Source organism: Acipenser ruthenus, chromosome 28, assembly GCF_902713425.1.
Source record: "Acipenser ruthenus chromosome 28, fAciRut3.2 maternal haplotype, whole genome shotgun sequence".
NCBI classification, from domain to species: Eukaryota; Metazoa; Chordata; class Actinopteri; order Acipenseriformes; family Acipenseridae; genus Acipenser; species Acipenser ruthenus.
The window spans coordinates 22,992,509-23,114,404 of NC_081216.1; the positions used below are offsets into that span (position 1 = coordinate 22,992,509).

Sequence of the window (121,896 nt, forward strand, 5' to 3'; positions counted from 1 at the left end):
CAGCGTTCACTGTTTTTTTTTTTTTAATTTATTTTAAACTCAACACCAGGAAAGACTGCATTAGTATGTATTTAATTATGCCTACTGACCAGTATAATTGTCTCTCAAAGACCTCAGGTTTTCTTCCATTTTTGCTGAATGGCTGCTCAGTATTGCGAAGCGATTCTTAATTCTGAGGGTACTCTATTCGCTTATCAAGAAAAGCTCTGTATGCAGTGCTTCCAGTTCTCCCTCTCAACAAATCTCTTAAGCCAGAGCTTCGGTCACACATGATACTGCTCCAGATTTATCCACTGATACCGATAAGAGGCTCACTTGTATTAGCTTGTGACAGATCAGTGTCATACTGCAATAGCCGCTGAACTGCATGGGCTTCATTCCTCAGCCTTGTATGGACACATATATGCTGTCACTTGGGCCACACAGTGTCATTGGTTGGATTAGACAACTATGGCATGTTCATTCAGTCCAAATAAATACTATTCCCATGGGGTGCACCATATTGATAATGACATGGCAGGTGTTTGTAATGGTTTGTCCAAACCTTCTGCATAGTATAGAACAGATTAGAATATCAAAGCTTTTCCAACCATCGGGGGAGTGCTTTTGTGGCGGGGTTTTAACTTTCTGACTGCAAAAATCAAAAATTGCCAGGAAGGATGAGAAGAGCTGTAAAACCCCAATTCCGACAGTATGAGAAATGTTATGCAAATTACGTGGGTATGCAATTAACATACCCCCCATGCAAAAATCAAAAGGGTTGATGTGGTCGGATTTAGGATTTTGTGTTTTCCGTCTAAAGTGGTTCCGGCTGTTTGAAAGAGTCCTAATGGAGATGAAAACCTGTTTCAAACAGGCTCCATCTAAAATAAAAAGTGTTTGATGTGGGTGCAGTGACTGACAACAATGCTGATGGAGCCCAATGTGCTGCTAGAGATTGCTGCAATTTTAGAGGACGAAAGGGATAATGTAGCTGCTATGCCAAAATGAAAAATAAATAAATAAAAATGTCTATATATTTATTTATTTATTTATGTATGTATGTATGTATTTATTTATTTATTTATGCATTCATTTTTGCATAAAATATCCTCCATAACCGAAACTATAATTTAATCCAGTATACATTAAGAGAATTAGGCTACATTAAAATGAGCTCTCCAACTTGACTTTTTTTCAGTTTGTCCTGACGTACTTGCTTTATTATTATGTTCTATTAAATGTGTCTTCTCTTGTTTCTTTGTATCTCTTGAAACACACGCCTGTTTTGTTTTTCTCCGCCTTTACTACCTTTCAATGCCACCTGTCCATTGATTGAAATCCTGAAATGGCGTAAAAACGGTCATTTGTACCTTTAACATATAGGGTTCTCATTTCAATACGGAATAGTTATTCCACTGCTTTTATGTAAATTGCACCAATTCCACCTGTCGGAAAACAGCAGAAAAGGGTTTCATTTTATAATGGAAATAACGTTTGGGATAACAGTCGGGTTAAAACAGACGGAGACAGCGAGTTTCATACTGTTGAAAGACACTTTGATATTCAGGGCCACTATGGCTGAAAATGTCAGCGAAATGTGGATTTCAGAACATTCTTAGATAGAATTACAGAAACATTATAAGGCAATGTATTTTAACTTTTCTTAAATTTAAATGCCAAGAATATAAATGCATTGAGGTGGAGAACCCACAAAGCCATTTACTTCAATGTGTCATTTAGCATAATTTTGTTTTCTTAAAGTAGAAAAACATTCTTTAAAGATGCAAAATTCGTGGGGTAAAATTAATTCAAGGGCTCTTAATTATTCTTACATCCAGGTTTTGTAACATTAACTGGTGTGTTTCTCTTTTTTTAATGTGTTAATGAAAAATTCGAGTGAATTTCTCCAATGTTGTTATTATGATATTTGAATGCACTGCACCATTTGATATGAAGAGCAACAAGCCTGTACAAAGGAGGATTGGGCAGAGCTTCAGCCCTGCCCTTTTGTGTACACAGTACATTTATGACTGCCTTACCTGACATACCACATAAAAATAAGGCATGTCATCATCAGCACGTTCAAGAACAAAAGGATTGTGCTGTATTGTACATCAGACTGCTTTGAAAAAGAACACAGAGAGGCAGATACATGATCATCCATGCTAGGCAGGATAATGCAGGGGAAGACAGGTGCATCACTGCACATGGACAATGCTCATAATGGGAGCTCTCCGCTTGAAAATACTTTTTTAATGTTACTCTTCAAAGATCAGTTGTCCCAAAATACGTATTGTCACTCTTTGCCCCTTTTTATATAATTCCAATTTTTCATTTAGTGGCAAACCATCAATTTACATGACATGTCCATTACCTACTGCTGTATGAAAGACAATGTTAGTACTATACTGTATGTATTTTATTGAAGGCGTTTCTGTGCTTGTATCTTTTCTTGTAATTTAATCAATCATTAAAGTACACCATATAGACAGTAGCATGGTCTTATGTATGTGTGATGTGCTTATATGCAAGATGATGTAGGTGCTTGTATGCTGTTAAAAAAAAAAAGCATTTAAAAGACAGGAAAAAAATTCGATTTGAAATTTGATTTAGGCTTTTATCATTTTTTTTATGACAGTTTATGATGCTGTTCTAGTAATTCAATTTATAATTGAGCCCTGATGTCATTCCTCTGCACCTATCTTCAGCCAGTGGGAGACGCTCATACTCAAACAAACCACATTTTCACAGAAAGCATCCCATACCCAAGCATGAGCCCATTTTACAGTATGTGTTCATTAAGTGACGGGACAGCTATTACTAAATGCTCTTCCCTTCAATTACAAATCCATTCTAATTAGCTAAGGACAGTGCGAGCCAGAGCCCAAGCTGGCATAAGTCAGCTCTGGCTTTGTATATCATACTGTGCGTTCTGTTTGTAACCACACAGGGATTACAACCAAACTGGTTTCAATAAAACACCAGTCTATACACCCTAGTAGGGGACTGGTCGTGTAGATAGCTGGGAGGCTTGGATATAGTGTCCCTTACTTTCCACATGGATACCACATACCTGCCAGCTTACAGCTTTAATTTTGTTGACACAGGATCCTTGGCAAGAAAAACAGCTTAGCATGACTGAAGTGCAATGGGAGTTGGCATATTGTTGCTGATAGTCTTGAGTTACAAGCATGAAACCTCTTCTTAGGTGAGAGAGTTGTGCGTATACCAAGTACATTATAAAGGAACTTTAATACACTCTACAGTTTCACCGCAGATCCCAGATAAGCCTAATACAATTCCCCAAAGTGTTTTTCTTTTCCTAATTTAATAAGCCCGGTAGTTAGCTTTACAGTCTGGACTCGGCCGTCAACAAAACTGTGAAGAGACCGACATGGTTAATTAAATACGTACCTAATGTAACTCAATCATGTTTTATTTGGCTTTGTAACCCTTCACAAATTCAATGTCAACCCAAGAAGCTAATGATCGAAAGCCTGATAGTGTTGTGTGGTGCACTGTTGTTATGGATTCTGACTCCTGTTGAGGAGGTGAGGTTAAATCTAAACACCCAAAACACCACAAAACTAGTATATACCTTTTTCTATCAAATTTGTATTGATTTAATGATGTTTACAATGGGGGCAACACATGTGGGAAAAATAAAGGTTAAAAGGTGGCGGTATTTTGAGCAACTATTATGTGGATCATTAAATAGTCGTCCAAGCACAACATGCTGCTCTCAAGATCTTATAACATATACCATGTGAGGAAGAGTTTAACTGAACATACCTGATTAACTTAAAAAATAAACTAAATAAAAAGAATATTAATCATGGTTTCTTACACCAATTTCCAAGACGCGATCTTGGGTTCCTGGTCAGAACTTGAATGGGTGACCTGCAAGGTGTGTTGTTTTCAGTATGGAGCACTGTTCCCTGGCTGGAGCTAAGCAATAACCAGCATGGTGTACAGAGCCACTGTGCCCTAAAAGGTGCTGCCCTTTGGATGAGATGTGAACTGAATAAAGTGTCCCTCTTTCTAAGAAAAGCAATAGTGTGCTCCCTGCTGTCCTAGCTGAATCCCAATGCTGGTCAATAAATCACTGGCCTGGCTGAAGTCCACCTGCCGTGTCTAATTCTCAGTCAGGTCACAGCTACCAATCTTCTAAAAAAGAAGATCAATCTGAGTAAATATATCTTTAAATTCTGTCATCATTTTTTAAAATGTAATTTATACAATGATAAAAAAAATGTCTATGTTCAAGATGCTACCCTGTGAAGATTGTGTAAAATGCAGCATAAACTTGGGTCAGTTATACTTGTAGAGATCGAAGGGAAAATAAAGACAAATATCCCCAGGGACGTTTTGTATATATGTATATATATATATATATATATATATATATATATATATATATATATATATATATATATATGATTTTATTTTTTTCATTGCACTTAATTCCATAAGCCGACTTTTCTTATGTCGCTGCCTTTGAGAATATGAGATGTAGAAATTCCATGAGATGTATATTTGCTTTACAAAAAAAACATGAAAGGGTCCCAAAAATACCAACCATGGTAGCACCCAAATAAATAATACATTTACATATCTTTGATAAAGATGCAAGTGTAAAAATAATGCTTCATGCAATGCATTGATGGCCAGAAATCCATACAAAGCATTTTAGTGTTCTATAAAAAAAACCTACAGGAGTTTGACAGCAATATTACATAGAGTCTTGGTGGTACAAAACTATTGGGATGTCTAGAAGTCTTCTTGTTTTCCTTTTTATACCAACCTCTCTTATTAACTATTAACTATCTATTTATTGATTACAACATTTTAAGGTAAACAAAGCCATTGCAACTGATGATTTGTCATTTTTACACTCACTCAACTTTACAACATTAACTTAAACATCCTCTTTTTCATTGTTTCTATACATTTTGCAATACCTTTTTTTGTTGAACATTTTTTTTAATTTATTTTCCAATTTTTGTTACCAATTTTTGGAATGTCCAATTATTATTCAACCTGGCTCACTGCTGCAACCCCCGGATTAACTCGGGAGAGACAAAGACGAGCACTCGCGTCCTCTGAAACGAGTGCTGCCAGCCGTCCAATTATTTTCACTCTGCAAGCCCACCATGCAGCCTTATCCAGAACTTACAGCGTCGGAGGACCACGCAGTTCTGAATTGCGTACAGGCCAGCCTATTTTGCAATACCTTGATATTATTTAGATGAATATGCACTAAACATTTAAAACCTTACTAGCAAAAAAAAAATACAGTATAGAAAATATAACTATAACATTTATATATACAATAACATTTTAAATGATGAGAGTCAGGAACACTAATTTCGCTACACTTTACATGAAGTGTCTCTGATTACAGTGCTCCCTTAGTTTTAGAATCTAAAAACAAAGATCCATACCCAGGATTAGCCTCTGGGTTTATTACACTCAACTGATATACATAGCTTTTTTTTTTCTTTGAGGCATTCGACTGGGCCATGTGCATTGCTCTTTGTTGCGTCCTCAATGCCTGAAAGCCAGAAGTCCATGGACTGAAGTCTAGCAGTGTTCCTGTGGAGTTAAAAAAAAAAACAGCATTAAATCAATATTAAGATATATTGTATTAATCATGGTTTCCAAAACATTCAGGTTTAATGGTCCATTGATAAAACCTCTATAAGCATTCCATCAAAGATCATTCTAAGAGTTTATTATAATTCAACTGGAATCCATTATATATTTAGTTTTCACCTAAGCTTCAGTGGCAGTGCAGTTTACTGCTACAACCAACAATATAGTGTACAAACCAGCCCCCCCCCCTCCCACCGCTGGTCATGTGAGTCTTCTTCTATCATTGTACTCTCTCAGTGGACAAGGTGTAACTTCAATAAATCTACAAAGCACATCTCATCTGATGACATAAGTATAGATCATTCCTCTCATGAATGTGTTCACCTCAGAGTGTTTCTATTTAAAACACCACCCAGTTTAATTTTGAAATAGTCATGTAGCAACACGACAGACCTTTTCCCTGTAGCAGAAATACTGTACATACATGTGACTCACAGTGGAGAGATAGAATCGGTGTTTATTCTGGGATTCAAAACTAGGATTCCCTTACCCAAGCTTCTCTGAAGAATCTGAAACACAAGTATTTGAGATTGTTGGCACTAGTGCAGCAACAGTTTGTATTACGTGTATTCCACTTGCCTAAAACCATACTTTCAAGGTGCTGTAAAAAATGTACAAGAAGCACTTTCTTAAATTACAAGGGGGCATGCAGGGTATGCAGCATTTATTATACTGAGCAGATAACAGGAGCCAGAAAACAACTATATTAATAAGAAAACAGCTGCTTTCCAAGAAATTGTTATTCTTCTATATAAACTACAGGAGTTCACAGCCGTAATATTTACAACACCTGCAAACTTTACTGTAGTTAATAAACACAAACATCTTAACCGACTTCACCTCTGAACAGCACTAAATAGGACATTGCTCCTTATAATATTCCATATTATTATTATTATTATTATTATTATTATTATTATTATTATTATTATTATTATTATTTGAAGCTGTTTGTTTTGTTTTGCTGAAATCATGCTATTTGTTCTATTTGAATAGGATGATACTGCACAGTGCATCGGTGCCAATTCACTTCCCACAGGTCTACCATCACAGATCAGCACATGGTACCACCCTACTGAACTGCTGATTAAGCATCTCTTCAACACACCACACACCAGCAACTGGAAGAAAAACAACAGCAGTACCGAATCCGTCCTCAAACAAAACAATTCCGATTTGCTTCGGTGCACAACCGGGGGCTGAACAAATTAGCATGACAAACCATCCAATCTTCAAGAAAACACAAAGGCATCCCCTTCATAGGTCAGGCCGCAAATGACATCAGATTACTATTTATAGCTCCCTCCTTATGCCCTGTCACACAGATGCATGCTTTTGTAAGAGATTGCTTCCAAATTGGTTTAATTATATCCCAAGAACATAAACAAAGAAGGGTTATTTTAGTTTTTTGCAGAGGAAGAGTTTATCACATTTCTTTTATCCCCACTGTTAAGACCTTTCACCTACACATTTATATAAACTTTTTTTTTTGTAGCATTAGCAACTGTAAATCAGACATGACATTTGTGATAAAACACTAGCCCAGACAACACTATAATTTTGATCTCAACTGACAAAGGGTTTACCACTCCGAACCCACTGGCACGGTGCACTTTAAATCAAATTACTACAATGACATGAAGTCACATTGAATTAAAAGCATCCAATTCACGAGAAACAGACAACCAAACACCGATGCACAATCGCAAGCCATCATCTTGGATTACGACAGAGCACAGTGGCTGCTTCAGGGGAAGCATCTGCCTCTAGCCTGTGCTGTTTCACTCTTGCTGTATTTACATGAATGAGAACACCCCTCAGGGTAAAAGAGCCTCATCCACCCTCACTTCACAGCAGGAAAAGCAGCGCACAGTTGCATAATAACTACAGGCTGTCAGGGGACACATTGGAGGGTAAAAGACAGCTCAATTCACCAGACCTAAGTATTTGTATTTGTGTGCCGGTAACTGTCTGCCTCTTATAGAAGTTTACCTATGGTAAAATCATTGCAAAGTGTACTGAATTGTTGTGAAAGCATGGTATATACATAGGCAAGCTTGATAAACCACAGAGAGGTACATCAGATCATGTTAAAAACCATGGCAAACTAAAGTATGGTAAACGCATAGTACAAACAATGGGAAATTGCCATGCCAATCTACCAAATAAGAGGCTATGCATTTATTTGTACAGTATAACACAACCAACAGAAATATTACTGATGTGTCCGTATCTGTAGCTCACAAATAAGTTCATAATCAGATGTTTACAATAACTCGTTTAAATTGTCCATGTCTCAGTTTAGTTTACAAAATGTTGAGCCAGGAGGTATGCAGCCACCACAGTAATTCTTTATGTTATTAGTTTAGTGACTGAAACGTTCAGTGGTGAACTAAACTGAAACATGTGTACATTCAAACACCTTTAATGCGTTCTGCAATCCAACATGTCCATGCATTGGGTTCGTACAGTATTCGTGGGAATGGGTTGGAAAATCTTAATGGTGATGACAGTATGGAACAGCTTATTTGCATTAAAAAAAAGCCCAGATAATACTGAACTCTGCTTCATGCTTCATTCTTGTTAAGGTTTTGCAGAGATAGGCATTGTCTATGCCCACGTCTTGGCATACTTTTAAACACTTTTAATAGTGATTTCAACGCCCACTTCTTTGGATTAGGTGCATTCAAGCAATCACTGCCTGCTAAATGAATGCAAGGCTGAAATATTTCATATAACATGCAATCTTGCCATACAGTCATGCTAGTTGAACAGATATACTGCATCACTGTAGTGTTAAAAGTCAAATCTTATATTATAAGAGGTATATTATACTCTGCATAGATATATACAAGTATATATAAACACAAAGTATATCTAGATATTTAGATCCTGCAATACCCACGGTTAGGTGATTGATGCAATGCGGGAGGATTCTGCAGTGCTGTAATAATATCCAATAATATCCAGCGCCCAGATCATTAAGTAATATGGCACTTTGAAATACAACAGCTACTGTACCTATAAACATGCCTCTCTTGATAAATCAAAGCCCTTTCATTTGGTTTTGTTGTGTTATTATCTTACTATGTACTATCTTACAAGGAAGCAGTGTGGTCCAGTGGTTAAAGGCTTGTAACCAGAAGGTCACCGGTTCAAATCTCGCCTCTGACTGACTCACTGCATGACCCTGAGCAAGTCACTTAACCTCCTTGTGCTAAATCCTGAAGATGAGATGTTAAATCAACGTCCTATTGTAAGTGACTGCATATAATGCACAGTTCACAGCCTACCTCTGTAAAGCGCTTTGTGATGGTGGTCCACTATGAAAGGCGCTATATAAAAACAAAGATATTGGTATTATTATGTATTATCATACACACATGCATGTTTTCAATTGGATTTTGTGAAGTCTTTACATTTGTCCTGCTTTCAAATACTAAAGTGTTCTCAATTCATTGATTATTGTTGATTATTACCTGTCCCATATTTGATTAGGAATGTGGTTGCTGATTGCACAGCGCTTCTATCCCCATTGTGCATGTATATTACACAGCACGGTCTATTTTAATGATACTGTAAAAAACTCCATTAAGATTTACTGTGGTACAGTACAAGCTTAACTAGTTCTGCAGTGTTTACACTGTTCAGAGACTAAATAAATAACTCCTTGTTAAAAAAAAAACCATGCCGCGTGAGTTGTTCCTCTATACAGTAAATCTAAATGTTAAAATAAATAAATAATCCATAGCAACATAATATTGGAAAGATACATCGCCAGGCTAGTTGATTAGCTGCCTAACAAATTACATTATGCCATTGGTGTTGCTGATTCCAAGTTGAGAACATACAGTTCATTTTTCACTGGAAAGATCTGAATATGTATGAAAAAGTGTGGAAAAGATTACTGACAAGATCCACCTGCAGAGTCTGTATTTACAATTCGGAGCACCTAGTTCCAAAAGCTCCAATTTGATTTATTACCAAAGGATACCAGCACACACTAAGAATTACAGGGTCTTCTCTATGATTTGCCAGAACTTTATAAATGCAGAATGGAAAATGAACGTGTTTAGAAACAAAAAAGTATAGTCCAGCACGATGAAAGCATGGTAAAATGTGTTTAACTACGGTAAATGCACAGATGAATCGTGCAGAAGGCATGCTAAAATGTACAGGTAACCTGCCACCATTTGGGGCTGTTTAGACAACAGTACTGATTAATAGGATTAAGTCACTAGAAACCGGAAGGATGAAATTAAAGAGTCATTTGGTTTTGATATGTTTGTGAGTAATTTGTTTCTTTGCGAGGGTTTTTAACACGTAGCAATCGTCATTCTGTAAGCAAGTCTACATTGTTAACAGGTCTCTGTTGATTCAGCTGCGTTCTGCCAAGACAGGTTTATATGTTGAAATCATGTCACCTCAGGGAGATCATTGCAGGTAGCTGCTGTACTGCACTGCACTGTGCAAAACACTTACTTCAGCTCATCACACTGTGAAAATATTATTCTTGGAGACTAAATCATTGCATATTGAAAGTATACCGAGAATCAAAAGAAACTTATCACTATTATAACACTTTTTTTTTTTTTTTTTTTTAAAAGGTATATAAATGATGGACATTGACAAAATGTTTTTAGTTTCTTTTTAATCACTCGATTATTCATCCATGACCATGACACGCTTGAGTGACTATGACTGAAGCACATGCACTTAATCACCTAATTAGTGAGAAAGTTGATTGGACACTGCATATGGAGTGATTTCAGCTGTTGAATTGCAAGCTTGTATAAAAGCAATAAAGAAAATCACAGAAACAAAACCAACGCAATCGGCATGTTGGAGGCTGGACTAGGGCAGTGTACTGTGGCTCGCCGTCTTGGGTGCTCACAGCCAGTAATTTCAAACCTGGTGAGACGGTATAACCAGACACACTCTGTCAATGACAGGCCACGAACTGGGAAACAAAGAGTCACAACACCTGCCCAAGATCGACAGATCATTTTGCAGCATCTTCGTGATGTCAATTGTTAATCAGCACAATAAAAAGACACTGCAACTGCTCTAAAACAGAGTTTGTCATTTTTCCATCACATCTAGTGAGTTTTATCCAAATATAAGTGATATGTTTCTTTTGATGCTCAGCATATATAGCTTCCAGTGTTTGTGCTGGAAGTGAGAACAGTAGCTTTTGTCCGTAGATATCCGAGATTAAAAAAAGTCCTTTGTTAAAAAATAAATTAATTGAAAGATTATTCATCTCTTTGCATACTGTGTATCACAGTGGATACAAATGACCTGTTGCCCTTGGGAAAATGTACATAATGAATTACACTGTACTGCAGTCACAGGGAGGAAAAAAACAAAACTTCATTTCGATTTAGTCATCTGTTGACGTTGGAGTTCATTTATTATATTATTATTGCTTTCTGTTATTTTGTTGCTTTCTAACATGTAACTGCATTGTACAGCATTCTGAGGTACAGAAAGGCTCTCATTAATCTGAACCAGTAGGGACCACCCTCAAAACTGTGGCTTGTTTTGTATAATGATTCTATCCTGTCCCATACTAAAAATGCCTTGCCTAGTCTTTGTCTTATGTACGATACTATCCCAATATTTCATCAAACCCCAGGATTAACCCTATGGCTGCAATCAGCATGTGTAACGGCCAGTGTTGTGTAATACACTGCCGATACGGATTCTGTCCCATACCATCAATGAGATGAGATCAGGTTAAAATCTCTAGAACCACGAATGCAGACAAGCCTGGGTCTTTTACGTTGTGGTTAAGATGCTCACTTTAGGTGCGCGGGGTCGCTGGTTTGTGCCCAGCCTCCGCCTTGTTACACATTGTGATGGGAAGAGAAGGAATCTAAGCTGTAAACCTACCTCCCAACCAGACTGTGCTGCTAGAGCATTATCTACAATCCATTCCAGACTGTGCTGCTAGAAAGTTATCTACAATCCATTCCACACTGTGCTGCTAGAGAGTTATCTACAATCCATTCCACACTGTGCTGCTAGAGAGTTATCTACAATCCATTCCACACTGTGCTGCTAGAGTGTTATCTACAATCCATTCCACACTGTGCTGCTAGAGTGTTATCTATAATCCATTCCAGACTGTGCTGCTAGAGAGTTATCTACAATCCATTCCACACTGTGCTGCTAGAGAGTTATCTACAATCCATTCCAGACTGTGCTTCTAGAGAGTTATCTATAATCCATTCCAGACTGTGCTGCTAGAGAGTTATCTACAATCCATTCCACACTGTGCTGCTAGAGAGTTATCTACAATCCATTCCAGACTGTGCTTCTAGAGAGTTATCTACAATCCATTCCAGACTGTGCTTCTAGAGAGTTATCTATAATCCATTCCAGACTGTGCTGCTAGAGAGTTATCTACAATCCATTCCACACTGTGCTGCTAGAGAGTTATCTACAATCCATTCCAGACTGTGCTTCTAGAGAGTTATCTACAATCCATTCCAGACTGTGCTGCTAGAGAGTTATCTACAATCCATTCCACACTGTGCTGCTAGAGTGTTATCTATAATCCATTCCAGACTGTGCTTCTAGAGAGTTATCTACAATCCATTCCACACTGTGCTGCTAGAGTGTTATCTATAATCCATTCCAGACTGTGCTTCTAGAGAGTTATCTACAGTCCATTCCAGACTGTGCTTCTAGAGTGTTATCTACAATCCATGTGCTTTGAAATTCATGTCCCCGCTTATCATTTTGGTTTGCATTGCATTTCAATCATCTCCCTAAGTCTTCACTGATAAAACACATGATTTTCATTCACTCTCAACAGTAATAATAATAATAATAATAATAATAATAATAATAATAATAATAATAATAATAATAATAATAATAATAATAATGTTAAGGGAATAAAAGGAACAAGAAGCTAGGTGTGCCAGGTGAGTCATTCAGTCAGGGGAGCGCAGGTTAAAATAGACGGGGGGTAAAATGAACCCCATTTATAGCTGGGACTGGAGGTAAGAATTAGGGATCCAACAGCAGCCTAACTAGTGATATCCATTCTTGAATAAAGGCCAGAAAATTACAACACAAGCAATAGTAAATCAATTCAAGGGTAAAATAAACATTTCACAGAATAAGTTCTGATTTTCGTAAAATAATTTCCTTTCTTACCATGCGCGGGATATTAGATGTGACAGTAAAGGCATCCTTTTGGGTTTGCTTAAATTTTTTAACCAGGTTATATATTGATTATTAATCAAATTTCAAACGAGACAGCAAAAGACAAACAATACCAAACATGACTGAATTTCTACACAAATGAGTTAAGTGAATAAGCCAATGAGAGGATAATAATATTGGATATGACTTTGCCTTTAAGATCCTTACTGTAATTACAGCATTCAGCCACCGACAGGCACTGTGTGCAAGGTAAAATAAAATAAAAGCATTCAATGCTATCTACATCTATGACTCTATCCCCATAAATATGTACATTCATTATTACATAAGGTTATGTAACACTGTATAACTAAGTGCACAACCCTTCATAAACCCTTCACATGCATATAAGTGTTCATAACATTATTTTACTATAATGCTAGAAAATTCTATTATTTAACAGATCTCAATAGTTACAGTCAAAATGTCAACGGGTGTGAGTCGCATATTGTACATGCACTTGAATTTGCAGTTTGTTTGGTAACAAATGTTATGAGACAAGTTATGAAGACTTATTTGCATGTTACTGTGTGTGTTCAAGGTGATTATGAAGGATGCACTTCACACATGTATCCTTTAAGAATGTGTCATGAATGCTACATAGTGTCCTATTGAAATAAAGTGCCACTAGCATGTCTTATGGCACTCAAATTCACAGCCTTCCTCACAAGCACAGTGCTTAACTACAGTACTGGTCTACTTGGATTCTGAACCACTATTTTCTGTGCAACAAAACACAACTGTGGCCAAATACTGTCACTATCAGTACAGAGAGTTTTCAAAGTTACTCTGGCTAAAGTGAACAGCTTGGAGGCCAACCACTAACAGCAGGATATAATCAAGATATTTTTTTTCAGCTGTAAAACTGCATAAAAGAGTAGCGATCTCCATATATTCTCTTGAGTAATAAGTAACAGCTTCTGCTTTAAGGTCAAGCAGAATGACGGATAGACAATTATTTAACAAATGAATAATAACAAATTCCGAAACAGATTGGCTACTCATTTTGGAAGGTAATTTACTGATGGAAAACAAGTACAATTACCAGTATTTCATTTATTCTCCTCGGACCGAGTACTTCCACGGGAGTGACAAAGAGAGGGAACTGTGCCAAGAGAGAGTGCGTCTGCAAGACAATGCAGAGAGAGAAAAAAAGGTTTGTGTGCGTTGTTGAATAAATCAGCTAATCGCATTAAACCTCACCCACATTATTCTCAGAATGAACAAGCAAGGCACAGCAGAAACTGCTATTGAAGATGACAAACGCACGGCACGTGATGTCGTTTGAGAGATGCAAAGTGCTCCTCAATATTACCCCAGTCTCTGAAACTCTAGCTACATTCAAATGAGCAAGACCTAACCAGCAGAGGTATTATAAGGTGGGAGGATTTCGGTTGCGCCACATAACTTGTTTGCATGTGTTCCATTTTGCTAAACTCACACCTAACCAATTATTTCAAAAATCCTTATTGAACATGCAGTATAACAGACAGAATGGCACAGCACTAGTGGTGTAGTGGAGCCAGAATGCACCAGAACTACTTTATGGTATCATTTTCTATAGGCAGCTCAGACATCATTGTGCTGCCATTGACACACAGACACGTAAAGTAAAGCCTTCTGATAGAGAAAGACACTTTGTGGAAATACTTGTAGAAATGAGGTAAATGCAGTGTGGAGTAGTGGTTAGGGCTCTGGACTCCTGACCAGTTCAATCCCAGGTGGGGGACACTGCTGTTGTACCCTTGAGCAAGGTACTTTACCTAGATTGCTCCAGTAAAAACCCCAGCTGTATAAATGGGTAATTGTATGTAAAAATAATGTGATATCTTGTAATAATTGTAAGTCACCCTGGATAAGGGTGTCTGCTAAGAAATGTAATAATAATAATATTATATGTGTTACTAGAAGTTCAGGCCTTAACAAAACATTATTTAATACAGTCCTTCAGGTTCCTTTAGAGCTGTATAGCTGTCTCATTGCAGTTTTCTTTAGTTATTTTTTTGAATAAAACTTTTCATTTTGCCAGTGCAGACTTCCTTCTTTTAAAAACACCCATGTGTTTCTTTTCTTCACTGATTCAAATTTGTGCAAAAAAAAAATTGATAAGGATCTTGATTCTGTGGCATATCCAAGTCAGCAGAAACTTCATGGAAAACTACCAGTAAAAGAAAAGTCCAAGTTTAGTTTGCAGAACAGGAAGTTCGAATGGCATTAAAAAGCAGGCTGTGCTGGAAAAAAATGCCCAGCTGTTTTGGGACATGGACCAATACAAGATTTTATTTTTATTTTTTTTAATAAAAATACAAAACAGTAAAATGTAAAAAATATGAAAAAAGGTATTCAAGCTAGAATTCTCAATGCTTGTAAATATATGGCAGCAAAAAACTGAGCAAGGAAATTAGCTTTAAAAATGTAATAATTCATAATAATTCATTCTAGCATAGACCCACCTCATATGATGTATTACAAAATACTATAATAATGTGCTGCCAAAGGTCCAGCATTAGACCTCATAAGTTGTACAGTTAGGAAAACTTGCCAGGTTTTTGGCAGTCCTATTGTATTTTTCATATGGGTTGTATTAGTACTGCTGGAAGAAGGAAGTGCCTTTTAAATAGATTCAGCTCAAATATATATATATATATATATATATATATATATATATATATATATATATATATATATATATATATATATATACCCTGTATATCGGATAATAATAATAATAATAATAATAATAATAATAATAATAATAATAATAATAATAATAATAATTTTATGATTATTACTGTTGAGAGTGAATGAAAATCATGTGTTTTATCAGTGAAGACTTAGGGAGATGATTGAAATGCAATGCAAACCAAAAAGATAAGCGGGGACATGAATTTCAGAGCACATGGATTGTAGATAACACTCTAGAAGCACAGTCTGGAATGGATTATAGATAACTCTCTAGCAGCACAGTCTGGAATGGACTGTAGATAACTCTCTAGCAGCACAGTCTGGAATGGATTGTAGATAACACTCTAGAAGCACAGTCTGGAATGGACTGTAGATAACTCTCTAGCAGCACAGACTGGAATGGATTGTAGATAACTCTCTAGCAGCACAGTCTGGAATGGACTGTAGATAACTCTCTAGCAGCACAGTCTGGAATGGACTGTAGATAACACTCTAGAAGCACAGTGTGGAATGGATTGTAGATAACTTTCTAGCAGCACAGTCTGGAATGGACTGTAGATAACTCTCTAGCAGCACAGTCTGGAATGGACTGTAGATAACACTCCAGAAGCACAGTGTGGAATGGATTGTAGATAACTTTCTAGCAGCACAGTCTGGAATGGACTGTAGATAACTCTCTAGCAGCACAGTCTGGAATGGACTGTAGATAACACTCTAGAAGCACAGTGTGGAATGGATTGTAGATAACTCTCTAGCAGCACAGTATGGAATGGACTGTAGATAACTCTCTAGCAGCACAGTCTGGAGCCACACAGTTCATCAAAATCGAAATTTAAACAGTAACCAAAAAGTGTCAAAATCAGCAAGAAGTGTGATTGCTCCGATTCTTGGAGCTGAGCTCTCCCATGCAGAAATCCAGATCAACCAGAGGCTCCAATCTGCTTTGGCAGACTGAACCTAAGCACAAAAACTGTGCCCAACAAGCCGTGTTACTGTCACTGTGTCCTTGAGCCCAACATGCTAGGGTTGAAAACAATTAAAAGCATGGCATGCATGACCAATATACCACGACGAATCTGTTATTCCTCGCTTGGTTCTGTATATCCTAAAAGAAGAAACGTTGTATGTTTATAGACACTAAAAACTGGTGATGGGCATAAAATGTATGGTTTGACTTTAAAAAATAATGTCATCATTACTGTTAGCCAACAGGTGGCATGAGACTGTGTAAAAGGTCCCTTAGACTCAAAGGTTAACCTCAATACATTATTCAAACCATAATAAACATACAAGAAGACAAGCTTGTGTTTTAACCTCTAAAAATGGTGAGCAGATCCATAGCTTCCCTTATACCTGGCATTTTCAGACAGCTCCTTGGAATACATTAATCTCACTTTCCTCTACTTCAAATGAGGCATTGTTCTTCCAAATGTCAATGAAGAACAAAAGCTTGACTATATGTTTACTTTGGTAAGTAAAAACCAAGCATGAAAAACTGGTAAAGTTCCACTATAAATTCTCTGTTCCCCACTGGGGATTGAACCCACAACCCTCCGGTCAGGAGTCCAGAGCCCTAACCACTACTCCACAATGCTTGCCTGTGCTTTACTACACTTTGCTATGCTTTTACTGTGGTAATCTTTTGTAAGAGAAGTTACAGAAGCGCCGTAAAAATGTGTTTAAAACAACAAACACACACACACACACACAGACACACAGGCTATACTCTTTTAGTGAAGACGTTGTCTTTTATTATATTCTAAAATCTAATTTTAACTCCAACCCAAATAAAAATGTGCATTGGATCAAGGTTGAATGGAAGGTGGCATGGTTTAGCATATTTTTAGGAAACAGAAAAATCTGTTATCCTGCCTCAATAATGTCCTCACTTTGGTGGTGCATATATAAAACAACGGTCTCTCTTCTATAGCAGGGTAAGCTGCACACACACACACCCCTACCAGCGGTAAAAAAGGGATATTTTTGCATACTTTTCTCCCTGCTCTCCCAATTACTGACAAATGCAACAGTAAACTGGGCTATGGTTAGGGATAATTATTGCTGTTGGTATTTTTACAAAAATACAGAATCAAAAAAAAAAAAGTTATAATAATAAATAAGTTTAAGTCTCTGTTTGTGAGCAGTGATTAAATAATTGTGTTCTGTGGCTGCTCCCTCTGCCCACTAACACAGAGTACACTGTCTTCAAATCAACAGAGACATTATTTAGGCTGCCTACCCATGATAGGACTTCCTGCCGTATCCTGTGTCAATAACCACTGAGGTGAATGTGTGGTTACATGTTGCTTGAGGGCATCAAAACGAAACCAATGCTATTCAGCCTTGCTTCTGTAACCCCTGGGGCAGTGATTGGATTGTTTCCTGTATACCCACGGTGTTAAAAGTTGAGGTGCACTATTCTGTGCATTTATTACAGTATTCTAAAAATAATACAACGGTGCAGGTTAGTAGCAGTGCAACCCACATCCAAAACAGTGTAACATTGTCCTATACTACAGCAGAAATTTCAGGAGTAAACTTCAGCCCTTCCCCCCATTACATTATCTTACAAAGCAGGCCGTTTGGGTATTTCTTGGTCTCTTTTTGGCACAATATAAACGATGCTTGACACTGTATCTGGCAAACATGGACATGGTCATGCTTGCCTCTGAATAAATCTCAAGATATGACAGCAAATAAAAATGTCCACGAGGCAATCCTACTTAGTTGGACACAACGGTCTCAACAGTACAGTAATCTATCCCAGATCATTATGGCCACTCCAGTGCAGTGCAAAGACAATCCCGAGATTACACAGGCAAGCCACGACACTCCCGACTGCGCTGCAGCCTTGAGTCCCTTTCATACAGTTAACACCTTGTGTGAATGAGCAGGAATATACAGCAGATGTCAAATTGTTTTTTTGAAAGGTTAAGCCAATGTCATAATGACTTAGTCAGGCTCAGCTAAAAATCTTGTGAATAAAGCAGTTATCATGTGACCTGCACAGTATAATAAAAAGCACATGCTTTCACTACATTTGCCAAACAAATTTTAGCTGAGCTAAATATGGTTGTTTTTGTCTCTTTGACTAAATATTTAAATGTTTCTTTATATATATATATATATATATATATATATATATATATATATATATATATATATATATATATACTGTATGTGTATATATATATATATATATATATATATATATATATATATATATATATATATATATATATATATATATATATATATATATATATATATATATATATATATGTAACAACAAGCAATTGTTCAGTAGTGGAAATCGTATATCTTGAATATACAATTTTAAATGGATTCTCTTTTAACGTTCGTTACCGACTCTGCAAGCACATTTCTTCTCCATTTAAATACACATATGATTCTCTTTGCTCAGCTTCATTTTTGTTAGATGCTGATGTACAGTAACCGAGCGGAAACCATGCACAGCGCAATCGAGTGCCCTGACCACTCTGGAAATAAGCCTGGCCCATAAAGCTTTTAACCTCATCTCACCGACTAGGGAATCTGTAACGGAAGGGCACTACACTGACTTCAAGTGCTTTTAAACAAAATGCATCTTAATAGTTCAGTGCAAAAATCACATTCTATTTACATCGATTCATTTACATTTACTTCCAGTGGTATTTTGGCACAGCACATGGTGACAGCAGGTGCTAAATGAATCTTAAAGGAAGATCTTAAAGGTGTAATAACCATTGTGGGGTTTACCAGTTGTCACTGGTCTAACGAATATCCTGTCCCTTACAATTACTCTGTTTTTCAATACTTTATTTTCACTTGTTCTTGGCTTTTCTTGAAATCTCTTTAACCTGGAAAGACAATGTAGATTCGCTCCGTGTGCAACTGGCATTAAGGTTCCTCCTGAAACGTGGGGTTAAGGTTCTCCCTTTGCTGCACATAGGACAGAGGCACCAGATCAACTAAATGGGCTTTCAAAGTAAAAAAAATAAATAAAAAAATACAGACAGGAAAACGAAACACTGTACAGGAAAATGATAAGTTACTATCAAGAAGATTGTTATGGTAACGAGAGAGGAAAATAAAGCGAATAACCCCTTACATCCTAATTCTGAGCAACAGTCATGAGCAGGAGTCTAATAGTATTGCTACCAGTGAGGTGATGCAGAAAATCAAAGAGAGAGGTGTACTAGTATAACTCACAGCAGCAGCTGTGTTCTAGCCATAGCTCAGTCTAGAGGTTCTGTGTAGTCTTCTGGAAGCACAATTAGGACATGCTGGTTGTCAGCAGAAGGAAACGGACATGTAGCATTGTTCTTCTTTATGATTATTTAGACATATGGCAGTTCGATAACATACTGTCCTATGGTTTCACAAACCCTGATCAGCACTAATCTTGGATAACCAAATATTATTGTGGGTAAGGTTTTCCAATCAGAGTGCTAGTCAGGGTGAGTGAAACCAGCCCAGTATCTCTTTACACACCCACACAGTGGGACATGGTAACCTAGGACAACAACTCTGTCATGTTACCTCTTCACTGTCTAAATAATAAGGGGTTCTGTCTCTCTGATTTATACAGTGGCACATAGCAAGTACTTTTTTATAAATGCATGCTTAAGGGTGATTTAGCAACATCACTTAATCATTAGAAATGCAGTGGAAAGTGTTCAGCAGCAATCAGGTGACATGTTTAAGGATGGGGTTGCCACTGTGTAGATCAAGCTTTGTGGAAATCATTACAGAAAGAATGGCTGCAGGAGTCTCCTTTTTTATGCTGGTTCTATTAAGCAGAACAGTAAACTATACCCTGATCCAGGCCCTTTCTGTTTGTACTTGTCCTTGGCAGGTCTCAGTCTGTTTCCACAAGCAAATCCAGAGAATTTCACATGAAAGATAATGATCCAAAATATGTATTGTCTCTAACTCTTCCTGTGATCATGATGCACATTAGCCTTTGAGCCTTCTTTGTAATATTGCCAACACTCCCCTTCAAGTTTTCTAAAACCAGAACTAAAGGCTTTGTCTAGACTTGCAGTCATGCAGAAAAAGTATACAACTGTTTATCAGTATCATGGTTGGCTGCTGAAGCCACAATTGCTCAGCTTACATTATGAATTACAAAGAAAAGTATCATAATATTAATGTTGTAAGTATATTTGCAAACACTATTGTCATATGCATGTAGGTATGTATGTATGCATGTATTAAACACACCTCCATACACATTATCACACTGTAATAGGACATTATTTCCCAATATATGCAATTGACTAAAATACTAGGCACTACCCCTACACAAAGTACATAACCACCCCACTCCCTAGCCAGATAAATAGGAAAAAATTAACGAAGCAGAAATTCTTAATTTAAATATGTGTGCAACAATGGCCTCGTTATCAGGATTACCAGAATTAAACTGGAGAGTTCAATCTGACGCGTATCCGCCTTTACGCACACACAGCGCAACGCATTTGCCTGTTTGAATATAATCAGCCTGCTTTCCCTGCCTCAAGAGTTTCAGCCAAGATCCACATCCGATAACTTAGATATTTCAATTATGGCAGATGTTGATTACATTGGGCAGTTTTCTCGTGAAATACTTCGATTTCCCTGGAGTAAAATGCAATTGTACCTGTTGCGAAACATGCGTAACTCATGGCAAAAGCGCCCCAATACAGGTATAACAGTGAGCGTGGAAAATAGAATATGGGTTAGAAAAGCATGTTTAAACAAATACTACTACTACTACTACTGCTACTACTGCTACTAATAATAATAATAATAATAATAATAATAATAATAATAATAATAATAATAATAATAATAACGCTTACCTTTTTAGACGCCTTTATTCAGATTCTCTCTTTATATATATATATATATATATATATATATATATATATATATATATATATATATATATATATATATATATATATATATATATATATATATATATCAGATTGTCATTTTTCTTCTTCTGATGGATGGTTTAAAGCGATTTTGCAATCCTCTGGAATAAGTTAGAGGAGTGCGGTTCTGTCGCGTGATCTTCAGAAGAAGTTATATGACAAGAAGTCCTTGGGGAACGCTTTGGGATCCCAGTCTTGAACAGGACATGCAGCTTGTGTGTAGGGTTTGTGGTACTGTGTTGTTTTAACTGCAGCAGCAATACATGCTCGCACGACTGCCTCAAATAATGTTCAGAGTTTTTTTGTTTTGTTTTGTTTTGTTTTTATATTTGAATACTGTAATGATGGGAGTTGCTTTGGTCTAGGAAACATAATTATATTCTATCCCCTCATATTGACATTGACGCATGAATCCGCCAATGCACATGTCCAGAAGGCTGTATTGCATGGCTCGGTTGATGTTTATATGTCACAATAGGTGTTTTGGGATAATTGCGAGAATAATAATAATAATAATAATAATAATAATAATAATAATAATAATAATAATAACATAGTTCTGTACATAACAGAATGACGTGGACGGACATTCGCAGTAATATTCTTTAAAGGGCCCATTGTTCCAAGGGGGCTTGCGTTTCAGAAAGGGTATGTGCGTAATGAATTGCCAACTATTGGGCAACAGCTAACAGTTATCAGACATCCTAATTATATATTTGCTTTTATCCAACAGCAGCGTGCAGTCTTCCCAGGTTACCAAATGCCATTCAGCATATAGATGGCGACCAAAAAACAAGAAGAAAGAAGTAGGCTAAAACGTTTCAGATGACTGCAGTGTGTTGCTGTGCGTATTTACTGGATGTTGTATACATATAGTATAGTCAAACGTCACGGAAAGAGAATGTCTTGCATGATTGTCTTGCAATTATAACTAACATTTTACAGCATTACAGAAAAGATTTGCCTTTAAAATGTATTCCTGTCTCCAGCATATTTAATAGTGCAAACAAGGCAGAGTTTGATCAAACAACAGCAAAACTTGAGCTATAATTCCACATGTATCCTTTAAGTGCTTTCACTTTATCCGCTTGCTAACAAGACAGGAGGCACTTTACTGTTAAGGAACACGTGTTTGTCTCTTTGTTTTCTTAAAGTGTCTTACAGTTGTTCTTCAGGACTGAGCATCTTTTTCTTCTATGTTGCACTGATTTGATTCGGTTATTGTTCGCGCGCTAATCCTTAGACGAAGCATTGACAATCGCTTGCCGAGCATCGTAGTCCATCACAGTTTTATGCATTTGAAGTTCTGGTAAAAACGCAAAACACAGAGCTGCTGGATCTCAATGAACGTGTTGAGTTACTGTGCAAAACCGTCAATAACTAAGAGTTCAGGATGAAGCTTTGAGAATGAAAAATAAAACTTTTCCTCCAGCCCTCTTATGTGAACTTCTATTTGCCGTCCATCACTGACTTCTCATATGTCTGCCCTCGCATTAGTTCTTATAATATTGATAAAGCACAGCATTGCGTATGCAGTTTATTTCCACTAGCTGGCTTGTGCTTGTATGTTTCTTCAATGCTTATCTTTTCATGAGCGGTAATCACTCCAAATGCGCTGCACTCGCATCACACGTCAGTTTGTACCGAGCTAGGACTCACACAGTGTTTCTTGATCTCTGTGCCATTGCCTTTGCTGTGACTCGGTTTTTCCTTTGCGCAAAGCGACTCCGTTACTCCCTCCTCCATCTCCAGGTACTCAGATTTGTCCCCCAAAGAGGACGAGGAGGAACCTCTGCACTTCCTTAGGAAGTGTGTGGGGAAGCAGGGGCAGGTGGGTACAGACTGCTGAACCGGTGACTGATCTTCGTTGTCAGTTTCTCTATGGTAAAAATAGTTAAAGTTGGAAACGATTACCGGCACCGGGAGAGCAATGGTTAAAACACCTGCTATGGCACACAGTGAGCCCACTATCTTGCCACCGACAGTTATAGGCTTCATGTCGCCATAGCCGACCGTGGTCATGGTTACCACAGCCCACCAAAAGGCATCCGGGATACTCCCGAACTGGGAGCGGGGCTCGTCTGCTTCTGCAAAATACACCGCGCTGGAAAACAGGATGACGCCGATGAAAAGGAAAAACATCAGCAGACCCAGCTCCCTCATGCTGGCCCTGAGGGTATGTCCAAGGATTTGCAGGCCCTTCGAGTGCCTGGAGAGCTTGAATATGCGAAACACTCTGACAAGACGAATTATCCTCAAAATGGCAAAAGACATGGCTTGTTGCCCGTTGCCTTGATGCTGCTGGGCGAGATCCGAGGCAATAGTAATAAAATAAGGCAAAATGGATACAATGTCAATAGTGTTCATAATGGTTTTAAAGAAGTCAGCTTTGCTGGGGCATGCATAGAAACGAACAATCATTTCAAAGGTGAACCAAATAATGCACACAGTCTCCACAATGAAAAAAGGGTCGTTAAAAGGTGTAGATCTACTGTCTTGGGCTGTGCCGTTGACGCCGCTGTTTAAGTAATCGTTGTCTTCTCTGAACACAGGTAAAGTTTCCAAACAAAATATGATCATGGAGATCAGGATTACCACCACGGAAACGATCGCAATTCCTCTAGCAGGCACTGAGCTTTCTGGGTGTTCAAACAGGAGCCAGACCTGGCGTTTGAACTCGTCCTCTGGCAAAGGCTTCTCCTCCTCCTTCACGAAACCCTCGTCCTCCCTGAACTTCAGCATTGCATCTTCTCCCAGTTCGTAAAACGTGATCTCTTCAGAGAAGATGTCAAAAGGCACGCTGGGGGGTCTCTTTAACCTGCCCCCTGACTGGTAAAAGTACAGGATGGCGTCAAAGCTGGGTCGATTCCTGTCAAAGAAGTACTCGTTCCTCCGGGGGTCGAAGTGACTGATTCGTTTTTCGGCGTCCCCTAACAGCGTGTCAGGAAACCTAGTCAAAGTTTTCAGCTGCGTCTCGAACTTCAGTCCGGAGACGTTGATGACAACTCTCTCGCAGCACTCGTACTCGCTGTAGACAGAGTCATAGCCTTGCCGGGATAGTCTGTCACTGAGAGAAACCCTCTCCTCTTCATCATCCATGGTACAGAGAAAACTTTTTTTCTTCTCACCTGCAGTCTGTTCCCCTCCGTCAACTACTTCTCCCACTCCTTCTTCTTCTTCTTCTTCTTCTTCTTCTTCTTCGTCTTCTTCTTCCTCCTCTTCTTCTTCCTCCTCTTTCATAATTTCTTCCTCGGACCCAGTTGGAGCCAACTCCGAGTGGCGAGAGTGGCCCCCTCCGTAGCCCTGACGATGCTTGTTTCTCCTGTCCTGCTCTGAGCCCCGATGCTTTTTCTTCCCTTTGACTACTTGCTGCAGCTGTTGTGGCTCGTGGTGGTGTTGCTGCTGGGAGGCGGAGGCGGAGGAGGGGCACAAGGCAGTCCCATCGCCACAGCTGTTGTTAGCTTGGGACAAGGAGGCGGTGCGAGACTGATTCTGCTGCTGTTCCTGCGGGTTGTGGTGGTGGTGATGGTGGTGGCTGCCCCCTCCTCCTCCTGCCGAAGCAGCTTCAGCGGCGGCGGCAGCTCTGGAGTGTGCTTGGCGCTCCCGTTCGCGCTCCCGTTCCCTCTCCCTTGCCCGAGCGTGTGCGTAACCGTAAGGCGGGTGGCTGTTGCACCCTCCGCTTTCGACACTCACCATAGCAGCCTCCATCTTGGCTTATTAAAAAACGTATTTTATATTTTAGGATTTAAAGTAAGGGGGGCCTGAAAACACCAGGTAGCAGTATAGGTTGTTTTTTTTTTTGTTTTTTGTTTTTTTTCTCTAAATAACTTAAAAATGCATGGTCAGACCCCTGGTGCACCTGTTGTTACCGAATCGTGAACTCAATGCAACCTTGTTGACAGACTCATTTTTTGCAGTTCTAATCCGCAGCTAAATCCCCAGAACATGTTTTTTTTTTATTAATCAGTTTTGTGGTCAGGCGTAAAATGAAATGAGTTCCTGGAAGAGTCCAGTTTAAGTTCCTGCTTCTACGAAGAAGTGATGTTCTGCTTTTCTTTTTATATTATGATGATTATTATTATTATTATAGATCATGCCATTGCCAAGTTCATGTGATGTATTTTGCCTTCCAAAAAAAGTCATCAGTACGTATTTTTCCTGTTTCTTTCATTGAATTAAATGATGATATTTATCTTTTTTCCAAGTTCTTATGGTTACGGCTGCCGTGCAAGACATCTGAATTCGGAAAAAGCTTGAATAACATTAGATGGCAAATTAGTATGGCTCCCATCTCCTTAGAATATCACTTATTTTGTAATTGTCAACACGTTCACGAAGTCCTTTAATCCTGAAATGTCTAGCATGCCGTAGTATCCACTATTCCAGCAGTCGGTTATTCGCAGAACACAAATTCAAGTCCTTTCGCCAAATCTGCAGGAGAAACAAAATAAAGTGGGCGAAAAGGTAACGTTTTTTAAAATGATTTGCAATGCAATGCATAATAATGAAATCCATTCCATTGTAATATATATTTAATTGAATCTTTATACACTCCCGGATAGATCGAACTCGTTTCTAGCTCATGCGAACATAATATAATGTTAAACAGTGGCAACAGGAGACCATGTCTGGCAGACTCAGTATTGATGTTTTCATATATACCGTACCTCTAAGTCCTCGTTTATATAACTACAAATAGGCTTCATCCATGCATGCACCCCCCTCCCCGCCTCCACCACAACCACCACCACCACAACCACACACACGCACACACACACTGTCCCCAAATATTTCATCATCGCCGTACTTACTATTTTTAAATGCAAACCAAGACCCAGGCGTATCTCTTTTCTTCTGTCTCTCTCTCTCCCAATGCACTTGTAGTTTTGATAAATTGCGCACCATCATACAGGTTTTTTTCTGTTTGCTTGTTTATTAATTCCTATTGTTTGTGACAAAAGTACTTCAGCTAAATTAACGCGAGATAAATTAACACTGCGGTCCCATACTTATCATCATCATCATTATTATTATTATTATTATTATTATTATTATTATTATTATTATTATTATTATTATTATTATTATGAACACACCGGTTCTTCAGGATTTTGGAACCGTCTTATGCCCAGCAGGTAGAGCATGGCAGTAGTACGCGAAGTTAAAGTACTGTGCCAAACGAAGGATTGCCCCCAACCCACCGCCTCCGTGTTGCTCACAGACAAGCATTCCAAAAACCAAACTGAAGTCTGCGTGCTCCGTGTGGCTGGCTGCCTATTATATTACAGCAAAATTATGATTGGCAATGGCTATTTCGCTCAACACAACGTAAGAACTGCAGCTGTTCATATTCTACTTAAGCAGGATCAGTCAACACTTTTCCTGCAGACGTTTTAAAAATGTATATGTTGCTGGATTTTCTTTTATTTTTTTTATTATTATAATTATCATTCTTCCTTCATCCAGTACAGTAGAACGGTAACATAAGCTTAGGTAATAACAGCTGTTGTTGGTTTTTTGATTGTATTATTTTGTTGTTATTTATTTTGTAATCAATACAGTGAAAATATCAGCTACTGACTGACTGTCTTCTCTTCTCTGTATTCCTCCTTGTGTATTTGTGTTATTAAAAGGTCTCCCAGCTGGCGATAGGTGTGTAGAATATTTACTTTATATCATCCCTTAGCGGTTAGAACGGGGAATAGCAGTCATCATTATTCATAGAACTGCTTATAGCTTTATTGTCCCCGATCTGTTGCATTTTTTTAAATAACCGTTTAATTTGTACTGTATTTAACAACTTGAAACGGTTTGGTGCTGCGACGTCATTAAACCCTCTTTTGAGTTCTACATGAAGCATTCGGGTAAAGGAATCATTCTTAGATGGAAGTGATCAGGGTCAGTATTAAAAGTTTATTATATTTTAGGCATCGACATATTTGTTATAAATGAATGTTCTACATAGGTCAATGGTAATTGAGTAATCACGGTTGTTTGGAACCGTTCAATATGCACCCTACGTTCATAATGCAGATCGCATGCTGGTTATAATGCGTTGTTTAGATGAGTGCTGGCATAAGGTAGGTATATCCTGTCAAAATAGGACTAATTACGAAAATCCAGGTTTCTTTGAATATACACATTCTTAGTATGATATTTATAATCATTTATCTTTATCAGAAAGACCCACAAATACATGCACAGGGGGGTCTAAATCTGTAGTACTACATTCATTTTCATTATTATTTGTGTATTTATTTTCAAAACACTCTGCAATATTTATTATTATTATGATGATGATGATGATGATGATGATGATGATGATGATGATGATGATGATGTACAGGTTCAAACAATTAGAAAAAAAAGATGTGTTTCCAATCTGTTGGGTGAAAATCCATCTTAGTTTTCATGTTATGTTTATAGACGATGTATGCATACCAATAACTATTTTCCTGAATTTCTGACCTAATTGGGATAAAGAGGTGTTAACTATTGTTTCTTCAAAATGTCATAAATACACCCATATCATTGTGTGTGTGTGTGTGCGTGCGTGCGTGCGTGCGTGAGTGTGTGTGAGCTGAGCAAAGGGATGGAACTTTGTAAATAACATGCCTTTCCTGGAGGTGATTGCATTGCATTCCTTCAATTCTCTGACGCTTTGTAGTTTACCGAAACAACGTCATTAATCTTGACCAACTCTATTCTTTAAGGGCAACTGGCGGCCGCGTTATAAATCACAGGTTCAACACAAGTTATATTATCTAAATAAATAAAAAAATAAAACCCTCCTTGTTCATGTTTTTAATATTTTTATAGCAAGGTTTCAAAAGCTCCCGGTACTAGTACCACAGAAGGCTAGTCTGCTAACACTGCTGGTCACGTTGCATTGCCCCATTTGAAAACTGGCAAAGCCCAATTCTCGAAAGCGGCAGGAGCTGCACAATCGTGGCAGCTTGCGCTTTCTGGAATGGGGTGCCCTGCTGAAAGATGAGTATTTCCTGTTCTGGCTTGAATGGTTATATTTGGAAACAGAGCTGGTGGAAACATTGTTCCCTCCAGTAGCGCTCTTCATTGTTGAATTTTGAGCAGTCTACATTATTATTATTATTATTATTATTATTATTATTATTATTATTATTATTATTGCGCTTTTGACATACTGAACAATATCAAAACATCTAAAAAATAACATATGAATTATTTCAGCAACAATGAACTACATGCAATGCAATGGATTTGTTTGCAGGTTTTTGTTTTTTGTTTGTTTGTTGCTGCTATACCTCCTAAATTGTAACCGATTTCAGATGGTGCTAGAAACTGATGAAGACTCTGAACACCAAAAGAAATCGGTCAACCTTGGGAAGAGGGCTCAGAGTAAAGTCCATGGGTGCTGTGGGGTGGGAGAGAGCATGCACAACATAATGGGTTATTGTATTTAAAAATAATGTGATATCTTGTAACAATTGTAAGTTGTCCTGGATAAGGGCGTCGGCTAAGAAATAATTGTTACTGCCTTGCTCAGATGCCCTGCTGCATTGCATCACACTTTCATAGAACCGGTATATTAACAAAGAAGAATACATCGTGCCTTATGTTTTTCATACTACTGTATATCAACAAGATGTCCAAAAAGTTTCTGCAAATTAAATCATTTCATAAAGTATGTATTTAGCTATAATCGATTTAAAAGCAAATGGATTTGAAGATCTGATACTGTTTTTTTTTTGTCGATTAACTATAATATAAAACCATATTTTCATATTTTCTGGAACAATGCAAAGCATTACATTCTCGTTGGTAAGTGAACGGGATGCTAAAAAGTGACATAGCAGTGACCCTTTAACCCGTGTTGATTCACTACAGGGAGCTGTCTTACAATTGCAGCACACTTCCACTAGAGGTCTCCCTATCACAAGAAGAATAATTGAAAAATGTTGCTTATTTCTGTTTGTTTGTCTTCTGGCCTGTCTCCTACATTTTACTTCACTAGCTGTACATATGCTGTAAGTGAGTGTAACAGTCTGTCTAATGCAGAGGGTATTAAGAGCTGCCACTGTGCACATCACAAGAATAGATGATAGTACTTTGGGATCTTCAATCAATCAATCTATATTTGATATAGTGCCTTTCATAGTGGACCATAAAGCACTTTACAAGATACAGTAAAAAAAAAAAGCATAATACATGAAATACAGTGAAAAACAATGCATAATACCTTATTCATTCAAACTTTCATATGAGTCATTACTTCTAAACCAAAAACCTGCATCTGTCCAAAAAATGGGTCCATATTTTGATGCAAGAGACTATTTCGGACAATACATTGACTGTCCCATTTTGCAACTAGGGGCCTGACATTCAAATCTTGACAGGGGGATTTTGAGTAAACCTTACATTTTCAGTTCTAAGTATTAACCATGCTTTGCTTTTGAATTTCAGGTTAAATGAAAATGTACTGGTTTTAGCGAAGTATGTTGTTTACAGAAATATTAATAACAAAAATAAAATAAATAAAGTCAGATTTACCCAACATCAGCCGCCACGCTTTGTAAATCAGGCACTGTGCTGTTTATTGTTTGCTTTATACAGTTAAGGCTTATTTTCTTCTTCTCTGAAAGTGTGTCAATGACTTTACACTTGTTTTAAAGAGTAAAGGCACATTGTAGACGTATACAGAGATGATCCTCCCCAGTCCCTGAGAGCGTCACGTGGGAGCACAAGGCTGCCTTGCTCTGCAGGCACACCGGTGTTTGGTCCCACAGTTGATAACAACCAGCTTTTGTTGTACTTGCAGTTTAAAGACATGGCAGCGGTTCTGTTTTGCTTTGTGTTGCTGTGGTCGGCAGCTATCCAGTGTCATGCCAGCTGTGCCCTGGAGAACATCACAATAGGAATAGAGAAAGACGGCTGCGGAAACTGTGTGTCTGTCAACACTACCTCCTGTGCCAGGAGGTGCCTTACGCAGGTGAGCGCTAGTTGATGGTTCATTTTTATATTTTTTGTGTGGTCTACTTTAATGGTCTAAACAGTGACTTTTAATACCACCTCTTTTTTAATTTTAATGTTTATTAATCTATATATTTCTAATATTTAATTTCTTACTAGTTTCTCTTCTGTCTACTTAGATAATTATTTGTCACGCGTACTAACTATTCCAGGAATAAAAATGCTTTTAACAAGACTCCCAAGGGCTGATAACAAGGGAAGTGGAGAAGTGGGGTATCTTTAAAATCACTGACAGTCATAAAAATAGTTTTCTATGAAACCTCACTGGTTTCTCGATGGAGATACCACAGGGTAATGTGTCTAGTAATTAGCACTGTTGTAAAACTAATTAAAAACACAGCTGGTAGCTGAACTAGGAAGGAGCTAGGGTTCAGGTGTGTTGTATAATTGATTCATTTTAAGGCAACAGGGATTCTTAATTAAAATGCAAAGAACCTGTTTACTCTCGCATTCTGAATTCTAATTAGTTTTCCCAAACTTAAGCTTAGGTTAAGAATAAATAATCAAAAAATTCATTTGGCTACAGGTTGAAAAATTATTGTAAAATGTGCAGTAAGCTGGTGGCATTGTACACTACAGAACCGATAAATATATAATCCACACTGTATTTATGTGTGTATGTGTCTGTCCCAAAGTGCAAGCCATCCTGGCAGCTATTGCAGATCATAGCAATGTGACTATTATTTGTTAGTGCTATAAGAGAACATGATGAAATCAACATCCTTAAAACCAAATTAACACATTAAAAAAAAACACAGTACACATGGTATATACAGTATGGTAGTGTTCTACGCATTGGTTGACATCTGTACGCAGGATAAGATGGAATTTGATTACATGTGTGGGCTAACTGTAACTGTACTGGACGGTTGTAAGACCTGAATTTCTCCAATCAGAAGCAAGCTAGAGTGCCATCACTCACTCGCTCATGCTCAGTTCGGGTCTCCGTCTGCCTGTGGAAGAGGAGCTGTGTTATCCAGTTTATCCCTGATCTCTGTACTTAAAATCTTAGTTTTCTTGTTTCTTGTTGGAACATGAGGTTTAGTAATGTCGCCCTGGGTTGGGGCCAGTTGTAACACGTGTTACAATTGACCCCATACAACATTAGCTCAATTATTTTAGGGATGTTAAAGTTTTAAAAGTATGACAACAACAAAAAATTGCCTTATGTGAAGAATTTAATTTCTCAATAGATATTCAGTTTTACAATAAAAACAAACATATTTGGCTTCCTGTTGAAATTGATCTTATTTAATAAAACATTCCATTCTTGAGCTGAGAAAATGTGTTATTTATTCAGTTATTCTTCACAGAATAATTAAATAAATAAATCAAAAATGGCCAGGAAGGATGAGAAGAGTCACAAACCCCAATTCCGACAGTATGAGGAGTGATATGCAAATGAGGTGGGTACCTAATTAACATACCCTCCATGCAAAAACCAAAAGGGTTGATGTGGTCGGATTGCATATTTTCCATCTAAAGAGGTTCCGCCTCTTTCAAAAAGTCCTAATGGAGATGGGACCCTATTTAAAACAGGCTTCGTTAAATAAAGGCTCTGGTGTGGGTGCACGGACTCTGACTACTTGGGCGATGGAGCCCAGTGTGCTGCTAGAGATTGCTGCGATTTGAGAGGATGTAGCTGCTATGCCAAAATGAAGGTAGGCCTTTTCTCCATGCTTCATGTTCTACCAGGCAAAGCAAATGCATTAAGCATAGTAATTTATTTCAGAGTGGAAAAAATGACATTAATTATATTTAAACACAAAAAACAAACCGTAGACTAAATATACCATGTATACCTGTAAAGATTATATTTGAGATATATACAGTTTATTTTCTATATGGGTTAAAACTGAAATTGAATGTCTCTCAAATGCACTTTCTCGATTTTACCACTATGGGAGGGTATACACAGCACTGCTGTATATAAAAAAAAAAAAATAATAATAATAATAATAAAGATTATTACATATATATTGGCTTTAACCTATGTTGCAAATATATTATATATATATATATATAAAATAAAACACACAAAAAACTAGTTTTAATTCAATACAAAAAAATGTAAATATATTCAGTTTATAATTATTTATTTTACATTCCCCGATTTTAATTTTTTTTTTTTTTTTGTAATTGTCATTGAAATGCAGTTGCTAAGCATTGGGGTTGACCCTTATCCCTTTCTGTGCCATATTAAAAGTGTAGTATATATATATATATATATATATATATATATATATATATATATATATAAAATCACAATTACCAAATGTTGACAACTGTGGGTCTATATACTCTGGTTGCCTTGACGAGTCTGACTTCCTTTGCAAAAGATAAACACGTAATTCATAACTAGTTTATTCAATATACTGAAAAGCACACACATCGAGCAGGCATTTTCATATGGTTTATGCTTGATTTATAACAGAACTAACAAATATTTTCCTCTAAATAGATACAATAATGCAAACAATACACATGATCATTTTCCATTGCTGCATTGCTCTGGATTTGTTAAGTGTACAAATCGGGTGATAAAAAATAAACCTTCTTGGTCTTACTTGGTATGCAGTGTATTCCCCCCCCCCCCTTCCCCTCCCATGACCCTGCAATATACAGTTTATAACTGCATCATGTCAACATTTTTAAATGAATGATCAACTCTATTTACTACATTTCAGCCAACATAATGTGTCAGAAAATAATTTTTAATGCAAGTAAAAGTCCATTTTTTTCAAAATGTTATTGTCCCGTTTGAAAGAACAAAACAAAAAGCACAGGACACTGTCTTCTACAACAGCATAAAAAAAAAACAGCATTTATGTATTTTTGGGATGAACATTATATTGAAATCGAACTTAATTCTACCATAGGAGAATGCAGAGTGCAGTCCGGCACAACCATCTACTCAGATCTAGCCCACGTGCTTATTGCGGATAATCTCCCCGCCTTCGATTTCCACTTGTTCGTACAGCCACTTGCGATCGCAGCGGCACTCAACGCCACACTTGCGGGACCTACATTCAGGACAGGGGTAGAAGCAGCCCAGGCAGTCTTCATCCAGACAGTCACACAAATCCAAGCCACTTGAAATCAGCAGGCCTGCGCTGTCGTACACTTTACTCTTTGCACCAATTGTCTGCCTTAAAAGAGATAGATAGATAAATAAATAAATAAATAAATAAAAGAACACATCTTTGCTACTGTAACAGAAACTTTGGGTACACAAGTAGTCCCTCTGCCTTGAAGGCCATTAGATAAGTGTAATCTGCCACGGCAGCTATGTGCAGGTCTGCAACAGGTTCGGCTCTGGTATCTGAAGTTACTATAGGCAAAATGTTACACCCATGGTACACCCATGTTGCCCAAATTGGTTACATACCCACTCTACCTCTAATGTTCTTTAGAGCCTGTTCTGGGTCCAGGGTTGGGGTCAATTCCAATTCCCTTTTAATCAATTCTAACACATCATTGATCAAAATGAGCAGTATTCTGTTAAAATAATATTCTCGCATGAATTAAATTGAAGTCATTGTTAGTCGATTAAATTGGCTTCAAATAAAAGTAGTTGATCAAACCACAACAATTGTTACGTCTGGGTACATAAACATTTTACATGGAAAGTGGGCAAATCTGGAAAACCACTTTGGTTGAAATTAATTCATAAAGTTTTATGAACTGCAGCCAACCATATCTTATACCAAAAGAAAAATGCTTACTATTTCTTGTTACACAACGTTAAATTAATGCCAGCATTGTACAGTACTCCGTGTAATAGAGTATGTGGCAATACCTGTCTGCGTTGGTTACTGTTTTGTTGGGCTGCAGTCTTCTCTTATCTCTTCGACCGGGCTCTGCAGCAAACTCAGTCTGGCGCCCTGGGTTGGCAAACTGAAGTGACTTCAAGGCCTTAGCAGTCCGTCCCTGAAAATGTGAAACTGTCATTAGCTATAGAATTTGATTTGATTTCTATTTACCGGAGATGCCCTCCAGGTTCGGCCTGGATATATCTGGATTTGTAACCTTCGTTCTCTGGTCATTGCCCACTCCCCAATTTAAACCAAAATCCAAATTGAAGCGCAACTGTGTTTACAGCAGAATTGGACACTCCGTGAAGACACAAAACACAAACTAAACAAAAGTGAACCTTACAGCATTACAAACAATCAAATTATTAAACACTTTTTTTTTTTTTTACAACAGTGCGCTCTTTACCGTACTATTTTCAGCTTGTTTGGTGGTATGGAGGACGTGTTTTTCTAGTTGGTTATTTAGTTGAAACCTTGCATGCATGCAAAGCATCCTTATGACAGATCTGTGTTTGTGGGAGTTTAAAGAAAGAGTTCCGTATACATACTTCACTATTGCGTGTCTTTCTCTGTCCTGCGTTGGGGTCAAGGTTGCAGTAGCCAGTCAGCAGCTGTGAACACCTGAAACACAGTTTCCAGCCCGGCACTAAGTGCCTTGCAAACTTCTCGCTCAGAAACATGGCTTCATCCAGGTCGAGAGGCTTCAGCCCTTTCTTTATTGCTTTCTTGTGAGTATTGAAGGGATCGCAGCAGGCCTTCTGCAGGTCCTCATAGCGGTCCACATAAACCTTCTCATGGTGAAAACACACTCTGTCACTCTCTGTGAGGCTCATAATACCGGTCCTGAGCTGCAGCAGCAATGCGTTGCTGGGTGACATCTCACGCAGAGCTTTGCAGCCCGTCTGGCGGCAGTAGAAAGTCTTGTGGCAGTCGTGAGTTGCTTGAAGCTGTACTCCCACAGTGCAGGGTTCCAGATCAGCCATGACTTATCCGTATGTTCTAGAACTACAATTGTTTTTAGTTTTTTTTTTTTTTTCCTGCAATTAAACTCCCCAAATCCTGTCCAGTCTGAAGTTCCTATGTAGTCAACCCTAGAGAAAGCATTAAAGGCAATCAGATTGTTGCGTTGTATTGTGAGCCTTTTCTATGAACTGGTTTTGTTTAATTACAGGCCCTTACTAGAGCCTGTTAAACCACCCACCACGACTGTAAGGAGGCTTCCCTTTCTTGTTCCGAAGACCACCTTACTTGCTTCATTATCAACTACAATGCTATACTATACAATAGGGAATAAACAGAATCAGCATAAAACCATCTCAACACAGTACAGGTCATCTATAATACATGATAATGAAAAGCATTTTATATTTGTACTGCCAGATTAAACCTGTACTGTTTGTTTAGTATTATAGGCACCTTTTTTTAGCAGTGGCCTCTGACGATGGTTCCATTTGGATTTGTAGCTGGACTGGGGTGTTTACACTTCAGCATGTGGAACTTTGATTTTTTCTTATTCTTACTGTGATTGGCTGCAAAGACAACAGGGCTAGCCAGAGATTGGATAATGTTTGTTGGGTTGGTTTTTCTTGTGTACAGTTTCCTAGTAACTAAAGACACTGTATTCTGGGAGACGCTGTTATTAGTGGACGTTTTTGGGGAGGCAGACCAGCTGTGCAGCAAAATTACTATGCGTATTTTTACACATTAAATTTAAACATTCTGCGTATTTCTGATTTTTTTATGTGTAAAAATGGCAGGTACGCAGCTTATTTGGACCGCTGCTGGTAAAACTTTATAAAAAAAAATTCCAATGACAAAACAGCAGCGTTTTAGATGGTTTTGATACTTCAAACAACTTCTGCATCGCTGACAAGGAATGCAAGAGACATTCTCAAAAAATACAACAGGCAACCCTGTGACAAACACAGTATAAGAATTTGTCTTAAAATAAAAGCAATCTTTGACAGTTAATGTGTACATTTTTAAAGGCAGGACTTTAATGTAACCTAAGACACTGTTTTCACAAAGCTTTAACAGCAGTTATTTTAAGAATCATTTTAGGAATATAACCCCTGTTTGATAATCACGAAACAGTGCTAGAATGCTCTTGTATTCTTAAACAGTGGAGAACAGTACCATTAATGCCACTTTAAAACAGTATTTAATTAATCAAAACAAGGAGTTTTTAAAAAATAGTTTGCGTGTTAAAGCTTTGTGAATAGGCACCTGTGTTTTTAATATTTCAACCTCAAAGTATAACTGGGTGTTTGAAGTGATGGATATGCTTCCCAGTACACTAAGCTGTGTCTACTGGTAAAATGAAAATCAATGCAATAATACATGAGAAAAGCAAAACAGGTTAATACTGAAATAAATGCATAAAACAGTGCTTTCTGCACACATCAAGAATACAGCAGTGTAACATTTATTTTAAATGCAAGTTACATTTGTTGTTTTCCATGCATATGTTCTACAGGCAAAGCAGCAAGTAGCTATGCTTTCACAAAGCAGACCAGTGCAAATTATTTGTAGCATTGGTAGTTGAGGGTTTAAATAAATAATTAAATAAAAACACTACATATGTAATCTGTAACTAGCAATGCCACCTTAAATAGAGGCATATAACAGATAAACAGTACTTTTATACATTACAGAATAAAAAAAAAATGATTCAATGTTTTATTTGGACAAAGTGTTAAACTTTTGTATTTAAACGCTTAATGTTACAAACTTGTACATCAAGAACGTGACGCAGTTTGTTAAAATTGTCACGGGATAGTGCCAGGCAGTCCTCCTTTCTGCAAAAGGTTTGACAGGCAATAGGTGTTGCGTAAACGATGACGTCATTTTAAAGTCAGTAATACTGGTGTTAATTAAGGAACTGTACTTTTCGACTGACTTCCGGCGGTATGAAAACTGTAGGCCTCGGCCAATGAAAAGAGAAAGTAAAACGGTTTCTTTAGAACACGTCTTATTAAGTTATGCATGTCATAAAATGATTTATTAACTGTGTCTATTGAATATATATAAAAAGATCTAATACATTTAAAATTAACTACACTACAAGTAACGCATGTAAACAAATAGACTACGACTATATAAGAAATTCTGCTTCAAATTTTAAACATGTTTTTAAATTACAAATAAGTAGCGACTATAAAACAGCCAGTATTTTTGTCGCATTCCGTATTGATGCGTGGTTTATTTTAGGTTGTAAAAAACTGCACGTAATCCTTGGGTCATTTTCTCTGGCTGAAGATTCATAACAATACACTATTAGTAAACACACACACACACCCTGCAAAATAGCGAATTGCAAGCCCCAAACACTGCGAAGACACATAATAACAACAGCATTGCACATTAGTTTAGTATGCAGCACACGCCAAAAAAAACAACACACTGCTTTGCTACGCTTGATTTTTTTTCTTTTAACGCAATGCCAGATTCACCTTTCTCGGAGGCGGCATGGCCGCTCGGCTCTCTTCTCTCCAGCTAGCTTTCCCTTCTGCCCCTTCGCAATTCACTGCTTCACAAAGGCTACTTTTATCCATCAATGGTGTACGTTTCCCGCTTTCAACAGTCCCTCACCTTTCCAATGTCTCTCCTCGGTTTCCGCATGTTGTTCCCCTTCTCTAGCACCGTACGAGACACTACAGTTCCAACGTAACATGACGGAGGCGCTTTGTGAATCACAACGCGCCCTCTAGTGTACTGCATTAATAATGCTGGTAAGAAATACTAATATAAAACTGCAACAGCCAGAGTCAACTTGGTCAATACATTGTGAAAGACAATTAAACTGAATTGTCTACTTTGCATTAAAAATTAAATCTAAAAGTTGAAATGCGTGCTTAAATCCTGATGATTAGCATTACAAAGTCAGGAGTAATCTCGATAAATACTGTACAATCTCTAATAGTAATGGGGTAGGCATTAAAAAAGAGCCTTCCATTTCAACTGCAATGTTACTTTGAACTACTGTACAACCACGCGTGTGTTCTACAAGGTTCTTTATCGGCTCAGCACATTCTATTCGAGGTATCACACTAATATGCAAATGATCAAAATACTGTGATTGGCTGTAAAATTCTGCTTACTTTGGTTTGAGAAGAATATAAAAATGTAGTAAAACATGAATAGACATAAAAAATAAAACCTGAAATCTTAATTATAATCTTAACTGATTTAGTGTAAAGGTCATGACCAGAGTTACATGAGGTTATGCATCAATAAAGTGCATTAGTATTGCAATAAAACTACTATTATTTCCATGTTTTTAAATGTAGTAATGATTAAATTCTTCACGTTTTTGAAAGACTGGGCATTTCTGCCATATCATGAACATAATAATCCTAGTTCAAACATATGTTTAATTCAAATATAGCAGATTCCTAAGATTTTCATTTGAAATGCAGTACTGTTGTCTTAAAATCATGTATAAAGACTAAGGTGTCTGCAACTAGACTTTGTCAATACTTTGAATTCACCTTTGAAACTCTAAAGTGGAGAGTGGGCTTTGCAACATTGTATATTTTCTCCTGGGGCTGCGACATTTTCTTACATTGGCACATGACATCACAACCACATCTGTCATGTTTGTAAAGGAAGGGTTTGAATTCATTATGAAATTGAGAGGATTTTAAATCATTAAAAAAAAACTCCAGAAAAAACACTTAAAATCCACATTTAACTTAAAAAAAACTTTGTTAAATTCTTAACCTCTAGAAATCCCAGAGCAAGGAATAAAAAATTTGGAGGGAAAACCTCTGATTTGGCAACACTGATTGGGGTGTTTACACTTCAACCTGTGTAGCTTCTCATTTTTCTTATTCTTATTGTGTAATAGTGGGCAATTCTCAAGGATCCACACCCAGCATTTTGATTCGTTGTCTTCTCTGCCTTTGCCGTAGCCCAGCTCGTTTTCTTTCTTCTTCTTCTTCTTCTTCTTCTTCTTCTTCTTCTTCTTCTTCTTCTTCTTCTTCTTCTTCCACGCTTCTTACTTGATTCCACCTGCAATGCATTTTCACTCACTTTATATGTGTTACAATGGCATTTTTTTTTTTAAAGCGGGCTGGCAAAAAAAAGGTTTTGGGCCGTGGCTTATCTAGGTGAGAGTGCAAGCCACGTGAAGCCCTCTTTCACGTGGTTAAAAAAACAACTATGTTGTGTGTTAGGTTCGTTTGTGCTAAATAACTGACTTGTATGTAATCCTGATGAAGGTGAACGGCACTGAGACGTTCATTTGACTTTTTAATCTTGATGTTGCACAAATAAAAGCTGGGCCCATATTTCCGGGACATTTTTAAGCCCCTTTCAAACTGGCACTTCTACCCGGGTCAAGACCTGGGTTCTGGCTACCCCGGTCACAATTCTGCATAGTGGGAAACCAAGTACCTGGGAGAACCTGTAATAAAACGATTGTTACAGCATTTAGCAGCGCAAGACACAGGCATGAGACAAAAACACAACAACAAAAAAAGGCATTTTTTTTTAACCTGTACGGGTGTTTTGTTTTGCCAACTACAAAATAGCATCTGCAGTCATTTGTATGATTCTGGAAGTCAAACCACACGAACAGAGCCACAGGCAGACCAGCAAGGGTTGTTTTGCAGCAGCAAACATGCCCTCTAGCGGACGTAGTGAAGAGGAACACAGTTTTTATAGACACGGGCCTATATGTTTACAGTGTTTTAGACATTGTATCAGTTTTTTTCATTTGGATGTTTTTTTGGCGGAAGGCGGGTCTTTTGTTTTGAAGAAACGTCATTGGTAGAAAGGTGTGTCAATTACAGACCGTGATTTTCTTTCAGGGATGTATGTAGGATGCTAGGATAATTGATCAAATAAGTGTGAATCAAGGGTTTTCACTAAATACATAAATACATAAATAAAAAAATAAATACAGTAACATGTTGAATAGTCATGTGACCGACTTCAGGTTCTTCGTTTTAAGGTCTCCAATTACCACACGCACAGCACATTTCTTCAACCCTGTTTTGTGCCGCTTTTGTGTTATTCAAATGGTATATATTCATTCTTTTGATGGTGCATTATTCTATTTTTTCATCAGCTGTAACAGTTTTACTGTTTTTGAAGGTGCAAATCTGTAAACTGCTTGATGATAGAACTCTGGTGGGGGTGGCTGTGGGTTTGTCACATCATAATTCTTCTTCTTCTTCTTCTTCTTCTTCTTCTTCTTCTTCTTCTTCTTCTTCACAAATAGAAAGAATCAGGATATCCAAAATGTGATTTATTTTTCCCCAACAAAAATGTCTTTGTTTGTGGCTCGCTTGTATTGCAGTTGGAATGCAACCTTTGCCCCGGTTACCAAGCTGGAAGAGCGTTGCTGACTTTGGACACTGCCCAGTTACGAGATCAAGGGTCCTGAGCAAGTCGAAACATGCCATTGCAAAGTACGAAAACCACAATATCCCCTTTTATCCTAAAAAAAGAAACAGAATATCTATAACTTCTTTATCTGAAAAAAATAGACACTTCTAGGATTTTAAAACGCGCGCACTATAATCACCGGATTGCAAAATGGTTTTGCATCCTGAGGCTGCTTTTTTTTTTTTTTTACCATGGAAATCACTCTGCAATCAATTTTATTTGATTGTAAAAGAAAACTAGTCCATGTGGAGTCCATGCTGAATGTGAGAGCGGGTTGGGAATACATTGTCTTCAGAGAAACTAAATACATATCGACAGGCTGCGTTGTCATTTATTTATTTATTGCAACGGTGGTGTGATTGTTTTGTGTTTTTTTTATTCAAAATGCTTGCTGAACTGGCAGGTCTGGTATTATTTCCATACTAAGAGTACTTTGGCGATTTGAGATCATTGAAGTTAGGCGATAATTGGTCATTTATAATTAACTAATTTGATTGGGGTGGGGCAGCATATAAAGTGAAGACAGACAGGAATTACTGGGGATACAGCGCTTGGTGTTGCATGGTAGGGCACTGAAAGAAAAAACCGCCTATTGAGAACGCATGTGTCTTAGAACCCATGGGTTTAGGGATATTGTTGTTTTTTCATTATCAGCTTATTGTTTTCCTGTTGAGACGTGCCGGTGCTGTTAAGATAACCACCTCCTAAACATAATAGGTGTTGCAGGATCATTTTAACCCGGCAAATCCTCACCCCCTGTGAGAATTAATCCCGGCTGCTTTCTCACCCGGACCTGGGGGCGAGAATTGATTTGAGGGTGAGAATTGGGCTAATGTCACTGCGGTGAGGATTTGTAGGGGTGAGAATGCTCCTGTAACACCGTCGCTTTACTTAACTAAATCAAACTTGTACTTGGACGTCTAACCACCGGTGTCATGCGCAGACACGTAGCACGTGCTTTAGTGTGGAGAAGAGTATTGTTTTCAACCTGTTTGCAAGAATGGCATTGTGTAATTTTGCATTCAAAGCTCTGCATGGCATCCTTTTTACAAACGTTCACTGCCTGGAATTCTAACTTATTGCTTTCCCATCCGTGCTAACCGTGCAAAGGCCGAGGAGGGGGGCGCTCCTTCCTCTCCACGAGAAAAGACATGTGACTTGTTGCACTGCCTGTCGTTTTTGCATGGCATTACGTCATTCGTTCAGCAGTCGTTTTAATTCCTCTTTTTTTGTTGCAACATAGAAAGTCGTCTCTGCTTTGTGTTTCCCTTTCTTTCACGTTTCTTCCGTGAGTCACATGATTGGAAAATAACACAAGCGTGTTCACCTACTTCATTTGTTGCGGATTCCCTCAGCACACAGGTAATCTTGTTACAAAAATATATATTTTTCTTCTTGAAATAAGGGTTTAGGCTTTCGTTTGTGTTGGTGTGTTTATAGTTCAGACTGACAGCTTCATTTAAAGCAAAGTGATGTTCTAACTACGTAGAGTTTTTCAGGCTGCTAAAATGATACCATGTTTTAGTGCTTGTGCCGTACTGTACCATATGCTTTTTGTAAACATGTTGGTCGGTTGAGGTTTTAATTACCATTGTTGATCTTTAGAACTTACAAGACGTATACTGCCATGCCAGTCTCTGTTGTTCAACATCCCGGTACATTCAAGTAGAAACTAAACTTGTAATTACTGAAATGATATACCGATAAACTCTAGGTAAAGTACTTTGTGGATCCATTATTCATAAGTATTTTTGTCTAACTTTAGTTTGAAACTACGATTATGTTGCAATATATAAATTTAAAAAAGTATTTTCTTAGTAGCGTGTGAGAAGTTGTCGTTTATAAAGATAGCTGATTGCAATAACGTGAATTTGTTTGTTTTGTTCCATATTCCACTTTGGTTACCGTGTATTCGCGTACCTACATTTAACGCATTTTTCTAAGGGTGACATTTATCTGACACGTAACAACGCCGCCGGTATATTATTCCCAGAGCAGAAAGACGTCAGGTTCAGGCACAGAAACGGGTGCTGCTTAACAGGATTTTGTTAATTGGTGTACAAAGCAGGCGGACGACATTAGCTCGTCGTCCAGCAAGCTTTGCCGGGATTGTCTAAATAAGATTTCAAGTTGTGAGTTTAAGACTGCAACCTGCTGATCATCAAACGTCTGCAGCTCGACATTCCAGCGCAGACTTTAGTTGGCATGTTTGTGTAGAAATATAGAAATGCACACGTTTACTATAATTTCTGAATTGCTTATAAAGAAACTACTACAGTTTTGGTCTGATAACTAAGTGTTAGAGTAATTTAGTTACAGTGAAGTAGTTAACATTAAATCTGGTACAGTGGGCAGGCTGTTTTACAGTATTAGAGCCTGGAGTTATGTTGAAGCCTAATCTACCACAATGACCATGATATCGCTGCTATATTGGAACCCAGCAATATACACTCTTTGTACACTCTCAGAGCCTTGTTGACTGCAAGAATGATCATGAAGAAAGTCTATGGAGTTTGATCCGAGTCAGTCCAGCCTAGCTTAGTCAGCAGCAGCAGCTTGTTATACTTCAGCCATTCAGCCCAGCTTGTTATAGCAAGATGGGCTGAATGGCCTCCTCTCGTTTGTAAACTTTCTTTCTAAACTTACTTTGCTGGTCCAGCAGAAGCCACTGGCAGGTTTGTTTTTTTCCCTGCTGCATAGCGGGTAACCTAGTCTTGGTGTCAGCCTTTCTTTTCTAGACGGAGCAACTAAGTACAAGGCTAAGGAGCAGGGATTGCCATCGTAGGCAGCAATGAATTAAAACATTGTTACCAGCGGTTAGGAGGTGGCACCGCTTGCCAGGTCCCTGTTACTCAGTCCACTCAGCCATGTATTGGTTCTTAGTCTTGTGCAAAGTGCTTGTTGTGCTGCACAATACAGCAGAGAATGTTATTTAGTAAGGAGAATGAGGCAGAAATGTCTCACAGCCTCTCAAAACCTCAGTTCTGTTCCGCGACCTTCTGTAAAGTGTCATGAAACAACAATGCACTGAATTGTGTTCATACAGGACAGAGTTGGAGGGAGAGACTCATTTCTACAATGAAAAAAACATTCTAGTCTCTTATTGACTTGCAACAAGTTACTGCAAATCTATACTATAATTAACACCCTTCGGCACACTGCAGAAAAAAAACAACTTTGTAATACTTTTAAATACCTTTTAGGTTGTAATTAAAGAGAGTGTCAGAGAGCTAAAAGCTGTATTGCAGTACGTTTACACTGAGCCAGTATAAGCGGGAGCTAAAGACATACCAAGTCATAGCCATGAACTTGAATGCTGAAATCCTCCTCCTCCCTCAGTGATATACTTGTGGGCCATACCCCTAGAGGGAAAAGCGTTCCACTCTCTGCGATGGGCATTTCTAATACATTGGCCAGCAAGTGTGTTGGTTCACAATTTGCTAGGGTTTAGCATACAGCCCTTTTAAAACTATTTGGGAGTACACACATTATTTTTACATACAATTACCCATTTATACAGTTGGGTTTCTTACTGGAGCAATTAAGGTAAATTACCTTGCTCAAGGGTACAGCAACAGTGTCCCCCACCGGGGATTGAACCCATGATCCTCCGGTCAAGAGTCCAGAGCCCTAACCACTACTCCACACTGCTGCCCTAATAAATTATAGTGGGGGGGGGGGCATTCACTCACAATCAGTAAGGATTTGTGGAAAAAAATTATATTTACATAGGATTGTGCCAGGTTTACGGTCCCTGCACAAAAATAAATCTATCAATAAATACAAATGTGACAGAAGTTCTGAATAATTAAACCTTGATTAGCACACAAATCCCCACTTTGTAAAAGATCTGTAATGAGAGTAAATTAGGTGGGACAAAAAAACTAACTCTTTGGATAGAACTGTATGTTCATACACTTGAGTAGGGAGGACTGTACTTGACCAGTAGCACTTTAGATGAACATGTAATAGCATGGTTTTAATTGGATTTACTACCAATGTTTTTTGCTCTTGCATGGTAATTACCGGTGCAGTAAGTGTGTAATTACATGGAATCTAAAGTGGTACCAATTCATCTGAATTGAAAGCATTAGCCTTCTACAGAAACAAAGTGCAGCTTTCAATTTCTGCAAGACCTAGAAGGGTTGGCCTGCTGTGAGTTCTCCAGGCTTTACTGTCCTGAAGTTTCTGATTCTCTACAACAGAGCTTAGAACATGCATCTGCCAAGCGCTTGTGATGAATGGGATCAAATCAGAAAGCAGCACAGGAATCCTTGCAGAGAGCTGGCAGCATCACTGGTTCTGATAATCTCCAGGCACGATTGAGCAACATCATGAAGAAGAGCCACTTAGGGAGCCTCCATTCTTTTGGCTGACGGTTTCTGATTGTATAAAAATGGATCTGGGTATTTTATCTCATCACAAGCTTGCTGTCCCCATACTGTCATTCCATAGTACTGATTGAAAACGACGGGCGGGTGCCAGGCTGTTTGTTTGCAAGCTGTGGGTGGGGAATGTACTGTGACTTCTAGATGCAGTTTTCCACACCTTCTGAATTATACAACTGGTATCTTAAGCTGAGGGAACACAAAGCCACTTTGTGGTTTCAGGAGACTGCATGGCACACCAAGGTAGACTTGAGGTTTGATGCAGAAAAGTTGCCTCAAACTAGTTCTCCTGGAACTCGTTCACAAGCCACTCTTATTGAAAGAGTGGCTTTATGTTCTAGAGTTGGGTCAATTCCATTTTTTCAATTCCGGTTCCATTTCTAATCCCAGTTCCCTTTTAATCGATTCAAATTCCTATTCCAGTCATTTTACAAAAATGGCTTTATTGAGCAAATGAATACTGTGTACAACTTAATGAACTTGTCAGGTAACCTGATAAAGCCTGTGGCATAAACCTCAGTAAAGATTATGTTGTAAAACAGAATTGGAATTGTATAAAAGGGAACTGGGAATGGAAATGAAATTGGAGTTGAAAAAATGGAATTGACCCCAACTCTTATGTTCCCTCAGCTTTTTATGCCACTTCTACAGTTGGCACCACAATGACCTTTGCTAGGAGAGGTGCAAGGGGGGGGCACTTGCCCTCCCCTGGAATCTGAATTTACCAAAAAAAAACCCTAATGGAGGCACATTTACAGTATTGGTGTTTATCAGATTTTAGTGTAAGTTTGAGTTGTTAATGTAAATGAAGCTTCAAGAATTATTACACCGTGTAACATTTTTTTTTCTTTTTTTGTTCCTGGGTAGTAAGTGTTATTTCCTAATTGCCTATGCCTCAAAAGTATAGAAAATGGCTATTATTCCCCACAATCTTTGCTTTTGTGACCAGGACAGTGATATTTTGAAATTTACCTATTTTCCAGAACATTCCAGATAGATTCAGTGCTGAGTAAACTTGGAGTAACTTCTAGAACTTTCCAGTAATATAAATAGTAGTATAGATACAGGGGCCTTAAGCCCACCAGTTCAGTTTAGTTCCAGCTGCCTAAGTGGATACATATCTGCATTTTTCTGAGATGGCATCAAGGTCATAGGAGACTTCAAAATGGTGGCATTCCTGATGGGTCTCCAAGGCGGTTTTACCAAGTTTCCCTGCTATCTTTGCCTTTGGGACAGCAGGGACACCAAGGCGCACTAACTGTTAATTTGGATTCATATGTTTGTTTGTTTTTTTCTGACTTTATGTGAACGAAAAGACACAAATTCACCCGTTTTCTCATTGGAAATAGGTAAATTTCAAAATATCACTGTCCTGGTCACAAAAGCAAAGTTTGTGGGGAATAATAGCCATTTTCTATACTTTTGAGGCATAAGCAATTAGGAAATAACACTTACTACCCAGGAACAAAAATTGTGTTACATAGTGTTAAAAAGCCCCCCCCCCCCAATAATTAATTCTGTGGACGCCCATGGGTGCAGCATAAAATGCATTCCCCTGTAGGTTTTTTTTATTTAATATTAGACAAGTAAAAACTGGCTTCCAGGAGTGTGTCAGTGTGAGGGAATGGCATCTGGTTCTTTAATTAACACAAATGTTCCACATGTGCTGGCACTGCTGCATGGCTGGCACCACTTGTTTTTGATGCTTTAGGTTTCTGTTTTGAAAGAATCTTTTATTAGCAGTGGCGGTGGCACACTCGAAGCCAAACAGAAATGAATACCACAGGGTTCTTCACTTGGCGTTCGGTACAGTATGATATGCTCAAGTGCTGTTGACACTACAGAGTGAGCCTGGTAATCCATGCATATTAATACAAAAATAAATAATGTAGAGGGATAGGACCTTCATGGAGGTGCATTGATTCCGGCCGTCCTCAGAAGTGAAATAACCACGACACACCGGAGACATTCGTAGAGTAAACCCCCGCCACCTGCAGCAGTCAACAAAAATAGTATTAACCTGCAGCAGCTCTGTGCTTTAAAGGAGAAGCAATGAAACCAAACCGCATTGCTCAGTTAGACCGGAGTGTTCCTTTCTCTTATGTCGCAAGGAGAATGTGCTGCTAAACCCAGGGGCTCTCATCAGTCACACAGGTTGGAGGGAGTCTTTGACCTTTCTGAAGGAAAGGGCGGTTGCCTGCCAGGAGAGAAGAAAACCAAACTGAGCCGATCTTACTGGCAGCCAAAACACAGAGAAGCTCTGATTCTGGAATCTGAGGCTGAATTCACACACTACAAGACAATGTGATCAGGGATTAAACCACAGAGCTCATGCACAGCTCAATCTGCACAGCAGATTGAGCCATTCAAGGCTTTTGTTGGAGTAAACCGCTAGTGTCCAGTCAAAGGGACCCCCTGCCTCTATTGCTTTGTTTCCAGTCCAACCTCCTGGTTCAGTCACATTTTACTACTACTAAAAATATTATTATTAATAATAATAATAATAATAATAATAATAATAATAATATGAACTTAACGATTGTAAAGTGACCCCAGAGATTGGATGTGCCTCCATGATACATCAACAGTCACTTGCACAGTTTGCATTCAACTTTGTTTTTTTTTTTATTTGGTCGTCTGAGCATTTATCAAAAGAAAATCCCACACAGCAGAGGGGTTCCGAGACATTTCTTTCAATACAGCTTACGCTATACAGCGCTTTGCTGTCGAGATGGTGAATGAAGAAATTTGCCTCTGGATAACACGGGCTGGAGGGGGAAGAGGCGGACGGTGCTCAATTTTTTCAAAATTAAAATGATTAGTGTCAGCGTATATTTTGTATGTTTCAAACATATTCTACCATCACACTTCTCATACATTGTCTTATACACTAGGTATTCAGTACATATTTTACTGAAGAACTAGGTACCGCCCCAGTGCTTTGGCATACTATACCCTGCTCCATTCACGGCAGCGGCGCCATATAGAGTTGCTACGTATAACAATTTGGTTGGATTTTAATACAAAAACTTTTGTTTAAGTGATATGCATTATATAAATAAAAAGATCGAATTTTGCATGTGTGACATTTAATGTGTGATTTATAGTAATCACACATTGTCAAACGATTTCTGTTAAAAGGAATAAAAAAAAACAGTGAATGGTGTCTGACGAACCTTCGAAGGTTTAAAACATCTTGGAATTCCTGGCTGGCGAACGAACCTTCGAACCTTCTGATATAGCCCTAGAAAGATATATTTCAGTTTCAGTAGCTTTTCATTAAGACTTTTTTTAGGTTCACGCTGAGTTGCTGCATACAAAAAGAAACAACATATTAATCACTTAAAATTTTGGTTCTCTTTTTTTGACAGTGCAAACAAATTCATATCCATGTGCTTTGGGCAACAGTGCCACAGAGCAGAGAGTCATTACATAGCATTTTTGTGAAGCGATATTAACACAATTTAAAAAATATTTTCCAGTTTCTATTACTATTTCGTTAAGGGAGATGTTTATTTTTTTCATTTTTGGCCATTTTCGTTAGTTTTCATTAACTGAAAAAACATTGCCCAGTAACAGAACTTAATTTTTTTTTTTTTATTAAACTAAAATTCTGTGTACAAAGGTAATCGTCGAAAGATAAGGTGGTCTCGAACTGTACAGAACGTTGGACTTGGGAAGGAGCCAGAGAGAAAGGGTAACTTTAGGTTGAAGTCATCATCCAAGTTTTATCGTTATTTAGTGATTTACAATCTACTGTTCTTTTTCAATACATACCCAACAATTAGGCTATCCCTCAGAACCACCGCAACAAATGCTGAAAACACAGAAGTGTGGAGTATCTTATAGTGATAACGTTATCTCTTCAAAATAGATATGTATTCTAAAGTATCTAGTGGCCCAGTACTTTACACTAATACGGTACCTGAAAATGTCTCTGGGCTAGTCCAGTTTCTTAGCTGCCGTTTGTTCCAGTCCATTGGTAAACACAATTACATAAAGAAGTAGATTTAATTTGCTCATGCACTTGACAGGACACTAAGGAGTTGATTTGCTTGTCTTGTCTTGCTGGGATTTTACATTACAGCACTGGGGTTTCCCCTTGGAGTGAGTGAACCCTCTGCCAGTGAATAACCCCTCAAATAAGTGGTGCAAGCCAAGCAGGTTCCCTGTTACTGTAAAATGTTGGCTAATCCTGCTTGTAACAGTGGTTATGGTTCCTTTATGCTAAAAATGCTGTTAATGTTGCTGACCGACTTGTTATTTTGTTGAAATGATCATTCACAGTGCTGGCCATTCATCAGCATGATTTGTCATTCTGAAAATCCTCACGCCCTTCTTAAAAGCAGAAGTTTTAGGGAGTCAGAAAGCGACTGAAAAATAAAACACATTTCAGAAGTGGAAGAAAAAACTAAGGAAAAGAGGGGTGTATTGCAGCAGCATTCAGCCCACAATACAGCAGTACTAGGAAGAAGAAACCTGTATTATTAGGGTCTACAGTATCATACATATAGACCCAAACCCATACGAGAGGCAGAGCAGTATAGACTGCTCTGTGTTAGTATGTGAAGTAACTGCACAGGAACACCAGCTGTTTTTCATTGAGGAGCAGGACTAGACAGACAGACAGGCAGGCGAGCCCACCTTTTTGTTCTCGTTTCATATTCTGTTTCCTGTTTATTTTTTAATGTATTTTATTGTTTTAAGGTGATGATGTACCAGAAGTGCCAGCAGTTTAAGAGAGCACATTCAGAACGTAATCAGTCATTTTTTTTTTTTTTGTTGCTACTTAACGGTACCTCTTGCTATAAATCTTCACACCTTCAAACAGAAGGTTTTTACACCAAATGGAACATATTATGAAAAAATCTAACCTTGCTTTAAGTTGCTTTGTAACATTGCTATTGTACGGTTTGTATGGATTTGTACTGGAGGAAGAAGAAAACAATGAAAGTATTATTATAAAAAGTCAGCGTTCTTTATACAGTGCAGTGCAGTAAAGGATTTATGCATATACAAAATAATGAGTCAAAACAGGAAAAAACTTGGCCATGCGGTGGTTTGAAGGCAGTGTGAATGACCGATAATAACCTCTCTCTCCTCATCTCTATTGCATGGGACCATGGGCATTCTAGAAAGAGAGAGAAGTGCAGTATCTTATCAGGCACAGTGACTATTACTCTCCCGGAGAGCGAGAGAGAGAGAGAGAGACAGGCAGGCAGGCACCCTACGGCAGCAACCCCAGCCTAATCTAAACAATTCCAGACACTTTCTCAAGACCCCGGGACTGAAGAAGGAGGAGGGAGTTTGAGGGCGAGCATCCCATAGGGCTGTATTTCCTCTCTGTGGAATCTAAACCAGACACACCAAAGGGAACACTTTTGGAGGTATGTACTGTATATACATTACTATTCCTCCAACCCCCCCCCCCCCCCCCCAAACAAAAACACACTTTAAAAGCTACTGCCAGATTACCCCATTCCCCAACCCACCAAAAACCCCTTTCCAAAGTGAAAATATAAGAGTTCAATTTAAATAAGGACCTCACTCTTAAGTCACTCAATTGTAAAGTGACGGTAAGTTTTATGTGTTTTTTTATGGTAGCCCAATAAACATTAAAGAAGAAATATGTTCCTCTAAATGTTAACAGGCTTGCTGTTACTTTGTAGTCTCCAGTGCAAAAGCTAATGAATCCTTGCCAAGGTTTCTATGTGAAAAATGTTCTGTCTGTGCTTTGTACTTCTATCTATCTATCTCTCTCTCTCTCTCTCTCTCTCTCTCTCTCTCTCTCTCTCTATATATATATATATATATATATATATATATATATATATATATATATATTGCGCTTAACACCATAAATAATCTGCTGTGTGAAACACACCAAAAGTAGGTATTGTAATCTTCATTATGGGTTGTGAACATACTGACGTCAAAAACTAATGAAAGAGGAAGAAAGTGTGAAAATGCGGTCTGAAACCACTTCAAAATTGGCACGTTCTATTTATACCTCGGTGGGAATAATCTGCTATAAAGCACTAAACAATTCAGTGGTTTTACTGTATATTTTTTTTCAGTAACTTTTTTTATTTATATTAAAGCATAACCCATGGAAAACAGAACTGTACGTGCAGTCAGATGGTTCAGATAGAAAGGGTAGTGTAGTATGGCTGATCTGTTCAATTTAAATGATATAGCAATGTAACATTAATAGGGATAGGGGATCCATGTCAAAAAACTTTGGGGTGTGTGCTACACGCCACACAGCAATCTTCAAACGTGTGCTGGTGTTCCAATACAACATGGTTCATTTCCAAAAGCATGGTGCAGTTTATCACAAACAACTAGCCTTAAAGTTTTAAATATACAGGTATTTATTTTGTCTGGAGTAAACCGTAAAATCTTAATGCAAGTCCATATTTTCAAAGTGTTTACTCCTGTCTATTTAATGATTTGTATCTCCTTTTCAATTAAAGAATGAAGGAGAAGCTTTGAAGGAACGGCCCTTCGTCTGTTCATTCTTTCCTGTGTCTTGGTTGGTTTTTATTTTGTGGCTGTTTTGTCCTTTAGTGAATCATTGCATACCCTGTCTGTGGTCGCTGGTCAGCTGTATGTTTGTCTCCTATTTTGCTATTTGGAAGAGCTGAACTTGGGGTTGAGCTGGAAAGATATAGATATGGAACCCCTCTGCCATTGACTTTTTCCAATTCTGTATATCACTGCAGTGTGCTGCATGCCTTTTGAAAAAAATCTTCCACTGACCACATACAATTATACAATGCTCTAGTTAGACCCCCACCTAGAATACTGTATGCAGTTTTGGTCACCTCACTTCAAAAAATGACATAATTGCACTCGAAGGTACAGAGAAGGGCAACTAGGCTGATCTCAGGACTTAATGACAGGAGCTATGAATACAGGTTGAAATAATAACATTACTTCCGCCCAGAAAAAAGAAGGGACTTGATTGAAGTCTCTTAAAATCATAAATGATATTGCAAAAGTTAACCCAAGACACTACTTCAAATTTAGCACGGAGAGAACAACAGGGCAGAAATTGAAGCCGAGTAAAAGTAAGTTTAGAACAGAAGGGAGGAAGCACTGGGAGCATTTTATATATATATATATATATATATATATATATATATATATATATATATATATATATATATATATATAATATATATATATATATATATTTTTTTTTTTTTTCAAAGGTAAACTCTCCAGCAGTGTGAAGGATTTGTAGTATGGCCCAAACCTTTGGACTCCCAGCTACACACAGTGCTGTCTGGGTCAATAAAGAGAGAGTTTTGCTTGTGCAATGGGAGATAATGGGATAGGTGAGGAAGGAGGGAGAGGGTTGTGTAAAAAAGCAAACCAATGACCTGGGAGTTTGTCTGCCAGTAATGCCTGTGTGAACCACAGGGACGATCACTGGATCTGTAACTGTGCACAATTCGCTGCTCATGAAAGCTGGGATTGGCAGAACCTGATTGTAGCTAAGAAAATAATAATTCTAGAAAACTGTTCTGTTCATTATCTAGGTCTCAAATGCACAGTTGTGAAACGCATGTCATGGTAAACCTGCATTTTAAAACATGGAATCAGATACTACACTTGGTTAAATAAGTCTCTGTTTGCAAGCCATGATTTCAGGATAATGTTGAACTTCCTTGGTCATTTCTTAGTGAAACTGCCCCCACTCAATCAATGGGGTTTCATGCATGTCATTAACCAATCAGCTGCTTTCCTCTACTGACATGCTTTGACCCGGAAGAGACTGCTGAAGTGAAACAACCTAGGAAGTGTAAGTGTAACAAAAGTGCTGCCAGTGCTGCATGGAAGCTAGCATTCTTGAACCTAACATACTAAACATCCTGTTTAACAATGAGAATAAATGTTTGATTTTGAGAACTGTGGTTTATGGAAGAGCAAAACGGGTCAAATGAATAGGCTTATTGTGCTAGCGACCCAGGTGAAAGCTACCATCATGTATGCACTCTGCCTCCTAGCCCTGTAAAGCATTTCAGACTTTAAATTTTAAAATGCTGCCAGATTTATATATCTAGCTTTCAAGAAGTCCATGGTCCCTTTTTTTATGTGAATGGGGAAATTATTAGAATAGCATTGGCTCCATTTGTTCTCTTTCAAGATGTCTTAAAAACAGGAATTTGTAAATTGTGAACAACTGACGAGTTAATGGAAGTCATCGTGCTTGCCTCCACTTGTGTTTGTGAAGGGTAATCCAAACCCCATGGTTAAACAGTGTGGCACTAACCTCCTCCATTAATTAAACACTGCTGATGCCATGGGAAAAATTCAAAGAATGACTGAAATTTGAAAATACTGTATTTGACTTTAAGCCAGCACAAAGATGCAAATGGATTAAAGCAGTTTCCCTTCTTCATTAATTCACTAACAGTAATAAAAGTTTCCAGATAATTGTACCTTTGTAACTACATTGTGACAAACGTACTTTATGCCACACTTCCATTTTTACATGTGTATATCTCATGGGGACCTCGAGGAGACCAATATTTTGACTTGTGCTTTTTTGTGAAGGTAAACAAGCTCTACTTTCTCATAGAATGGAGGACACCGAATTTACATTTTGGAAGATTGTCGTAAAAAATGTACCATGATTGTGGGGCACTGCAGCTAAAAAGTTTGCAGAGCTTATTCGTGGGCACTTTGCTCAACTGGGTACTAAATCGAAAATATAGACAAAAAAGAAAACACAAACAAGTAGTGACATTTTGGGGGTAATCAGGCTACTGAAAGAGTCTTTTTTTTGCATATCTGAGATTTTTGGTGTTGAGAAACTAGCCTCTGTCTCAGTTTCTTTTTTTTTGTTTGTTTGGTTGGCGCCTGGAAGGCGACGGCACTTTTCATTCATCAGCAGCAGAAGAGTGAAAAAAAAAGAAGAAGGAAGCCCCTCCCAAAGTGAACCGTGCCCTGCACAGGAGCAAAATGCACCGTTCATCACTTTCAGTACTGCAGCGTATGCAAGACAGGGTGCCATCCCTGCCTTCCGCTGTATGTGAGAGAGACGCGGCGCCGCTAAACCCAGAGCCTTTCTGCTGATCCCTGCTTTAAACAAAAAACAGTAAAAGAGGAACTGATGCGAGTGCCAAAGGGTTAATTCACAACAGCCATTCACATTACCCTCACCAAATTGGGACTGACCTGATAGGCCTGGCCGCTGTGACATCACATCCTCACAGACTTCTCACCGGTTGGCATATTAATAGTTGATCATAGCACAGATATATGCACTCTACAGTACGTTACACTACCAGCGACGTGCATGTGCAGGATTTCAGATAGTGCTTTTTTAATTAATTTTTTTATAATCCCTGTTTTTGTCTTTTCCAGGTTGCGAAGTGCTTCCGTTATGACAAGCTGCTGTGTAGAAGATGTCCACATTGTCTGTGACTGGTATCACTGATGTTGGTCATGGTAAGGAGAAAAGCACCCAGTTAGCTTTTACCATGATTTCCTAACTGCAGTGTGCTGGATCCCCTTCTTTCTGTTAGATTCTGTGGAGTTGGTTCATTGAGTCTCTTCAGCCGCTTGTACAGCGGAAGGGCTTTCTGCTGCAATGCACTTGTAGCACCTTTTCTTCTTTTGTCCTGGGATTTTCAAAGCTTGTGTCCCTACTGCAGTCTGAGGAATGTAAACCAACCGGACTGCAAGCAGTGTCTGCTTTTTGATAAAATAGTGCACAGAAGATTATAGGAAAACAGCAAGGAGTTATATTGAGATGTAAAAATGGTGATTTAAATACCTTGTATATAAGGGTGGAGGGTTTGAGAGTCTCAGGGCCAGGGAGAGAGGGCACGGAGTTGAACCACAAGTGAAAAGGTAAAGACCGATGACTTGAGCAAGAGATTTTCCACTGAGCAAACCCAGCTCTAACAACAGTGAAAAACATTTCCCCCAGGAAAAAACAAAACCTGTTGAACTGAGTAATAGATTTATAGATAGCAACCCCAAAGGGGCTTCGCAGCTTGGGGGCTGGATGTGATGAAGTGAGGCTGAGGGTGAGCTGTGTGAGTGAGGGTCAGTGCTCTGCTGGGCAAGTGGTCTGTTGATCACTCTTGAAAACAGCACTGCTGCCCTTTCCTCCAGTTCCCTGTTGTTGAAAGGCTGATTGTATTCGTTCTGACCTTTCGGCACTGCAATGCAAGGTACACCCTGTATTCAGTGCCTCTTCCCACATGATGCAATTCTGATTGAAGTTATTGAGAGGAACAGAATCTGGGAATACGTGCTGTAACCAGCTCTTTTTTCTTTTCTTAATTTTACTGGTTTTTTTTTTAAGCACCTGCCAACCAAGCGCCTTGTATCTGCTGTCTCAACATCCATCACCTCTGCTGTCTTGCCCATTTTGACTGAAACCATCTTGCAACACTGAGGCGCAGCTTTTATTGTACATGATACTTATTCCATTTGCAAAAACTGTTTGCACGTGAAACGTTTAATACTCAGTCTGGTTCCTACTAGTAATCTCCATCGGTAAATTCACAATGTAAATACAATCCTCAGGAGATTGCAAATCACTTCTACTGCCATCTACTGGCTGCATTTAGGTACTGCAACATCACTGCAGATACAGAGAGTGACGGGGTGCATGGAGAGTAGCGGGGTCATAGTTTTGAAGTTCTCTGTGGATTTCTAATTCATTGGTGACCTGATTTCTGTACTTTTTTTTACTGCAACAGGCCAGTAAGTGTTGTTGCTTCCACCACTCCGCACGTCAACCTTTATACTGCTAAGGACTCATTCACAACAGACGTCCATTCATGGGACTTGTCCTTTGGGAGAGAGTTTTCTGCGTGCTGCTGGCAGAACACATTGTGAGCACATGGTTTATAAAAACATTCCGGTCTCCAGTTTCTGTTATTGAATCGTTCACATCATCTGAATAGGAAACCGACATTCGCTTCATTTGCAGATGTTTTCATGTTTTATCGTGGTTCCATTTGAAACCCTGTGCTTTTTGATTCACTCTTTGTTGGATGTGTTGATTGAGCTCGGATCTGTGCAACGAATGGCACTGGAGCTTCATATGACTCTTCACGTGTTAGTTTTTGTTTGGTTTTGAATGTCTCTAAGAACAGCCAGAAGCTCATATAGCATAAAGCGTATCGGTACTTGCTTAGCACTCAGCCCTTATAGAAGCCTCTACTGTACTGGAGCAAATCCGGTTTATTTTTTTAACCTGCTTTAAAACCATTCCCTGCGGTGTGTCATTCTTGCTTGTGCTTTACCATGCGTTTACTGTGCTTTACTACACTTTGTTTTAAGTATAGTTTACTGCAGTACGCTTTTATAAGGACTGTAACAGCAATACCTTTTTCCAGTCACGGTTCAGCCATGTAGTTGGTCATGTTCAATGTGTTACACTGCATAGGTGCCCTTTACTAATTCACTGCTGTATTTCACAATTTTTGTACATTTACCAGGCAACTGTGAATTATTAAATGGAAACATTTGTATACAAAATCCCAGTTTCTGTAGAGACATAAATTACAGTCAATATTATGAAAATGTAGATCATATATACTGTATGTGTGTCATCCTGTTTAAAAGAGGGACAGTGTAACTTTAGGGTCAGGGACAGCAGTACTGTTTGCAGTTCAGGCTGTAGTGTTCACTCTGACCTTTTCCCCAGTGCTTGTTGTGTTTGGTGCTCCCTCCTGACAGGAAGGTCCATGTGACTGTGAGTTGGCTCTAAAGCTGCATTAACTAGTGTTTGGTAAACAACATGGTCAGATCAAGGGCTACATTTTAGTATTTTGGCTGAGACAAAAACAGTGCGACCCCATGTGGCATTTATTTATTTATTTATTTATTTTTAAAGTGTGCCTCCGTTGTTCACAGGAGAAAGCAAAGTGTTTGTGTCAGCCTGTGAGCTGCAGCTGGACTCCAGCACAGAGGACTCAAGCAGCGGCCTGCTGATCGAGGGCAGGCATGATTCTTCCCACCCCTCCAGATTCAACGGGACAGTGCTTGGCCCCGCACAGGACCATGGGACTGACCTCTCCTCGCAGGATCTCTCCCCCAGCCCTCTGAACTGTGCCGGGACCATGGACCCCACTGACAGGATGAAGCTCGAAGTGGCTGCCGACATTCTGGCTGCTAACACAGGTACCCCCAATATCTGAGGTGCAGGGTCTTTTAAAATATCAGAATATCTGATAAGCACTTACTCCTAGTAAAAGTAACGATTACCTGGAATAAAAATTTAATAGGAAATAAATAAATATGCACACTTACTACTACTACTACTAATATGAATATTAATAATACGCTAATTTGTATTAATTCCCTGGTCATCATTACTTTCCCTTTTATTATTTTAAATATTACTACTACGACTAATAATAATAAAAACAACTTCATAATGTAAAACATGTTTTTTTTTACTTTTTTTTTTTTTTAACTGTCACTCCAAGAGCTTTGACTATGCTCTTTGTTCACTAAAAATAATAATTACACTCACTTCCTGCTATTAATAATAATAATAATAATAATAATAATAATAATAATAATAATAATAATAATGGAAAACATGCCTTTTTTTAAACTACCCCCCGGCAGGATGTCAGCCCGTGAAGCGCAAGAAGGGCCCGGCCCCGAAGATGCTGGGGAACGAGGTGTGCAGCGTGTGCGGGGACAAGGCCTCGGGCTTCCACTACAACGTGCTGAGCTGTGAGGGCTGCAAGGGCTTCTTCCGCCGCAGCGTGATCAAGAGCGCGCAGTACGCCTGCAAGAACGGCAGCCAGTGCGAGATGGACATGTACATGCGCCGCAAGTGCCAGGAGTGCCGGCTCCGCAAGTGCAGGGAGGCGGGCATGCTGGAGCAATGTGAGTGCCCGAGACACACGGGCTGGGGGGAGGGCATGATGCAGCAGTGTGAGTGCCCGAGACACAGGGGCTGGGGGAGGGCATGATGGAGCAGTGTGAGTGCCCGAGACACGGGCTGGGGGAGGGCATGATGGAGCAGTGTGAGTGCCCGAGACACAGGCTGGGGGGCGGGCATGATGGAGCAGTGTGAGTGCCCGAGACACGGGCTGGGGGCGGGCATGATGGAGCAGTGTGAGTGCCTGAGACACGGGCTGGGGGGCGGGCATGATGCAGCAGTGTAAGTGCCCGAGACACGGGCTGGGAGGAGGGCATGATGGAGCAGTGTGAGTGCCCGAGACACAGGGGCTGGGGGAGGGCATGATGGAGCAGTGTGAGTGCCCGAGACACAGGCTGGGGGGCGGGCATGATGGAGCAGTGTGAGTGCCTGAGACACGGGCTGGGGGGCGGGCATGATGGAGCAGTGTGAGTGCCTGAGACACGGGCTGGGGGGCGGGCATGCTGGAGCAATGTGAGTGCCCGAGACACAGGGGCTGGGGGGAGGGCATGATGCAGCAGTGTAAGTGCCCGAGACACAGGGGCTGGGGGAGGGCATGATGGAGCAGTGTGAGTGCCCGAGACACGGGCTGGGGGCGGGCATGATGGAGCAGTGTGAGTGCCTGAGACACGGGCTGGGGGGCGGGCATGATGCAGCAGTGTAAGTGCCCGAGACACGGGCTGGGAGGAGGGCATGATGGAGCAGTGTGAGTGCCCGAGACACAGGGGCTGGGGGAGGGCATGATGGAGCAGTGTGAGTGCCCGAGACACAGGGGCTGGGGGGCAGGCATGATGCAGCAGTGTAAGTGCCCGAGACACGGGCTGGGAGGAGGGCATGATGGAGCAGTGTGAGTGCCCGAGACACAGGCTGGGGGGCGGGCATGATGGAGCAGTGTGAGTGCCCGAGACACGGGCTGGGAGGAGGGCCTGATGGAGCAGTGTGAGTGCCGGAGACACAGGGGCTGGGGGGAGGGCATGATGGAGCAGTGTGAGTGCCCGAGACACAGGGGCTGGGGGGAGGGCATAATGCAGCAGTGTGAGTGCCAGAGACGCAGGGGCTGGGGGGAGGGCATGATGGAGCAGTGTGAGTGCCAGAGATACAGGGGCTGGGGGGCGGGCATGATGGAGCAGTTTGAGTGCCGGAGACACGGGATGGTGGGACCTCAAGGTCCTGTCTTATCTTAGCGTTGACATATGCCGTTGGAAATCACGTTGGAACCTCACAGGACTCCTAGGTCCCAGTCTGAGGTTGTGTAGAAATATATTCATTTGTATACTCAATAAAGGAGTTCCTTTTTGAATGATGTAACTTAATTTTGCATTCGTTAGCTCAACAAATAATTCAGGGCCGAAAGGGTTAAAGAGGTTCTATATTGTAGCTAATGAAAGAATTTGATAGATCTTATCTGTGCATTCATGTTATATGTGCAGTTTTTAATCATTATTTCGAGTTAGATGTTTTCAGGTGCCCGGATAGCTGAATTAAAAAAAAAACAAAAACAAAAAAAAACACTAACCTATTTGAATGTGCTGTCAATTATTATCAAAAGGGGAGAGGCAGTGGAGCATGTGGTTTGTCAATTTGTTTTTCAAAGCAGCTAGTTTGTTTTTTAGACTTTTCCTTGCTAAGATTTGAAACCAAAGCCCTCGGGTGCATCCTGCATCAGAACTGGTCCACTGATTCTAAAACATTCATCTTATTAACCGACATTGCTGCTTAAATGTTCAATCAAATGACTTGTTTAAGGTTTCTGGCTGCTTCTCGCAGCAGATTCCACCGATCTGCTTGTTTATAAAGTCTTTTGATTTCCGTTCTTGGCTAATTAGACCTCAAGGGAGGGAATGCACTGTGGCACTAAAAAAAAGCAGAAGCAGCACAAATGATCTTGAATCTCACTTCAATGAAGATTGTAGTGCCAGGCAAAGGGGCCCTGCTTAAATCTGTAATGCAGTTAAAGTAATGACAAAATGATGTAATAAATCTTACCTGGTTTGTACTTCCATTAGCTAAATAGGTCTCAAATGTGCAGTTTTGAAAGAAACACATGTAATAGCAAACTGGTATTTTGATTTTTGGTTATTGACAGGAAATGCATGTCTAAAACTGTGCCTTCAGATTTTTTTTGTCCTGATATTAGTTTTGTCCTGATATTAGTATTACCAGATATTTTAAAATGAAAATACATGTGTTTCATTCAAAACTGCACATTTGAGAGCTATATCCCCTTTAGTCACTGTCTGTATAATTGCACCATGTTAAGTTTCCTATCTGTGTATCAATTTTATGGGTTTTTCTTCAGCGTTTTGGCAGGGATAGCTTCTTGAACTCCATAGAGTTCACACTCATTTCTAAAAATTAAATGAAAAATTATGACCGAAGGGGATATAATAACTAGGTGTGCATGGTGGAGAAAATGTATGCAGCTATTTTGTTAACTACAATTACTTTTAATTCAGGTTGTCAAACAGACCTTTTAAAATGCATCAGGGCTTCACTTAGGTGCTTTTGACTGTTAGCTGCAGGCAGTAGATTAAAACACTCAGAGTAGCTCTTTGCTGTCTATATGACTGCTGAAACTTGCAAGGCTCTTCAAAGCCAGTCCTTTGGTAGTCCTTCAGAAATTCTATTCACTAACATTGGAACTGCAATTTGAACACATTACACTGAAGTGTGTACAGCAGATATTTGAATTTAGCGGTCAAGTGCTTGCACGGTCTGGCTCGTCTTCCTAGTACTGTACGGTGATACAGCTGTTCTCCCCTCTTCACCCAGGCTTGTTTCTCTGATAGGTGTGCTGGTTGCAATTAGAAACGGTACAGCTCGGGTAATAAAGAGCTCTGCTGGGCCTATGCCACGTTTACCAACCGAACCCCAATCAATCTACTTGTATGAAAACGTGTTCATGTTCACCTGTTTCCCAAGAACTTCAGATTTGTTCCTAACTGTTTGATGGTTGAACTGTCATGTTCGGTCATGCAGATATTTAAGTATCACAAGGCAACTGACAGTCTGGATGACCAGATCCAAAATATCAGAACATCAAAACCCTGTTCCGTGCACCTCATTGCGAAAACAAGAAAGTTAGCATCAGTTTTATTTGCGGGTCAGATATGTCCCATGTACCATAAAGGGTTAAAAGGTAGCTTCAGTCTTTTACGTGTGGCCAGTGAGCCTGATTTACCTGGTTTTTTATTTTCCCCCCATGTTTAGGCGTGTTATCGGAAGAGCAGATCCGGTTAAAGAAGATGAAGAGGCAGGAAGATGAGACAGCCAGGACGTCGACCCTGCTCCAGAATCACTTTCCAGGGGCAGAAGCACCCAAGCTCGCACCCGAGCAGTTAGAGATGATCAAGAATCTGGTGGCAGTTCAGAAGCAGTGTAATAAGAGTTCTTTCATTGACCGCCTCAAAGTAACGGTAAGCAGAAACACGGTTACTGTCTACCACCAGAGGTATCAGCCTTACTTGCTGTACCCAACTACAGTAAGGACTTGGAATAAAATAAAAAGGAATTGACCCCAACCATGATTGCAGTGCTGCCTCCCACCTCCTTGGCTCTTCAAACATGTGCAGGGGTGAAAATAAAGGACTGACTCTTAATGCACTGCAATGTAAACCAATCCAAGGGAAAAAATGAGTTTGCTGGCAGTAATAGATTTAAATATAGCCCCTCCGATTCATGTTTATATTAACCCTGCTAGGGGTGATTTATTGAACCTAACTAATCCCTGATCACTAAATACAGTTACTTTAAAACAGTGGAAAGAGGTCATTGATCGTACACATGTAGTCTCGGGGTGCAACAATTAATCAATGCATCGATTTATTGATCATCTGTCCTTAAATTTCCCGAGCTTCTTTTCTTTTCTTTTATTAATTATTTTTTTAGATTCGAAAGTGTTCTAATTTGAATATAAGTTGTGCCTTTTTGTTTAACGATTATGCACAACAGTGTTTTTTGTTATTGGATCTCCTGTTAAAAAAACTAATGTTTATTCTTTTATTTTGAAAAATAAAATGTCAATGCATCAATTATCGTTGATAAATGCCTATACGATAATCAGGTACGAAATTAGGGTGCCGATTGCACCGCCAATGTATTAATTTTGAGACCGCTGCATTAAGATTTGCCTCCATTTAGATATTATTAAAAGCAACCCTATTTTTGTATTAATCTATTCCCATTCCTCCCAATACCTTCCCCCTCCTCCCGCCCCTCCTCTCTCAGCAGCCCTGTTAGTCAAAACATGTTAGTTAGATATTTTTATGCTTCTTTAACCCCCAAAAATGTATAAAAATATGAAAAAGTAATTGCTTCAATTTGTGCGGACATCTAATGTGAAGGCGATATATTACAGTGAAGTCAACGCAGCGATTTCTGAAACAAATGGAGAACTGAGCGCAAGGGGTAAAACCAAAAACTTTGGATGGTTTTTGTTCCCTGATAGCCGTGGCCCCAGAGCCAGGACCCGCTGAACCGGGAGGTGCGGCAGCAGCGCTTCGCTCACTTCACAGAGCTGGCCATCATGTCTGTGCAGGAGATCGTGGACTTCGCCAAGCAGCTGCCTGGCTTCCTGGAGCTCACCCGCGAGGATCAGATCGCACTGCTCAAGACCTCCACCATCGAGGTAACCACAGGGGGGCTCAGGAAGGAGTTTAAGGGACCCGGTGGTGTTGCTCAAGACCTCCGTTGAGGGTGAAAGCATAGGGAAGCCTAGTTTCTAAACTTTTTTTTTTTTTTTTTTTCTCCCTTTGATTCCTAGATTATGCTGTTGGAAACATCCAGGAGATACAACCCAGCCATAGAGTGCATCACCTTCCTCAAGGACTTCAGCTACAACAAGGAAGACTTTGCAAAAGCAGGTCCTTGTCACGCGCTTCATTACACTGCTGTCCGCAAATAACGAGTCTGACTTCCTGTATTCTATTATGTTGACTGTTTTCATGACATTAAATCAATCATGAAATGTGCATTTTTAAGATGCTGTTCAGTTAAACTTCTAGACAGAAGGATGCAGCCTGACTCCACCGCTGCATGAGGGTCACAAAGTAGTGTTAGTTCCCTATCAAGTACGAAATGTAACCATTAACCATTACCTTATGGTTACATTTCTATTTTGGGGAACCAGGGTTATGATAATAACCTAACAAATTATACAATCCCTTCATTCAAAACAGATCTGCTCCATGCCTCTGACAGCAATTTCTTTTTACTCAAATTTCTTGTTTTTAGTTCCCTTCTCTGGTATTGCTTTCCCATATAAAAGTTTTCCATAGTAAAATCACAGCAAAGTATAATAAAACATAATGAAAGCATTGTAAAAGCTCAGAGAGGTTTGGTAAAGCTTGTTAAACATGGTAAACCAAGGTAAATGAGTAGTATAACCACATCTTGATTACCATGGTAAACTTTTATAAGTGTTTATAGTGATTTTTTTTTTTTAACCCTCTTTCTCTCTGTGTATTTCAGGTCTGCAGTTGGAGTTTATCAACCCCATCTTTGAGTTCTCCAAGGGGATGAACGACCTGCATTTAGATGAAGCCGAGTTCGCCCTTCTGATCGCAATCAACATCTTCTCTGCAGGTACAACCTTTCCAGTGCGCTGCTGCTCCCTGCGGCTTCCAGCTACCACATTTCAAACAGATCAAGGCAGCCGTACTCGTCAGTGTGCATTTAGTCATTTTTAATTGTGTGCAAGACTTCAGCTTGTGCAGGAATTCTTTCTGAAGCATGTGTTTGAATTTATTTCCAGACCGCCCGAACGTGCAAGACCACGATTTGGTGGAACGGTTCCAGCAGCCATACGTCGATGCACTTCATTCCTACATCAGGATCAAGAGACCAAATGTGAGTCCTGCAATTGACTTGACTTAACTTTTGATTAAGAGTTTTTGAATGCACTGGCAGTTTTAGTCTTGCTAGCCGGCCCCTCTTTCCAACTCGACTCTCATCTCTTTCCCCAGGATCACCTGATGTTCCCCCGCATGCTGATGAAGCTGGTGAGCCTTCGCACCCTCAGCAGTGTCCACTCGGAGCAGGTCTTCGCTCTGCGGCTCCAGGACAAGAAGCTGCCGCCTCTCCTGTCTGAAATCTGGGACGTCCACGAATGACCAACAGCACCTCCTCACCCCTGCACTGCATCCCTGGAGCCTCCCCCCCAGAAAACAGACAAGAACTGCAGCAGCTGGGTGTGCCTCTTTTTCTCCTGTTTGCTTGGAGTGGAATGAGACTGTGCAATGCCACGCAGATACTCTCTGAAGCCCCAGATCACAAGAAGCATTGCTTTAAACATTGGGCATGGCAAAGCCAGACTACAACTGTAAAAAAAAAAAGTTAGCACTTGAGCACAGACTAGTTCCAGCTCCTTCTCACAAAGGAATGTAGACACAGACACAAAGGTAGCAGGTGGAGGAAAATGGAGGAAGCCCTGCGTCCACAGGCACATGTACAGCAAGGCAAAGCAAGTTGTTCAGGCTGCAGTCAATTATTTTATATTTCTTTGCCTTCACCTTCCAGTTCCAGATAAATACTAACCTTGCATACCGCACCCCTCACTGCTGCGTTTTTCACCAATGAATGTAGACACAGTCAGGTGCTGCTTTTCCATTGGCTTGCCACCTGTCTCTAGCGGGAGCTGTGAGGTTGAGCAACTATAGGTGATCTCTGAGGAGTTCGTTTTCAAGCAGGATTTTCACTACTCCAGAGTATTTATTTTATAAATAAAAACTCTTGGAAGAGTTAGCCCTGGTCAAGGATAAAATTCCACAAACGAATTCAGAGGCTGTGTAGGTCATCACACTTTGTGGAATGAATAGAATATATAACCTTATGGAAACCTTTCAAAGAATGTTAATGCAGTATAGATTTACACATGCCTACACATGTGCTAGCAGTCCTTTTTTGTTTGAAAAGCAGGCTTATACAGCTGCACCATTTGGCTTGAGAGCAAGTATTTCCTTACCATTACCATGACAGTAAAGAAAAATAAAGTTGCAGGAGACTGCAATATTGTGACGTTTTCCTTATTTGTTGACTACTGATATCCACTCAAGATGTACAAGAGACAGAACTACGGTGATGTTGAGCTGGAACCCAGCGGTAAATCGTGTGGGTGGAGGCTACAGGAAGGCTTGCTGGGTTTCTGGGCTTCAGTCCAGTCTGTTGGGACAAAACCAAAAAGAGCCATTCAAAATCCTTTCCAGTCTACAGCTGCTCCAACAAGACCAGGCTGCATCATAGAAATAACATTGTGTTCTTTAGAGCAAGTTGCTTGATTTTGTTTCCTACCTTTTCTTTGCCTTTTTCTGATGTTGGCAATCCTGGTGAGTGCTTTTGGGTTCTGTTGATCCAATACTGAGGTATTCTAACTGCCTCGGACTCAGACTTTCTCACTCCATATAGATCATGTAAAAAAAGTGCCTTTTTCAAGGTCTATTCAGTACTAAGCAGTTCATCCAGACGACCACAAGGCAAGTTTGAATCCAGGGAAAGGTAGATTCAGTGAAAGATTACGATTACTAAATGAAGGAGCAACAGAACCCAGAACCACTCTTCATGATTGCAAACATCGTAAAAACATAAGGGACGCGCTGAACAAGGAAACAGAATGGCATTTGAAGCTGTTTGCTCTTTTATTAGGAATGCTTAAGCAAACCGATAAGAAGCCATTGCTGGTATCATGTGCCGATTTGGGGATTGACTGATCGCTGTATGCTGTGTTGGAGGAAGTACAGCAAGTTCAAGTAAGAAGCGCTGCCCAAAGATTTGAGCATTTACTTTATAGGAATTCAATAGGGGTGAATACATTATTGTTTGTTGGCCTGGACACTTTTTTTTTTTACGCACCAGCCTGCAGTAGATGTCTTCTTCCCTAAACACAAAACTACCAGCTGCGGCTCCTTGGTTGGGCAGCACCTTCGACAATGCACTAGCACTTACACAAGAGGAGCTGTGCAGGTGTAGTCTGCCATCAAAGAATGTGAAACTACATGTCAAAAACAAACTAAGGGATGAAATAAGAGGGAACACTGAACACAGCGGGTTACAGTGGGCTATGGCCAACATTTATCAATGCAAAATATTGTTTTTCTTCAATGTGTTAACATACGGAAGGGTCACTGGTATCTTGCACCTTTTTTGTCTATTTTAACCAAGGGATTCTGATATTAAAGTAAACAGGGCTCTATTCACTGAACTTTTAAGGAATATTTCAAAGTCTGCTCTGAGTCATTTATTTCAAGTTTGCAGTTCCTGAAAACCTTTTTTTTTTTTTTTTTTAATGGCGGTTAGTCTAAGGTAATGTTTTTAAACACATTTCCATTTAACCTTCTTGTAGGTTTTGTGAATAGGACCTGCAGTCCAGCCAACAGATTGACACTGCAAATCAATGAGGGGTGATTCATTAGTGCCACTTCTACCCTCGCAGCAACATTTAGTATTAAAAAAATTACACAAAATAGCAGTCAATTATGCAATAGCAGTTCAAAACCACTGGGGTAAAACCACTGTAGCTTTTCAAAATTAAAACTAATTTATTATGTGGGGGTTCCACAGAAGGTTTCTGCAAACCTGTCTTCTGTTCAAGTGAACTTGTCACAGTAGCAACAAATTACTTTAAACTGAAGTCACAGTTTGTCCATTTTAATTGGCTTCATATGAAAGCAGTTGAACAATCACAACTTGAAATTCCTTCAAAGGAATAGGGCTTGGGAATGAATTTGGGAATTGAAAAACAGGAACTGACTCCAACCCTGGTGTAACCAATAACTTCTCCCCATGGTGCATGGAAGAAATACATCCGAGCACAAATGTGTGTTTCTAAGCTGCAAGCATCTTCAGCTAAGATATACTTATGATTATTAGCATACATTTCACAGTACAGTTTGTACAGTACTTGTCTTTCAAAAGTTTCATCGTTCAGGTTGTCCTGAACATTGTGTTACAGCTGCTATAATTTCAAGGACAGTATTGCAAAATGACCTTGACCTGCTCAAGGTCGTTATCTTAGAATAGTAATGCAAGATGTTTGAGTGACAGTTCCTGTACACCCTTGCCATTTGATTACTTGATAAGACGGATAACACTGCTCACTGCTTTGCAGTTCAATTGCAGCTGGCTGTAAGGAGGAACTAGTGTTTGTGCCTGTGTTTTTGTTTCGGCAGAAAACTCCGAAGGTACTGTAGTAGTAAGCAATGCTTTAAAATTGGGCTTTCAAAGCACTGGTTACAACTCTAAGGGTGATCATATCTTCAGGTTTTCCTTTGTAAAGTGCAAACATTGTATTGGAGATACTACTGAAATACCCCATGCTAAGGGCAAATAAGACACAGAAGGCTGTAAAAAACAAGTTACCCTGTAGTGTTCTAATGTTTTTATCTACATTTTTAATTCATTTGTATCTTTTTGTCTCATTTCTTTAGTAAAACTGCAATAGATGTTGAAATAGAAAAAAATATATATATTTAATATTTTGTTTGAAACGCCTTCAATCCTCATATGTTCTGCTTGTTTAACTGTATCATGTTTAATGGCGCTTAAAACAAATAATAATAATAATAATAATAATAATAATAATAATAATAATAATAATAATAAAAAAGTCTAGCCAAAAGATATTTTTTGGACTTTCAATTTTGATCTTTACCTAATATTTCTTTTTGCACAATAATAATAATAATGCAGATCTTTTAAGATGTTAAACCACTTGTAAATATGTTTTTGTTTTTGTTTTGTTTTGTTTCTAATTCAGAAGTGATTTAAAAAATGCAAACTGAATTAACTAATTAAAAAATTTCCTGGCCAGGGTGTATGGGTTTCCATTCATTTAAACGGTACACAATTTCATCTTACCCCAAAAACATACTTTTGGGGTTCACTCCTACCGCCTGCAAAATAGAACAAATAAGACCAAAAAGAAATGGTCTGGTCACAACCGTGGTGGGAGAAAGAGGCAAATCTGTGGGATTGCAGATAGACTTTTAGGGTTAATTTGTTCAGAATAGTTAAGAAAGTATAATACATTAATCATAATCCACGTTTTTTTGGTTTGTTTTGTTTTTTTTTATAAATGATATTGAGGCTACCATGCATTTGTGTCTTTCATTTTGATTATAACTTCTAATTTACTGTTTCAGTTTTTAATCTCAATGAAATAAATTGTGACTGTAAAAAGTGACCTTGATTATGTGATGGCCTTTTTACAAGGTGACCGTAATACACGGTTTTACTGTACATTATTCTTGATACAATAGCTTTTAATATAATTTTGTTGTACAGCTCTGTTAAACGCTTTGGTAATTGTGTGATACATATTGATGTTGTTTTTTTCGGAATTACTTTCCGAGGAGTAATACACAGTAACTTAGTGTTCAGTGAGGAGCATTCTCAATCAGAATAGATACTCGACAAACACTCCATCTCTGTCTCAATGCATGTCAGTGCAGTTATAAATTAACTTTGCTGGTGTAATGCATTGCAAACGTAAAAAAAGGCAAGTCATAGCTCACATATTTCTTTTCACACGATACAGTTGAGGATTTGATAACTAATTGTAGCCCAGTGTGTTCAGAAGCTCACGTATACATGTATGATTCGCTTACGTTGAAGCAAGATTCCCAACAACACGAAAGGTCATCGTATATGGAATAGCAAACTCAACGAGATGTCTTTCTAGAAAGTACTATTCGCAAATAACCAGGGGCGGTCTCTCTCAAACCGGAAACATTTTGTCCTATGAAAACTCTTAATCTGTGTACAGAGATTTGAAAACAGACATAACCTAGAATCCAATCTCGCCTATTCCTTGGAGCCACGCCACCTCCGCCGCGTCATGTTTTTTTACGGGGAAAAAAAAAGGTTCATTCTAGCATTTAATATACGCAATCGGGTATTATTAAGTTTGTTAGGGGTGTGAAGTAAAATATTTAGTTTTGTACTGTTTCAAAGTCTGTATTAAATCCACACAATTTAATAAATCTTCTAAATTTTACATTGTATTCGACTTGGGTTGCGGGTTGATGTCCAGATTAATGATAAAGAAGCATAGTCACAATTCATTATTTTAACGGATTCACCCGTTTATGGATTTGGTAGAGACCTTCCCCCACCCCCCCTGCGCGAGTAATGCGGAACTCAGATGCTTGGTTGAAGTGGAACGTGCAATCGACAGGGAGAAAGGCCGTGATCAGTCCGGAATAATATATTAAGAGACCCATGATCAAAACAACACTGCTTCATTTCTGAAAGGCATGTTTTTGTTTGTTTGTTTATTTGTTTTTACCACAGGGGATCATTCTGTGCAGCAATGGGTAAGCCCTAATGGATTTGTCTAGGGTACTATAAGGGGGTGTATATAAATACTACTGCAGGACCACTCAGACATTATTTGGTGGATAGTGTCACACAGGCTCGCTCGCCGTATACAGGAATGGAATCAAAACATTGATCAGGAGCATTATTAAAAATGGCATTAAAAGAGTTATTTGTTAAACCAATTAAATGTCAGTGCGCTTACGGTATACTCTATAAACAAGTGCACCGTTTTATCCTCGTAACAAGAGCAGGTAGCGAAATATAACCGTACAGTTCGAGTAGTTTCATGGTGATGTCTCTCCTATGCAGTCACGTTTTCCAAAACATCCGGCTTCTTGTGTTCGTTCGTTCTTCCCGTTTCATGATCCAGTTTCTTGATTGCAGTGCACGGGTACTCCAAGGCAAGCATACAGAGTGTGTGTGTGTGTGTGTGTGTGTGTGTGTGTGTGTGTGTGTGTGATACATGTAATCAGAAATGTTGCTTTAATTTAAATGACAAGAGACGGTTGAATATGTATTAGGGTCGATTAAAAGAAGCGTGTGGCATTGTAACACATACTAAACAAGGACATTCTGTTTCTAGCAGTCTTGTACTTTTATTTTACACAGTACGATATATTCTATTAAACGTGTTCTGTGTGTTGCAACGTTACATCATTCAGCGAAACAGAAATACATTAAAAAAAAAAAAAAAGCGATGACCTGCAGAATTTGGAGGGTGCAGACAGTATAGGACATTAAACACTCCATATAGTCCGACTCATCTGCTGTGTACTAAGTGACACAGTTCACTGGGGGATTGCATTGAGCTGGGATGGCAGATGGATGGGAGCTTCCTTTTCACCATATGCAAACGAGGTTATACAGAATAATCTAGTATCATCGCGCTGCCTGCTGCATCAAAATTGCACCTTATTTAATTAAACGTTGTCTCTTTATAGACTTTTGTTCCTGGCATGCTTTCAGCGATTGTCATTCTGTGGTCTTTAATTGATTACAGTGTGCATCTCCGGCTTGCATCGTTGACAGTAGATACAAAAACATGTTTTTTTTTACTAACGATTGAATGAACTGCATTGTTTTGCTAGTTTTAAATATTTTAAATCCCCCCCCCCCCCCCCCCCAAAAAAAAAGCATGTACTGTCCACATTGTGTGTGTGTGTGTTGTTACACTCAAGGTAAGTGGCACTAGAACAATTTCTATAGTGGGGGTGCTGAAAGCCATTGAACAAAACTGTAACCCATGTATATGAAGGAAGCCATGCATTTGGTTGCTATTATGTTCAACGTGTTTGAAATTTAATTATGTTAGATTGTTACATGCTAATTTTGTGAGTTCTACAACATAAGGAAACGCTGTTTTCACAGACACATATCCTGATTTAATGTACCGAATGTTGAAGTTTTTGAGTGTCGTGACTGGGCTGGATGATGTGCTGCAGCCAGCCATCAGGATATGCTGGTGGTTGTGATTTGCTTCAGTGGGTATATCCTGGTATACATCCTTTAATGAATAAATCAGGGTATTAAAGTAGACAACGTTTAATTAACTGAAGTAACTGCACCAGTCCACTGGTCCCCAGAGTTCTCTGAAATTGGTGATGTTGGCTTTAAACAATATAATCACAGCTGATAGATCTGAGTGAAGTGTTAATTAATAAAATACAAGGCTGCCTTCTGATTAATCTTCCCTTGACAGTATGTACACATTCTAAAATGACCAGGGTGTTTTTTTGTGCTTTATTCTTAATTAAATTGGCCTAATGAGGTTCTTCACATGGGAGCAGTGTGACAGCCCTGTTTAAATGGATGCTTCCTTTGGGCTTTCTATTTCATGTCATGTGAAAGCACATTACACCACAACGTGACTTACTGCACTCTGTGTATCCAGCACACCCAATGACACTTTTAACAAAAGCCAATCTAAAATGAATGCCTGTCTCAAAACTCCATTATTTTTATTTATTTTTGCTGGCACATAAGAACAGCACAGTGCATGGTTCACAGAACTTGTACTGCAGTGAAGGGTGAGTTTGTGTGCATTCCTCTGCAGTCTGTCATTGTTAATTCTGTCTTACTAGATACTGCCTGTTGGCAAGTCTGCTGTCCTGTTTTCATTTTGTCTGTGTCTTTTATCCGCTTGTCTTTCAGGCAGTAGCCTCCTCAAGCAGTGGATAGTGTGTGCTTGATGCTTCATTTAGACTTCACTCAAGAGATAATGTACTTTATTGCTAAAGATTAGACAGACCTGGGTGGGGACAGCGTTTCGGTCAGCCTTGCTGCACTGTGCTTGGCATGCCGTTGCTTTATCAGGTGTTACACTGCTACATGCTTATCCAGTGTCTTGTTTAAGAGCTTGTCTGCTGGTTCGTTTTGAGGGGTCAGAAGTCTTTCTACGCTCAGCAGGACACTTCAATCGTTTTGAAGTGCAGTCGTGTCAGGACTGTTTCTTCGTCGTTTTATTTTTTTGTTTCTACGACTGAGTAAACTTGCATGTTGTACTGGAATTTCAGGTTATGCAATTTCAGGTTATTATGCAATTTGTCAATATGCTCTCACCATGGTACATATTTTATCTTCAATATGTTCATCCTTAAACACACAGTCATATATACTTGGTATTTTTTTAATGTTATGACTGTAAAAATGTATGAATTGGGCTAAATTAAAATAGATTTAGAAATGTATTGTAATGGTATTCATTCAGGAATATATTTTTTCAAGTCATGAAAATCTGAATATGAGGTTCTGTGTCGTACTGAAGAACCTGGGAGATGAGGAGCATAAAGCTGAGGGAACACAAATACACTACACTAGCTCTACACTACACTATAATGCGATATTCAGAACTCTGTCTTGTTTGCTTAGGCTTCTTTCATGACAGGGATTCCAGATAATACAGTAGGTTGTAATTGAAGGTATTGATGGCGAGGGTCTTTATGGATGTAGGGGTCCTGCATTGACGTCATGGGCCTCCTGTGTGTTTGTCGGATGTGCTAATAACAGCTACTGTTAAAGTAATCAGATCAGCCAGCATTGTTAATATCCAGTGGAATATGCATTTTGTTTATCCATGCTAAATTACAGGGGCATGTGCTGTTACTATGTAGGCTATTGTTGGTCCTAACCTATCAAACCTGTATTAAAAATATAAGGGTCGGCACAAACCCGATTAAAAAGGTCAAGCCTGCCTGTAAAGACCTTTCCTTACAGTAAGTGGTCATTTTAACCACAGTGCCAATGAAAGGAGACAGAGAACTGTATTTTGTTCTGTGTGTTTCATAAACAGTTACTGTATTGGAGCAAAAAAAAAAAAGAATATTTCTAATTTTACAAAACAAATCAAAACACTGGGGGGGTAGAATAATGTGCACATTGTGTTTGCTTAATAATATTCCCAGGTTGGTATTTGCTGACAAGCCCTGACTGTAGGCGGTTTAAGAATCCTGTCATGTCGTTGCCTGTTTTGCTGTAGTTGTGGGCCTGGGCTGGCTGGTGTGTCTAGAGGACAAGACTATAACTCCAGCAGCAGCAGCTCCCAGGCTGCTCAAGGTGTCCTTCAGGCCTGAGCTCGCTGCTCATTTATCCACTGTTGATGGACGGCAGGCTTCTAGTGCTCACAGCTAAGGAGTACTGTACAGAAATAACCTGAGGGAGGAGATTTATGAAAGGGGAAAGAAAAGATGGGGCATAATAATCCTGATTTAAGTTGTTATACGGTATAACGGTGTCTTGTACACTGTTCATGTATGTATGTATGTATGTATGTATGTATGTATGTATGTATGCATTTATTTATTTATAACCTCCCTCTGATGCAAGTAGCTGCAGGTGCATACCTATTTGCCTGACCGATGTTAACCAGGGTGAACTCGTTGTAGATTGTAGATTAGCCACTAACTCTGATTCCTTCAGCGTGGTGACCTCTCATCTAAATCTCTTAGGTTTACATTCGGCAGCTGGCAGATGACCGTACATGCTAGCCCTCCAGCAGCAATTTCCATTATAGTCACAATTGTTGTAGGTATTCCCAGAGTTTACGAGGTAACGGCATGAACACTTCCGAATTCTAATAAATTGAATGGAGAGGGACGGCTTTTCTTGCAATTCCCCTGCCCTAGCCTTTGTCAAAGATCTGTCATCTAGAAATACAGTACCATTATTATACATTTCCTTACAGTAACACGATAAGTAATATATGTGTTATTCCGCTTACTGTACAGTGCCTGGCTACTTTACAAAGACCTGTACCAAATATCAAGTTGGGGCACTGTTTGCACTGATCACAGCCTTGACCCACAGGCTCCAGAAGGTGCTGGAAGGTGTCTGAAGGGATGTAAATCCATTAATATTGATTTCATTTGAGGAGTGGTAGGCAGAGGATGGTTCTATTTAATCATATCCTGATGTAACTATCACTTTTATCTGCTGTATTATTGAATTGTGGTTTGTCACGCTTGAACAAAAATTATTGTATTTTTTGCTCTTATTGTATTACCTGTATTGTAACACTTGAAATGTATTTGCTTGCGATTGTAAGTCACCCTGGATAAGGGCGTCTGCTAAGAAATAAATAATAATAATAATAATAATTCTGGGGATTGCACAGTTCATGTTCATCCCAAACATGCTCAATCAGACTGAGAGCCAGGGATTGTGGCGGTCATGCAATGGTTCTGGTATGCCAGGAGAATATGCCCCACACTGGGGCGTTGCCAAATCCAGTTGGGTAGACAGGTCCCAATAAAGTGGCCAGTCCAATATGTTGAGAATGAGAAGGATGCTCGTACTGTATTGAGATTTGACCTCCGTTTTTCTCTATGTGGGGGATGTAATGGTGGTATCATTTTTAAGGTTTTTTCAAGGGATTTTCAATGAAAAATAAACATTCATTGATGTAAGGAGTGGAGTAACGCCCTCTGCCTTGGTCCACTTGAACTGAATGTCCATTTGCAAGATGAGTCATGACATTGCAAGCCATGTACTGTAAACACTTCTCTTCACAAACCTTTGTTTTTTTAGTTAGCGGTGGCTGTTCCCAGGAAGCTTTCTATTTTAAACAGACCTTGTTATTTGTCCGAGGCATCTGTCTTGCCACCCCAGGCGTGGATGATACTGTCCCACGAGAACAGTTAATAGAACCGGGCCGAGGGAGCAGTAGACAAAAGGCCTGGGGCCTGAGCAACCGTTGGTTGGTTCATAAAATATTTCGCAATCTGCTCAAACTAAATTTAGAAACTGCTTATCTGCAGCGTTTGGTTTCTCTTAGATTAGTTGGTTGACAGTTACTGAAATTGATTTTGGCTCCCGGTAACATCAGAGGTCCTCAGCTAAATTTTTGCACTACTGAAGCTGTTGAAGGCTTGTTTATTTTTCATTTGTTTTGATAAGCTGTTATATACATGCTGTAGGTCAAGATGACCTTTTCTTTTGTCCCTCTAATCTGGTAATTATAGTCGTGTCTGAGATATTTGGTGCTGACTTAACTTTCATGTCAAGAGTGTTGCCTTAGTCGGTGGAATTAGACCTTGGAGCTCTCCGATATTAGGTGCTAAGAAGTAATTGCTTTTTGTGATGGTTGTAGTGATATACAGTATGAGAAGTAAAAGCTGTGGTTTTCTCTCTCTCTCTCTCTCTCTCTCACACATGCACACAGGGTTACATAATTCGTTATTTTATATAACTTTAGTTATAACTGATATGTTGGGTAACTTGCAGCTTGGCTTATGGATGTGAATTGCAGTACTGTACTGTAACTGGGGTTGAGTTGACATCCCGATGGATCCCCCTCCTCACACAAACTTTTTTTTTTAAGCTCTATAAATAGTCCAGTTTCTCAGTCAAGCCTTGATCGCTCACGCGTTATTATCTGGTGGGTTGATTTAATGGGTTACTGTGATGATATTGTGTTTTGGGTCGGTCAGTACAGTGTGCTAGGAATGCATCTACTTTAAAGTGATTCTGTTATAGCCTTACAAAGCAAGATGATGTGCAAAACACTATATTTTTGTCTCGGCACAGTGCAAGTTTGTTCAGTCGTATTCAGATCATTAACTATTTACAGGTCTGTTTAGACTGATGGAGAGGAGCAGTGACTAACTGAAGCTCCTTAAGAGAAGGGCGGTACCACACCACAGTATCATTAGCAAAGTTAGCAAGCAGGCGTGTGCAGATAATCTGTACTTGTACTCGGAGTTGCCTTTTTAAAAAGTATTTATCAGCAGGTATTCAATAAATCCAGCCATTAATGCCTTGATTTCTCTCACCTTTACAATTGAGTTCCAATCGATGGCAATTAACTTCCGCATCAGGGGTTTTAAAAGAGAACAAATGTTCTCATGTTGGTCGCTAACTGCCACATGGAGGCAGGCGGAAGGACTGCTTTTCGTCTTTAGAAATCAACACATTAATAAATTGATTTATTTAATACTTGCCTATTAAACTTCTTAAAGGTAATTCCGAGTACAAGTATCAGCACACCACTATTTGGAATAGGTCCTGCACCTCTGCATCAAACAGAGTAAGAAAGCAGAGAGCTTCTCTCCATGGCAGCAGGGACTTGTGGGCTGGGGTTCGGATCGCCCCAGGTTTTATCCTCCTTGAGTAAAACAGCTGATTTAAAAATCTTGACAAACATTGTGAGGAAATCCGATTGCAGTTGAGCTCGTTCAGAGGGCTGCCGGGGGAGGAATGGATTGTTCTGTAGTTAAAAACTAATTCCACTCCCAGCAGGGTCGCAGAGAAAGCAGAGGTTGCAGTTGTAAAGCAGCAGCAGTGCTGCTTTCCCCAGGTTTGCTTTGTTTGACCTCCCTCTGGCGCGAGGGCTGACAGCAGTACGAGAAGGTGAGTTAAGAAGGACAGTTCTGGGAACTGTTTTCAAAACCGCAGGGCTCTACCAGCTGGCTCTGTGTTCCGCTACAGCTGACACAGGTATGATTGCTCTGCAGTCCGTGGAAGGACAGCATGCAGTCCAATTACCCATTTAGAACATAACTGTAGAATTCCAGTTTATAGCAACATACTCATTTCATTGTATTTAAAGTTAATAAGTAAGTACATAAATACGTGTTTACAAGAAGAATTATTATTCTTTTTTTGCATGGAGATTCTGGTAAGAGGTTGATGCGAGAGCCCGTAAAACGCTATACAGTTTTTGTTTTTTTTTTTAAACCATTTTGAAGCTTTTAAGAGCAGCTGTCCCTGCCTTTGACCTGGAACGCGCACAACATCCTGTAGTGTTCTTGTCTGGACTTGTCACAGCCCTGACGATCACCAGTTTGTGAAACTCAGCCAGTCGGTGTAATAGATGTCATTAACATCTGCTTCTTCAGTGTAGTGTTTGGTGGCTGTTATGACTGCTGTTCACACTTCTGATAAGCTGTATATTAGAATTCAACAGCAGAGCGGTGTTCAGATGAAATGGTAATATCCCCCCAGTGCTTGTGATACAGGCCGTACCATTATATGGCAACTCGCTCATCACTCCATGAAATCCAAGTCATTTTGAGACTACTGGGCAATTTGTCCTGTCGTTCTGAAGAATTGATTTACACTATGCAGATCTTGACAGGGCTGCTATAGCAACCAAATCCTAGGAGCTAGGAGCTGCTGCTGCTTCTTCTGCTTTCCACAATAATCTCCCAGAGCTGCTATATATATATCTATCTATATATAATATATATATAATCTGTATTACCGTTTGTAATTGTGTAGAAATGGGTTTTTGCAAGAACTACGTAACCAAAATTTGGGAGTTGTTTGCTGGAGTTTACTCACGGACCTCAGGTTGGGAACCACTGCTCTGCAGTATACCCATCTGGGATGAGAAACCTTTTCTGGATTTCCTTTGAGCATGTTACTGCACCAGGGAAATACCTGTACACTTGGATTGCATGAACCACTTATTTTTAGGAGGAACCACAGATAAGTGCTTGATGTAATGCACTGTGATTCGCTAGCACTGTAAAATGCTCTTCTAAGCCATACCGCCTTGCTAGCTTGAGTCACTGATGAAGAACAAATAGCAGCAAAGTGCTATTTTGGTTGTGAGCCTTTGCTTCAAGCCTGACCCTCTTGAATAGTTTTATGTCCCTTCTGTAAGTAATTTTTTTGGTGATAAAACGTACTGTACATATACACTAAAACATAAATACAATTTTATTGTGAAGACGAGAAGCTCTTCAGTCACAGGCTGTACTGTATAACATACCATTGCAGTAAATGTCAAATAGGAACAAATCTAGAATAATGTGCTTTTAGCGCATATGCATTGACCTTCAATTCACTTGTTTGCTGTTGAGTGCTCATGAACAGTACAGCATAGAGTGAGTTTACATGTAGAAACTGTTGGTATTAAGAAGTGACTGTAGACTATGCATGCTGTTTCTCTGTGGGAGTTCCTGCCTTCCTGAGTGGGTTTTAAACAGGTGGATTCGTTTGCGGCCACACTGAAAATAATAATGCCAGAGTTCTTAGTTTTAGAGTCAACAAAAACAAACCAAAACAAAGAACAATGAAATGGATTTGTATGATAAATGGCTTATTGTTTATACAAGGCCAGTTAACCAAGCTGAGCTGAAAAAAATAAATACAGCAGCAATTGCTTCCAGATTCTAGTAACTGGAAATATTGTGCCAAAACGTTTCATTTAAGTTTTCTTTGGCCACTTTGAGGTTGCACAACACGTGCTTGGACTGCAGGCCGCTTGACTACAATATGAATAGGCTGACAAACAGACGTTTATGTAAGCTGGCCTTTCAGGTCCATGACAGCAGTAGAGGTTCTCTCGGTTTTATTTTGTTTGGGTCGGGGGATTGGCATGGCAATGTAAATAGCTGTCACTGCCTAGTATCTGAAGAAAAGAGATTGGGTTGCTATGGAGACACTGCTGAATAAGATTACGAGAGGGAGAGGAGGATCACAGTAATACAAGAAAATTTGGTGGGTGGAAATGTGCAATGAAGTCTGTTCTCTAGAGTGGCCCATAGTTTGGAACCTCAGTAAGCTGGACATTCTTGAAATAAGGAGGCACCTGCCATCCGAACACAGCCCTCTATAATGTTCTGAAAGATCTCCGTTATCGCCCATAGTAACTGAAACTGCCTATAAAAGATGCTGCTTTTATATATTATAGTAGTCTCCGGCAAAGAGAACGCTTGCTTTCCAAGGGGTGAAGTGTTCTTATAGCCGATGTGTTCTCTAAGACAGAGTTAGCCACCAGACACAATATGAGTCAATAAATAAATAAATAAATACATATGTGTAACTGGTCATGATGCACGTGCATCAACATATGAAATTAACTGAATAAGTAAAAGTAAAATGGGTGTGTTTCAGGCTATCACAATGACAAAGGCAAAAATAATTATTATTATTTGTTTATTTAGCAGACGCCTTTATCCAAGACGACTTACAGAGACTAGGGTGTGTGAACTATGCATCAGCTGCAGAGTCACTTACAACAATGTCTCACTAAAAGACAGATCACAAGGAGGTTAAGTGACTTGCTCAGGATCACACAGTAAGCCAGTGGCTGAGCCGGGGACCTCCTGGTTGCAAGCCCTTTTCTTTAACCACCAGACCACACAGCCTCCTATGGCTGTTACTTAGGGTTAACTTAATGTTAATAAACTAACTGTCAAACTAAATTAACACAGCACCCCTACACACTTTACAAAATGCAGCAGCAATATATAAGACATGCACATTATTTAACAGAATGGGAAACACCAAATTGCTCGGCGACTTGTGTCTGATTTCATGGTCGCTTGCTGTCTGATCTTGAGTGTCTGCTTATTGTAATGAATGATGCATTCTTTATGAATGAATCGTGCTAGTGTATTATTGTCGGTACAGCAAAGGCAGTTATTGAAGTGTCATGTCGTGTTTGTGATGCCTTTTTTTTTTGTCCTGTTGCTATTCAGTGATGAATGATCGCCCTTTGAAGCGTGCCTGTTGCGTTTCTTTTTGTCCCCCCTCCGAGTCCATGCTACAGTATTTGCCCACACCGACGCAGAGAGAGCCATGGAAATAAAGTGTTCAGATCTTGATGTGTGGGTTTGCATAGTTTTGTTACAGCAGTTGTCATTTAAAACTGTGCATGCCTAAATATTAGTGCATACTATGGTATTTTAATTTTGTGTTGTCTTTTTTTTAAAGATTGTTAATAATGTTAAGAACTGATTACATAGCATATATTTTTGACTCTTTCAGATGTTTACAATTTGACAGCCCAACACCCCACCCTCGCACTTTCATCGGGAACCCAGAATGCACTGCACAATCCTCTTTCGAGCCACGCCGCATAGTTAAGACTGCACTTCAGGGATTGGACGACTGCTGGCCAATGAGCTGTGGTTTTGCCGAAACTGTGATGACCTAGTGGATGCTGTCTGAAAATGCTGAAAAGGAAAGAGTGCCCTCGATTATTGGACTACCTGATCGTAGTTGGAGCCAGGTGAGTGCAAGCTTGCAGTGTGTTCCAGCCTGAGCCTTTTCGGTCAGGCAGCCACGATGGCAGCGTGTATGAAATAAGAGGGGTGAATATTCCCAAAACCCAATCTGTAAATTACAAATTCACAGCTACTATAGTCTTGTACGAATCATGCAGTGTTGAATCAGGTACTGATGCCACCTCTTTATTGTTCTTCCTCTGTTGTTCTCTGTCTCCCGCGGGGGGCTACAGGCAGCCAAGCAGCGACAGCGTTGTCCAGACCCCGGAGCTTCTGCGCCGCTACCCCCTTGAGGACCACCATGAATTCCCGCTGCCCCCTGACGTGGTCTTTTTCTGCCAGCCGGAGGGATGCCTGAGCGTGCGGCAGAAACGCATGAGCCTGCGGGACGACACCTCCTTCGTCTTCACCCTCACCGATAAGGACTCGGGCGTGGTGCGCTACGGCATCTGTGTCAACTTCTACCGCTCCTTCCAGAAGCGCCTCGGCAAGTCTGAGAAGCCGGAAGGCCACCGGAGCCGGGAGAAGGCCAAAGCCACCGCCGGCGTCGTCGCTCCTGCTGCCTCCAGCGAGGAGACCGGCAACGAGAGCTCAGAGAGTGGCTCCTCGCTCCATCCAGCCAGCGCAGACTCCACCCCGGACGTTAACAAGTCACCGCGGGGCAAACGCTGTGCCAAACTCGCCCAGAGGAACCGGAACAGCACCCTGACCTCCCTGTGCATTCTGAGCCAGTACCCCTTCTTCTCAACCTTCCGGGAATGTCTCAACATCCTGAAGAGGATGGTCGACTCCTGCAGCGAGAGACTGACCAAGAAAGCGGGCATCCCGAAAGGAGTACAAAGGTAAGAGGCCCCTGGAGAGCTTGGGCATTCCTTGTGCAATATTGCACTCCCACTGTAAACCAAGCTAAGGACCAGGTTAAGAGAGATCTCAGGTTAGACTGCTTGGGGGAATGCACAGCTTGTGGCGAACCTGGTACTAGAACACACAAACAAAACAAATGAACGCTGAAATATAGCTGAATTGCATCGAGGGCGGTGTGTATCTGAGGATATGTAATATCTTTGTTTGATGTCACCTGTGCTTGTTTTAAAGTCCTGAAAGTAACTGCTTGTTATTTATGAGATGGCATTTTTGTGACCTAATCCTAAACTTTAATTGAAATGATCATACAATGGTACATCGATCTGTACAGTGTGTAAACGAACACTACAGAGTCATTAAAAACCAGCATGCCCCAGCATCAGTAACTTTTTTTTTTTGTGGTTTTGAATAGTGTGCTAATGCTAGTCAAGCTTTTCTTCTGAAGTTCCATAAGTCACAATATATAGACTCGGAGACTGAGAAAGTACAGTTAAAACATTTGGCCCAGGGACTTACTGAACCCTCAAGACTACAGCGCCAGTCATGGTGCAGCTAAAACAGCACATCTAGCTCTACCAAAAAACTTTTCGAATGTACCTCATAGCGTCTAGTGCATCTGCAGTACAACGGGCTGAGAGAATGCTTTGAAATTGGTATGACGTGCTGTGGTTATTTAAAAACAGATTCTTAGGTTTAATGAAATAAGTGAGTGCGTCTGTCTGTTCATTACTTGAAAAGTCACATATGTTAGTTTATAAAGAGGCTCCATGTGCTACTGTAGAATGGACAATAGAAACCTTGGAGGGGTGGGTGAGCTTTGTATATCTACTGCACAGTTGATATGCTCTTGGGGTAAAGGTCTTTTTTTTGTTCTGTGCTGCTGTAATTAGAGCTGCGATGCTTTTGAACCACTTATCAGTGCGATTGCTAATTGCAGTAGATCAATCGGAGGGATCATATTATGAATAAATCCTTGAATTTTGCAAAGGTGGAGAAAGACAGGTGATATTCAAACACACAGTACTGGATGAGCAAAACTAATTGTTGTAGATCATACCTGTTGGTAGGTACAATACGATGTCAAAAGTAGAGAATGTTTAGTCGGCTTGAGAAGGCTGAAAACTTATTCAAATGTTGTCATATCTAGGTTTCTTAACAGGAGCTGCTGCTGCCCCCGTACCTAGTCTAGGAGAGAATAACAAGGTTACTCTCTCATTCATTTGTGTGTTACCTGTGACACGGGCAGAGAAAGGTATAGTAAGGTCTAGAAGTTGAATGGCTGGTTTCACAGACCAAAAAAGCACAGGTCTGCAAGCATGAGGAATATCAAGAAAAGAAAAGACATAAAACTCTCCTCCCAACTAGAACGGCTCTGAAGTTCTCAGAACGACTGCTATTGTATATTGCTTTTTGACACTTTTGCTGAGTTTGTGGGAGTGATTAAATCCATCCATCCCCCCAGTGTGTAATATACCTTCATGTGCTCTGTATAATGTAGACGGCACTCTGGTATTCAGTATTTTTTATTCCCAATGACAGTTATATAATTTCCTGCAGACTCAGTGCTAATCAAATTGTTCCAGTTTTTTCAGCGAGTCGGAGGCTGCACATTCATCCCAAATGTAATTTCAGATGACAGCTCAATTTGGGAAATTAATATTGGACCTTGAATTGCCTCCTTCAGAGCCATCTGGGCACAGACATTAAACATGGGAATCTGTCCCCATACAGTTACCATGGATTCCTAGCCTGTATAAGCACAGCTTTATATATTTCAGTCTGTTCAGTTTATTATAGTAGCAGGTTTAAAAAAATTAAATCTATAAATCGATCAATAAGTGGAGTTACTAGATCAATATGTTAGTGGGAGCTTGGGAGGGCGCCTAGTGGGGTGCATCATTTTCATTGTATCGTATAAGTCATGCAGCACTGTGATAGTAATTGGGTTTCGAGGGAGCCAATTAAGATTATTGGTATTTTCAAATCCAGTGCCGTTTGTGGAATGTTGATTGTGCTCTACTGCAGACCGTTTTGTGCAGGGCAGCAGTGGTTAGGGCTTTGGACTCTTGACCGGAGGGTCGTGGGTTCAACCCCCGGTGGGGACACTGCTGCTGTACCCTTGTGCAAGGTACTTTACTTAGATTGCTCCAGTAAAAAACCCAACTGTATAAATGGGTAATTGTATGTAAAAAATAATGTGATATCTTGTAACAATTGTAAGTCGCCCTGGATAAGGGCGTCGGCTAAGAAATAAATAATAATAAAATAAATAATACACCCCATCTAGTAGAAGCTGACATTGACAATGTGAATTATCTGCACTGGTTTAAAGTGACGTGTCTGGCGCACGAGAAGCAGCCTATTCCTGCTGCTACAAAGGGGTGAAGGTGTTAAATACAATATGCTTATAAGCTTTCTCTATGCAGAATCTATCAGAAAGCTTTCAGAAAACCACTGTACGACAAATGATCTCAGCAAGCGATAATGTAATGTCAGCCTCGCGTAAAGTTTAAAGAAAAAAAAAAAAAACATGTTTTGAAGACCGTGACGTTTGGATAAAAGGGACATGTGGATAACTGGTGATGAAAGGATTGCTGTAAAATGCTCAGCTTGGAGTGTTGTGATGAACATGCATCACGAAGATTCTCCACATAAGCATTTCCATTGACAGGGAGAATGGCCCAGCATGTGCTTTGTGCAGTCATCCTCCCTCCTCCTCCTCCTCCTCCTCCTCCTCCTCCTCCTCCTCCTCCTCCTCCTCCTCTTCCTCCCCCTCACAGCTGCTACCAAGGTTCTGGGATCAGTAGGCTGGAAGGCAGGCCTGTATTTATTAAAGCTGTAACCTCTGCTAATCCAGGGCACTAAAGTGTGCATACACATGTGGTTTGTGTTTTTAGAACAACCAAGCAATATATTTTTACATAGGTACTTATTTTTCATGTGTACATATGTGTAGTATTGATTGATGGACAGGTAAAGGAAAGGTACTATTAAATGATAATTATAATAATACTGTAATTATCCACTGTGAACCCCAAGTCTGTTGGCATTCAAAATAATATACTAGAAATCTGATAGGAATTAAAAAACATTAGCAGCCACTGTGTTCTAAATGAAGAAATAATAAGAAACTAAAATTCAATGACAAGTGTTTCGACTAAAAGTCTTTTATCAATGTCTTTGACATTGATGTTGTATTTGGGTACTATTGAGTATCAAGTCATTACGGAAGGTGCTGTGTTCTGTGCAGTGTTTCCCTGAAGCTGAGATTTCGCTCCCCCTCTCCACGCTGTTGCAGGGACACGATGTGGCGCGTGTTCACGGGCGCGCTGTCTGTGGAGGAGAAGAGCAGCGTGCTGCTGCAGGACCTGCGGGAGATCGAGTCCTGGGTGTATCGGCTGCTGCGCTCGCCGGTGCCCCTCTCCGGGCAGAAGCGTGTCGACGTGGAGGTGCTGCCCCCCGAGCTGCAGCCAGCCCTGACCTTTGCCCTCCCTGATCCCTCCCGCTTCTCACTGGTCGACTTCCCCCTGCACCTGCCCCTCGAGTTGCTCGGCGTCGACGCCTGCCTGCAGGTCCTGTGCTGCATCCTCCTGGAGCACAAGGTCAGAGAGAGCATCCTATTTACTGCTGTACACACAGCGCCTCCCTGTGGCCAGATACTGTAAGAGTACTCCTGTGATTGCAGTCCTCTTAACTCTGTCAGCACTTTAGTAAATGTAATACACCGATACCATTTCTAAATACAGTAACTCCGTAAATAATCCCTTGAATCTACTGTGTTGAGAGCCGGCATAATAAATGTGTTTCACAGCAGTATTCAGAAATATTCATTTGATTTGAGAAATTCTCCTTTATGGCGGCTGTCACAAGGTTTTCTGGATGGCACAAAGTCACTTTGCAGAAAGAATTCTACTATACCTATACCTTGGCAGTCTGCCCTTTTGAGTGGGTTGTTCTGTGCGAAAACGCTTACAGCACATAGTGCATATGTAATGTATTCCTTCAGGCATTCCTTTTTGGCAGTAACCAGCATCCGGAGTCATACAATAGGCATATAAAAGACAAGTAAACCAAACAGCTAATTAATGTCATGCACAAACAATTATACGTTGCTTGTTCTAAAATTAAGTTATTTTTTATTATGTAGCAGGGAGCAGATTTCAACTTGGTTTAACTGGATTCTTTAAAGTAGAAAGCCGTTGACGTTTTGAATTTGTGCACCTTTTTTCCCTTTTCGGTTTATTACTTTTCACACAGGTGGTGCTTCAGTCTCGAGACTACAACGCCCTGTCTATGAGCGTCATGGCCTTCGTCACAATGATCTACCCACTGGAGTACATGTTCCCTGTGATCCCTCTGCTTCCCACCTGCATGGCCTCTGCAGAACAGGTGCCGTGCGCAGGAATGATTACAAATAAGGCTAGAATTAGCTACAGTATTAATTTATTTACTGTTAACACACGGTTCATTTAAACACAGTGGGTGCACAGTGTCTTAGACCTGCTCTACTTTGTGTTGTTTTTATGTACACTAAGTTGAGAATCTGGCTCTACCTCTATCGTATTGACCAGAATCATAAAGCATGTGTACATAATCAGTCCAAGGAAATGCCGAACAGGGTGTCGGGAAGAATGTACCAGTAATTGTAACATTTCTGCTAATTGGGGTCCTGAAACTAAATATGAGGGTTAAAGCAATTGAAAAGAACCTCTCTCCAGGTGTTTCTCTCTTTCCCTGAGCAGCCCACTTTCTTTACTTCCAGCTTCTCTTAGCTCCCACTCCCTATATCATCGGAGTCCCATCCAGTTTCTTCCTGTACAAATCCGATTTCAGGATGCCAGATGATGTGTGGCTGGTGGACCTTGACACTAATAAGGTTAGTCCTGCTGATAATTACTGCGCTGCTGGTCAGACTGCGCTCCAGGGACAGACTGCTTGGCCGGCAGATCCGTGCACGAGGAAGTAGTTTGCTCAGCAGTTTAATCAGTTTAAGAAAACACAATAGAACAATGTTGTTTTAACCCTTTCTGTTGAGCTGAAGAAGGCGAAAGTAAGTTATATAATTCAAACAGGAGCTCCTTTATTGAGTATACATGAGAACAGGAGAAAAACATTTTTTTTGTTACATATATTTTGGTCAATAGGACTTAAGTCCTGTCAGTACTTTAAGAGCAGCATATGTCGCTAAGGTAAGGCAGGACTGAAAGGGTTACATCAGAAAATGATGTCATATGACACTAATTCAGCAGTCTATACAGTACGAAGTGTGGTTAGCTGACCATATAGAGACATTGGTATACAACTTTTGGTGATTATGGCACAAATCGATAGTTTGTTTTTAAATGTAACCATGTGTGATGCAAGCTGGTCCTTGTTGGGAGACTGCACGGGAGTTGATAGAATGTTAAATGAAATTCAGGCAGTAAGAAGTGAATATGCAAGCAGGGTATATATGCCGAGACATTTGTTTAAAGGGTCGTGTTTATTCCATGTCTCCAGGTGACCGTTCCCAATAACGCAGAATTCCTGCCAGTGTTCCCTGAGCCAGAAGCCTCCGAACTGAAGAAACACTTGAAACAGGTACAAAGAGAAATTAAATACAATAATAACAACCGAAGAACAGTCAGACCTACACACACAGAACCTGTGTTGAAGGGCCATGTGTCTATAGTGACCACTAGAAACTTAGTGACCTGCTGCCAAAGCCTGCAATGCATAGCTCCTGGAGCATTGTTCAAGTGGCTGTAGGTGTGTGTAGTGCAGTACCATGACCCACTTACTACTGGTCTTAATTGACACGTCAGTCAATGCAACTACCCTTGTGAAGTCGCTGAGACAATGCTCACACTTACAGTACTTTGCTCAAGTGGGTCACATGACGACCTGTCTTGTGATCACATCCATAGTAGAGGTTATATTATTTAACATGCATTCTCTTGTTTTTATTAGCTCTTCCATGTATATCCATTCCCTGTGTTTAATCACTGTTTTAACAATCAGGCACACCCTTAAGTGTTCTTAATAAACATAATTTTATATATATATATATATATATATATATATATATATATATATATATATATATATATATATATATATAATTAGTGTCAGGTGTCTCACTTGTCAGAAACTTCTTAAGTGATCCACTCCATATTTCATTTTGAATAAAAAGTTATTGTCTTTATTAAAACACTGCTGCAAAAAAAAATACACAATTTCTTGGTTTCTGTGCATCCGTAATAATTCAGGTAAAGCACAGTTTCCTACTGTTGACTGGTTTCACAGACCCTAATTAGCACGGATAAGAACAAAGAGGCCATTCAGCCAATCAGTGTTTCCGGTTCCAATTCTCAGGTCTGGTCTTAAAGTATCTCGCTGATTCTGCATCAGAAACATGACTTGGTAACCGATTTCATAACCTCTGTGTAAAGAAGTGTCTCCTACCCTTGGTGCTAAGCAGGCTCTGTGAATCGAGCCCTGTGCAGCATGTCCTTGATTACTGTTTATCAGAGCTTTGATTAACATGCTTCTCGGACTTCCAAGTCTTCTGCTTTTTTCTTTTGTTCTTTTTTTTCCCTCTTCGCTTTTCCTAGATTCAAAAGGTAACTCTGTTACTGACAGTGATTTGGGCTCTTCCTTTCGCTGTATTCAGTAACTTCTCCACTATAGCCCCATGCACTTCTCCCCTAACTAGACAGACATGTGATGTACCTCTCACACACAGTAGTATTCAGGATTCTCCCTGTGCTTCACCTAGTTTTCTATGTAAACATCCCCCTGTGAAGCAGCATCTCAGATGCTCAACCCCTCCTAGTTCTTTATCTTGGTTTCGATACTGTAAACTCCAGCAGTGCTCGTGGTCCATTTAACCTGGAGTATCTGGGGGTGACCTAATTGGCTGGTGGCTCCTATCCAGCTGCTCCAAACAGAATTGTTCAAATTGATGCGTTTTGGAGAAGCAGCACTAGCTAGGACTGATTGCATTGCAAAGAAAGAAGGATTGGGTACTGCTGCAGTTTAGATGTAAGAAAGCAGCAATTGTTCCTTCGGTCGAGCCATTTCTCACTTGGTCTGTGGAAGAATTGCTGTCTCCAGAACTATGTGTGTTTTATATAGAGGTCCAGTGTGATAGAGAGTGCAGATGTCTCTTCCCCTACAAGTGCTGTTTTGCTTGTCTTAATAAAGACCAGTTGTCGAGCTTGGATTGAAACCCAGGGTTCTTCCTAATCCTGCACCCTCAACACTTGACTAAACCATAAGTGTATATACACCATCGCCACCTGCTGGACATTCAGTGCATAACAGTTTAGGATCTTTAAGAAGCTGGTGAATTGTCTTTTACTTTTTATGCAATCGACTTGTGTCTGTGCAGCTGTGTCTCCTGTGTGTTCTGTGTTGTTTTGTGTTTCTCTCGCCTTGTCTGTCAGTCAGAGACCTCTCCCCCTCCCCACCATCTGTGTCTGTGATCATGTGTCCGTCCTGTCTGCTCTGTGGTTGACCCGCTGCTGGCGCTGTCATGCGATCTTCCATCTCTCTCTCTCCTTCAGTGTCTGGTTAGCATGACCGCTCTCATGCAAAGGCAGCTCTTCGCTTCCGAGAACAAGGTTCTTATTTCTTATTGAAATCTCGATTGCTTGCTTTGTTGTACCTTTAGCAGTAAGCTATCTGTCTGTTTCTTGTGTGTCTTTTTAATTCAGTGAGCATTAGCCAGGGTACAGGGGGGTTTCTCCAGACTTGAATTGCATACACCTGTTTTAGGATTTAGCCAGGGCACTAAGCTCTTTGAAAGCCATCAGATCTTTATTGTAGGTTATAAACCTAGGCGATGGTCTCGGCCAGTTGGGTTTCCACGTAGAGCAGTCATTATCCAAGAGGTACAACCTTGGAGAGAATAAAGGTATAATGGGCCAGATTGGTGAAAATGTTTTAAATACCTGTCTTGGGAGGGTGGTGGAAGACAGAGAGTAAATATTGAAGACAACTTCAGTTGCATTCTTACAGGGAGTTACAATATTAGAAAGGAATAGAAATCAATGTGACATCTTGTTTGTCGTTGGCGGGGTATTGCTTGCCTATACATTCACATGCAAGTGTGTACACTGTGCTTTTCATTTTTACACCGCGTCTCCCCTCCCTTTTTAACTAGCTCCCTCGTGTGTCACACCTCTTTTCTTATCAATCAGTAATAGTATCACTAAATCATTCTGCAGTACTTCGCCTTAGTACTTAGGGAGGTGGGGCTGTCCGAATTAAATGCACTGAATGGAAGATATTCTGTTATAAAGCTAAAGCAGTGGCTCCCAGCTGTACTGAGGGAACATCAACTGACCTATTCTTTGTTTCAACCAGGATCTGTTTTTAAAACCTCAGTGTTTATTCAGTGGTAACCTTCTATGGACCTCCTGAAAGGTGGTGTATAGTATCCAGTATAAAAACTATGTGTAGGGATCGCAGGATTGAGTTTCCATTTCTTGACACTGACAGAAATTCCTTATTGGCCCTGGTTGAAACAATGCTGTGGAATATTCGTGGAACAGGAACAGTGCGTTGATGACACAGTTTAAAGGCTAGTTCATACTTCATTCCTGTGACCAGCTAGAGTTGAGAATAATTCATCAGGCAGACCGTCCGTCGCATTACTAGAGATTTGAAGCGTGATCCAGCCTTCATGTATGTAAAATGAACATTAGCTGTGCAGTATCCCAGCGGCAATGTCCTAATGCTGTAATGTCACACCCCCGCCCCCCCCCCCCCCCCCCCCAATCCCTTCTGTTCTCCAAGGCTTTGGCCAGCATGAGTCTCAACACCCAGCCCATCCTGAACCTGGAGAAGTTCCACGAGGGGCAGGACCTGCCACTTCTCACCGCCCGAGCCCGAGACGATGGGGCCTCCACCCCCTCCAACGACTTCAACCCCCTGATCTACGGCAATGACGTGGACTCCGTCGACGTGGCCACGAGGTAAGGACATAACCTCATGTTTGCTTATTTATTTCTGTATTTATTTTGATGCTGGATCACTGATTTGGGAGAAGATCCTAATTCTGTAAACAAGTCTTCTAACTAGTGCTCCTAAATAGCAAACCGCACCCCTTACGCTTGGAATTGTAAGCATTAGTATAGCTAAACCATTAAACTTCACACTCGGTTACATTACTGTAACATATTTTAAAGCCATAAATAGTGTCAATATTTGTTTTACTTGGTGTGAAAATCCCAAGTCTGATAGCCTCTCTCTCTCTCTCTCTCTCTCTCTCTCTCTCTCTCTCTCTCTGTGTTGTCAGGGTTGCCATGGTGAGGTTCTTCAACTCCCCCAACGTGCTCCATGGGTTCCAGATGCACACTCGCACCCTCCGCCTCTTCCCCCGGCCAGTCGTGGCTTTCCAGGCCAACTCCTTCCTGGCCTCCAGACCCAAGCAGTCAGCCTTCGCAGAGAAGCTGTCCCACACCCAGGCAGTGGAGTACTTCGGGGAGTGGTCCCTCAACCCCACCAACTATGCATTCCAGAGGATCCATAACAGTAAGACACCCTTAAACACAACCCTGTGTCTGGCTAGACGAGTGCATATGCCCAGCCCGGTGCCAGCGATAGGATCCATAACCAGTGCTCTATCTATATACTGTGCAATTAGTGTTACCGTATGACTCTGTGTACACTAGGACAGGTTGGGACAGTTCAGGATTTTCAACTCACATTGCAATCCAGTACCAGATAGCAATATAACTAACTAACATTTTTTTAAGGTTAGTAATTACAGTATTATGCTGTTGAGAACATAATACATAAGTTGCTACAAACATTACATGATGTTAGCCATGCATATAACAGCCACAGAGTATTAGGCAAGCAGGGCAGGCTAGCATGCACGATGACTAACTGACAATTTTGTTCCTACAAGTATCAATGGATATTCATCTATACATGACAGATCACCTTTGTGTAAAAAAAACAAAAAACAGTAAGATATAGTATTGATTCTCAGTGGTTGTTCAGGCTGTTCATCTGTTCTGTTGCAGATGTGTACGACCCATCCCTGATTGGGGACAAGCCCAAATGGTACGCGCACCAGCTCCATCCCATATACTACCGTGTGTACGATGGGAACTCCCAGCTCGCAGAGGCCATGAACACACCCCTGGAGAGGGAGGCTGACAACGACTCGGACCCCACTGATGACAGGTGAGCTTGGAGTGGACAGGCAGCTCAGCGGCTTCGCGATGTGTGTGAATAGATCTGTACCCTCTCAGAGTGGACAGGCAGAGCTGTGTTTAGTTCCCGCAGACTGACTCTTACTCGTATTGTTTGGTTTCTTTTCAGTGGGAGTGACAGTGTCGACTATGATGACTCAAGCTCTTCTTACTCCTCGCTTGGGGACTTTGTCAGTGAATTGATGAAGTGTGACATCAAAGGGGACACCCCCAGTAAGTACAGGCAGCTTTTCATAGCATTTAAGCTTACAGGGGGGGACAGCTGCCAGCTTAGTTTTATCTCCAGGCAGGATCCTCGTTTTTCTGAACCACTAGTGAAATTCAGTTGCAAATGACAACGATTTTTCAAGCCAGAAATACTGCTTTTAAGCAGCTGTCTATTAATCCATGATATTTAGAAAAGTGACCCGCATTGTGTTTTTAATTGATGCCAAATGAAACTCGCAGAAACGTCAGTTACAAAATGTCGACACTGGTGGCACTGTTTGCAATGCAGTAACCCCATTGAAATGAAAAGAATGGAAATAAACGCATCCGTGTTATTTGGTTAATTGCCTCCCATATGATTATTTTTTCAATAATTCAGGTGTATGTTTGTACTTTTAAATGTTTTCTGAAACGGGACAGGGCTCAGGGCTTGCAGCTCTTGGTAGCTGTGTTTGAAAGGGGGTCCTCTTTGTTGCAGATGTGGACTCCCTGACCCACGCCGCCCTGGGAGACGCCAGCGAGGTGGAGTTTCAGGATTTCCAGGAGTATCGGGGTGACCCTGAGGAGCAGGCTCCGGACAGCGAGAACTCCCCTGAGAACAACATCCAACCCCGCTCCAGCTCCAGCACCACGGCCAGCTCCAGCCCCAGCACAAGCACAGTCATCCAGGGGGTCAACCACGTGAGTGCCTCACCTAGTAGAAGAAACTTCTTCTGTACACTATTATCCCTTTTCTACAGGAACATCCTAGGCTAACAGCAAATACCTGCAAAAATACTTGGTAAAAAAATATACTATAGAATAGATATCAAAACAATATGGCATTTATCAATAAACTCCAGATTTTTTGCAAACTTTTACTTGAACTTGTATTGCAATCATTTTGATTGATGCACTTATTTTTGTTGATCTGTGCTGCTTTCTGACTGCTAGGAATCTTCCGACTCTGTAGACGTGGAGGACAAGTCCGGGCCCGGGTTCCAGAACCACCTCCCAGTCATGGGGATGCAGCAGCAGTTCCCCAAGCTGAGCCTGGAGCGCCGTGAGGGCGAGGGGGCGCCCCCTGCTGACGGGCTGCTGAAGAAGCGCGAGTACGACAACCCCTACTTCGAACCGCAGTACGGCTTCCCCACAGAGGAGGAGGATGAGGACACAGCCGGGGAGCAGGAGGAGAGCTACACACCCAGGTTCAACCAGAACATCAACGGAAACAAGTGAGTGGGGGCAGGGGGCACTTCCTTTGAGAGGGCTGGAAGTAAATATGTGGTTTGTATTGCTGTGTAAAAGATGTTATTGATGACAGCTAGGCTAGAAGCTGTGTGATTCGGACAAAAGCAAAAATCACATCTCTTTCTGAAAATTGACATAACAGACACGCATACATACAAAAACGAAGCTCATACTCAGAAACCGCTATTAAACCTTGTAACTGTGAAATTGATTTCTTATACGTGATTTCAAACTGTGAATGAATTCAACCAGTGCGTAAATATGCTTTTATTTTACACATTCATTTGATCACATATCTAGTTATTTGTAGCCATGGTGGGGGAAGTTGCTACCATGATTGTTTGATTATTTGCTTGACTCTTATAGCTTTCTTTTTGGAAAGTTGATCATACAGTAAAACTGTATTTCAAGTCCCAGAACAGTTTATCCAGCTCTGACTTTCTCCTCCATTATCCCCGCCCCCCCCAGATCCCAGAAGCCCCTGCGTCCCAACAGCCTGAAGTTGCCGAACGACTCTGACGCCGAGTCCGACTCCCGAGCCAGCTCTCCCAACTCCACCATCTCCAACACCAGCAACGAGGGCTTCGGAGGAATCATGTCCTTCGCCAGTGAGTCTACACAGCCCACACACCACACCGCATTGTAGGGCACTGAGCCTTATTTACAAAGCCATTGCTTAATTCTTTAATTAACTCCTGTTTGTTTGAACAGAGAAACATTCATATGCATGTTACCAAATGAGAAGCAAACAACTTGAGTTATATTTACCATGCTCTTTGGTTCTAGGTCTGTTGTATTAACAGGCATGTTTCTCCATTCAACAAAGTGGAGTGAAAGACTGGAGTAAACGCTTTGAAAATATGGCCCGTTGTGTCTGTGTTAAAACAGTGCTAACGCCAATTATCCGTTTGGCTGTTAACCCTTTCATGCATGGTGACCTAATATGAGGATGCCATTTTTTCCCCATATAAACCAATGGGGGAAAAAATGTAAAACATTTTTCAATAAAAAAAAAAAGTGTGTCCAAAACCTGTTTTTAATATTTAATGCATGAAAGAGTTACATTTTTAATTGGAAAACGTACATTCCTTAAACGAACCTCCTGTGCTGTCTTTGTTTCTTTCAAAGGTAACTTGTACAAGAACCACAGTACCAGCTTCAGCCTCTCCAACTTGGCGTTGCCCACAAAGGCAGCGAGGGATAAAACCACCCCTTTCCCCAGCCTCAAAGGTACCGTCCGCTCCCTGGTCCCCTGATTTGCAACTGCTTCTTCGCATTGCTGTTCCTGCCTGTCACCGGGATGCATACACTATCTCCTCAACTCCCCCACGCCCCACCCCAAAAACATTCTGTAACATCTTTTTTTACATTTCGTCATGTGGCTTTCAAAGCAATCCAAGGCCTTTGTATGATGTAGTTTGAACAGAGTAAACTGTATTCATGTACTGTCATGTGAGAAATGGGTTGGATTGAAGTTAGGTAGTGCTTTCTCCTTTCCTTTAATATCTTTTGAAGATATAAAAAAAAAAAAGCTTCTAATCGAAACATTTGCCATTTTCCTTTTATATCTTTTAGTGTTTCTTAAGATTGGTAGAGGTCCCTAAAGGTCCCACAACGTCCAACCTTTTCAGTAATTCTATAGTGAGTTATAGTACAGAGGCTAGTAAGGTTCATATTATCAAAGAGTTTTATTGTCCTGTGTATTCAGCCCAGTTCATGTCAGATATTGCACACTATTTTAATACTGGCTCTGAGACAACTGCATTTCAACTTACTGCCTGTCAGATAAATACATATAATATTGCACCTTGCTGTATAGAATAATATTGTATAATAAGTTAGCCTTGTTTCTGGCGTCTTGCAATTGCAAAATATTGATTTACCCTGATGTGTGTGTCTTGAGATTTGTTGCAGCCCAGTGTACAAGCCACGTTCTATTAGGCTCACAGCAAATGCTGCCTTTCTACACAAACCACGTTTTTAAGTTTGTCGTTCTGTTTTGATTTCAATACATGGTTATTTTATTTTATTTTTGTGTTTTCTTTTCCTTTTTTCTTTTCTTGTTTTCCACTACACATTTTCCCCAATAAAGATTACTTTACTGTTGAAGTAGAAAAGGATGTGGATGAAGGTTGGTATTAAAGGCTTTTTATTTTTTATTTGCTCTGCTTCGACCTTGTTTAAAGGTCAAGTTCAAATTAAATAACAGCTTTAGAGATATTCAGATTTGACGTGACATTTCTTTATCGTTCAGCTGAGGCGGAGAGTACTGGTATGTTCACTGCTTTTAGTAGTGTTCTTAGTGTGCTCGTATGCTGTGCCTCTTAGAATGTACTACCTACCCTTCCTCCCTATAGAGCACCTTAACATTCTCCCATGATTTATAGTGCTGTATTCTAGACTAGTGGTTTTAATCAACAGCCAAAAGCACAATCACTAACATGCACACATTTGAAGAAACCGCTTCAAAAAACCTTTTTCAATTTGTGCAGCTTTTATCATGCTTTGATTGATTTTGCCTTTCTTTTTTTTTTTTGTCGTTAAGCCGGGTTTCATTGTTTTGTTTGTTGCCGTATCTTAACTTTTATTACGTAAACAGTTTTCCAGTCCGGCACTATTTATTTTTATTTTAAGGCATAAAAACTTAGATGGCTGCAAAAAAAATAAAAAAAATAAACACGTCATGTTTTTTGTTGTTAGCAGCCATACATAATTTGCCTTTTGATTTGGTTTTATGCAGTACTTAAGGGGGCTAAGGTGATAATTTGAATGACCTATGCCTTGCCAGACTGATATTTTTTTTAGAGCATTTTACCGCACTGGCAACTCAAACTGGATTGCATCAACCTTCCATTTGTGGTTATCCCAGGATTTCCTCTAAAAACAAGTGCTTGATGCAATCCTAAAATCCAGCAGGCCACAGGCTGCTCTGATCAGCCTCTTCATGCCTATAATGTTCCCTCTTTAAATGTGTATCTCAGTGTGTGCAAAGCGAATCATCTAATGAGAATTGCCCTTGCCAGTAATAAGAAAATTAATTTAATCGAATGACATTCTTTGAACAAGATGTATACGGTTACATAAATCCAGTATCTACTCTTTGTAACTATTAACTTAGAATGAGGGTTATGTTTGACAAAATTAGAAGAAAAACAGCCTTATAGAAGAGATTATAGAAAAGATTGATATTCCGAGGGCAGCAGGTGCCTGGATTAGCTTTGTAAAACCCTCAGAAAAAAAAGCTGCAGTACTGTATATGAAATTCAATTCAGCAATTGGGTTCTTATCTCTGCCAAATTTGAAATACGTAACAAATCCACCTGACTGGAAATGTGTTTTGCTCAATGTACGCTTGTTGTGTGTTTTTTTGCTTTTCTTTCTGGCTTGCTGTTTTTATAATATTTTGCTTTTCAATATTTAATTTTGTGATGGCTTGAGTGAGATTTTACTGCACTAATTGTGGATTTTGTGTCCCAGTATTTGGGTTAAATACTATAATGGAGATAATAACTGAAGCTGGCACAGTGAGCAGTGAAGGTGGGTCTTTTTTTGCATGGGCTGCATGTTACAAGTGAAAAAAAACAAACAAACAAACAAAAAAAAACTCCCAGCATCATCCGCGCCTACCTCATCAGGCTGCACTCTCATTGGCCAGTAAATGTCACATTATGTCCGCCACCTGGATCTCCCATTAACCCTTTGTGCTCACGTTACATTATTTTTTAGTTGCCTCTTACAAGTTCTGCATGATTTATTTATTTTTTTAATGGCAACATTTTATTTTTTTATCCTCACAAATTTCTAACCCGCTCCTGTTTTCTGCCAGCGTGTGATGCTAGACTGCAGTTTTCTCCTTTTTTTGTGTGTGTGTCATTTTATGGTTAACGTTTTCCTAGTTTTAAAACCTTTAAATGTTTACCATATAGAACGTCTTGCAAAAATAGCTGACACAGGTTGTGTGGCTCTTGCAGGGAACAGAAGAGCGCTGGTGGACCAGAAATCGTCAGTCATAAAACACAGTCCGACCATCAAGAAGGAGTCTCCCTCTCCACAGGGCAGAGCAAACAATACCAGGTAGATTCTAATCTTCTCCTTTCACTCGTATGGGATGCTGTTTATGAACCGCCTTGGGCATTTCAGATATATCTGGGCCAGAAGAATATATTATGACTGTATGTAAAACACTGGATGTCCCATAAGTCTTTGCCTTTATTGCATTATATTTACAGAATGTGTTCAATATGATAGGCCTTTTGCTTAAAGACATTTCATGAATAGAGACCACTTATATTAATAATATCCCTTATAAATGTTTACCACTGTGTTTTTGCATGTTATTCTTGCAGTTTTCCTGTGGTTGAACTATGCATTTACCATAGTTTAACTAAATGTTTATTAATATGCTTTACCATACCTCGCTATTCTGCACAATGCTTCCATATGCTTTACCATGCTTTTATTATGTTTTATTATTACACTTTGCTGTGCTGTTACTGTGGCAAACTTTTATAAGGGATAATCCAAAAAACAGGTGCTGAATTTGATATGTATGGATCCTGGCTGGGCTTGACAATGGAGCACATACAGGTCTATTAGTTGTGTTCTGTTTGCCCGACAGTGAGAACCAGCAGTTCCTGAAGGAGGTGGTCCAGAACGTTCTGGACGGGCAGGGCGTGGGCTGGCTCAGCATGAAGAAAGTGCGCCGCCTGCTGGAGAACGAGCAGCTGCGCGTCTTCGTGCTGAGCAAGCTGAACCGGGCCATCCAATCAGAGGAGGACGCTCGGCAGGAGGTCATTCATGATGTGGTGAGTGGCCAGGCTGTGTGTGTCTGCAGGGCGTCTGAATTTACACATCTGTTATACCTAGGTGAACCGCCACGCTTAACCAGCTATTCAGATTGCAAGGGTGATCTTCATTTCAGGTATTGAGTTGCACGCAGTGAAATTCCACAAGAACAGGTGCAGAATGAAAAGCCAAACCAAACCATGCATAAATGCTATATTGCAAAAAGTGCAACGGGGAAAAGATGTGTTTTATCATAAGAAACTACTCTTTTCAGTAATTAAACTGCTTCTGACTGTTGCATCTTCATCCATTCAGAAAATGTGCCTGTGCATGTGCTAGAGGGTTATGAATAAGAAAGGCATTGATCCTTAATCTCTGTGTCTGTGTGGTTGCAGGAGATCAATCGGAAAGTGTACAAGGGGATGTTGGACCTGCTGAAGTGTGCGGTGTCCAGCCTGGAGCACTCATACACCAACGCAGGGCTCGGGGGCATGGCCAGCGTCTTCAGCCTGCTGGAGATCGCCCGCACTCACTACTACACTAAAGGTAGGAACCCAGGACAGGCAGCTCAGAGACAGAAACCAGGACAAGAGGTTTGGAATGGGTTACAGAGCCATCGTGTTGATTCTGAACGATTGGGATCCTTTAAGGCCCGGCTTGACAAGGTTTTGAGGTTAACCAGCTTATAGGAACCAGGCGAACATTGACAGGCAGTCTCGCTTTCTCTTGCTTGTAAATTGTTTTATTCATGTGTTCTAATCGCTGTGGTTTTAGGAAGGTACTATGTGTGATGTAGATATTGAGATCATGCATATAGCACAATGCAATGTGAGCTTGTACAGTGTGCAGACAGTATGCACTCATTCACTATATTTCTGTACATGTAGAATATATTGGCATAGCTTAAGAGTCCATGTATGACACTGATTTCACAAGTAGGCTAACACGGTGCTTTGTTTGTTTTTGTGGAGAGGGTTTATATCTGAAAATATGATCTCAGTGGGAGTGTCCATGTCGCTATGGCTACAGTGTTGAAGTGTACGCATTTGTGGTGGTCCTTGTCTATTGTTGCAGTCGTAAGCCAGGTCGATAGCGCATGTAGAACAGAAAAGCATTATACAAATTGGAAATCAAAGAATTACCATTCTGAAGTGTGTGTTCTGCTGCCTTTCCCATTTCCTAAGAGAGAGCAGCTTTTAATTATGTAGCAGTGCCTCATGTCTGTGAAAGTATATTGTGTTGTGGCATTATTATTATATAACACTGCCATATCTCATTTAAACAATAACAAGATTGGTCATTTTGCTGTTTAGTTTTCCCGACTTTTCACTTGTGCAGAAGGTATTGAACCTCTAACTCTCATGGACTGTTCTACTTCATGTTCTACAGCTATTTAGTTATTAACAACTTTAAGATGAATACAGAGTTGGAACAAAGACTGGCCTTTGCAGACCTACTGATAGGTAGTAAGTGCACCTCTGGAAAAACCACCTACATTACACTACCTCCTCCCTTGAAGCACTCAAAGTAATGCAACCCAAACCATACAGATCTTTAGCAGCTGGTTTCACAGATCCTGATTATCACTAACCTGTGACGCCGTTTCCTAATATAACGTTAGGTAGTCCAAGGTCAGTGCTTGTGAAACTAGCTGTAGATGTGTTAACCAAACAATACAATACAAGTGTGATTTTATATAGCGCCCTTGGCGCCATGGCATCCCAGAGTGCTGTACAAAATCAAAAACAAAACAAGAGAGCAATACACTCCAGTTACAAACCAGTTATATAAAAGCACATTCAAAAAAGGATGTTTTCAATTTAGACTTAAAATAATACATTTTCAACCTGTCAACTTCCTTTCTTGGTGTCATTTCACGTGGTGATCTTCTGTTGTCTTTTCATTTGAATACCTAATTTAACAACCTCCTCAGCTCTGCTCTTTACCTTTTTTTCTCTCTCTCTCTCTCTCTCTCTCTCTCCCCCTTCACTCCTCCTTCCCTGTTCTTCCTCTCAAGAAATTGACAAACGCAAGCGGAGCCCCACAGATGGAGGAGGGATGAGCCCGGGCAGTAAGGACAGTTTAACGCCCAAAGGGGAGACAGTTAAGCCCCTCAGCACCTTGCTGGTACCCAAGCTCAAGCTCCAGCCTCCTGTCTTTTCCTGTAGGGGGAAAGGGGCCAAAGAGTTTGACACGAGGAGTCTCAACGAGGAAAACTTTGTAGCATCTATTGGTGTGTACCAACCTGCATGTGCTCGTAGGGAATACTCGTCTTCAGCGGGCACTCGGGAGGGAAGGAGGGGCATGCTGCACAGATTGTTTTTCACGCGTCTCTATGGCGGTCCACACAGTTATTTATTTTATTTACAAAGTTTATAGGAGGATTCACATTTATGTGCCAGAAAGGCGAGGGAACAGAAGTTTTTAAGCACATTTTTGTATATTTGTTTAAATAAGAGCAGACGCATGTTTGAAACAAATTGTTCTTTTATTTTTTATATCTTATTTTAAGCGAAATCTGCAGTAACTGATTAAACAAGTAAAGGGCATTTGCACACAAAACAAAACCTCAAACAATAATATGCCAACAAAAAAATAAACAAATACAGGGGGAATAACATAGCTTGCAAAATACCGGATACTCTTAATAGCTACTGCAGTTTTCTGGGAGGGGTGGTATAGAATACTAGCATCCCTCATCCAGAGCAGAAGGCAATCCCTGGTACCTTTAACTGGCCTGATTTAATGCAATCGAAGCGTTGTTATTTAACAGCTGTCCAGTCAGCCCATGCACTGCACTGTGCCTGGCTCAGATGAATTTTCTCCAGGACATTTCTCTTGATCCTAGCAGAGGTGCAGCATGGCTCATTGGCTCAAGCATTCTTGCAGTACTGAAGCTGTAAGCCAGGCACAGCCAGCTCATTGTCTGAGCTGTGTATACACAGGGCTGGGGTTGGCCTCTGCCCTGTTGAAGCACCTCCAAGTTTCATGTCATGATTCCACTGCTTTAGCTGGACATTTTGTCCTCCATATGTTTATTTGAAGGTAAGGTTGTACTTTTTAAGTTTGTTCCTTTGCAAATTGTTACTAAATGCTTTGTACACAACTTACTTAAGCATCCACAGCACAACATTTTCCGGTAGATTATGGTGTATTAATATATATTTGGTAACATTTGGTTAATATTAGAAGATACTAGGTCAAGCTCAAGTTGAATTCATATAACATGCAGTATGTTATATTTCCTTTTTCTGTACATTACAATATATTCATTGTTTTTTACTGCACCTAGTTGTTCAAATTAAATCCCAGTAATAAACATTCTGCCTTTTGTAGTGCTAGTTTGAAATAATTGTCAACAAAGCATTTGTTACTGCTTTTATAAGGAACCTTTTTAGAAAGTGCAGCCTTTTAATTTTATTTATTTATTTTGTCTTTTCATTCTCGTTGTCTGGTTGTATTTTTCATCTGTCTTAATTTTTTTTCTTCTCCGTCCTCCATTTCTGCCTGTCCAACCAGCTCTCTGACGGTCTCTGTCTTTCTCTCCTCGCTTGCAATGCATCTTGGGTAGAATTGTGGAACAAGCACCAGGATATCAGAAAGCAAAAAGCTATGGAAAAACAGAGTAAGAAAAAAAGGTTGAGGTTTCTCATAACTGCCAACTTTGAGCCTCCCTCCAGTCTCCACCCCATCCCTACCCCCTCCTCCCTAGGTGCTGGCCACTGTGTGAGCTGAGCAAATATTTACAAATATAAAGCAGTGAGAGGCACAGCAATTCATAACCCAATCTGCTTAGCTATGACCAAACGTTTGTAAGATAGGTTTGCTCACCTGGGTTAGCGAATGCAGAATTTGTATTCTTCCCGTGCTCTCTTCAGCAAACGCTCCCTGCCAAACAGTCTTCACAGACAACCCATCGCGTCTCTGTCTCTCTGTCTTATCTCTCGCATTCCATCTGTGTTGCTCACCCAGTCGCTAGCACAGCACTAGCACCCCCTGCTGGGGAGGGATGGCAATCTAAGGGCTGGATTCACAGATCAGCTTTCCTGACCTTTTGCAGGACACAATCGATAAAAGCCAGGCTGGACAAATCCCATTACAAAATGTATATTCCTAAATCCGTGTATCAAGTAAAATATTGATGCAGGGGGTGATTTGTATCAGAAATAGAAGGCATGTCGCTTGATTAGGATGACGACCATCCCAAGTTTAATATAGTGATACCATTCTTGAATATGTTTTATGTTTTGTACAAAACCTCCTAATATTTTTTCACATTTACATTTTGGGATGTTTTCTTTTGTTTTTGCATAACTGGGATTCTGTAAGACGACCTGTATGTAAGGCTAGAGCATGGTGATTCTTCTAAGTGCTTCATCGACTGCATCATCCGTTGTTTACCAACCCTAGTTCTTGAGCAAGTAACGATCCAGGTTTTGTTTTAACTAGGATTTCAATGTTTGAATTTCAATCTAAACCACCTTCCAGCACAAACAAAGCATTAACTCACAGCCTCTCAGGGCAAGGATGAAACAATAACTTGGACTGTCTGAGGAAGAAATACCAAATGGATGAGGAATCGTTGGCTAAAACGACCAAATACAGTAAAGGCAGTATTAATAAATATGAAATACAAGCATCCCTTACCTGACTCTAAAGTGATTTATCAGTAACTGTACCACTAATATACTTTGTGCATGTCTGTGTGAATCTTCACTGTGTTTACTACAGTCATTTACTGTACTATGCACAGGTTCCCGTTCTAGACCTCATTAAGTGCTCTCCATTGGTAAATGTGAAGGAACATGAACCAATGAAATAAAGAGAAGATCCTGCTGTAATTTGAGTCAGGCCTACTTTATTTCTTTATGGGTCACCTAGATAAATGCAAGTACAGTGCAGTATGCAAACCCTCTATAGCTGTGCTTATTTCACGTGTTGCACAGTGAAGTTGCTTGTGGGTCGATTGTGTGGGATGTGAAGCCTAGCATCTGGCCAGCCTGGATGCTAAAGGATAGCTTACCATATTGTTTAAAAATGCACTCCAAGGTTTTGGTAGAAGGTTGTCCTGGGGATCCAGCCCATGGAGATCCCTGTAGGACGAAGACTCCTTTGAACACAGCTTGCATCAGGTTTAGCTGCTGGTTGCTAGCTGTGAGTTTGGGTTCTTTACAGTTTGGGGTTGGCAGATGGTAGATCGCAGTGTGTGTGAGAAGACAAATAAAAATCAACTCCCACTGGCCGCACTAATCGACACAAGCTGTACTAAACTTTGAAAGCTTGGCTTTCTTGAAGAAATGAAAAAGTACATGACCACCAGAGACAGAAGCAGCTAACAGTACAGACAGGTTTTTCTGATCAATGTGTAGAACCCTTTCTCCAGTATACATTTACGTGACCTTGGTTTTGGAATTCTGTTTGCTTTGTAAGTTAATAAAAATAAATACATATATGTAGTATTGGTTGAAAAAATGTAAATATGGCAAATTATTTATTTTATAGAAGCAAAAAATATTTAAAATTTAAAATTGCATTTGGTTATTTTCTTTAAAAAGCCTTGAATTGATTCTTAAGGCTTTGGATACATCATCAAAAGTCCAATACATTTCCAAGTCTAATAAATTGCAGGGACGCTTATTAATAAAAACAAGTAAGTACAAAATAACAATAACAATAATAATGATGGTTATCATCTTCCTTGGTACATGCTAAAGTGGCTGCTGGTCATGTGACTCATTCCTGGAACACTGCGTATTTTTGCCCCTGGTTTCCTTGGTAACGCTGTTCTTCCTGCAGGAACTGAAGGAGTGAAACAGTTGTTTGACCTGGGGGATACAGATGAGAAGAAGTCTCAGATCAGCGCGGACAGTGGGCTGAGCATCACTTCAGGGTCTCAGGTGTGTCACTGTGCTGCCACTGAGATTACTGCTAATGAGAACGCAAAATCGCACCACCACTAATTGTTCCTCTTTTTCTCTCTCTCTCTCTCTCTCTCTCTCTCTCTCTCTGCCCACACAGAAGAGTGACACAGAGTCCATTGCCAGCTCCGAGCCGCCAGTACTGACACGGAGCACCAGTCAGGATTCGGAGGCCAGCACAGTGGTAGGGCACGGTCAAGATGGAACTGCTTTTCAGTTTCAGGGTCTTCTGTCCCTAGTTTTGTCCTCTTTCTCTTTTTTTATATTAGTTTTTGGTAGCAAATGTGAGCTGGTTTTGCGGTGTGTATTATCAGTCATTTCACCAGCAACCAGTGGAACTCTGGGCCAGTACATTGACCTGTGAACACCCAATATGTTAGGCAGATAATTATTCATTTTTCTTTCTTTATTTCCCACACATTTAAACATTCATAAATAAATTTCTACGTTTTAATTAAATTACATTATATATATATATATATATATATATATATATATATATATATATTTTTTTTTTTTTACATTACAGAATGAACCTGTAGAATTGTTAACCAGTAGTGTTGTTTAATTTTAAAGTTTCTAACACAGGTCCTAACGATAGACCTGGGTTTTGCACCAGAGGTGGTACGTTCTATTACAGTGCAGTTCATATCGGAGACCTTCTTGTATAGGTTTCAAGCCCTCTTTCTGACGCTGCTTTCTACTCTCCTTGTACAAGGTGAGCAACAGCTCAGGGGAGACCATGGGGGCCGACAGCGACATGAGCAGCAACACAGGGGACGGACCCTCAGGGAAAACCACGCCTCACTTAACTCTGTCCAGAGGAACTCTATCAGACAGCGAGATAGAGACCAACTCCGCCACAAGCTCCATATTCGTGAGTAGCCAGCTGAGTGATTTGCTACTTTTTATTGGTATTTATTTATTGTATTAATTTGAAGTACCTCTGACTGGCATCTCGGACAGGAACATGATTTTCCCCTGATGGCACTGAATCAGAAAATGGCTCATGTCAGGGCTGTCCAGTGATAATAATGGTTGCCTGGCAACCAATGGGGGGGCCATTACGCTTGACAGGCTAAAAAACTGTTGTGCTGATTTTGCCAGCTGTTCTTTTTTATGGGATTTATGGCAGGCAGTGATGTAATTGTTAACTGAAATATGGAACTGGTTGGCACTTTGTCAGAAAGATCCGATGATTTGAGTTCATGTTCTTGAGAGTTGAGGATTAGGAAGGGTGCAGGTTTGAAAGATAATATATCTTTCAATTACTGATTTATATAGCATATTTCTCAAGCCATGCACTGTCTGAATTGAAGTGATTTACCAGTGCTCAGTTTAATTATACAAAACATCTTGGTAGCACAAAGCACTCATCTTTTCTAGTTTCAAATGGCTGTCTGAAACACGATTTACCGGTAATCATTTTCCACTACAATAAATAATCAAGATGAACGAATTAATCGGCAATATCACGGTAATCAATTGCTGTTCCAGACCTAGAAGGATATCAGACCCGATGATTGTGTTTGGAAGGAGACCTGCGATGTTGTTCTGACCCTTGTATTTCCCCTCCGTCTCTGCAGGGTAAAACCCACATCCTGAAGCCGGGGTTGAAGGGCAGCAGGGGGAGTCTTCCTGGGAGGGCGTCTGTCTCGGTGCCCCAGGAGGACATCAGCATGAGGGTGTACTTGTGTGAGGGGCTGCTGGGTAAGATCATGCACTCTGGGGCGCCGCCACTTATGTACAGTACATCCAGACTGCAGTATAAATGATCCATAACTTCAAAACGCTCTATCAGAACTAGAGGGTTAAACTACATAGACAAAAGTGCATTTGGAGTGTTTAGAGTTATTTATTTACTTATTTGGGCTGCTTGATTTTGCAGGCAACAGATTTACTTGGTGTGTGTATGCATGTATGCAGGGATGGAAATAAGACTCCGACTGTATAGCAGTTTCCCCCATTCCAGGTTTTAAAATGAGCCTGATTAGCCACAGTGTATAGGTAACAAACTCAGGAGTGTCTTGTTAAATTGGTAGTAAAACCAGGAATTAATCAAATTGCTAATTTATGGGAGTCATATTGCCATCCCTGCATAGCGTACTTGGCACAGGCACCAGCCACACTAGGATCATAGGTTTCTTCTGTTTTTGTCATGTTCAGCCTATCCATTCACAAATATTTATTTTTCTATTTGATGGTAAATTACTTTGTAATTACTGGCTAATGCAAAACCTATAGCTTTTTTTTCATAACCAAACAATGAAAAGACTGAGCTGTGTTGAATGGGGTGTGTTAAATATACAGTGTCAGCAGGTAATGGAATAATACATTTTCCTTTTATGTTTTGTTATGCTTTGTCTCTGCAATATCCACTTATTTTGTTAAAGGTGGGCAATATATTAGTCTGGTAACTTAGTAAGCTTGCTAGTAATAACAAAGAAACTGAGCAACTAACATGTTTTTTTAACAAACTTGATATGCTCCTTTACACCTCTCGTTACCTGTTATGTCTCGGTTATATTTATGTATTTCTGCCGTGTACTTTGCAATACTGTCTCTATTCTCTCTCTGACTGATACGCTCAAGCAGCGCTTCCCAACGCTGGCCCTCAAAGCCCATTCCAGTCCATATATTTTTTCCAACCAGTTAGTTAGGATCGACCTGATTGGAACCCAGTCCTGGACTGGAATTGACGTGGAGGGACCGGGGTTGGGAATCACTGCTCTATAGAATGAAATCTGTCTGCTTTGTTGCTTCACTTACAACCTGAGACCTCTGTTCTCTCACCCCCTGCCTGCTCTGCCTGGATCACACTCAGGGAGGGACAAGAGCTCAGTCTGGGATCAGCTGGAGGATGCTGCAATGGAAACGTTCTCTCTGAGTAATGATGATCTTTCACCTTTCACCCTTCACCCTCTGGGTGTCTGAATGCTTTGACAGTGTTGCTTGCATACTGTGCCATGTGGTTGCATGCACTTTTTCCTTTTTTGCTTTTAAACCTTTAAAAGAATATGGCAGGATTTGGTTTAACTGTGGTTTGGTTTCATTGTGTTGTGTTCAGCTGTTGGTTTTTGTTTAAAATTGTGAAAATATGATGAGGTTTCAGTAAAACGCTACTATCATTTACTTTTTTTTTTATTCCGTTTGAATAGAAGTTTGTATTTTTCTATGTTTGTTGATTAGGATTTGATAGGGAACTCCTACTGCATGTCAGGCATTGACATCATTTCAGTTTCGTTCGGCTATATCTAGATAAAAGATGAGTGGTTTAAGTGGCCTACTTCTCTGTCGTTGAATGATTTTTCATAGTAGTCGCCTATTGACGACAAAAAAAAGCCTTTCCTTTTCTCATACCCAAACCATTCTGCCACCTTTTATAGCTATCCAATCTTTTTAAACACTCATTTTATTGGGCAACATGTGAATGTTCAAGTTTTGGGTTTATAAAACTATTCTATACCTGGGAATGTTCCAAGTTTTGGGTTTATAAAACTATTCTATACCTCTAAATATTCAAGTTTTGGGTTTATAAAACTATTCTATACCTTGTATATCTACTCTGGAACAGTAGTAACAGTGCATTTTTATTTAACTGTCTCCTATCATGAAGAAATAGTTGTGCTCAGGTATGTTTCATGTGCAAAACCTTTGCTTTGAATCTTCCAAACATGTAAAGTATCTTTCTATTGGGGTTTCACCCTCTCACCAGTGGGAAATGCAAGAACACATTGTCTTAAAACTGTAGTGATATAAAATAGATGGACTCCATATTGCACCTTTATGTGCTGTGGAATTGTATATGAATTGGTTTAAATTGATGCAACAGCATCTTTTAGTTAAGTACAATTTGGAAAATATAGAGAGCAACTCTGCATTTAGAGTCTAGCTGTTTAGCATCGAGATGCCCAGCATGTTCAAAATGACGAGTCCTTCCATTGTATTCCCTCATTTGTATGCACCCTGCGTAAGGGAGGCTGTGGTTAGACCTACGTGTCTGAGCCGTGTCTGTTGACTCACTGCAGGTAAGGAGCGCTCCACACTGTGGGATCAGGTGCAGTTCTGGGAAGATGCTTACCTGGACGCGGTGATGCTGGAGAGGGAGGGGATGGGCATGGACCAGGGACCTCAGGAAATGATTGACAGGTATTGTCTTCCAGAAACGTATTTCTGCTGAATGCATGCTTGTAATCTTTCCTAACACAAGTAGAGAAGGGCATTGCAATGGCATTCATCTGCTGTCCGTACACAGCTATAGAGAACAACTAACAGACTGGAATGGTGGGGCAGGCCTGTTTGCATTGGGCTGCAAACATTTAGTGAGCATCTTGTGTTCATAACTGGTAGAGAGATGGGTCGCATTGCTGCAAGGTTTTACAGGCCAGCAGAACTGCACTGCAGGAGCTGAATGGCCTTGTTTTGCCCTCAAATGTGTACGTTTTTCTTAATTATCATGCGTAAAGCATTCAAAACGTTAGTTTAAATAATGTTATGACCATGGTTTCCTTATTCAAAGGGGGGAAATACCCAAAGCTTTTTATTCATTAGCATCATTTTTTTTCTGTTAGAAGTTTAATGTCTTGAGAGACAACTGAGATAGGGATATGGTTCATTTAAACTCTCTAAGTTATTTTACAAACTTCTGCTGATGTAGTGTCGTGTTATACTTATTTTGCACAGATATCTGTCGTTGGGAAACCACGATCGTAAGCGTTTGGAGGATGACGAAGACAAATTGTTAGCGACCCTCTTGCACAACATGATTGCCTACATGCTTATGATGAAGGTTGGGGTCTCTGCTGTTATACTGGGCTATACATTATTATTTAATTTCATTATTTGTTTAATTTACAGAGGAGGGGTTGCAGCTAAGAGAAAATGTTACATGTTAGGCTCTTTGGGTTATGAAGAAGATATTTAATAGAGGCGTGTCCAATCCTGGTCCAGGAGGGTCATTCCACTCCAGGTTTAACAGGTAAAATGAGATCTACTTCAGGATCTGGATGGAGGTTTAATTGGTTCAATTAAACAATTTAGAAGAGAGTTGAAACAAAGACCAGGAGTGGAAGGCCCCTGATTTAATGTATTTGTTGGTATGTTTGATGTATGGTTATGTCCTTTATGCAATTTACAATATCATAGTCATTGTCCCTCGTAGCATCGTGTACAGCGAGGGACAGTGACTATGGTTATTGTGTTGGTACTTCAGTCAGGGCACAGCCCCTAAACCCAGACTCTCGTTCCCAGGTGAATAAGAATGACATCAGAAAGAAGGTCCGACGGCTGATGGGAAAATCCCATATTGGCCTTTCTTACAGTCAGGAGGTCAACGAAGCCCTGGATCGCTTAGCAGAGCTGGTGAGCCCTTTAACTTCTACAACATTTAAACACAGCACGTGTGTGTGTGTCTGTATTTTCTGGATTATAATCTATAACTGTAGCTACAATTTACTCATGTAACACTGTTAGGGGTTAAACACTTAAACTTCATTTAAATAAAAAAGGCCCATTCAAGTAGTCAAATATTTTAGCTAATGCCTAAACGCAGACTGCTAAGTGTCATTTTATAGGCCTTCTCGAAAGTAAATTGCTGCATCAGTCATTGCTGTCTTTTTTTTTTCTCTCAGCGATACAGTTCTAAATGATTTGTTTGTGTATTGAACGGGACAGTTTGATTGGTGGAGGGTGCGGTCATATTAATAAATGTGTTGTTGTGTTCAGAACGGTCGGGAGCTCCTAATCAGACCGAGCAGCAGCCGGCACATTAAGAAGCAAACCTTTGTGGTGCATGCTGGGACGGATACCACAGGAGACATATTCTTTATGGAGGTACAGACTGCATTGTCTTTCTTGAAACCGTCCTTTAAAATGTAAAATAATAGACCTACAGTAATTTGACATTTTTTGTAAACTGTGAAGTGTAGTCGGCTTTTAAAACTGTGACTGGTTTCCCCCGCACACCCTGACAACCACAAATCTCAAACTATCTTTTCAAAGGTTAACATTAGGTAGGCCAGGAATAGTGACGTTTGGGGTCTATGAAACCAGACAATAGTGTTGTAAAAACCAACATGGGTCTGAGAAGAGGCTCTTAAATATCATTTAGGATTGTTAAATATAAACAGAAAAAGTTATAATGTCAAGCTGTTAAGAAAGCTGTTTTATGATAGTGTTATATGATTTGAAACTCAGCTATGTGGCTCTGAGTCTTCACACTCTCACTGGTACCTGCGTCACTCCAGATCAGCCAGTGCTGCTCTGTATGAGCCTCTTCCTTGCAGCTGGGGGTCTGCATGTTCTTACCGTCTCGCCTGGTCTCCCTGCAGGTTTGTGACGACTGCATCGTGCTGAGGAGCAACATCGGCACGGTGTACGAGCGCTGGTGGTACGAGAAGCTCATCAACATGACTTACTGTCCCAAAACCAAAGTGCTGTGTCTGTGGAGGAGGAATGGGCAGGAGACGCAGCTCAACAAGTTCTATACAAAGAAGGTGGGTCCTGACGGCAAAAATAACCCTGAATACAGAAGAGTGGAAGGGGACTGTGGGACGACACCGTAAGAGGCATGTAATGTACAGACCCAAGTGTTCTTTAGTGCTATTCAGTGCCGCACTTTAAGGCTGGTCTAATGTACATTGGCTATCCAAGGACTCTTGAGGGCTATATTTGCCAATATTAATAACCACTGGAGTTGCTGTATTAAAGCTGTCGCTCTTCTGTTTCTCAGTGTCGGGAGCTGTATTACTGTGTGAAGGACAGCATGGAGCGTGCAGCTGCAAGGCAGCAGAGCATTAAACCAGGTAAGAGCTCTGCAAGAGAACCGTGTGCACGCATTACTCTCCACCATCCCGGCTGTGCATTACTCTCCACCATCCCGGCTTTGCATTACTCTCCACCATCCCGGCTGTGCATTACTCTCCACCATCCCAGCTTTGCATTACTCTCCACCATCCCGGCTGCGCATTACTCTCCACCATCCCGGCTGCGCATTACTCTCCACCATCCCGGCTGTGCATTACTCTCCACCATCCCGGCTGTGCATTACTCTCCACCATCCCGGCTGTGCATTACTCTCCACCATCCCGGCTGTGCATTACTCTCCACCATCCCGGCTGTGCATTACTCTCCACCATCCCGGCTGTGCATTACTCTCCACCATCCCGGCTGTGCATTACTCTCCACCATCCCGGCTGTGCATTACTCTCCACCATCCCGGCTGTGCATTACTCTCCACCATCCCAGCTTTGCATTACTCTCCACCATCCCGGCTGTGCATTACTCTCCACCATCCCGGCTGTGCATTACTCTCCACCATCCCGGCTTTGCATTACTCTCCACCATCCCGGCTGTGCATTACTCTCCACCATCCCGGCTGTGCATTACTCTCCACCATCCCGGCTGTGCATTACTCTCCACCATCCCGGCTGTGCATTACTCTCCACCATCCCAGCTTTGCATTACTCTCCACCATCCCGGCTGTGCATTACTCTCCACCATCCCGGCTGTGCATTACTCTCCACCATCCTGGCTGTGCATTACTCTCCACCATCCCGGCTTTGCATTACTCTCCACCATCCCAGCTTTGCATTACTCTCCACCATCCCGGCTGTGCATTACTCTCCACCATCCCGGCTGTGCATTACTCTCCACCATCCCGGCTGTGCATTACTCTCCACCATCCTGGCTGTGCATTACTCTCCACCATTCCAGCTTTGCATTACTCTCCACCATCCCGGCTGTGCATTACTCTCCACCATCCCGGCTTTGCATTACTCTCCACCATCCCGGCTGTGCCGTGCCCTCAGTGGTTTCAGAGTATTCTGTGTTTAGGAACCTCCTTGGTAAATATTAGTACACTTTCCACAAGGTCTTCAGCATTCTTGATAACAGCAGTTTAGAAACGCTTGAGATAAATATCTTTGACTATACTGTAAAAACGATTTGAGTTGCATCTTGGTGTACTGTAATAGCTTTTTTTTGGGGGGGAGGGGGGGGGAGGTCACAATTGAGCAAATGTACTATGGGATTTGAAATGGAGACAGTATAGAGCATTTTAATAACACTTAATTGGCAACATTAGAAATGCTTTTTTTTTTCTTCTTTTTTGGTATAAACATCACTGTGTGGGGGTCTTTGTACCCCACAACCCCACGTTATATCCCCTTCACTCACAATTTGTTAATTGAATATTGAGACATTGTAAAACAGCTTGTGTGAACTCTATGGAGTACGAGAAGTTGGCCAGGGAAAACTTAATAATAATAATTACAAATACATTCTAAAGTAGATGCATAGATAAGAAACGTACATGTCACATGGTCCAGTTCTACACGCGGTGAGTGAAGGGGATATCCGCTCTCTTGCTCCCTTGTCTGTCAGGGCCGGAGCTGGGCGGAGAATTCCCTGTGCAGGACATGAAGACGGGAGAGGGGGGGCTGCTGCAGGTCACTCTGGAGGGCATCAACCTCAAGTTCATGCACAGTCAGGTAGGAGGGCCGGTCTGCCGTGCTGTGTTGCATGGGCATGCTTCTGTGTTACATGGGATGACTCCTCTACAATCAGCGGGCTGTTTCCTCTGAGTGGTGGCTACAAATTAATACATATTAGAACGATACCGTACAATATTACAAATACATGCAAACCCTGGCAGTGTCTTTTCAGTGCTTGAAATCAAAATATTTTTCTCCCAACTCTGCAAACTCTGCAGCTGACCATTTGAAATGTTTTGTGGTTTCAGTTTCAGATCACCACAATGTCAGAATCCATGACGAGGTTCAAATTCAAAATGGATTTATTTAACCAGGATAGCACCCTTGAGATATGCATCTCATTTTACAAGGGGGTCCTGGCAGAAGATCCCTAAATGCAGTAGGCATAAGGATAGATATGAGAGTATATTATTGTTATTTAGAGCTGTCTTTGCTGAAGGCCGGAGTTAAACGTTGCCTTAGAGGAAACATCAGTGTTGTGTTGTAACTTTGTTTCATTTGCTAGTGTTCACTTTTCTTTGCTGAATCGATTTACAAGTGTTTCTGTATAATATATATTTGCTGTTGTGCCTCAACTTGTTCTCCCAGTAAGTTTGGATGTTTTATTTTAATTTTTTTTTTGTCATAAGTGATTTATTCATTTGTCTTCTGACTCGGTGCTCATGTGCACTATTCTGGTTAAGGGAAGTCTCAGAAGTGATCCTGTTTTAGTACAAAGACTTTTCATTCATAACTCATGTGTGTGTGACTTTTCCCAGGGGCTCGGAGCACTCAAACACTCAAATGCTTTTGTGCTTTGACCCCCTCGGCAATTATGGGATTCAATCGCGGTCTGTAAAAGCCACTTCTGTGGTGTTTGTACATTTTCCTGCCATTCTGTAATCTTTTCAGGTCATCCTTGGTGGTTTTGAACAATTAGATATTAGTTTTTGTGAGGGGTATCCAGAACAGAAGGGTGAATGAGACTATTCCCTAACCTGATTTTGTGAAATGGAGTTGGTGTGCAATGTGTTGCTGGTAGGTGGGGGTGAGGATACAGCTCATTTTGATTAATACTTCACTACCCACCAGCAAAGAGCTGCGTACTTCACATTAGGTTCTAATTACTTGTATTCTAAGGTTCTGTTATTTTAAAACATTAACATATAAACCATGGGTGAAACGATTCATCACAGCCCCTCTAGACCATTGTTTACCAGCAGGGGTCGCTATACTCCATTGGTGTAACTAGTACTGTAGTGAAATGAGCAATAGAAGGGGGTAAAACTGGCTATTTGTATTATATCTTTATTGAAAGTGCTATCTAGAATGTATGTAGTATATGGGGTGTACAGTGATTAAAAGGGTGCAGATGGGTTAACAGTTAACATAATGTTTCAAGCTAGTGAACAGTTGTTGTTTTGTTTTTTTTTGTTTCAGTTGACCTGATCAGTATTTCTAGTATCTGTAGTTGTCATGCAGATAGTTCTGTACATTGCAATGTGTATTGGATGCTTGACAGATTTTACTTCAGTTGTGTTAAACTTGCTCAGGTTTACTGTAATAAAGCAACAACGTGATTTTAAGAGATTTCAGAATCACTTTGCGTAAGAGGTACAGTATAGTAGACAAAACCACTCCTGTTGCAAAAAAGCAGAGAGGTTAAGCATTCTTCAGTATTATCCAGTTAATGGTGTTGTGTACTTTAAAAACAGGAACTGTCGTTTGGGTCTTTCCAGTTCCACTAACCAGATACTGGGGAGGTTTTCCCACTATTTGAGGTTATCAGACATAAACCACGTGTGATTGAGAAACAGCTTCCAGGGTAGCTGTTGTGTGTGCAAAAGAAGAGGTTGTTTCAAGAGCGTTCCAGTTAATAATAGAATAATGACTTGGGGATTTGAAGTAAGGGGTCGAGCTGGCGTGATCCTTGTACCTCTTCAGGTTTGGGATTGTACCGTGTCTTACAATACAGCGGGTCAGCTACAGAAACTTACCAAACATTAATTTAAAAGTCTCATAGAACAGAAAGATGCAGAATAGAAAATGGTCCATTGAACATTCGTATTGCCCTTTTGAAGTGGAAATGAATGTGCATGATTTAAATAGCTAATAGAAATGTGTATCACACCCAGGCCGGGAGCCACACTGCCACCTACTGGAAGTCTGGTTCTGGGTCGTGTTGTCTGCTCCCTCGCCCCATCAGAGGGACAGCACCTTGTTATAATTGACAATGATTTGGTCAAGCCTTATTGCACAAAATCTAACACATAAATTAAAAAAGTAATTAGCTTATGTCATTTTGCTCTCTATTTCACTTAATATTTGGGGTTTGCAGTCATTCTTTGTACTTGCTCCAATGTTATCATTATTATTTTTTATCTAAATCTGAATCCAAAGAGCCAGGACTGAACAGCCTTCCTCGGTGTGATCTTTGACAGCCCGACCTGCTCTTTATATAGACAGAGAGTAGATGGGGTTGTCAGAGTTGAACAGTCATATTGTCACATGATTTGATTTGAATGGAATGGGGAAAGTTAGTTGAGCCCCGGCTCCATTGGTTCTCCAGACAAGCTAAAAGGAAGTTTAAGGCAGATTTAAGGAAAAATGTACTCCAATACTGGAGCAATAAAACTCGCACTCAACATGATTGAACACATCATAAAACAGTAAAGGAAAAGGATATAAACACTTCAGTTTTTAGTCATGCTTGCAAGCCTTCCTGCACCGTGCTGTCAGTTCAGGAGCGCAGCCCTAGCTATTTCGCCAAGCCACAGGGGCTCCTCCTGCTGGGCAGTCGGGGAAGGTGCATTGGCACGGGAGACGTGTTACTGTAGACTCACAGCGGCGCCAATCGCCTGCCCTCATTGCTGGTGGAGGATGCATGGAGGGGGGCGGTTCATTTTGTGAGGGGTAGACATGTAAAATTGGGGATTATTTATTTTTTTTATACTTTTTTTTTTTGTTTTATTAAAAAAACAAATTGTAATTATTGTTTCTAAGTATCTTCAGTGGGTGTACGTGCTCTCTGTGTCCAATATTAATCCAAACCATTTCTCTTCCATGCTTCTCCCCCTGCAAGGAGCGGAAGGTACTGATCTTCTGCTATCTTTGCTTCTTAGCCGTGATTTTTTTTATTTCGTTTTTATTTTAGCTGTGTGGCGGATTGTGAGTTTGTTTTTGTTGCGTGCGTCCTTTTTCTTTTTGATATTGTTTTGAATTGTTCTTCCTCGATTTGTAGCATTCTTTGCTAGAGCATTAAAGAGAGTTTGTTTGCATATTGTGTTGTCTGTTTTAGTCTTTATGTTCTGTTATGATTCTGTTTTTATTTTTGCTTGATTTATTATTGAAATCTGGAATTATTTGCTAATGCTTTTTTTCTGTTTTCTTTTTTTCCTTTTTGTTTTAGGTTTTCATAGAGCTGAAGCACATTAAAAAGTGCAATACTGTCAAAGGAGTCTTTGTCCTGGAGGAATTTGGTAATTACATTATTTTGATACTAAGTTTGTACGCTACACGGCAGTAACTCAGATTCAGAGCAGACATTGCACAGCATGGAGGTACAGCAGCTCCTGCTTTATGTATTAGGCTGCATTCACATTGGTTAGTTTGGGCTGATTCTTTTGAACGGAGTGCGGTTCGGTTAGTTTTGGAAGTATATGTGAACTTTCTGCATACTGTATGTGAATATGAAAGGAACTGAGTTCTTTTCATCCAGAGCTAGTTTCCAAGTTCGGTTAGTTGAGAAATTAACCATATGTGAACAGGCCCTTAGACTAGTTTTACTAAAGAAGTAAAGTGTATATATATATATGTGTATATATATATGTGTATATATGTGTGTATTTATATATATATATATATATATATATATATATATATATATATATATGGCAGTTATATATATATATATATATATATATATATACAAGTCATCAAAAACTGGAAGTAAGACATTTTGCAACATGCTATATATTATGAGGGTAAGATGTTAAACCTTCTAAAAGCAGAATTCATTTTTAAAATGATGTTCTGTGCAGTAAAATCCACAAGTCCTTTGCAGGGATAAAAACTAAATATTGGATCGGTTCACTTTTCATTAGTATTTTGTTCTGGTGGTCATCGTTTTTACCTTGGTTTGAATGAACCCTGAGCATTATCGCTGTCCAGTTGTGTTTCTCATGACGGCTCAGTGTTTCAATTTCACGGTTAGAAAGTTCTTGCTGTGGTGGGGAAGATAAATGGTGTTCTAGTCTAAAAACGAAATACTGTTCTACTTGTTTTACTGATATCAACCTTGATATTGGCTCTAAATCTAATGAAAGATTAGTTTGGCTTAGTTATGAGTTTGAAAGAGAGGCAGGTGAATTGTGTCTTGTAGGTGGACGGTGTCATTCTGTACAAACTCATAATAAACTGTTTCTGTAACACATGAGACCAAGTTGTTTCTTGACAGTTACTCTTGATGGTTTGTTATCAAGTAAAGTAGTACTGTACTAACGTCAAAAGAAGGTCTATGATTTAAACCACGGTACGCCCATTGCTGTAGATTTAATTCAGCATCCTCCATAAAGAAATTGTGTTAACAGTCTCAAAATCCAACATTTTTATATGTAATGCATTATGGATCATTTATGGCATAAGAAACAGCATAAATATAGTCCAGTAGCTATACAAAAATATGTGGGCATTGCTGGGATAAAACAGGGAATATAGCATCCATCTTCACTGAGCTGTGGCTGCATACACACAGAAAATAGTCATTATTACAGCAGGACCCTGTAATAACTAAGAAATAGACAGATGCATTTTGAATGTAATATTTGGTGTTTATGTAATTGAAGGCCAGATTTATACTGTTATCAAACGTGTGAGTGAGAGAAACAGGTGCATCTGTCAGTCTACACAGGGATGTACTGCAGATAACTCCTATTGCATAGTAAATTGAGTCATTCTAGGATTTGCTGTTGGTTTTTACCTGTACCCGAGACACTGGCTAACTAAGCTCATAATAAAACCCGGAATGGCTCACACTGCTACACAATGGGAGTCTCTTGCAGGCAGCTAGATGATGACAGTAGTACGATCAGGCTCCGCTTGTGCTGGTTTGAGTTACTGCTGTGTTTCTGTGCTTCTTTTGTAATTCGTACCCTCACCTTCGCTGCTATGAAAACCTTCATTCTCCTGCAGGTAAAGTGGTGTCACATATCTCTTCCTCTCTTTCACGTATCAGATCTCTGTTGGAACCTATTGACCCATTTTCATTAGCTATAGAATTTCAAAACTTTTGCAAGCGGGACAGCATTCCTTTTCCAAATTCTAGTTAGCAAACTTCATGGTCTAAATGATAAAATCTGTCAGTAAGCAGCTGCCTACTCCCCAATGAATATGGGAACTGCCCACCTCCTGTTTCTTGGTAAGAAGGTGCTTTATATCTAGAGAGAAGCTGCATCATAATCAAGTTACTGGCTTGGCTTCATGATGCGCTCATCATCAGTAACTAAAAGGAATGCTGTCTGCATTTAATGATTTATAATGTTTTACACTTACTAATGAACAGTCTATATGCTTATTTTACAGGACACAGCTTTCTGTTTTATATTTTTCTTCATTGTAACCGTTTGTCTGCCACCATTATGATTTGGCTTGCAATATTGCAATAGGACATGACGTTGTAAGTTTTTTCATGCAGCGTTTCATTCTCACGTTGGTCACGTTACTGGATTATTGTGCTTGGATTTTGAACCGATATGATTTTGCTTACTTCTTTTTCACGTTTTTGTTTTTGCAAGTCCATACATTTCACCTGGTTGCTTTCATCAGAGGGTTATGTGCACTATAGTTGGTTTACGAATTCAGATCACAGAAGTCCGATGATCACGAACCAGAAAGACTGGCCTTAGCCTGCTCACAATAAGCCGTGACTAATCGATGTATCTTTTCCTACATGCTTGTTTCTATTTAGACTCCTCAGTAGTATGTTATGTCCATCTAGGGAGAAACCTTTTCATATAAACAGTTTTTTTTGTTTTTTTGTTTTTTTAATGCTTTGATAGGTTAATGCTTATGGATGCAAGCCAGCTAATTATAGTTAAAATCTCAGTGTAAAACGAGATGCAGTACTGTATGTTCTAGGATTGTAAAATGCTGTAAAGCTGGTGCTGATGTTCCTGTGTCAGGGAGTCAGATGGATTGCAATGGGTATGTATTGACAGACACCCCAGGTCTAGACCCTTGCACAGGCACCTGTCTTGGATGAGATAGGTTAACAGTGGTTCAACACATATAGTACATAAGGAATGATATTCGTCTTGCATTAGGATATTCATCACCTTATTAAATGTATTTCTTCTGCATGATCCCCCTTTTTAAAATACTGCATGCAGCCCCCATACACTTCTTGCTTTTAGATGTCACAATCAACGTCAATCAATCAACAAAAATAAATGTATCACAGATGTGTGAAATTTATGTCGGATATGGTAAGGACACGAATTACATTTAAATTCTACCCGAAATGTAATGTCCAATACCTTGTGGGGTGTATTTCAAACGTGGGTCATGTGTATGATTCTGAAGCTCAGCTCCTTTGTGCTAGACTTGCAGCTCCAATCAGACCTGTGCATTCCTTGTGATCTGAATTCCCTATGCTATGTGCACATCCCGTCTGTTGACTGCATGCTTTTCACTGGCTTTTCCTCCTGTGTTGAACTGTTTGTTTTGTCTCTCGCCCGTCCGGTTTTAGTTCCTGAAACTAAAGAAGTGGTGATCCACAAGTACAAGACTCCGATGGTGAGTGGACCAAGCTGTCTCTGTTCCTAAAGGTTTCATGCTGTTTGCATGGTGTTCTATTAAGCTAAGGGAAAACAAACCCACTGTGGCTTGAAACTTGGTTGCAGGAGACTAGGCCACTGCATGGCACACCAGGAGAGACTTGGGATTTGGTACAGCAAAGTTGCCTTGGTGTCCCGGTCTCCTGGAACCAGGTTTCAAGCCACTGTTCCTGAAAAAGTGGCTTTGTGTTCACTCTGCTTTAGTCAGCATATTATGGACTGGAGAGGGCTATAGTGAAAAATGATTGACCCAAGGGAAAACTATTGTTACCAGCAGGGGGCTATAATACCTGAGGGACATTTCATTTTCCACTATGGCTGAGTCTGCAGTACATATTTAATATATGAATCAGTCAAGAAAATAAGCGAGGCAAGGTTGGATAGTAAATATTGACTTGTATATTTTGTTTAAATGTAGCTAAGCAGTAGTTCTAAAAGTTTTTTTGGCAACCAGCTCTCCGTGTGGCTTGCTGACTGCTGCGTAATCCAGTTTATATCCCGGCTGTCATATTTGTTTACATCGTCAAATCAGAAAACAGCGACAGTGATGTTTTAATCACCATGTTAGTGTTTGGAGCATCTTTCTTTTGTAAAATGTTTTGTAATTCATTTTCTGTTAAATCACAGAAACGGTGTTCAGCCATTTTCTCTTGTTGCGAGTGCAGGGAAGAAGGGCGTTCCTTTGAAAAGGGGTAGGACTGACAGTGATGTGAACCAATCACATGACAGACGGAGACTATTGCCCGGTAGTGTAAGGATGTCAGGGCAATAGTTCAATCTATTTTTGCTCTTATGATGAGGTTTTAACCAATTGCAGGCCAGAATTTCCAACCAGTGATTCATTATATAGATATATAATTTGTAGTCTATAAAATCGCACACTGAGCTGTATATTGAGATTGCTCACCCCGTTGTGGTGGAGCTGGTATGGACACTTCTAAGTTTTTGAAGGTGTCAGAACTATACCTGGTTATGTGACCCACATTCGGGTAATTCGATTGGTTGGCTAATTTGAAATCTCTATTTTGAGAACCACTTGACTGAACTGAATGAAACTTACCCGTAAGCATTTCTTACTCTACTAGAGAAAAAGCTCCGTGATTTTGGATTCTTAATGCTGGCCCTTCTATTTTGCAACAGGCCCACCAGATCTGCTACTCTGTGCTGTGTCTCTTCTCCTACATGGCTGCAGTGAGAGGGAAGGAAGCAGAGGGCAAAACAAAGGCACTGTCTCCGAGGCTGATCCCCAGCTAGCTCCTGACTCCCCCTCCCCTCCCTCTCTCCCCCCCTCCCCTCCCCAAGCAGAAGGGTCACTCGCTCGCTGTACACCACAGAAGACTCACAGTCACATTCCTGTCCATGTCGTCTCGTGTTTAGTGTACAGAACGTTGTCTTGTTAAACTATGTGTGTCTTTTTACTACTGCAAATCCCTTCGTTGTCGTTTTGTGTTTTCCTGTTTTAATTTCCGTGCACCGTTTTATGTGGGATTCTGAATGTATTTTGCCAGCTGTGGCTGGTTGGTAAGGCTTTTATTTATATGTTATTTTTTAGGTTAATAAATAAATAAATAAATAAATACAATTGAAAACAATGCACACTTTGCATAACATGCCTACGCAGCTTCCAGTTAAAAGTGAGCCTCATTGCACTTACTCCTTTATTTTTCCTTTCTGAGGCATCTTAAGGTTTTAGGTTTGCACTCTTTCTCGTTGTATTGCTCGAGATGTTATTGATGCCAGCAGAGTAAAGCTCACTTGGCTACAAAACCCAGAGCACGACTACTATTCAGCACAGTGACATTTTACTGTAAGCAGCAAAGCAGGGGAAATAGACAACCTCAACTGTGCAGAATCGCTGTAATCCTGTAATCGCCGTTGCACTATGAAACCAGCGTTTTAATCCTGAATATATATTGGCTGTGTGGTTAATGTTAAACATGGTTTAGAATGAAAAGAAAATGCATACAACAAAATACATGAAGTAGAATAAGAATGAGAATCAATTGCTGTATATACTGGTTTAATGAAATATTTCTAAAGCATGAGAACTCATTCCAGTCCATTCTGGAAGAGAATGAGCAGCAGCTTCCGAATTGAAGGGGGCAGTGCGAGTAGAGTTCTAAAGGCCTGTCACAGGTTCCCCGTGGGACAGTGTTGACAGTCTGTGTAAAAGGAGCTTTAGTCTCTCATGTTGTCAATCCATCAATAAGTTGGAAGCTTCTGTAATGACCTCCAGCTTGCTATATCCGTCTCTGCAAACACCCTTGCATGTCGTTCTGAATGTTTCATTCAATTTGAAATCTAAGGAGCGCTATCAGAACAGCACTTAACAGAGTCCTCCCGACGAATGGTGAATTACTGTACTAGCTATCGGGGCATGTATCTCTTCAAAATATCACTGTAAAAAAGGAAATCCTGTTCAATTCTACTGCTAAATTTTCTGTATATTCAGTGCTTAGTGGATGTAGGAGTTTGCAGCATTATTTTCCACTTGTCTATAGTAAGCTGCTGTAGAAAATGTTATATATTAATTAATACATAAATATATATATATATATATATATATATATATATATATATATTAATACATACATACATACATACATACATACATACATACATACATAAAAATGTGTTTAAAAAAAACTTTAAAATTAAGCACCAGCTGTGTTTCCTACTGTAATGTTCCATTTCAAAGGGTGGAACAGATTTTCCTGCTGCTTGCAAGTCAGAACGATGTGTGTGCTGTGATGATGTTCCTAAGATGTATTTATGTGTGGGTACATGTAGCCATAGGGGTACTTTCTTTGTTTAGTTTTTAGTTTTTAAAGAAATGAACTACTGATTTACACATTTAAAGTTAAAGACTTGCACAATGTTATCACTTCCAATTCTAAAGAATCCCCAAGAATCGATACTAAATGTTGTGAATGTAAATAATATTAAAGAAAGATAGTTGAGTTCTACTGGGGCAGACGGAGAGGGGTGGGGTGATAGGGTTGCATCACCTACTGCTGTCATTGATGCTGATACAATATGTGACGTGGTCTGTTTCAGTGGAAATGTTTTCATTCCAAAGTTTGCTGCTGTAGAAAGAAAAAAAAAAACGAGGATGACTGTTGTAAATATTTCAGTATTAAGAATATTTATAGAAAATATACAGCTTTGGGAATGTGAGAATACAAAAATCATGTGTCCAACTTTGAATTTGTGAATTGAAAGCTTTGTGTTAATATCGTGCTATTAAAGAGAACGCTATGCAGGTTGTGTGTGTGTCACGCGTGTTCTGGTTTAAGATTGTGCTCCCCTGCTCTACTGTATGTGTTTGATCCAGGAACTAAAAGACTGAACTTCATGCAGTGATCCACCAGGGGGAGTGGTTGCACCGTACAAAATGGAAATTCAGCTTTGTTGTTTACAATGAGAACTGGTTTGCTGACAAACCTTGGGTGTTAAGAAAGATAGAACCAGAGCTACCGAAGGGGTGGGTGAGATAAACAGCATTTAAACAACAATACCACATTTCAAAAAGCAAACATGTAGCCACATGACATTGCTAAAAAGTTGTGACTGACGCCAAGAAATAAATATATGTGCCAGCCGACCTTTTTGTGCCCCTTTAAATTGAGACCCAAGAACC

The 121,896-nt window shown here is 40.1% G+C and overlaps 4 protein-coding genes across 55 annotated transcripts; 2 read left to right on the top strand and 2 right to left on the bottom strand.

Annotated features, from left to right (window-relative positions):
* Positions 1–21,494: 21,494 nt before the first annotated feature.
* Positions 21,495–26,924, bottom strand: LOC117434773 (potassium voltage-gated channel subfamily A member 1-like). The gene is made up of 2 exons (XM_059002860.1): positions 26,276–26,924; positions 21,495–25,895 (listed from the first exon to the last, which is right to left on the bottom strand). Exon 2 carries the CDS (start codon positions 25,170–25,172, stop codon positions 23,091–23,093), a length of 2,082 nt encoding a protein of 693 aa, XP_058858843.1. The 5' UTR covers positions 25,173–25,895; positions 26,276–26,924; the 3' UTR covers positions 21,495–23,090.
* A 4,709-nt stretch (positions 26,925–31,633) lies between these two features.
* On the bottom strand, positions 31,634–38,016 carry LOC117434643 (ARL14 effector protein-like). 3 transcript variants are annotated; one of them, XM_059002864.1, is made up of 5 exons: positions 37,741–38,016; positions 34,837–35,379; positions 34,273–34,403; positions 33,862–33,971; positions 33,520–33,622 (listed from the first exon to the last, which is right to left on the bottom strand). In XM_059002864.1, exons 2-5 carry the CDS (start codon positions 35,269–35,271, stop codon positions 33,573–33,575), a joined length of 726 nt encoding a protein of 241 aa, XP_058858847.1. In that variant the 5' UTR covers positions 35,272–35,379; positions 37,741–38,016; the 3' UTR covers positions 33,520–33,572. The 3 variants fall into 3 exon arrangements, with proteins under 3 accessions (XP_058858846.1, XP_033913130.1, XP_058858847.1); XM_059002863.1 differs by lacking the exon at positions 33,862–33,971 and having other exon boundaries at positions 31,634–33,622; positions 37,880–37,991; XM_034057239.3 differs by lacking the exon at positions 33,862–33,971 and having other exon boundaries at positions 31,634–33,622; positions 37,741–37,986.
* Positions 38,017–41,225: 3,209 nt separating this feature from the next.
* Positions 41,226–67,780, top strand: LOC117434977 (oxysterols receptor LXR-alpha-like). Of its 4 annotated transcripts, XM_034906795.2 has the most exons (11): positions 41,853–42,043; positions 50,335–50,456; positions 54,448–54,531; positions 56,959–57,225; positions 57,679–57,945; positions 61,190–61,395; positions 62,427–62,606; positions 62,742–62,841; positions 63,449–63,562; positions 63,732–63,826; positions 63,943–67,780. In XM_034906795.2, exons 3-11 carry the CDS (start codon positions 54,489–54,491, stop codon positions 64,087–64,089), a joined length of 1,419 nt encoding a protein of 472 aa, XP_034762686.2. In that variant the 5' UTR covers positions 41,853–42,043; positions 50,335–50,456; positions 54,448–54,488; the 3' UTR covers positions 64,090–67,780. The 4 variants fall into 4 exon arrangements, with proteins under 4 accessions (XP_058858844.1, XP_034762686.2, XP_034762685.2 ...); XM_059002861.1 differs by lacking the exons at positions 41,853–42,043; positions 50,335–50,456 and adding an exon at positions 41,226–41,245; XM_034906794.2 differs by lacking the exon at positions 50,335–50,456 and having other exon boundaries at positions 41,854–42,043.
* A 1,061-nt stretch (positions 67,781–68,841) lies between these two features.
* On the top strand, positions 68,842–121,518 carry LOC117434990 (MAP kinase-activating death domain protein-like). 47 transcript variants are annotated; one of them, XM_059002815.1, is made up of 39 exons: positions 68,843–69,285; positions 79,502–79,745; positions 79,974–80,582; positions 83,903–84,206; positions 84,862–84,993; positions 85,367–85,480; positions 86,104–86,184; positions 88,152–88,208; positions 89,386–89,564; positions 89,888–90,123; positions 90,621–90,783; positions 90,922–91,025; positions 91,498–91,700; positions 91,953–92,233; positions 92,718–92,857; positions 93,378–93,479; positions 94,342–94,380; positions 94,504–94,521; positions 95,727–95,786; positions 96,221–96,323; positions 96,868–97,054; positions 97,430–97,580; positions 99,052–99,267; positions 100,606–100,659; positions 102,831–102,931; positions 103,053–103,133; positions 103,671–103,829; positions 104,539–104,662; positions 105,777–105,839; positions 106,981–107,101; positions 107,636–107,741; positions 108,203–108,313; positions 108,677–108,784; positions 109,282–109,446; positions 109,683–109,755; positions 111,335–111,441; positions 114,833–114,902; positions 118,169–118,215; positions 119,397–121,518. In XM_059002815.1, exons 2-39 carry the CDS (start codon positions 79,687–79,689, stop codon positions 119,508–119,510), a joined length of 5,142 nt encoding a protein of 1,713 aa, XP_058858798.1. In that variant the 5' UTR covers positions 68,843–69,285; positions 79,502–79,686; the 3' UTR covers positions 119,511–121,518. The 47 variants fall into 47 exon arrangements, with proteins under 47 accessions (XP_058858816.1, XP_058858798.1, XP_058858822.1 ...); XM_059002812.1 differs by having other exon boundaries at positions 68,846–69,285; positions 103,053–103,136; XM_059002814.1 differs by lacking the exon at positions 68,843–69,285 and adding an exon at positions 79,214–79,341 and having other exon boundaries at positions 103,053–103,136.
* The last annotated feature ends 378 nt before the right edge of the window (positions 121,519–121,896 follow it).

What these genes read in the sequence shown, in the direction of transcription:
- LOC117434773 (XM_059002860.1), bottom strand. Translation starts at nt 25,172, where the DNA reads ATGGAGGCTGCTATGGTGAGTGTCGAAAGCGGAGGGTGCAACAGCCAC.
- LOC117434643 (XM_059002863.1), bottom strand. Translation starts at nt 35,271, where the DNA reads ATGGCTGATCTGGAACCCTGCACTGTGGGAGTACAGCTTCAAGCAACT. An exon ending in GAAAGACACGCAATAGTGAA is followed by an intron (nt 34,404 to 34,836) that starts GTATGTATACGG and finishes TCACATTTTCAG; the next exon opens with GGACGGACTGCTAAGGCCTT. An exon ending in ACAGTAACCAACGCAGACAG is followed by an intron (nt 33,623 to 34,272) that starts GTATTGCCACAT and finishes ATCTCTTTTAAG; the next exon opens with GCAGACAATTGGTGCAAAGA.
- LOC117434977 (XM_059002861.1), top strand. Translation starts at nt 54,489, where the DNA reads ATGTCCACATTGTCTGTGACTGGTATCACTGATGTTGGTCATG. An exon ending in TTGACCGCCTCAAAGTAACG is followed by an intron (nt 61,396 to 62,426) that starts GTAAGCAGAAAC and finishes GTTCCCTGATAG; the next exon opens with CCGTGGCCCCAGAGCCAGGA. An exon ending in TCAAGACCTCCACCATCGAG is followed by an intron (nt 62,607 to 62,741) that starts GTAACCACAGGG and finishes TTTGATTCCTAG; the next exon opens with ATTATGCTGTTGGAAACATC.
- LOC117434990 (XM_059002812.1), top strand. Translation starts at nt 79,687, where the DNA reads ATGCTGAAAAGGAAAGAGTGCCCTCGATTATTGGACTACCTGATCGTA. An exon ending in TGGCACAGTGAGCAGTGAAG is followed by an intron (nt 95,787 to 96,220) that starts GTGGGTCTTTTT and finishes TGGCTCTTGCAG; the next exon opens with GGAACAGAAGAGCGCTGGTG. An exon ending in CTTGTGTGAGGGGCTGCTGG is followed by an intron (nt 104,663 to 105,776) that starts GTAAGATCATGC and finishes GATCACACTCAG; the next exon opens with GGAGGGACAAGAGCTCAGTC.